Source organism: Pleurodeles waltl, chromosome 10 (assembly GCF_031143425.1).
Source record: "Pleurodeles waltl isolate 20211129_DDA chromosome 10, aPleWal1.hap1.20221129, whole genome shotgun sequence".
NCBI classification, from domain to species: Eukaryota; Metazoa; Chordata; class Amphibia; order Caudata; family Salamandridae; genus Pleurodeles; species Pleurodeles waltl.
The window spans coordinates 41,812,217-41,956,395 of record NC_090449.1 but is presented as its reverse complement, the minus strand read 5'-3'; the positions used below and the strand labels follow the sequence as shown (position 1 = coordinate 41,956,395).

Below are 144,179 nucleotides of genomic sequence, written 5' to 3'. Positions count from 1 at the left end.
AATTCCATGGGGTTACAAAAAAACTCTGCAAGATTCTGTGTGGGCAGAAATAGGCACGGAGAGCTAGTTTCATGTGGAAAAAAATCAGGGCGAACAGCACCACCCACCATGCCAGGGTGTACAGCCTCCGAAGTTGATTTTCTTGCCAGTAGAGTAGATTCTTTGCTTGAGCTGCTGCTTTTTGACCACAAACTGTTGCAACCATCCGCAACTGCCTGCTTTGAAGAAATGTCACTGGGTGCATGCCTATCAACGGAAAACATGTTAAGAGATGCCTAATTTTACCTCGTACTCACCAACTTACTGTTTTCAAGCCACATGCAAGAAAAATATCTGCCACACGGCAATTGGCAGAAGTTGGCTGGAAATCCACATTACAAGCATAATGCAGAGTGGCCAAAATTCCACTAATTTTGCTGGTAGAGAGGAATATATCACCCACCCATACTAATGACCTCACATATTACATCACTAATGACATCTTAAATGAAATGATTGATGAAATCACTGATGAAAAATCATATTACATAACTGATGACATCACTGATGACATCATGCAGTCATTGTGATTGTGTCCTATAGCAATAATAATCTTTATTGTTTATGATTATTTCAAACCGTTACAAATAACAAAGCACGCTAAACACAACACAGCATTGGATATGTGTATTCACAGCAAAAGAAGAGATCCAACAGTAAAACAGAAACGAGTCTGCACTTAATTAACAGTAAAACATACTCTAAAAACACACAAGGAGATTAAAAGAAAAAAAGAATGGCAGAAAATGACAGCCATTATATCACATGACTGGTGCAATAAACAATAAAATTCACTGTCTTCCCTCCAGAGTGACAGCCTAGTCATGTAGAGGAGCAGCCATTCTGCACTCAGGTTGCTTGGATTAACCTCAGGGGACCCACTCGGCTGATTGTGATTGAGTTGGTCACAAATTGACACTCAAGACATAAAGTGCAGTCGGTTAGTAAAGTGCGAGTGCGACAACCAACAAAGTAATAGAAATTGCCATTCTATGCACAAAGACACTTAGGGGGTCTTTACGAGTTTGGTGGTGTCATGACCGCCATGATGGCACAGGCGATCGTACTGCCAACAGGCTGGTGGAGAAGACCGCCAAATCATGACCATGGAGGTATACACAACAGAATACAGCCAATCCACAGCCGGCACCACCAGTACGGTCAGGCTGCCGTGGGCGACGGTAGCCACTTGCAGGCTGGAGGAGACCATGTTCCCATTTAACATATTATGAGGCTGCACATCAGCAAGGTTTCTGCCGCGGTCGCAACACCATGGAAACCCTGGCGGAAACCAGCTCTAGAAAGAGACACTCACCTTCAGGAACACATAACCGTCTGGAGTCGCCTTGGGACCTTAACTACACGTCTTCCCACTGCTCCAGCTTGCCCAACGACTCCGGAACCAACAACGACAACAGCAACTGTGAGTGCACACACTTACCTTTCACTGTTGCAAAATGGAACTGTACCTATGCACACCCAGCATACACATCCGGGACTGGTGGCGAGGGCGGCACACACATGCAACCTCACACTGACACGCACAGTCACACACAGCCACATACACACATGAACATACATAGTACACACACTACGGCCATCACACACACAAACACACGTCAAAGACACACACCAACCCCCCATACACACTGCACCGGTCCAGTCACATACAATAACACACAACACTACCAAATGACACAAAAATACTCCACAACCACAACACCTCGAAAGCACCTTTAAGCATCCACAATACACACCTCCACTTGACAAATCTCACATGAAACACAATGTAACAACCCCAGAGAACGAACACACTCAATCACACATCCATACCACAAGGCATACGTCAAAACCCGCAAACACACATCACAACGGATCTGACATACCAATCACCAGACACACTCATGCACACAGTACAAACACACAAGGGCACAACACACTGCAAGTAACACAGGTCAACACAAACACAACACACAATACCAACACAAATCCAACTCATACATCCCCATCACACAATACACACCCATCACTTCTGGACAATTGCAATGCATACACCCACACATGCTGCCCAGTCACAACTGGTAGCACAACCACCACACACACAAAACGTACTAACACAAAAACAAAAGCAGCCAAGACCATAACAGCTCTAAGAAAAGAAAGGCAGGACAAAGATGTAACCTTGAACTAGCAACTGTTGGCCTAGATATATGTTAAATAATTAATACATACATATACAGAACTATGTGTAATCACGAAAGTCATAGGCCACTCCAAACACATATTGGCAACATTCATATATGGCACTTCCAGGTACCCTAACTTGACTCCTGACTGCCATATAACCTCCACAGGTAGGGGCATCAAGGGGGCAGGCAGGCACCTCAGGGACAGGGGGGGAATGGGGGGAGTTTGGGCTTGGGAGGGAGATCTTTGGGCTTGGGCTTGAGGGGGGCTTAGGTCGAGGCTTAGGGGATTGTTGGGAACTCTTGGGAGGGGTTGACTTCTTGGCAGGAGGAGGGGCATGTGTACTTGCAGGAGGGCAGGGGAGGTTTTGGAGTTGGAAGCGCTGGACTTGGGGACGGACACAGAGCATTTGGGGGTCACACAAGGTGGGAGAGGAGTAGGGAAAAGGTACAACTCTGAGGGTTAAAATGTATTTGACACACAGGGACGGTCATGGCAAAAGGGTTTGGGAGTGGAAGGAGTGTTTGTAAGAGGTGTCCTGGTGGATATTTTTGGCATGTGTGTGCGTGGTTTGATTTTGGGTGCTGGGTGTCTGTTGGGTGGGTGAGTGTGGGCATTTGTGTGCCTTGGGAGGAGGGGTGGAGGTTTTGGGAGATGCCATGGCGGATGGGTGACTATTGGGGTAGTGACTGCAGGCAAGGTAGGTGTTCTGCATGGTAGCATGTCTGTGGTTGTGGTGTTTGCAGATGTAGTGACGGGGTGGATGTCTGAGGGTCTGCTATTGTGCTGACTGTGGGTAGGATGGGAGTTGTGGCTGATTCGGTGAATGTTGGTGTGGTATCTGCAGGTATGTCCGTGTTGTGTCTGTGATGCTGGGGGTGGTGGGGGATCAGTTCAGGTAGTGACTATTGGGGTGTCTGCATGTGGGTGTTGTTTGTGTGCATGCCGGCGGTGGGTCTTGTGGTGCTTGTGTTTGTCGGCGGTACCCTTGGATGTTGAGGTGGATGCATGCTTAACTTTCTGTGTGCTTTGGCTGGGTCGGGGAAGAGGGCTTTGGGATTGGGAAGAGGAAGGTGGAGGGGGACGAAAGACAAAGAATGACTGGCTGCCATCAGTGTGGATGCCAGAGCCGGAAAGGATCTCTTTAGGCCAGCCAGTGCAACGTGGATGCCCTCCAAGAACACATTACTCTGCTGGACGTGAGTTGCCAGTCCCTGAATGGCATTCACAATCGTCGACTGACCTACAGAGATCGACCTCAGGAGGTCAATAGCCTTCTCCATGAGGGCAGCAGGGCTGGCAGGGGCAGAGGTTCCTGCAGCAAAACAGACGCCCGCCCTCCTGGGTGAGTGGGCACGGACAGCTGGGAAGGGAAGGGACAGGGATAGCAGTGTTAGTAAGAGGGGTAGCGGACAAAGATGGTGCTGGGGTGGTCCCAGATGGGTCCACCATTGCCAGGAAGTGTCCACTGAAGGAGGATTCCGAGGATGATGATGATGATCCTGTCTCCCCCGTGGCACTCCCCTTGCCCTCTGGGCCACTGGGTCTCTTGCTGTCTGTAGTATCAGCACTCCGGGTCCCGTGGCCGGAGCATCCCTACTCGCCTGTGCCTCATCTCCTTCACATGGCGATGCTGATGCACACAAATAGAGAGAGAGGGAGGGAGATATAGAGAGGGAGAGAGAGGGTCATCACATTCTACACATACACACTTTACAACATGCACAACTGGAGGTATGCATTTCCTGGCTAGGCAATCCCACATAGAAAACTACATTTCTTACATCATGTCACAACATGTTAGTTCTATCAACACCTTTATGTCATCTCTCTCAACGACATCAACCAAGTAAGGTAGCATTTCATCAAATCACCTGTAGAGCTATGTCAGCATGCTTATCATTCCCTGGCTTAAGCTGAAATTCTTTTCTAATCCTGGTCATAACTCTCCATACTCCTATCAACTTTATGAAAAGCAGTTGACTGATCATATCATGCATGTGCTGATTCAACACCTGACCAGTCCATGTCCATAAGTAATGTCCATTGCAAGTAAAAACAACTCTAATCACAGATCATACAGCACCTGCCATTCCAATCACATACCTAGCTGAACCCTCTGTACATATATGCCATAGTATATACAATCTATGATGAAGCTACAACAAGTGGCAGTCCCATACAGGTGCCAGCTGATGTTTAGAATCCATGTCTGGAGAATAGCCATGTCACTACATGTACCAAATCCCAGAAGAATATCTGCAGTCAATCTACACAGATACACCACATCACATCATACATGCATGTACAGCTACTGTGGCCTACACAGCACACATGAAACATCCACTGACAATGACAGAGAGCAGAGTAAGAATCACAAACGCCAGCCAACAAAGTCACAATAGGGCACAAAATATTCCACCTGACATGCAGATACAGTTCCACAACATGACAACATGAGTAAACCAATATCACTCACACCATTCCTGACATGTGATTACCTGTACCTAAGTCCAGACAACACACATATCCCACTGAAAACACATGTACACATGATGGACCTACACGACTGCCTTTGCACTGACAACACATCACACAACAACCACTCCTGTATGAGAAAGAGTAGTACAGCTAAACCCTTACATCTTGAATTATGAAGTGAGCCTATACCAATCCCTGTTCAGACTGCCCACATCAGCTAGGCTAAGGGTAGCAATGATTGTCACACTCTATAATATTTGCTCCAAGTAACCCTTGAGAGATGATGTAGGCAGCAAATACCACATGTTGCACTCTTCCTGGTAGGGCATTGGCACATATATCATGGACATTGCATATTGGCAAAGGGTAGGACAGCCTAGCCGCTTACTTCCTTTACAACAAAGCCATTGGGATAAAAGTGATTTGCCCACATGTCAATTGCATGGAAAAGCATGGTAATGGGCAAAAAGCCAATATCTGACACCTATAGTTAGATGTCCTTCCGTTACAACCTTCACGCACCCCATAGTATGAATATGAAGGGACAATGGGTATACCTCTACAAACCCATATGTACAGTCCTATACTGGCAATATCTGTTGACTGATTGAGATGCCCGCCTCACATGGAGTCAATACATGTACCAATACAACAGGTTACTTGCCCATTTACCACACCTGTCAGGCACTCAGTAGCAAATACAGGTGATCTACACAAATGGGACTGGTCTGACACTGAGCTACATATACACCTATTCTGATGTATGGACCTGGAGATACTCGATCGGTAGGGTGATACAAAAGCTTACATCAATATATATGGCTGGGTGGAGTCACACATGTGGCAATGTCATTTGTGCATCTTCACATGCAGTCATAGATATACCTTGACACTGGTGATCTCAACATACACATTGCCAACTCTAATGCCAGATCTCCATTTATTAGTCAGGCAATGTGAGTACTATGTATTCCCCCAAGTCTACATACATGTAGTACCAACTACATTGTCACAGCTGCTAAAGTGTGACAACAAACACCATACTACCAGAGCCAAGAACAAGGCTACAGTCAGTGCTTACTTGTGGCTGCTGTGATGCCCTCAAACGCCCCTCGACCTCAGGGTAGGCCACTGCCAAAATGTGGGCCATTAGGTGGGTCAGAGTCCAACAGGCACCCCTCCCTCGTTGGGAGGACATCCCCAGCTGGGCCTCAGCGGTCTTCCGTGCCCAGCGTCTCAGGTCTTCCCACCACTTTCTGCAATGGGTGCTCTGCTGGCTGTGAACCCCCAGGGTCCGCACTTGCTTGGCGATGACATGCCAAACCCCCTTCTTCTGATGGGCATTGACATGCATGGATGACACACACAAAAAGAGAAAGTCATGTACACATGCACCACACCAATAGGAGTGGTCAGTACACATCAGACACAGCAAGTAGGCACACATACCCATCCTCTCAGCTCACATGCCTTCACATTATGCCATCTACATGCATCTCCACCCTCACAAGTTCACATGCCCACTGTGACGTCACACACAACACCTATCACACATGGCTGGAGCATTGGACTCACCTGCTCCTCTGGTGCCCCATATAGCTGTTCATATAGGGGTAGGACCTCCTCCACTAGCTTCTCTAGCTCTTCAGGGGTGAAGGCAGGTGCCCTATCACCTGTAGGACGTGTCATGATGGCTCCTTGAGGTAGTTCACAGCAGCTCACACCGTGGAGGTCTTGCTTGCAACAGTGTCAGGAGTCAAGTGAGCAATACTGCAGAAAATGCAGTCACAACCTGGACCGTCACCACCAGCGGTCATGCCCATTGGCCCCAGTCTGCCAAATGCAGCAACTAATGGTAAGTTGCCCGGCGGTTGTGACCTCCTATCGCCATGACGCCTTCTTCCGGTAGAGTTAGGTCACTTCCAACTGTGTACTTGCCCATTTAGGTCAGGCGCCTGCCATTTTGGGCACATGTCAACGATGGATGTGCTTAATTATCTGCATCAGTCACTTACTCCCCCCAAATGCTGTGTATCCGTATCTAGTGCCATCATGGTTGTGCTACATATTGCGCCATATTTAACACAATGATGTGTTGAGGGATTGTATATGGTGAGAATTATGTGAAGCTACACTGAGGTACATAGGCCATGGGTAGATATTGGTAGAATCCAAAACATATGTGTGATTAGTGCAGGACAGCTAAGTGTCACACACATGTTCAATAACATTAGTTTCATGTGTACAGTCCCATTTATATGGTAGCCAATGTGCAGCAATGAGGGTGAATTAGGTGCATATCTATGGCCTGTACTGCATATGTCAGAAATGCAATGCATACTCTACAGATGTTTGGTGTCAGGAAATTTACAATGTGTTAATGATGTGTGCATACTGCATAACTCATAGTATATTTTCTTCTCTCAACATAGTTATCCTGCCATGAGGAGAGTGAAACAACCACCAGTGTACAGTCCACTAGTAGATCTGGAAACCGTTGAGGAAAGGCATGTCATACACACATATTGTCTGAATCGTCATACCATAATGGATCTTTGTACACAAATGGAGCCAGATTTGATGCCAGCCATTCGCAATCCCTATGGCGTACCTCCCACGTTCAGGTCTTGTCAGTGCTACACTTCCTGGCCTCAGGGTCCTTTCAGAATACTGTTGCTTTAACAGCAGGGATTTATAGGCCCATGTTCAGTCTGGTGTTGAAGGATGTACTGTGTGCATTCTTGAAACACCTGGACAACTACATCAAGTTTCCACAAAGAGCGGATTTGGCCTATGTGAAGGCAGACTTTTATGAGATGGGACACTTTCCTCATGTGGTAGGAGTCATTGATGGCACCGATGTAGCCCTGGTTCCTCCCAGTGCCAAAGAACTGGAACTGAAATTAGTACCACTAAATCAACGTACAGGTGGTGTGTCTGGCATACCTGTACATCTCACAAGTCACAGCCAAGTTTCCAGGATCTCTGCGTGATTCCTACATCATGCGGAACAGCAATGTCCTACATTTGATGGCACAACTACAAACAGAGAGGGTAAGTTTGCATTGTAGTGTGTGTTTGTGTGTTATGTCACCTGTCATCACAAAATTGCCACTCACAGGACCTATTAGTGAGTTGTTCTACCATTGTGTTCACAGGTGAATCTGGCTATCCAAACTGTCCTTGGCTGTTGACACCAGTGAGGTACCCAGCCACGTCAGGAGACCTCCGTTACAATGAGGCCCACGGGAGGACAAGGCTTGTAATCGAGTAGTTGAAGTAGGTGGCTGCCATTACACCTCCTGACTTGATTCATCAGTGGGGATGTAATGTGCTCCAATGCGTATGCATGAGTTGTGTATGCAGACTGATAGATTGTAATGTGTACAGGACAGAATGGTCTGCTCTATCATATACTGTTACATCTGATCCTAACATACACTTCTGTAATGGTCTACTCAGTATTGAGGTATGTTTCTTGCATTTTCCTATTCTCTTTTCCTTCCACTCACTGAAATTGCTATTTCAGGCTTGGCTCTCCAAACTATGGGGGTCATTCTGACCCTGGCGGTCATGGACCGCCAGGGCCAACGACCGCGGGAGCACCGCCAACAGGCTGGCGGTGCTCCCATGGGCATTCTGACTGCGGCGGTACAGCCGCGGTCAGAAACGGGAAACCGGCGGTGTCCCGCCGGTTTCCCGCTGCCCCTGGGAATCCTCCACGGCGGCGCTGCAAGAACCTGGCTGGCGGGAACGGGTGTCGTGGGGCCCCTGGGGGCCCCTGCAGTGCCCATGCCATTGGCATGGGCACTGCAGGGGCCCCCTAACAGGGCCCCTTTCAGATTTTCAGTGTCTGCGTGGCAGACACTGAAAATCGCGACGGGTGCAACTGCACCCGTGACACCCCATCCACTCCGCCGGCTCCATTCGGAGCCGGCATCCTCGTGGAAGGGGGTTTCCTGCTGGGCTGGCGGGCGGCCTTCTGGCGGTCGCCCGCCAGCCCAGCGGGAAACTCAGAATGACCGCTGCGGTCTTTCGACCGCGGTACGGTCTTCTGGAGGTTCCCGCCAGGCGGGCGGCTTCCGCCGCCCGCGGGGGTCAAAATGACCCCCTATGTCTTGAGGTATTCATTGACAGTAGCCAATGGTAATTGCTGACTGACATGAGAGTTGTGCATGACAGATAGCTGGTAAATGCATATAGTTTCAGTGGGATGATGCCTTGTTTGTACTACCTTCATACAAGTGGGGTTGTGACTGCTTAGTCCTTTCCTATTACCAGTGTGGCCAGGGGGATGTGAAATAGTGAAATGGTGAAATGGTGTATGAGGTGTCCGTTGACATTTTTGGCCCATGTGTGATAATTGGATCATGGCCTCTGCCTATACAATGGGTGGGATACTTTGTGATGACCATGGGACCTAGCTGTGTTTGTATTCTGACGTTGCTGTCCAAGGTGCAGGTAACTATATAGTGACAAAGGTGAGTAACAATCCTACAGGTATAGGGCCTATGTCAGTGTATGGTTTAAGCACTGGGTTCCTCTGTGATGCTCTATGTGTGTTCCATCAGATATGTGATCGTGTATCTATGGTATGGGTATGTGAAGAGCCTGTACCCGGTGATATGTAGGTCCAATCTGGGTCCCACTGTTATGTAGGTGGTTTACCATGGGCATGACTTCTATTACCTATATTTGTGCATTGTATGCCACCATGCCTTCCATCCTGATACTACTCTCTGACATGCTCTATTTGCAGATTGGAATACTGACTATACTATGGTTTTGCCCTGGATTTCAACCTCTCTGACACCTGTCCTGTGACTTTTCTGTTGTCATGTATTACCTGCGGAGGGAGCCTCTGTCTGATGACCATTTCACTGGCTGTTCGATGCAGTGGGGTATGACCAGACCACATTTGGCAAGCATGGCAATTGTTCATGTATTATAAAAGACACATACACAGTAGCTGTGTCAAATTGTGATTTATTGTAAATATCAGGATACTAAAGGTCATAATAAAAGTGCTCAAATGAAAATTGAGGTGATGAGTGAGGTCATGGTATATGGATACATGAGAGTAGCTGCTACACTAGTTGGTTACACAGGCCCAGTGCCCTTGTACCATGGGAAAATAGAGTCATGTCTCAGAACAGGCTACAGGGTGTCTCAGTGGCACACAAGGGTGACAAATCAGGAGTGGTTCACTTCCTGGCAGTTGGTTTGGGCTTGGCATCTGCTCCAGCCAAATGTCTGGGTGGACGTCTATGTTTGCGGGGGTGTTCTTCAGCTACAGAGGGAAGGGTATCTGAGGTATGTGGTTCCCCGGGCAGGGCCTCCATTCCAATAGCTGGCAGAGATGTAGATGGGGCAGATGTTACCTTGCTAGCCGGAGGGGCCTGATGGTGTGTTGAGGAACCAATGAGGGTGGTATTGATTTCACTGAGGACCCCTGCAATGGTAGCCATGGTGGCATTATATGCCTGCCACTGCTGCATGACTTCCCGGTGGCATTGCCTCTGCAGCCTTTGATTTTCCCCCAACATGGTGATTATTTTGCCCATTCTGTCCTGGAAACTTTGGTATGCTCCCAGGACTTGGGAGATGGTTTCCTGGTCAGTGGAGTCCCTTTGAGGCCCCATCCTCTGGCCCACAGCATCCCTCCCATGCACCCTGCCCCAGGTGCCTGTGCCCCTGGCACGGTGTGCCCACTCCCAGTGGTAGCAGGGCCTTCATTGCCAGAGATGTCAAGGTTCAATTCAGGCCCCTGTACTAGGAGAAACACAATTGATTGAACTGTCCTGGGGACACAGGTTTGGGGGCGAATGGTTGCTTGCGATGTAGATGTACCAGGGGTGTGGGGGGGTGTTGATGTGGGCAGGGTGAGGCAGAGAGTCATTGACTGACCAGGTGTCCTAGATGGGCCAGGTTGTTCGTAATTGTCCAGACATCCTCACTGGAGCCTTCATCCTGAGAGTTACTGGAATCTCAGGCATCCTCTCCATGAATGGTAATGGCAGGGTTATCTGTGGAGGGAGGGAGACACAGAGTTTAGAATAGTTTGTGTGTTTGGTTTAATCTTTGTGAGATGCAGACAGTGGCTTAACATGATTCCCTGCAATGACATTGGCAGATGCTGCACAGCATGCCTTTGTTGTGTATACAACTCTGTGACTTGATTTCCATACTCCATGTTTGAAGATATCATACCAGTTTGTTACATATTGCACTGCAGACGGGTTCTGGTTTTGGCTGATATTTGACGTGACTGTTCACCTCTGTTACCTAGTGAATAGTCAAGCATGCTATATGTCACACAATGTAGCTGCTGAATGCACAATGGTGTCCTAGTGGGAACACAGTATGTGAGTATGCAAGGATAATAGTCCTGTATCTAGATGCTGTGCATGTGAATTGATTCAACCATCTTACTTTTCAACCTGCATCAGTCTATTTCCGGTTTGGGACATTTGAACAGTGGCCATTAGGAATGGCCAATCAGCTGTAGCTGTGTTTTGCTTTGTTTGCTATTGTGAGTGCCCCATTGAATTTCTGTCATTGCCATGTACTGGTCCTCAAAAGGACAATCTAGATGGTGTAGCTAGCATTTTAGTTGTACATGCATGACATGTGATGTGTTGTGCACATTCCAAGTTTTCACTAGAATGGATTGGTGCATTCTGGGAGTCGTAGTGCTATGATTAGACAGTAGTTAACATGCAATTGCCAAGGGGTATGAGGGCAGTTGGGCTGGATGGAGTGGTGGCATGCAGGAGAGGGGCATTAGGTGATTAGGTGGGAGGTGTAGTAGGACATTTAGTTAATTAGGGAGTATTAAGTGGCGAAGAGGTATACAGGTCAATACAGATGTGTCACATGACTTTTGTGGGTAATTACCAGACTCCAGTCCCCCAGGTACTCCTTCAGGCCCTGCGGATGCAGTATGTCCAAGACTTTCTCCTCCCATGGTGTGAACTGTGGGGGAGGAGGTGGGGGCCCACCGTCAGTCTTCTGCACGGCAATCTGGTGGCATTATGCCATGGAACGCACCTTCCCCCATAGATCGCTCAACCTCTTCCTGATGTCCTCCCTTGTGCGTGGATGGCTGCCTACTGAATTGACCCTATCAACTATCCTTTGCCACAGCTCCATTTTCCTGGCAATCAAGGCTTGTAGGACCTGTGCTCCAAACAGTTGTGGCTCTATCCTGACAATTTCATCCACCATGACCCTCAACTCATCATCAGTGAAACATGGGTGTTTTTGTGGGGACATGTAATTGGTTGTGTAGATAGTGTGTGGGGGTGTTGTGAGTGTAGGGGTGCAGTGTTGGATAATTGGTGAGGTGTGGGTGCTGCGTTGTGAGGGTGAGATGGTTGTCATGAATTGTGTGTGCTAGTGATGTGTATATTGTGTTAGTTGTGCTGATCTGGGGTGTGGGCTGAATATGATGTGTATGTGTGTCTATTGTGTAAAGGTGCTATATCTATAATTTTGTTTTGTCCTCGTCTCTAGTTCTTTGTATGGCGTTTTTGTTTCAAAGGATTGTGGGTTGTGTAGGGGTGTGTTATATAGTGTAGTGAGTAGATATGTCAGGTGTGTGGATGTTTGTCAGGTGTGGGGTATTCAAGCTATCCAATGTGGTGTGGTGTTCTGACTGATGTGAGTTCTGACTGCGGCGGTTGGCACCGTCAATGGTTTTCTGCAATGTAAGAACCTCTGTGGTGATTTGTGGCTCATAATCTGGTGGGTGGATTTGTGTCGGGCTGGCGGTGCTGGTGGAGGGACTGCCTCTTCTCTGCCCTCCAGTGTCCAGACGGTTTCAGATTTTTGGCTGAATCTTGGCAGTCTTCACAGTGTGACTCTTAATACGGTGGTTGGATTACCGCCAGCATGGCGGTCTTTTGGCGGCCGCCACTGCGGTGGACTTCCCAAAAGACCCCCAAACTCATAATGAGGTCCTTAGTTTGGCCTAGGGGGGCCCACTCGACTGGCTGCAACACAATTTAAAGCAAAATTAGAACTCAATAGACAACAGCGTAATAGTTTGATAAAGTGCTAGTGCAGCGTCAAACACTTAAATTGACCTCGGGGGGACCCACTAGACTGTCTACCACAGAGTTAGACCCAGTATTGGCACTCAAAAGGAGACAGTTCAATAAATAAAGTGCTAGTGCAGCAACTATCAATGTAATCCCGGATTTAGTGCTTGGGGAAGCCACCTTACATGCAAAGTCACTTAAATATCCTCAGTGGACCCAACACCTCTGTCACATAATTAGTTACAGATTATATAACACACAAGAGGTAGTAGAACAATGGTTTGATAAAGTGATAGTGCAGCACCAAACTGATCATTTAAGAATCTACGGTGGCAAGGAAGTTTCTCTGGGGGTGAATTTTGTCTGAAGTGCCTTGCTCAACCCATCCTTACTATGGGGAAGAACCAATTATATAAGTCAATGTCCTATAAGTCTTGTAGAATTCAACAATCTATACCTGTACCCAACCTTCTATCAACAATCAAATAATATTGGACATAATCTTTGGCCATATGGTGGACGCAGATTATATCTTTCAAGTCACCCACATTTAGCTAATGTTCGGTTACTGTGACTGTGACTGTTACTGTTGTTTTATTGGTATCCACCCACTAAACAAGCAAACAAAGCCCTCCATGGGGCCACACTTTTTAAACTTTGAACACCCTCCAAAGAGAATTTGTACTCGACTCACCTAAATTGGATCAACCTATTTGTTGGACCTGACCCTTTTTGCAGGGTCATCTCCAACTTTTTGCCTTCCTCCTCCTGTTTTTGACCCTCTTTTTGTCGGCTTTAAGACTCTGGGTACTTTATCACTGCTGATCAATGCTAAAGTGCATGTGTTCTCCCCTTTAAACTTAGTATGATTGGCTTACACCTGATTGGCACAATTAATTTACATGTAAGTTCTTTATACAGCGGTATCCCTTATACCCAGGGCCTGTAAATTAAATGCTACTAGTAGGCCTGCAGTGACGCTTGCGCCACCACAGAAGCAGCCTTTCAAATCTGTCTCAGACCTGCCCCTGCAGGGCCTGCGCACTCAGCTTACTGCCACATTGTCTTGGCATCTGAAATTACTTGCCAGGCCTAGAACTCCACTTTTTCTATATATGGGTCACCTCTAAGGTAGACCTTAGGTAGCCTGATGGGCTGGGTGCTCTGTAGGTAAGAGGTAGGACATGTGCCTTCTCTGTGTGGCATTTCCTGGTAGTGACATACAGCCTATTTGGTTTCTCACTGTTGTGAGTGCTGTTTCCCCCATAGGTTTGCCTTGGGAATTTCCTTATATATGTCTAAGTGGTCATTTCTGATCAATGAGTGTGGGCATGTTTGTTATGTTTGGAATGGTAGTGAGAAATCCTGCCTATTGTTGTAGGTGGATTTTTTATTACCATTGTGGAAATGCCACTTTTAGAAAATGGGCATTTCACTGTGCTTATTACTCTTGTGCTTTGCAGCCTGACTCCAATCCATGTCTGGGGTAGAGTGACAGCTGGGCTTTGTGCTTACTCTCCAGACAGCCATCACACAGGGAGGGTGGAGGTGGAATAAGATTATATCTGCATACTGAATGGTCTTCTTGGGCTGGGACAGTGGGAGGTGGGGCACACTAACATTTGTATATGCAGTGTCCGGTTATATGACGGAACACCGAATCTTAAACTACTACTAACCTTAACAACGAGGTCGGAACACCGACCTCGTCTTTACTACTAATGATTTTACCACGAATGTCTTAACAACAATATTTCGTTGTAAAGGCATTCCTGATAAAATCATTAGCAATAGGCACCATTCACCCTACATCCCTCACCCCACCCCCCTAACGCCACCCCAAAACCTAAAACCCCCTGGCCCCCCACCCACTCCCCAAAACCAAAAATGCCCCACCCCCCCAACCCCACCCTAAAACCTAAAACCCCCTGACCCCCCACCCACTCCCCAAAACCAAAAACGCCCCACCCCCCCAACCCCACCCCAAAACCTAAAACCCCCTGACCCCCCCACCCACTCCCCAAAACCAAAAACGCCCCACCCCCCAACCCCACCCTAAAACCTAAAACCCCCTGACCCCCCACCCACTCCCCAAAACCAAAAACGCCCCACCCCCCAACCCTACCCCAAAACCTAAAACCCCCTGACCCCCCGCCCACTCCCCAAAACCAAAAACGCCCCACCCCCCCAACCCCACCCCAAAACCTAAAACCCCCTGACCCCCCCCACCCACTCCCCAAAACCAAAAACGCCCCACCCCTCCAACCCCACCCTAAAACCTAAAACCCCCGACCCCCCACCCCCTCCCCAAAACCTAAAACCCCCCACTTACCTGAGTCGTCACCTTGTCATCTGCGTCGTCCTCCTCAGCTGACTCCCTTGTTTGTACCTTAACCATGCATGTTCGTTGTTCAGGACATGCGTGGTTAAGGCACAAAATAACGAAGTCGTGGTTAAAGAAAGCGTTGTTCCGCTTTCGTTAACCAGGACTTCGTTATAAAAGATTTGGCATAAAGGATGTTTACCGCAGTGTCCTGCCCTCACACAAAGGGCTTGCTTAAACCCTACCGATGACTAGAGCCAGGGATGGGGTTGAAAGGGGGTGTTGTGCACTTCAAAAGAATCTTTGAAGTGCCCCCTTAGATCAAAGACAAACTGAGTATAAGTACAGTGGTTGTACCGCACGTTTTTAGACACTGTGTGGGATTTGTAGCCAGATGCTGCTGGCTTGACGTGCTGCACCTAAGGACTATTGTGCTGCCAGAAACGAACCGCCATCTGAGCTGCAAGGCTTGTGGCACTGATCTGCTGCCTGATATCTGCTGGGCTGCAGAAGAAACTGCCCCCCTTCTCTGCTGCATTATGTGCTCGCCCACAGTGTGCTTTATTTTGCCCTTGGTGCTTCCCCAGTGCTCTTCAGGGGTTTGTGGATTGGTCCCCCCATCTGCGAAGGGCCAGAGGAAGAAGGAGAAGTGCAGCGATGACCATCTATTACCCTGGGCATAGGTTGTCGCGGTACTCAACGGTCTTACCCTCGCAGCGGAGAGGCGTAGGGGAACGGTCCTTGTTCCGACGGGTTCTGCTCTGGCCGAGGTAGGGGCGACCCCTTCCGGTAGCCACGGTGCTGTTTGGTATGAGCGAACCACTACAGTCCGTGCCCTCCAGAAGGAGTCCCAGAGGAAAAACCCCAGTAGGGTAAAAAACCTCCACAGGAACTCCCTGAAACGAAAAGGAGGACACCAGGGTATTAGGACCGCAGTTCAGGAAGGCAGGAAAACAAAGCAATCAGGAACAGACAGGATTCGCAGAAGGATATCAAATAGGAGCGTGACTATCACCAAGGAGTGTTGCAACGCAATGAACAGGCAGTTGGAATCCCCTTAAATACCCCTGGACAGGAAACAGGAAACAGGAAGTAGAACACCGCCATCTTGGATTGGGGAAAAGAAAACAGTAATGAATTAGGTATGTGTGTTAAACAATGCATGCTGGGTAGAGAGGAAGTGGTAAGCATGCTGGGAAGAGAAAAAAGGCAAGTATAAAGAACCCCCAGTGTAAGGGTTCGGTTTGTCCTAGGAACATCGGTAAGTGGTGGTGGGCAGGTGAATACATGCAAGAAAAATAAATGTTAAGCGCATAATGCGCTGTGTGCGGCCATGCCTGAAACCCCCTTGGGGTTTCAGGCTCTGCCGCGTCTGCCTTTAAGGCAGAACTTGAAAAAGGGGGAGCGGCGAGCGCCGTGACCCCCAGACCGGCTCCCTGGAGCCTTCATGGCCCTCGCCGGAGCCGCGGCGACCCCCGCGACCTGGGTGTCTGCCTCGGCGTCTACCGCGGCCCGGGCGTCGGCCGCGGCAAAATTAACGTGCCGCGCCGCGGCAACCTGAGCCCGCGGCCGCGGCGAGCGCCGCGGTGTAACAGTATGCCCCCTCCCCGAGGCCCCGGGTTTGTGAGGGAAGAGCCGAAAAAAGCGGCGGATTAAAAGAGGAGCATGGACTGAAGAGGCATCCTCCCAGGAACACTCACTCAAAGGGTATCCCTTCCAATGAATAAGGTATTGGAGGAGCCCATGGAAAAATCGAGAGTCACAGACCTCCTGCCCTTCGTATTCAGGCACATTGTCAACCAACAAAGGAGGGGGACAGGGCAACTGCCTATGAAAGAGATCAGGATGGTAAGGTTTCAGTTGCGAGACATGGAATACTGGGTGGATCTTCCATGTCCGAGGTAGGCGAAGACGCATGGACACTGGGTTGATCTTCTTGAGAATGAGAAAGGGACCATAAAAGCGGGGCTTGAATTTGTTTTGGGTGAGTCGGAGAGGTAGGAATCTAGAGGAGAGCCAGACCTTATCATGGACTTGATATAGAGGAGCCGCACAGCGTCTCCTATCTGCTATTGTCTTCATGCGGGACTTGGCGGACACAAGGTTAGAATGGATAATTCGCTGTATACCCCGTAGCTGTCGAACGAAAGAGGAGATGGCGGGAAGGTTGGAGTTGTCTCTCAGGGGAGTTGGGAAGGCCCTGGGATGGAAACCATAGGAGCCATAGAAAGGAGAGACTTTAGAGGCACTGTGTAGAGAGTTATTATAGGAGAATTCGGCAAGCGGTAAGTAGGGAGCCCAATTACTTTGTGTAGCGTTACAGAAGCTACGTAAGTACTGCTCGAGACCCTGATTGAGTCGTTCTGTTTGTCCATTGGTTTGAGGGTGGAACCCGGATGACAAGGCCACCTGGATCCCCAAGATCTTGCAGAATTGGTTCCAGAAACGGGAGATATATTGGGGACCTCTGTCTGATATAATAACTTGGGGTAGCCCATGTAGCCTGAACATTTCTTGAGTAAAGACCTGACTTAACTCCTTTGCCGTGGGTAACTTTCTCAAGGCCGTGAAGTGGGCCATCTTGGTGAAGGAGTCCACAGTTACCATTATGACGTGGTTTCCCATTGAGGAAGGTAAGGCGCACATAAAATCGGTGGATATGGTAAGCCATGGGCCTGGGGGAACAGGTAATGGGCGGAGTAAGCCCACAGGTCTGGTTCGGGGTGTCTTGGCTTGAGCACATGTAGGACAGGATAACACATATGCCTCAGTGTCAGCCTTGAGAGTTGGCCACCAGAAAGAGCGAAGCAAAAGATCTTGAGTCGCTTTCACTCCTCGATGACCCGCAATAGGAGAATCATGGCACATGTGTAAGGCTTCGATTTGCACTGTTTTAGTGGGTAAAAACAGGGCCTTATCATGATAATAGTAGTCATGATCTATGTGCAGCTGTGGACGTAACCTCTTTAGTTCTGTTTCGTGTAGACGGGCATATTCAGACTTAACTTGATCTAAAAAGGTCTGTGCTACCCCAATGATTTTATTGTTGTCGAACAAGTTTTGAACCGCGGAATCACCGCACCCAGGATAACGTCGGGACAGGGCATCCGCCAGGATGTTCTGAGAACCAGGGATGTAGGTGATATAGAAATCATACTGGCTGAAGAAGAAGGCCCATCGAGCTTGCCGGCTATTTTGGCACTGGAAATTTCTTAAACACTGTAGATTTCTATGATCGGTCCGGGCTTCGAAGGGCTCCTTTGATCCCATCAAAAAGTGTCTCCATTCAGTGCACGCGACCTTTAAGGCGAGTAATTCGCGTTCTAGCACGGAATAGTTTCGCTCAGAATCAGATAGAATGTGGGATAGATAGAATACAGGGTGTTCTAGGTCATCATCGTCTTGTCTTTGTAACAAGGCAGCCCCAATGGCTCTTTCTGAGGCATCTGTGACAACAATGAATTGTTTGCTAGTGTCTGGGTGTCGAAGAATAGGGGCTTGACTAAAGGCTTTCTTTAAGTCCTGAAAAGCTGACTCAGCGCCTGGTGTCCAACAAAAACCTTTCTTTAGGTGTTCCTTTTTGAGGGTTTGAGTAATGAAGCTGGTTCTCTGGGCAAAGTCTGCTATGAACTGCCGGTAGAAGTTGGCTAGTCCCAGAAAACATTGAGTCTCCTTGATGGAAGAAGGAGATGGCCAGTTCAATATAGCCTGTACTTTGTCTGAGTCCATGGCAATTCCGGTTTGGTCTATACAGTATCCCAAATATTTCACTTCTATCTGATCAAATTCGCATTTTTCAGGCTTACAGAACAAATGATGTTGTCGGAGTCTTTCTAAGACTTGGCGGACGTGTTTGGAATGTTCCTCTGGATGAACCGAATAAATTAGGATATCGTCAAGATACACTACCACTGTTTGTTGCAAAAGATCAGAAAAGATAGAATCCATGAATCTTTGAAAGATGGACGGGGCATTAGTGAGTCCGAAGGGCATTACTCTATCTTCGTAGTGACCAAAAGGTGTTCTAAAGGCGGTCTTCCACTCATCACCTTCTCTGACTCTTAGCAGATGATAGGCTCCTCGGAGATCCAGCTTAGTGAACCTCTTGGCTCCTCTGACTGCTTCTAAGATGTCTTTGATGAGGGGTAGCGGATACCGGTCTTTGATAGTGATCCTGTTTAACCCTCTGAAGTCGATACAGGGACGCAGGTCTTTGGTTTTCTTTGGTACAAAGAAAAGAGGAGCCCCGGCGGGTGAAGAGGAGGGAGTTATTAACCCACTTTGTAGATTCTCATCTAAGTACTCCTTCAGAATTTGTTTCTCTGGTTCGGTGAGGGAGTACATCCGCCCAAAAGGAACTACAGTGTCTGGCTCTAAAGAAATGGCACAGTCGTATTCTCTGTGGGGTGGCAATTCAGGTCTTTCTGGCTTCTGGAATACATCGATATAGTCCTGATACTGTCTGGGAACTCCCTGTAGAACATTAATGGATCCTCCCACCTGGGCAGGTGCTGTTGAGAGACTTTTTGGGGACCAATAATCCCCGGCCGGATAGCAATGGTGTTGACAAAAATGGGAGGATAACGAAATGGTTTTTGTTTCCCAGTTGATGTAAGGATTGTGCCGTGTAAGCCATGGAATTCCCAGGATCATGACATGGTGTGGTGATGAGATTAAGTCAAACGAGAGAATTTCCTGATGTTTACCGAACTGTAAACAGAAAGTAGGGGTGGTGTATTGTACCGGTCCAGAGGCCAAGAGTGACCCATCAACAGTATGTACCTGTTCTGGTATTTCTTTGGGTATTTGTGTTATTTGTTGTTCTTTGGCCCAGGTTTCATCTAAATATAGGCCACTGGCTCCGCAATCCAATAAAGCCAAAGTTCTTGCTTCACGGCCATCAGTTAAATGGAGGGTAACTGGTAAGAGAAAAAGAGCAGTTCCTTCCTCCCTGGAAGAGCAAATAGAAGGTATATCACGATATCCCGTCCTCACCCTTCTTACTGGGGACGGGAGTTGGCGTTTCCCAAGGGCTTGGTTGGACGAATGGGGCAGGCGCGAATTAGGTGACCAGCTGCACCACAATATAGGCAAAGCCCCTTCCTTCGTCTATGTTCCCTTTCGCTGGCGGATAGAGGTCCGCGAGCTGTGTCAATCTGCATGGGCTCTTCCTCGGTATTCCCTTTGGATTCAGGGCGGGCTTCCTCGGAACGATGGGCGAAGGGACGAGATGGTACTGAGTGAAAAGGCAAACGACTCTTCTTTTTCTCCATTCGTCGTTCATTTAACCGATACTCTATAGTTAGTGCTTGGTCCATCAACCCTTTGAGGTTTTCTATCCTGGCAGAATGTACTAGTTCATCTTTGATGTCCTCTCTTAGACCTCTACGGAAGAGTGTCACCAAGGTACGTTCCACCCAGGTTGTTTCTGCAGCTAATTGTCTGAAACGGGTGATGTATTGTAATACATCCTGACTCCCTTGTTGGACTTCGCAAAGAGCCTCTTCTGCTGACGCCTCGAGTCCAGGGCGTTCAAACATCTGTTTAAAAGTAGTGATAAAGGTGGAATAATTAGATAGACAGGGATCGTTTCTGGTTACTAGAGGTGTGGCCCAGGCCAAGGCTGGTCCTGATAAGGCACTAATCAAATACCCCACCTTGGTCTTATCTTGTACAAATTGCGAGGGGCGAAAGGCAAAGTACACCGTTAAGGCATCCAGGAATTCTTTTAATGTGGTGGGATCCCCGGAAAATCGAGGTGTAGAGGCGGCTACTGCAGGGACATCTGTGGTCCTGGAGGCAAAGGCTTGTCGATAAACAGTATTCTCAGTACGTAATTGCTGGAGTTCTTGAGCCTGTTGTTGTATCGTCGCCAGTAGGTCCTGGTTAGTAGGTTCCGTGTTTACCACTGGGTTATCCATAGTTCCGGACTGCAACAGGAATTGTGGGCGTTGCAATCTGTCGCGGTTCTCAACGGTCTTACCCTCGCAGCGGAGAGGCGTAGGGGAACGGTCCTTGTTCCGACGGGTTCTGCTCTGGCCGAGGTAGGGGCGACCCCTTCCGGTAGCCACGGTGCTGTTTGGTATGAGCGAACCACTACAGTCCGTGCCCTCCAGAAGGAGTCCCAGAGGAAAAACCCCAGTAGGGTAAAAAACCTCCACAGGAACTCCCTGAAACGAAAAGGAGGACACCAGGGTATTAGGACCGCAGTTCAGGAAGGCAGGAAAACAAAGCAATCAGGAACAGACAGGATTCGCAGAAGGATATCAAATAGGAGCGTGACTATCACCAAGGAGTGTTGCAACGCAATGAACAGGCAGTTGGAATCCCCTTAAATACCCCTGGACAGGAAACAGGAAACAGGAAGTAGAACACCGCCATCTTGGATTGGGGAAAAGAAAACAGTAATGAATTAGGTATGTGTGTTAAACAATGCATGCTGGGTAGAGAGGAAGTGGTAAGCATGCTGGGAAGAGAAAAAAGGCAAGTATAAAGAACCCCCAGTGTAAGGGTTCGGTTTGTCCTAGGAACATCGGTAAGTGGTGGTGGGCAGGTGAATACATGCAAGAAAAATAAATGTTAAGCGCATAATGCGCTGTGTGCGGCCATGCCTGAAACCCCCTCGGGGTTTCAGGCTCTGCTGCGTCTGCCTTTAAGGCAGAACTTGAAAAAGGGGGAGCGGCGAGCGCCGTGACCCCCAGACCGGCTCCCTGGAGCCTTCATGGCCCTCGCCGGAGCCGCGGCGACCCCCGCGACCTGGGTGTCTGCCTCGGCGTCTACCGCGGCCCGGGCGTCGTCCGCGGCAAAATTAACGTGCCGCGCCGCTGCAACCTGAGCCCGCGGCCGCGGCGAGCGCCGCGGTGTAACATAGGTGGACGAAGCGCGTTCTTCCTGGTGCTCCCCCTGGGGGACAAGTGGCCTGTCACTATTAAAGTCGGAGCTTTGTTCATCTGTGCTTTGTCCTTGCTGTGTGGGTGTTCATTGCCTGGACTGGGAGCAGAGTGGACACACGGCCTACCTTGGGAGGGCTGTGTTGCACCAATCCAGCCCCTGGAGAAGGAGTGAGAGCCCCACGGCAACTGGGAGAGATTGAGACGATTCTCCCCACGGGTACAGTGAGGCTGTGGCAAGGAGTCCCAAGTTTGGAAGCTCACCGCGTGGACGCAGGCAGCTGTCTCGTGGTTTCCCTACTCCGGGGGACCCAGAGAGGTCTTATCGCCCCTGTGCGAGCTCACTGCTGGGAATCTTGCCGCCCCAGGTCAGGAGCAGCCTCGGGCAGTCAGTCGCTGTTCGTAGAGGTCTCTTTGCCAGCATGAGACACGTGGGTGTCTTCCCCTCTCATCTAAGGAGCATAACCTTTATGGGTACTCACCAGTGGCTTGCATGACAGGGAGGAAACCTCAATGGAGGTCTCGTGCCTGCCAAGCCCCTTTTAATGTAATGATTACTATAAGTGGGCAGATGGCCCAGTAACCAAGGCATTGGGGGTCTTCGGTGGAGGTGGTGACGCTGATGGAGTCTTTGAAGATGATGGCGACACCTCCTCCTACTTGGTTGGTGCGGTCTTTTCTGGAGATCTTGTAGCCTTCGGGGATGGCAGGCCCTGGACTGGATCGCCTCCTTCCTCGCTAACCGCTCCCAAAGAGTTTACCTCCCTCCGTTTCGCTCAGAACCCACCAAGATCATCTGCGGCGTACCTCAAGGCTCATCGCTCAGCCCGACACTCTTCAATGTCTACATGAGCCCCCTCGCCGACATCGTACGCAAGCACGACATCATCATCACCTCCTACGCCGATGACACCCAACTTGTACTCTCCCTCACCAAGGACCCCGCCAGCGCCAAGACCAACCTACAAGAGGGTATGAAGGACGTCGCAGATTGGATGAGGCTCAGCCGCCTAAAGCTGAACTCTGAAAAAACGGAAGTCCTCATCCTCGGCAACACCCCGTCCGCCTGGGACGACTCCTGGTGGCCCACGGCCCTCGGCACCGCACCGACCCCCGCAGACCACGCCCGCAACCTCGGCTTCATCTTGGACCCTCTTCTCACCATGACCAAGCAAGTCAACGCCGTGTCCTCCGCCTGCTTCCTCACTCTCCGCATGCTCCGCAAGATCTTCCGCTGGATCCCCGCCGACACCAGAAAAACCGTGACCCACGCCCTTGTCACGAGTCGCCTGGACTACGGCAACACCCTCTACGCCGGGACCACCGCCAAACTCCAAAACCGCCTGCAACGCATCCAAAACGCCTCGGCCCGCCTCATCCTCGACGTACCCCGCAACAGCCACATCTCCGCACACCTGAGACACCTGCATTGGCTCCCAGTCAGCAAAAGGATCACCTTCCGTCTTCTCACCCACGCACACAAAGCCCTCCACAACAAGGGACCGGAATACCTCAACAGACGCCTCAGCTTCTACGTCCCCACCCGCCCCCTCCGCTCCGCTGGCCTCGCACTTGCTGCCGTCCCTCGCACCCGCCGCTCCACGGCGGGTGGGAGATCTTTCTCCTTCCTGGCGGCCAAGACCTGGAACTCCCTCCCCACCAGCCTCAGGACCACCCAGGACCACTCCGCTTTCCGGAGAATCCTAAAGACTTGGCTGTTCGAGCAGCGATAACCCCCCCTTTCCCCCCTAGCGCCTTGAGACCCGCACGGGTGAGTAGCGTGCTTTATAAATGTTAATGATTTGATTTGATTTGAACATACCACAGAACATGAAATATAAGCACAGGTGTACAATATCAATGTGTGGATTTCAGCTGTGGGTGATGGTGGGTGATTCCTGTGCCTGTTGCATTACATGTTGCACTTTTCATGATCTGAGATTGATGTAGGTACAGATAGTGTTTCATGGATCATAGGATATGCACCACAAAATTTCTTCTGTGATGGTTTTGTCCTGACATGTGCAATGTAAGAATACTTCTTCTTAGTTGCACTATGATGGTTTGTCAATTGTCTTTTTGGTGTAGTATTAATGATGTATGTTTTCTTGGTTTAAGTTTACATGAAATACAGTTTATTTTTAAATAACCTGTTGTTAAGTCTCTTTTGTCGTGTATTTATTGTGTCACTGGTGTGTGTGTTGTGCAAACTCTTTATACATTGCCTCTGTGATATGCCTGGCTGATCTGTCTAAAGCTACCAAGAGGTGAGCAGGGGTTATCTTAGGTGTGTAGCTCTCTTACCCTGACTAGAGTGGTGGTTACTGCCTGGCTTAGAAGCCTACTTAAGCCAACCAGGAACCCCATTTCTAACACTGTTAAAGACTTCACATGAACTGCAATTTTATGTCAAGAGCTTGACAAGTTTGCACTTGTCACTGATAAAACATCTTCTGCCAGGTCTTATGAACAAACCTCTGTAGATTGGTAACATACACTACACACATTCTTAAAATGAGCATAATGGTATACAACTTTAGAGCCATGTGTACAACCCAATGAGAGTTAAAAACACTTTCTAATGGGTCACCCGTACACTCCACATTATCCAACAATCTGCAATGCCTCGAAGTCTTCAGAAAAGTCCGAGAAATAAACCTATACAACCTATGAATATCCTTGTTACACATAATTTGTCTATACCACTGCATTACAACTAATTACCATGGACACATGTGCAACCATCCACTGGTAAATAACCTACTGTCAACAGAAGCTATGGCTTTTCATACACAGTTTTTTGCAACATGCTTCAGTGTTTTGCAACATGCTTTGGCTTCAAGCGACAACCTTCTTCGAAACATGACTTTGCAATTTACATTAGATGTGTTCAGTTTCTACCTTGTTTAACATCGAATTTTACTTACATTCCATATGTTACTGATTGCAAACAGTGCACTATGTAACTTTTACCATGCACCTCCACATTGCCTTAAGGGCTTATGCTTTTTCCCTTCAATGCACCCACACTTATACACAGGGCCTCTTACTAAAACATTCTTTTTTAATTGGATGTAAGAATTTATTGAGCAACATGAATACAGTATCATGGATGATGCCCTTTGAGATGTCATTAATTATGTCATTAATTATGTCATTTAACATGTCCTGAATGTTGTAATATATGAGGTTATAAGCAGTGTATGACAGGAACACAAATTATAGTAAGATGACTAAATAATGACTGGGGAAATCCGGTTTTTACTCTTTTTTTAAACAATTGTTCTTAAGTCATTTTAACACTATAATGTCACTTTAGCCTTTGCATTTTTCAGTGAATACATAAACACCCACCCACAAGAGGGTGGGTATTCACAAACTACTTTTTGAAGTTCCTACAGCCAAAAATGTCTGAAAACAATAACTATAATTCACTCCCCCGCTATGCAGAGTTTTCTTATGAATACATTCATTGCAACATTTGCAGTGATTTTATCAATAATGTCATAGAAAACATCTTGAGTGATGTAATATGTGGGGTAATTACTAGTGCATGGTGAGTGCGTGAGTTACAGTTACCTTAGGGCACGAGTTATAGTTACATGAGATAACTAGACCTGGTAAATTTCATCGGTTTTGTTATTTAAAAACAGAATGTTTAACTGACATTTTCACCTAACTATAACATCACTTTAACCTTTGTTTTTTTCCATTAATTTTTAGAGTTGTTTTTCATGCAAATTAATATTTTATTGCCATATGGTAGGCTAACCCTCAAAGGCTGTGTGCAGCAGGGGATTGAGACCAATTGAAATTAAAATTTAGGAGAGAAGTCATGTCAACCCTCCTCTTTGAGCCATAAAAGCCTCTGGGATCCCTTCCCTGAGGCCAGAGGTGAGAGCCCTAGTGCTTAACCGGGGCACACACAAACCACAGTTGAGAGGCTGGGGGAGCCCCCACAGCACCAGGCAGCCACCTACATGCACCCATCTTGGGTGTATCTGGAGCCAGCTTTGATCCCGCCCAGAGGACCAACTTTTCCTCCTTGCTTCTTCCAAGTGAGAGCAATCACAGTTTCCCTGCCTGCAAGAGCATGAACAGGGAAACAGAAGTCTGCTGCCACGTGGCAGGAGCATTTTTAAAACTTCCACCAGTGGGAGCAGACTTATTTTTTTATGTCCGCACTCTTGCTGGAAGTGAAATTACTGTGTCCCGGGGATGGGCTCCCCGGGACACAGTAATTGATCCGGCCACAGGGGATGGGGTCTCTTGAGCCATTTAAGGCTTACGGAGGGGACTGTGGGCACATCTGGAACTAGGTGATTTGGTCCCCAGGACCTAATAAGGCTCGAGGAAGGAGACTGTGCTCCCGCTCCCCTTATTTTACAGAATTGCCCCAAGGGGTTGGGAACCACAGGGCCTACTCAAGGCTCAGGCCACATGTCCCATCCTTAGAAAAGTGCATTTTGCGGACCCCTGAGTCCTGGCCCACCTCAGGGTTTTTTTCTTAATACTGCTTTTTTTTTGCAAATTCATAACAACATTTTTGGCCCCAGGGACCCAACCGCCAGGCCTAGAGGGTAAGGCTATCCATACAGTGCTCCCTTATTTGTTTTTGTTTTGTTACTTTTTGCCTAGGAGTCGGGAATGAGTCCTGAGTCCTAAGATGGCTGCCGCAACATTCTTGTGGTAGCAGCCATTCAGACTTCATGATGAGATCTGCTGGTCCACGAATACTCCGTTGTGTGGTATGTACAAAGTGGGGCATATTAACAATAGGCTTGCACCACAAGAGCATCACTTTTTTGATGCTCCGGTGGCGCAAGCCTCTTAACCATATCTATGGGACCATGCAAAGCCTCTTTGATGGCTTTTCATGGCATCATAGATATGGAGTAAGGCAAGGCAGTGCAAGTCGCTGAGTTGCATTACTCTGCAACTGGGTGGGGCATTCCATGGGCTTTGCAATGGGTTTTCCTGTGCAACACCCATGGATTTTGACACTGCCTCGGATATACTTAATGACATAAACTTGGGGCACTGCCAAAATCTTACACCACCCCAGAGCAGGCGTAATAAGGTGAAATATTTTATTTCTCCTAATTTTTTCCTCTTTCCATGTGGAAAGAGGAAAACACCTCTAGGGTTTGTTTTTGCGTGGGAAGGTGCTCAAAAACTACTAAACAGATTTACACCAAATACCAAAAAGCTCTCTCCTGGGAGCAATATCTAGCTTTAATCCCTTAAGCAGTTTGTGCTGTAGCTTGGTCTAAATTTCCTAGGGAGAGATGAATGGAAAAATGTAGATGCTTTTCCTATGGGAATGTGGTCTTAACTGATGATATATAAATATGTATGTACATGTATATAACTACTATGTAGTTATAGTTAGGACCACGTTTCCATATGAAATGGGTTCTGTGTGTGATAATAGCTGTGGCGCCATTTGACAAATCTTCATCAAAACTGTCCACAAATAAATTTCAGCCACCTCTGCTCCTTTTGGGGGGTCTATCAAGTTGGGGCAGAGAAAAACGGAGGGTCTTGAATGAGTTTTCCCTAAGCAATTTCCTATAGGAACTTTAGCCAATACTACAGAAAAAACGACTGAACAGAATTGCGCCAAATTTGCCAGAAAGCTAGTTCTTTACCCAGAAAGGGTGCTTTTTGTGATTTAGTGTAAATCTATTTAGCTCTTTCAGAGAAATTCTACTTCAAAGTTTATGGTTATCTAGGGACATGGTACAACCAAGAGAGTACCATGGGAGCACAGAGGTGCTAAACGGCAAATTAAGTTTACTGATTGCCTGGATCTACAGGACCAAACGAAGGTATGCAATTGGCTGGCCCTAACATAAAGAGAAATGTTGGTGCTGCCATTTTAGGAGTCAGGGACTCAGTCCCCATGTCCTGAAAATAAAAACAAAAAAATATGTAAGGGGACAGGGAAGGGGTGCCCTGCCCCATGCCCTTTGTGGGGAGGGGAGCCCCCGAGAGATTCTCCCTAAGTTCAAAGTGAAAAAAAAGCAGCTTCACCACAGACTGACAGTACGACCCAAAAAGAAGCAAGGAAGTACTGAGCTACTAAGTAGAAAATGAGGCATATGGATTGTCTGCATCTGTCAGACCGAGACGAGTCCTGTGAAACTATGGTGACCTTATCCACAAGGCTATTTATTTTAAGGGGAGGGGCCACGCAGCCCCCTCTCAGAGCCTATTCTGGCCACTCAGCCCGTCCCTTTATGAAATGCGGCCCGGAGGTTGGAGTCCCTAGGTCCTACAATGGTCCTGCTTATATCCTTTTTTCAAATCTTCAGGACAGGAGACTAAGCCCCTGATTGTTGTCATGGCTTCCAGCAACATTTGCCCTGATGTTTCTGGCAGCCAAGCAGAGCACTTGATCCTGTGAGAGTTCTACTCTCACAGGACCATTTTCACCCAAGAAAAAATAAAGCACCATGGGCCATTCAACGAGTTCTATTTTTCGATTGGCACTCCTGCAAGAGTCTCTTGCAGACTCAACTGTCCAGATATACCAATATTTTGGAACCCTTATTTCTCAAAAACTACTTAACCAAACCACAAAAAGCACAATCTGCAAGACCAAGATCTAACTTTCTGCTACATTTGGTGTAATTCCATTCAGCAGCTTTTGCTGTAGGCCTGCCTAAAAAGTCTAGGGACAATATATGGGGATTTGGTGTTTGATCACCCCCTAAACTTTCCATGCACAATAATAAAAAATGAGTACCTTTTTGGAACGTTTTGAGGCAATTCGCCAACTGGGACTATAATTAGTATCAACACAAAAATGCTTTTCCTATTGAACAGCTGACCTAAATACCCAGTGATGATTCAGTGAAAAAAAACACAATTGTTAAAGTAACATTTAAGTTAGCTGAAAATGCAAGGTAAAAGTAACATTTTAAATTAAAAAACACTCAAATTCACCAGGTATAGTAAACTCAAGCAATAATAACTTGCTCCCTCACCATGCACAGTGATGTGAATGGTGTAATATGTTAGGTCATAGGCAGTGCGTGCAACAGTGCAACTTATAGTTACTTGAGTTATCTATCACTGCTGATTTTCAGTTGTTTTTTTTCCATATAAAATATTACATTTTAACTGACATTTTCAACTAACTATAACATCACATTTACCCTTTGTGTTTTTCAGTGAATTGTTATGTTTTTTTAACATAAATAAAGATTTTATTACCATACCAAATGGCTGTGCTTGGTGTGGGGTTGGCTAAAGGGCTTGGCTTCAGGCCGGGCCCTGCACCCACCCCCATTGGGCAGCCAAATACCACACAACTCCAATGAACACCAAACAGCAACATTTTTTAAAAATAGTTTTTCCAATATTGAGGGTCTCCATCTGAAGTCAAGGGGTCTGTGCTAGCTCCTGGAGGATGGCTGGAAAGAAATCTGAAAAACAGATGGAGTGCCCTTTTATATTAAAATGCCCCTAGTGTATGCCAGGGGACAAGGGTTTGCCCATTTTATTATTTTGTAAGGATTGTTGGGAGGGGCCATACGTCTGGTATAGGTAGGGAGCATTGCTGTCATGGGGATCATTAATAACTAGGGGTCAAATGTGATTTGAAGATATCACTAAAGGTGTTTACATCTATTTAATGCATAGTATGTGGTAGTGTGTGTAATAAATGTACTTTTCCTTTTTACAAGAAAGAGCACTGAATGGACAATAATTTATTGAGTGTTGTTGTTGCATGTGAGAGAATTAGAATGGTTAGCTCACATAGCCTACGCTAAGTAAGCCTTGGACTGCTCTACTTCTCTACCCTGCGAGTATCAAGTGCTACAGTTGTGTATTGAACCTGTTTCTCAATAAGGAGAAACGTTAAAGGGCCATATGTACGAATACTTTTTCCCGTAGACACAGAATGGGTAAAAACCTTTGCTACATCTGGCCCAAAGTTAGGTATAGAAAAAAAGCATCAACCTACATTGAAAATAAACCTTAGAAATTCACTTAAACAAGCAAAGGCTAAAGATACAATCTAATTAGACGATGACAGTCACAGTGTGACATTTTAAACCTGAAATACCACTGAAATTCACTAGTTATAGTCCAGTGAGCTAACAATAACTCTTGCCCTTGCCATGCACTGATTATAATCTCACATGTTACACCATTCATGACATGTCAAATGGCATCATTGATGACATCTCTGATGGCATCTCAAACGATATCACTGAAAACATCACTGATGACTTCATCCATAGGAAATACCAGTTTGCTATATTCTTTTTTTGGCAAAGATAAGGCATGCACAACCAGATCTTATGCACAACTCCCCATGATTTAAAAAAATAACTTTTGCATGATCCTGAACTGAGCAAAATGGCGGACAATCATTGGAACAATGTTTATAATCATACATAATCATATATATATATATATATATATATATAAGCATAAGCAGTGGCACTGTCAACACAGGCGTTGCTGCACGTGGCCAAATGCCAAACAATTTCATTTGTGGGTTGTGATGTGACCGCTATACTTGCCAAAAGCCAAGGTGGAGCCCTGAGCTTTGAGCCCACTGTACAGAGGCAAGGGCCGTGAGCAGCGGGTCTGGTGGAGTCAGAGCTGACAATGTGCCTGGCCACAGGACAGGCCCTATAACCATATCTCACTGTACAAGACTGAAAGACATGCACAGCATCATCCACTACACCAAAGTGGCTCCTTCAATAAGTCTATTGCAGCTTTAGGTGTGTTTATGATGGAGATAAGTTGGAGCATCATCCTTGTACTCCGCTTGAAGGATGGGGCCATCTCTCTTTTCGGCTGGTCTGGATTCCCTGCAAGGGCACTGTGGAACTTCTTTCATATAGCTTCTGTGGTTCAAGCAGCAGATCAGATTGGGCAGCAAATATATAGCAGGAGGAAGTAACTAGTTCTCTATTGTGAAATCATCCGGAGAGCAATGAGTTTTTAAATAGGGCCTATCCTCTAAGCTGTCAACGTGTTGTATGCTGTAACAACGGGTGCACACATCAGAATTTTTTTTTAAACTGAGAAGGGTGATAGACTCAGGGGCATATTTACGAGGCCCTTGCACTGCTGGAGTGTTGCTTTTTGTGACACTTCAGCAGTGCAGATTACAAAATCATATCTATGAGGCAACGCAATCACTGTGTTGCCTTACTCTGCGCTTGGGAGGTGTTCCATGCGTGTTGTGGTGGGTGTTCCCACGCAACACCCTTGATTTTTGACGCTTCCCCAGATTTATAAAACCACTTAAACCTGGGGATACGTCAAGACCTTATGCCTCCTGACTTGAGGCATACCGAGGAGAAATATCTTTATTTCTCCTTGTTTTTCCCTCTTTCCGTGTGTGCTGCATTCTGAAGCACAGGTACAGAAAGGAAAAAGTCTCCCAGGATTGTTTGTGTGCAGGAAGGTGCTCCTTCCTGCACAAAATCAATCCTTGCAACAACACAGGGATCCTTGCACCATGGTTCAAGGGTTCCCGTGTTGGTGCTAGGAAGTCAAAATGGCACCAGCACAGTTGAAAGGGACAGGAACAATCCGTATTGCATGGATATGGCATATTCCTGCCCTTTCCTTTTGACGCAGGGCAGTGCAGCAAGATGACTTGCGGCACTGCCCTGCACCAACACTTCATGAATTTGTACCTAAATTAGTAACTGTGGGCTTTCAGTCTATGTCCTAAGAGTTGGACTGGCTACACAGATGTTCTGAGGTCAGCACACAGATCACTGCGGCGGTCACGTTAACTTGCAGGGGGTCTGGTGTACAAATGGGACTGGACAATTCTTGCACTGAGTTTTGGCCAGCGTCTCCCTTTGCAGTATGTGCTACTCAAAGCTCTCATACTGCAAAGGGACAGGTCATAAAAAATGTACAAACCCCCTCTTAATTAATATTAATGGGATGGAAATTAACTTCTGAACTGTTGCGAATACTGTGGTAGAAGCCTGAATGGAACTGTACTCCTTCATACCTGCACAGGCAATCGCAGAATGGCTATTTTTGTTATTGCAGTATCTGTCCATTAAAGGTCATTGACAGCAATCAAACAGTACAAAAGAGGCATTCTGTGAGTGCACTGTCAGGGGCATACAGTGCCCCCTTGTCCACGTCCTAATTCCTTCAATGCCCAAGTCCTTGTTCGCAAAGTTGAAGATTTGTGAGCGGGAATACTAAGTAATGAATCAATGGCTCCTCACAAAGCATTGATAAGTGTCGCTGGGATCCATAGGTTGAGGGGTGCCCCCACCCCCAGAGTGACAGCACTTCACTGTGTACATGTTGTGGCTTGCAAACTCGGCTTCGACTCACAGTGTGCATTACTTATTATGTGGCTTTGTGGTTGCAAAGCCTCTGATTTTACAAACTGCAGACTTTGCAACTGCAAAACCACGTAGTGCATCGCAGCCTAACTTCTTTTGAAGTGAGATACCGAAAGACCCCTTTCGAAGGAAGTAAAGTAACCTGCATGGAACTTCAAGCCCTAGCTTCGACTTTAATTAAATCATGTTTATTTAATGGACGTTGTTTTCTTGGTTCTGGCTGCGTTTTCCTTCAATGCTTAAGCTACGTGTACATAATAAAGTGGGCCCTGCTGTTCTTCCTTTCGCTGCCTCCTTTATTCCTGGTTGCCTCCTGTGCCAAACTATTTCGAGGCTGAAATTTGAAACCAAGTGAATTGCAGAGGAGTTTTCTAAGTCGGTTTGTTAACACTGACAAGTACTGAAAAGGATGTATTGGTCCTATTGGCACACCATAGCAGGACTTACCTATGGACCCCAGGCCCCACAGATGTGGCCCAGTACCCCCTGCGGCTCCATGGCCCCTCAAAAAGGGTCTGGCAACAGCGACAATGATACGTGTTGCGATGTTTAGTTGATCTGGTAACTACTGGGTGCATTAAAGATCGTTCTCCTCACTAAATTGCAAAAGGTCAATCTTCAAGTAACAAAAAGAGGGTAAAAAAAATTCTAAATACTGGGGCATATGGATTTTATTCCACATGTTATGCCCCAGTTTTAGAGCAAAGCTTGAAATAGGTGACGATTGTTGTACAGATAAATTGTCAACTCATTGGTGACAGGTTGTATTGAGTACGATAATTATCACACTGAACACTGTTGTGATGTGTGCGCTCGAGTCACACATGCACTCATAGAGAATGAATTCCAACAGCCAGGTATGCACATAGAGACCGATGTATTACCAATAGGCCTAAAGATATGCATGTGCTCCGACTCAGAAGGCTTGCATCTTGAAGAGAGAGCTGTCATTATTAGGCAGCATGGTAGCACACCTTCTAAAGGGCCCATTTCCACACCTGTCACCTCACAAGGTGCAGCCTGCATCACACTACTTTGGCTCTCTTTACATGTGCCCCAGGGCGGCTGCACGAGGCACTGGAAACCACTGAACAGTGTGGGTTTATAGCGCCTCTTAGGAGACGGTAAGCAGCGAGGTCCATTAAGAGATGTGAAAACACCCCAGGGCATCGGCTGCAGCGCCAGCAACCTCTGTCTTTTTTGTTTTATTCGAGGGGGAAGGTGGTCGATGGATGCGGGACTCAGGGGTCCGACGGACCTCCGCATAAAGCTCCACACCCCCAGAAGTGCATGCCCCCCTCCGTCTCTACATTTCAACTCATCTGTTTCCCAGGGAAGATGGTGAAACACGTGTTACGGTTACATATTGTTCACAATGGTTGTGATGAACGACCAAAATACCGATTTTCAGATAAATTGTGCCAGTCTGCATAGATCACATTAAGTAAAAAAAAAACACCTGCAAATATATTAGAGTGCTGCAGTGTGAGAATGCAGCCAGTCGTTTAAAAAAAACTAACCTATTGCCTGCTGGCCCATCAGTAGGTGTCACTTACACCTGTCGCCTGCTTTAGCAAGTTGTGCAGCCGCGGTGAAAGGCCACGATCCAGTCAGCACAATTGCAGCCTGAAAGCGCAAAGTAAACACTGAAGTGGCGCGGCTACCCTGCCCTGCATTGTTTTCTGCTCAGCCCCTGGGCACACAGGTACTGTTTTCAGTCTCTCACCTGGAAAAAAACACGGCTAATGGTTTCCAGACGGAGCCTGCTCGGCACCATTTTGAGATTTTTAATCCGGGTTGGCAGCTTTCCCACAGAACATGTGCCTCTGGTCTTTGTGAGGCGCCAGCATGCCAGCAAGATCCCGATTTCAGAGTGGGCCGGGCTCCATCTTCCAGCGCCCTGCTAACTCCACTCTCACTACTCATCCAAGCAGGGCGGCTTTAGGGCGGTGCGACCGGTGCGGCCGCACCGGGTGCTGACCTGCATTGGGGGGCGCTGACCTCAGGGGGCGCTGTGTTTAGCAATAACTTGGAAACTTGCGATTTAAAAGCACCTGCTGAAAAGTTCCTTTAGCGTCCAGCCTTCAGGAAGCAATTAAAATGTTAAGATACCTCTCGTGATTAATATTCCTGCTAGGGAGAGAGAAGGGAGGTTTGTCTAGTGGCAGCTTTGACGCGCAATAAAGTAGAGTAGTAAGTTAATATGCCTGCTGCAAAGAACAGAGGTATATTTTATATGGATGCTTGATTGGATTAGTAACGTCAGCCTCTACAAGCGCTATAAAACAAAGCAACGCATGTGAAATTGGGGGTGGTGGGGTTGCATTTGCCAGGTGGTAGTCGGCGGATCTGAGGAGGTGATCAGTGGTGGGGGCTGACAAAAAAGTCTGTCACACAGGGTGCCACAAACGCTAAAGCCGGCCCTGCATCCAAGTGCCCAAAAGCCACAATGCATGTTTTAAATTCCGAATCTCACAGATTGCAGTCACAGGTCTTTAAAAAAAAAACTACACAGTATGTATATGGTCGTAGTTTGTCAAAATAAAACAACTTTGTAAACAGATTGAGTTTAATATGTGTATGTGTGTTTGTATATATATATATATATATATATATATATATATATATATATATATATATATATATAAAACAAATTGGTCAAAAGCAGTGCGCTCTAACTGCTGGTGCCAACGTAGGATATGACCAATATCTTTATAAAACAGATCAACAAAAATCAGCGCTGCACTCTTTTGAACTTGAATATCCAAATAGGTTTATTTGAAAGCAATCCTCCACCAATGCGTTTCAGCCATCACGGCCTTGCTCAGGGTGTCAAGTCTGTTAACAATAACGACGTTAATTACACTGCCTTTTATCCCTTCATGGGAATTCTGGTATTTGTAGTACTGTTTAATTCGAGATTTTGAGTAAAATATAACTTTCATCATTAGTGATTTAACCAGGCACAGTCCAAGCTCAAATTAATATTTTCAGTGTAAACATCAATTTCACTCAATAGAATTTCTTCTCATATTCACACTTTATCGTATGGCAGTTCATCATGTTATGTGTAACAGGCACAATCTTCATTAAGTTCACAAACCCTTCCATCAACAGGGCCGCATCGGCATGATGGGAAAAATAAGCCTGGGTCCTGTACTCACCAAATCGTGAGGCTGTCCCTGCCATTGTTCACACACCAGGTGTTTTTTGAAGTCCGTGCCGTCAGGCTTTCCTTGACTCCAATGTATAGTATTGCTTTCAAATAAATCTATTTGGATATTCAAGTTCACAAGAGTGCAGAGCTGATATATATATATATATATATATATATATATATATATATATATATATATATATATATATATATATGGTACTATTTGGCTTTGAAATATTATATGCCAGTTTTCATATGATGACAAAACAGGAGTAAACTCTGCCTGGCTCCGTTTCATTGTGTTTAATAAGGCCCTGCAGCCCTGTTTTTCATTTCGATAAAATGTATTTTTCAAAAGTAGTAATGCATAGTAATCAACACTGCTGGGGTAGTGGAAATCTGCACCAAGCTGCCATTGGTCATCACTGAGCATGTTTTTAAGTGTGTTATTCTACAGTATGTATTTTTGGTGGAGAAAAAAATGGACATGGATGTTACCTGACACAAAGTAGCCCGGACAGCAGAAAGCAAAGCGGCGCTAAGCCGTCAATAGGTCGCCTCGACCTTGTAAAAAGATGTCTTCAGGCAGACTGCTAAAGAACGGAATGTGCCCACATCATTTTATACAGTTTATTTAGTTCCCTTTACTGTAGGGAGAACTTACAAAAACAACTTGGAGAAGAAAGAAATTATGATTTTATAAACACCAATAGATGTTTTCTTATCAATATTTCTTCACTTGTGAGAAAGTGGTGTTAGGGTGGATGGTAGTCCTCCATAAGTAATATTGTCACTTTTCATGTTCAGTCCAGTAAGGGTTTCATTAATTTAAACCTCAGCACAACCCTTAAAAGCTATGGTACAGAACAGACATGCTTAACTTATGAAAATGTGTTATGCATTTAGAAGTACAAAGCATTTGGAAGTACCAAAACAGTTAAAAAGTTAGAAACACACCACAATAAAAATCCGATTGCAGTTTATAGAAATAGAGATTATTTTAATAAACAAAATGAAACCAAAATCATAAAACTCCATTAAAGGGAGCCGGAGATGTGAATTTTGAAAGTTTATATAAAAATAGTGCCAAAAGGTGCAAAGCGCCAACTACGGGCTACTGATCACGATAGAGGGAGATAAGGGTATGGTTTAAACTGCAATTAACATAAAGGTATCCCTCTGTTAGAAGGGACACTTTTTAAGAGATGGGTTACATGCCACACATATACATCACTTCAAAAAGAGGTGGGAAAAATGCAAAAAAAACAAAAACATTTTTTATAAGTAACCCTCACCCACTCCAATAGGGGAAGCATCCCGAACAACGAGTCGTGGAAAACGATAGTGAAACAATGCTTTCGTTTTCCATGACTTCCTTGTTTTAGGGCAAACCACACATGTGTGAACCACGTACATGCGTGGTTAAGGCACAGAAGAAGGGAGTCGATGCAATCAAGGAGGAGGTAAGTTGTGCTGAGACTGGGGCTGTTTTTTGGTGGTGGGGGCCTGGTGTGAGTAAGGTTTAGGGGTGGGGGGGTCAGGGTTTAGGTTTTAGGGGTGGGGTGGGGGTTGGGGTGCTTTAGGTTTTAGGGGAGGGGGTGGGGAGTCGGGGTATTTTTTGTTTTTGATGGTGGGGTGGGGGGCTCAGGGTTTAGGGGCAGGGGGTCAGGGTTTAGGTTTTAGGGGTGAGGTGGGGGGTTGGGGTGCTTTAGGTTTTAGGGGAGGGGGGTTTTGGTTGTGGTAATTTTGGGGGTGGAGGTTGTGGTGGTTGTGGGGGTGGGTGAGTCACAGTAATTTTTAGGGGTGGAGGGCCAGCGGGGACAAATGCTGGAACCATGCATGTTGATCTCTAATGCCTTTACCAGGAATGCCTTTACAATGAAAAATCGTTGTTAAAGCATTTGTGGTAAAGGCATTAGTGATAACAAAAAGGTTGTTGTTCCGACCTTGTTGTTCAGGCATGGGTGGTTGAAGCACTCGTTGTTTCGACATATCACCCTCCAATAGTGGCATGTTTCATCATCGGGTTCACCCTGCCCCTAAAAGTCAGGGAGGACTCGACCATACTCCAGGAAGCTCTTTTTATATTGTTTTCTAGGGGAGAGGGATTAACAGTTAAAAATTCCTAATGTACTCCCTATGTTTCTCTTTATTAGCAAAGAGGATGGGAAATATTAAAAATAACTATAAAGGGTATTAAGTATAATATCGTTCTTATTACAGCTTTCTGAATGTGTAATTTTCAACATATTAATTTAAAATTCAACTTGACCACTAAGTCGGACTATAACTTACTCTTAAAATGAGTCCTGTAATCACTTTTCTAGCTTTTCTCACACTGAATTTTAGCATTACAAGTAATAATAATGTAACCCAGATTTTTTCAGTGGGAAAGTCAGCTTTGCCTCAGTGAAAAATGCCTTTTAAGGTTTTCCACCGCCATGACATGTAAAGCAGAATACATGCATCCTACTTTTTAAACACCCTGACTAACAGGCAGTTAGCACCTGTGCTAGGGGTGGCTAATAAGGTTGTGCTGAGACATGAAGATGGGCCTTTGAATGCAACTTTACATCAATAATAACAACTTTTAGAAATTGGGTTTCTGGTTAGCTAGAGTATGCACCTAAGCCAGGAAGAATCCACCCATTCTAGTCAGGGCAAGGGAGTTACACATCCAAGATAACCCCTGCTCACCCCCTTGGTAGCTTGGCACGGGCAGTTAGGCCTATCCCAGAGGCAATGTGTAAAGCAATTGCTCAACACACACAACATACGTGATGCACTATCCCCACCACAAAGGAAACACAACACCAAGTTATATAAAAATAAACTGTATTGTACACAACATAATTAGACCAAGCACTACATGTCAGTAATATCCTGCTACCCAAGCAGTTGTCAGAACATTACACCATAGTTACTCTGCAGAAACCAGCAGTAGTCTCACATAACAGACAGGTTACGTATTATTCTGCAACATAAGAAGTAGTCAGGAATCACATTACTAAAGAAATGCACTTGTTATGAAAGTATCATAATGCTCATCCCAGGAACATTATAAAACATATGCCAAGTCATAAAAACATATCAATCTGTCATACCCATGAAAGGAACATCAGCACATATATGTAACATCATGCAGAAAACAGGTTAGCACACCAGTCCATAATGTCCATACCAGGAACATTAGAAATCATGTTTCCACAAAAGAGTACCTGTTTTTGATGAGAAGGCACTTCCAGTGCCACGAAGGAAAACTTCTGGTGGGGCAAGGGGCCTCAGATGAGGCTTTCTTCCCCCGCCCGGCTCCAAAAATGAGGAGAGAAACCCACCCAAGGCGGTGAACTTTGGAAGCGGCAAAGCGTGTACTCAGTGCAAGGGGGCAAATTTTTAACACACCAAAGTGCTTTCAGATTGCGAGATAAATCAAAAGAGATGCGCTTTCCGAGGTGCATTGAGGTAATCACCAGAGCGCTCTCAAAGCGCTGGGGGGCATAAGCAGAAGCGCTTTCCAGGTGTTTTTACAGATGATGGCAGGGGTCAGGAGCCACAGCACCCAGCCCCTGGGAGACACAACAGAAGGAGCACAGGGCGGCAGGGCCCAGCAGCAGGCCAGCACAAAGGGTTGCAGACAATGGCAGTTCCTACAAATGAACAAACAGGTCATAGGTCCGAACAGCAGCAGCAGTCCAAGGCGGTTCCATGTGAGTCCCTAAATGAGCATTCTGTGTCCAGTTACAAGTCTGTTTCAGTTCCAAAATGTCTCCAAATTGTGGGGAAAAATCCCCTGTACGCATACTCAGTTTTACAAAGCATTTCCAATGAAGAGGAGAGGGGATTTCAACCAGCTACTACTGGTTCTGGGGATGTCCACTCTCTCTTTTCCAAAACATCAGTTGGGGGTAAAGGACATTTTGTGTGAGGCCAGGGCACAGCCTTTACAGATGCATGTGTGCCTCGCCTCTCCCTTCTTTCAGCCCAGGAAGACTATTTAAAATGCAGATGCACTTCTGTGACACCTCCACCCTCTCTATGTACAGGCTGTCTGAGAAGTATGCACAAAGCCCCAACTGTCACTCTGCCCAGATGTGGATTGGACTCAAGCTGCAAAACACCAGAGTCATAAGCACAGAGAAATGCTCACTTTTTAGAAGTGGTATTTCTGTAATAGTAATAAAAAATCCACTTACACCATTAAGCGGCATTTCTCATTTGCATTACAACCATACCAAACATGCCTACACTACCCCTCATAAATCACGCAATACACCCTAGACATAAGGCAGGGCATTTCCAATGCAGGCCACGCTACCAGGCACATGTCCTGCATTTTACATACATAGCACCCTTCCCGTAGGGCTAGCTAGGGCCTACCTTAGGGGTGATGTACATGTTGTAAAAGGTTTTTTTGGGGCCTGTCACATAGATTTAGATGCCAGGTCCCTGTGGCAGCAAACTGCGCACGCAGGTCCTGAGCTAGCAGGCCTGAGACAGGTTTGAAAGGCTACTTCAGTGCAAGTCCCCTAGTAGCATTTAATTTACGGGACCTGGGTATTGAGATTCCACTGTACAAGGGACCTACAAGTAAATTAAGTGTGCCAATGAGGTATAGGCCAATCATACCAAGTTTACAAGGGAGAGCACATGCACTTTAGCACTGGTTAGCAGTGATATAGTGCCCTTAGTCATAACGTCAGCTAAAAAGGGTCAGAAGAATTAGGAGGAGAAGACAAAAGGTTTTGGGAATGACCCTGTAGAAAGGGCCAGGTCCAACAACAACGTTATGGAAAGATGAGCAGTAGCGAAGCACAAAATCAACAGACTACTTTAAGCATAAAATCTCATCCAAAGCAGTCAGATGGAGCAATCTCTGTCAGAAAGGTTAGGCAGAATCAGAAGAAAAATTGCTTTGACAGGTCACTGCAGGCCACAAGCTTAATGCCTAGGCAAAAATTGCATGGAACCCAAGAAGAAGTACTCCAGAAGTCTTCTTTCCAATACAGTATACAGTGTTAAAATTGAAAGGTTCTTCTTGTCTTTCTCAGGTTCAGAGATGTATTTTTTGATTCTAGGTAAAGTCTTTAATATTCGTCTATTCCCTTTGCAAGCTTGGCTAGAAGTTCTTTACCAACTTCCAGAAGGTCATTGTTTTTGTACATTTTCTAAGGAAGGATATTTTCTGGTTCTTTCTTACCGATCCTTTATGCTGTCTGTCTTGAAAGTACCATCCAATCATGGCTGGACTTGAACCAATGCAGTTCAAGTCCTTAGAGGAAATGGAGTCTCTGGCAACAATTACTGGAACATTGCAGCCTTGAAATCCCTACTAGATTGTGCCAGCTTTGAAATTTTCTAAAAGTACATGAGCTTATAATTCAGTGTCATACACCTCCACTCCCAAAGCATTAGGTGGTGCAAACAGTGTCACCCTGTCTTCTTCCAAAAGAGTGTTAGAAACAAATTGAGGCAAACTTTGTCTTTTATTCTCTCTAAAGGGGCATATTTACAAGCCCCCTGCACTTCCTTGTGCCACATTAGCATATTTTTTTTATGCTAATGTGGCATTATGTAGGCATTTCCGATGCACCATATTTACAAGTGTCTCAATACGTTCAATGCATCACTTTGTAACCCCTTGTGCCACATTATGCCTGAGCCAGGCATAATGTATGCAAGGGGCGTTCCGGCCCTGGGAGGCCCTATACAATGGAGCAGTGAAATCTATAAGATTTCACTGCACCATTTTTTGGGTCACTTTTAACACCTGCTCAGAGCAGGTGTTAAAATGACGTACCCATTATATTCAATGGGCCTCCCTGTGCTTTGCTCTACTAGCATCAACATTTTTGAAGCTAGGGTGGCAAAGCTCCACAATAGCATCAAAACTGTTGACGCTATTGTGCTAATGACCACCATGGTGCACCGTATGGTAAATACGGCACAACCATGGTGACGTTAGGTGCAGGTAGTTGGGCGCATGAAAAGTGGCGCGTCATCTATGATCCACCATTTTCTCGTAAATATGCCCCTAAATCTTTCAAGAAAACACTTTGTCACTACTATTAAACACTTGCTTCAGGCACTGGTGTAGGTACACACTTTCATTTCATAAGTATTGTATCAATTTGATATGATGAATGTTATTAGTCTCTCTTTGTAATTTATTATCAATTGAATCTGTGAAATATATGTACAAAAATAATGTAGAGAAACTTAAATAATATAGCTTTGAAAAGCTGATTTACTTCTTTTTGATTTAGTAACAAAAAATACATCAAATGCAGCATGCAGGATCTTTTGCTTTTCTTTCTACATATATGCGGTCCACCCTCCAGCAGTATTAAGGACCCGCCATCTTTTTATTATTAATGTGCAGTATATGTTTGTATCTAGTATCTTGTCCTTGGCCTGCACATCTAGGTGCCTAAAGAGGTTAGTGACTTCGGGAGAGGATGGAGCACAAATGTATGGGAGTGGCATTTCAAGTTTCCGACTACAGAAGCCAGACTGTTACCTATTAGTGATGAGCAGGCTAGACACAACATACTAGCTACAGAGGTGCTGATGGAACAGAGTTTCTTAGATCTCTGTCTCTTAGTGAAGTCATTGAACAGAACTACCCGTTCGTAATATGGACCTTTGATTGTTGACTTGAACTGTAAAAGATGAGCTAACATCTGCAATGAATTTCGTAGACAGTGAAACCAATAAGGCTGCACAGAAACAACATAGAGGATGGTGTACGAATCATAAGGGTTTATTATCAATTTGATTGAGATTACAAATTAAATCAATCAGTCAAATTGATCGAAAAACTGGCAAAAGCATACATATTTAGATGTTCATGCAGTCTGTATTTATATATATTCAGAAAGAATATGATAAATAGAATAACATACAGCAAGCTAAATACCACCCAATTAGTTTCCATATATATATATATATACATATATATATATATATTTGTTTATGTATAGAGAGAAGGAGAGAGACTTCTTGGGAATACAGAAGCGTGGAAAGAAACAACGTATCGTCTGTGCCCTGCCAGAAAATCCCACGCAGTGGCTTATTTTTCAACCCATCTCCTCCTCTGCAGCCCCCGTGCATCATTATTTTTGATGTATCCCAGGTACTGTGTTAAAAGGCTACAACCGATTTTTGATGATTGAGACTCATTTAAACCTTTATTAGATGACATCTTGACTTGTGCATATTGGATTTTTGGTCCTCTTGGTCTTATTTTATTCAGATAAATATTATCTATTTTCCTAAACTGGTGTGGAGTACTTTTTGTGATGTTTTCACTGTGTTACTGTATGAGTTACTGCACAAATACTTTATACATTGCCTTCTAAATTAAGCCTGCCTGCTCTTTGCCAGGCTACAAGAGGGTGAGCACAGGATAATTTAGGTTGTGTAGTGACTTCCCCTGAGTAGGATTGTGATCCCTACTTGGACAAGGGTGTATACCTCTGCCAAATAGAGACCCAGTTTCTAACAGTGGGCAAACCCCATGCTGCAAAATTGGGCGTAAACAAAGATTGTTAGATTTGATGAAAGTTCCCTGTCATGATCTGATTTTTAAACATTTTCTATTTCAAAATTGTGGAGTTGACAGCAGACACAATTTAGCAAACTGCTTGTAAAAGACTTCTAATGCAAACATCTAAGTCTTAGGACATGCTTTTTCTTGTAATAGCCGCCCACAGTTATGTTAATTGTATTGTAATTTGGTTACTTTCAAAGACTTTTCATATCCAGAGCTGGAAAGGTTTTATTAAACAGAAACAGCTGGTCATCTAAAGGTTTAGTGATGATTAAATCCGGTAACATTACATCGAGACATATAAATAAATACCCTATAGTTATATTGTTTTTGTCTTTGCCTTGTAGTGACACTGCTGGGATACGCACAGGTGTACTCCTACAACCTGTTTTACAGATGCAGTTAGTGTGCACACAAGGCTAAGCCAAATTCAACGTTGTATTTGCTGTACGTGTGTAGGCCATGCTGTTCAGTAAGTACATTTGAACGCTGCAGTTTCCGAAGACGTGTGTTTGCCCTGGGCCAGCGCGTGTGAATGGTCTAGGCGTGAGGCTGGCTGGGCTTTCTCCTTCAAACATTCAAATGCAGGCCTTGACTGTGCCTTCGGCAGGCAGGTGTATTCAAACTAACCTGCAGCCCTTGCACGCGGTGCATGTGCTCACCTGAGAACACATCCTAATTTGTAGTGTGATGAATTCAGATAACCTAAAAACCACAAGAACAGCGACCACAAGGCTTGTTTTTTTAAATTAGAAGAGAGCAATTGTGAGCAAATAACTAGCAACGCAGAACGAAATAAATGCAATTCATTTCTATTAAGTTCATATTGCACTTTCATCAAATACTATTTAAAATGTAAATCAAAACATGAAGCTGCGCCACCATGATGTTACCCAAGAGTGTAAACAGGTGTTGTTTGAGGAGGGGCACACCACCTGGAAGCCATTGAGTGAACAGAGAAGGGGGAAACATTCAACAACTGTGTTGTAATAACAGAATGATTGTAAGCCACGAACGGCAGAGGGAGGATAGAAAATGAATAACTGGATTTGGGATTCAAACTACAATTTGTAGGAAATGACAAGCGGTATGCAGAAGGAAGGTAGAGGGATACCAAGCTGAAGTTGTTCTTCGATGTATATTTGGCCAGTCTTTTCCTGTGGTTGCACTAAACTACTAGCAAAGTTTGAGTAAACTGATGGATCACTTTTAGCAATTTCCTTAGTGATAGACCAATCTCAGATTTAGTTAATCCAACGGCAGGGAAAGGGGTAGAGAGGTCAAAAGGTCATTATAAGATAAGTGACTGAGCTCCAATACTGGCTAACAAAACCTCAAAAGGTAATAATAATTGCCCTTAAAGGTGCTTTTAGTTCAACTTTGGTAGTTTGGGGTGAGTAGCAAAACAAACCATAGCAGAAATGTGTAGGATATTCTGGTGTAACTAAAACAACCATACAGCCTACAGTTGACGGAATAAAGAACTTAAAGGTTGAGAACATTTTAGATGAAAAATTAATTTGAAAAAGGCTGTGAATGCATTTGAGCATTTAAAAAATATGCAATCACCAAGAAGGGTGTGACGTTTTGATATTTGCGAAACTGATGCAACTGAAGAGAAACCAGAGGGATATAAATATAAACAAGAATAATGACTCTGGAAAAGAATAGTAAACAAGTTAAAAACAGTGGGTATTCAAAGACGTGAACTTAGCATACAAATTCTTCAAATTATTGAGGCTAGTAAAGTGTTACAAACCTGGACCAACTATAATCCTGGGCAATTTTACCTACATGACCTGTGTTGGACCTGGCACTTTCTGTAAAGTCACCCCCAAGTCTTTTTTACTTTTTTCCCTCCTGTGAGAAGCTGGCCTAGTTTGTAGTGGGTACAAGAGGTACTTACACCGTATACCAGGTCCAGTGATCCACCCTAGTGAAATGTAGGCAGTGTTCTAGCAGCTTAGGCTGTCCATAGGTAGCTGTAACCGAGCAACTTAGGCTGAACTAGGAGACATGCACAGACAATACTCCTTGTTACCAATAACAAAGGTACTTTATTTTAGTGACACAAGGCAAAAATATCTTAGAGGTAATACTCCTACTGGAGGTAAGTATTATACAAAATATATACACTAGTAACCAAAATTAGGTAAGTAAACAGTCATAGAATAGTGCAAACAGTAGAAAGTAGAATAGATTGCAATGGGCCTAGGGGCAACACAAACCATGTACTAAGAAAGTGGAACGCGAAAGTCGGATTCCCCCCTAGGCAAGTGTAGTGTGTAAAGGGGCGCTGGGAGTGTAAGAAAACACCAAAGGTAATTAAAGTACCCCACCCCAGAGCCCAGGAAAACAGCAGTAAAGTACAGCAAGTTTCCTCAGAACACACTACAAGTCATGATGAAGGATTTTGCAAGAACCAAGCAAGACTACAAGCAACAAACAATGGATTACTGGACCTGAAGACCTGTGAAGAGGGAAGACCAAGTCCAGAAGTCGAAGAAGAGTCCAGTAAGGAGAGGAGCCCCTGCCAACCTAGAAGAACGTGCAAAAGTGGATTCTCCGTTCAGAAGAAAAGTACAGAGGAGCACCAAAGAAGATGGCTGCGGGTTCCTGCTTGGTGCAGGAGACGTTGCACGTTGAGAAGTTGAATGCAAGCTGTTTGTGTCCAGGATTCTGCCAACAAGCCTTGGTGCAAGCAAGTATGCGGTTTGCGTCAAAAAGGAGCTGTCTGGACCCAGGAAGGACCTAAGAGTCTCAACTCGGACTGAGGAGACAGAGGGGGTTCTCAGCACTTCAGAGAGCCCTCAGAAGACCTGGCAGCACCCATTAGGAGTCCCAGAGCACGGGGACAAAGAAGATGCAAACTGCAGTCGTTGCAGCACAACACAGGAGGGTCCCACGCCGCCGGACAGCAACACAGCGAGTTGAGCGCTGCAGGAGTGCTGGGGACCTGGTCTACGCTGTACACAAAGGATTCTTGGAAGAAGTGAATAGAAACCCAAGGAGTTGCAGAAGATGTGGTGCACAGAGGTACTGTTGCAGCACGGGGAGGCAAGCTCTTACCTCTGCTAAATTTGGACAGCTGGACCTTTGGACAATCTGGGTCACTTTGGTCCACCACCTGTGTTCTAGGGAGCACGCTCATCATCGGGAGAGGAGTCCCAGAGTACTAGTCGCCGTCATGAAGAGTGCCTGCTGAAGCAGGAAAGTGACTCCGTCACTCCGCATGAGATTCCTTTGGTTCTTCTGGTGCAGGGTGAAGACAGGCAGTTCTCAGAGCGTGCACACCTTAGAAACTGTTGCAAACGCTGGCTGGAGCTGAAGTTGCAGGTCACAGGAGTCGTCCTGCAGTTATAGCAGTTCCTGGAGCAGTCTGCGGTTGATCCAACGGTCAGAAGCTGAAGCAGAGGATGCAGAGGAGTCCTGGAGGAATCTTGCAAACCGGATCTGAGGAAACACTCAGTTGAAAGACCCTAAATTGCCCTGAAAGGGGGATTGGCTACCTACCCAGGTTTGCACCTATCAGGAGGAGTCTCTGACGTCACCTGCTGGCACTGGACGCTCAGAGGTCTCCAGATGGTCCCCACACCTTGGAATCCAAGATGTCTAATGCCAGGGACACTTTGGAGGAGATCTGGGAACCACCCCTGGGGTGGTGATAGACAGGGGGTTAGTCACTCCCCTTTCCTTTGTCCACTTTCGCGCCAGGGCAGGGACTGGGGGTCCCTGAACTGGTATAGGCTGGATTATGCAGGGAGGGCACTGTTTGTGCCCTTCAACGCATTTCCAGAGGCTCTGGGAGGCTACCCCTCCCATGCCTGTAACACCTATTTCCAAGGGGAGAGGGTGTAACACCCCTCTCCTAAAGGAAGTACATTGTTCTGCCTTCCTGGGATTGAGCTAGGAGGAGGCAGAAACCTGTCTGTGAGGTGGCAGCAGCTGGGGCTGCAGTGGAAACCTCAGAGAGCTGATTTGGCAGTACTGGGTGCCTATGGTGGAGCCCCCTGGGTGCATGGAATTGGCCCCCAAATACCAGATTTGGATTGAGCGTTCAATTTCACAGTCTTAGATACTTCACATGGCCATATTCGGAGTTACCATTGCGCAGCTACATATATGTATTTACATGTTTGATTTGTTTATTGATTAGGTTCTGGTTCGTTCAGTGTTTTTATGGATTAGGCATGTTCCTCATCTTAAATATATACTACTAACGTACAGTGAATACAATAACCATGTTTTGGAAGCACTGTGAATTGTTTCATTGATTATGTTTCATTTATCTGCTGTTTCTAATGATTAGACACAGGACAAATTAAAAAGGAATGAATTGTTACTTACCGCGAACATAAAATCCATGTTGTGGCAGAAATGTATAAAAGTACTGTGTACAATTAAAGATTTTTTGTATGTTAGTAAATTAACACAGATATGATGAAAAATGTCCATGTCTTTTTTGGTAGCTTAGTATTGCTTTACACTATAAAGGATGGTGCACAAAGGTGCTGTTAATGGTTGATTCTTGGGTACCCCTATCTTCATTCTACTTAATTGGGTCAGGTGGTAGGCCCCCATTGGTATGCCTTATATTCCTTAAAAAATCACCTGTAGTATCCTGTGAGGTTTAAGATGGCTCTCATCTCAACATGGTTTAGGGGGTGGTTCATGGGCCAGGATGGTGAGTATCTTGGGCTTTAGGGGCTGTACTTTACCCCCACAGACTTGGTGGCCCAAGCAAGACTTATTGTCCTTCATAGTCAGGCCTACATGTTGCACGGCCAAATGCACTGCCTGGAGATGTTGTAGGTTGTCATCCCCACTGGAGGTGAATCCAGCTCTAGTTTCTAACTCTCCCATCCTCTCTGAGACCTCAGAACAGGTTTTGGCCAACCACCGAATGGCACCATTCAATTTCCAAAAGGCATTTTGAGTCCAATGAATGTCTGCCCGGGTCTCTTCCCACAGAGCCATGATACTCTGATAGACTGACTCCAAAGAAACGACATTGTATGCGCAAGATATCTCGCTGCAGCCTGAGTGTTATCTTGAGTATCTACAGTCATCTCATGGGGGTCAGCTGAATGGCAATGAACGGGCCCAACTGGAAGAGCCGATCGACCTTGAAGAAATAATCACTGCAGTAGGCTCCATGGCTAAGGGGAAGGCAGCAGGGTCTGATAAAATTCCCTTGGAATTCTGTAAGGTGTTTCTCACCAAGCTCTTAGCGGCTGTGTTTTTTTATTTTGCTCGCAGCTCAGATGGACGGAATGATATATTTTAAGCAAAGGGGTAAACCCCCACTGAACCCTGGGTCATATTGCCCCATTTCATTGATCAATGCAGATGCAAAGATTTATGCAAAAGTCCTGGCTGGTAGATTTGTGCAGGTTATGGCCAGGCTTGTCTCACCTTGCCAGCATGGGTTTATCCTGGGATGTTATACTGCTGATCACGTTTGTAGAGTAATCACCCTATTAGATATAGCTGAGATAAATAATCATCTATAGGATTAGCACTGTTGGATGCTGAGAAAGCCTTTAACCGAGTTTCTTGGGGTTGCCTTCGGGAGTTATTAAGGTGGAAGGGATTCGGCCCAGGTTTTATTAGGTCTATCACTGCTCTTTATTAGACACCTAAGGCGAGAATACAGATCAGTGGTAGGGGGGTCCGAATTTATTCTTATCACCAGAGAAACAAGGCAGGGGTGCCCCTTCTTGCCATTACTGTTTGCCTTATACATTGATCCATTCATTGTTTAATTTGAAAGTAATAACAAGATTCAAGTAGTTTTGGTGAGTCAGAAATAATATAAGGTATTGGCATAAGCCAACAACATAGCAGCAGTATTGCAGGGCCCTTGTAGGGCCCTAGGAGCTATAGAAGAGGAAACAAGCATATTTGGTGCTATCGCAGGGTATCATCTTATTGAGGGCAAGATCCAAGTGATGAGCACTGAAGGCCTTAAATCTGATGATAAACGCTGGGTAAATGATGCAACTTATTTCGGGTGAATCTTACGCCAAACTTCAAGAGGATATTGGGGAAAATTTTGTACATTACTGAATAGGATTAAGCTAGATCTACAGAGAATTACCAACTTGCATTAAACAACTATGGAGAGATGTAATGTCTTACAGATGATGTTTCTTCCTAACGTACTGTATTTGTTAAGAACCATACCATTGGAAATCCACCGTAGTTGGTTAACCAAGTAGGATATTCTTTGTTTTGTCTGCATTTGAAAATTTAGGAAGCCAAGGAGAGCGGCAAAATATATGATCCTTCCTAGGTTGCACAGCGGTCGGGCAGTTTCCAGTTTTTTGTATTTTTACTGGGCCTGCATGTTACAACATTTTTCAACCTTGATCACTCGTAATACCTCTTAGATTAACCCTGCTGCATTGCCTTCTATCTACCAATTGTCATTGGGCAGTAATGTTTAGAGGTGTTTCTTAAGGTATTTCGAATAGAGTTATTACAAGAGAACCAGGTTCAAAACGGTTGACGGGACATTCAAGGTTTAGCGTCAGATTAGGAAGAGTATCAGTATCATTAAACTCAATCGTTATACCCCTCTCTGGAACTTCCCTGACCTGCCAGGTAGATTCCCAGATAGCATGTGTAGAAGAAATTATGCTTGTGGGATTATGAGGCAGGGAGATCTTTTTGAGAATGCACAATTTTGTTCCTTCCAGGAGTTACAGGATAAGTTTAGGTTGACAAAGGAGGAATTCTATAAATATTTGCAGATTTGGGACTATCTCACCAAATTGGAACGAAAACAAATCTCTGGTGTGGAGTGTCCATTATTAGAAATGGTGGATCAGGGATGTTGTATTGGGCAGATATGTGATGTTCTGATTCAAGGCCTCGTTGATGATACGCAATTACACAATGGGAGGTGGGAAACAAAGCTGGGGGTCATCAGTGCATTACTTTGGAGCTTTCTTTTGACCTGCCCAAAGGTATTCTTGAATGCCAGTCTCAAAAGTCAACATTTGAAGACAGTTTTTGATTTATAGTATACACCCAGTAAACAATTTAAATGCAGCAACTGACTGGATTCAATAATATTAGTTTTTGTTATTAGGAATGAGGGCTCTCAAAAGCAGGCCAAGACTTCTTTTGTGGCCATGGATACAGCATGTATGTACATTGCAGCGCCAGGGGCCCCATGTTCATGGAGGGGTGAGCATTCTTCCTTGCTATTTACAATCTCGAAAAGTGCCTCCATAATCGAAGAGGGAGGATAGCTTGGAGGAATAGTACTTTAATTTTGGCACCTGTGGATGAATGTATGGAGTCATCCTTTAAACAAATGAACTATAGTGTCGCACTGTGGGTTGTGTACTTGTGGACGAAAACTTGATATCCAGAGGTACAGAATGGCTTTTGCTGTGGAGCTAGTTAAGTAAAGGTTATATTGATATGATTATGTGGTATTGTACTTCAAAATTTTATCTCAGGGGTGTATCGACTTGGTTTTGAGTAGTTTTGTATTAAGAATTTGATTTTGGTGGGCTAATGAACATTATTGTATAACTAACATATGTTTTTTGTTAATGATACCTTGAAACTGGTCCTAGGATGCTTGTTTCCGGTCCAGGGAGGACCTGGCTTGGCAGTTCGGGCTGGACTGTTCCCATGGGGAACAAGCTCAAGACTTATTTACATATGGCTCGGTCCAAACTGGGGTGGCGTGGTGAGCAAAAAAAACGATAGATTAAACCCAGATATTTGTGACTGGGTGTGAATGTCTTCATTGTTCAGCATTCCCTCCATCATCTGTTCTTTTTTGCATAAATCATGTGGTCAAGCACAGCCACGTAAGAAATCCAAACGTCTCCAAGTGAGACATTAGCTCCAATTTTCCAGATGGTGTGCTCACAATCATGTCCCAACAGACAGTCAATAGGCATGGCTGTATTCACATCTATCTTTAAGGAACCTGGACCCCTTCACCCAGTTCAAAGGGAATTAGAGCCACTAGAGCCGCTGGGTAGTGGCTCACCTGATTGTCTCCTGTCACAATATGGTGGACTACATCAGGGACTACCTTATCCGAGGACACTTGATAACACCTAACCATAGTCATACGGTTCCTCTGTCTCTTGGAGCATCCATCCTCTGCACATTGATGGAGACCCACTGCCTATACTTTTTGATATTGTCAAGTATGTGAACTTTTGGCACATCTCCTTGTCACCGAGGGACACCAGGGTAACCATTGAACGTCCCCGGAATCTAACTCTTTCTACTTCTATTAAAATCACCCTTCTTTTGTACAGGTTTGGACTGGAATTCCTTCTGCTAAAAACTGTTTTGTGGGGCCTTTAGAGAAACCTTTATTTTCCCTTATCCCCCAACTCCTTCTTCTAGTGTCGACCCTGCCTTCACTTCTGGTAGGCCTTGCCAGATACCTTGATTGACACTCTGGTACTTATCCAGAGCTCATCTTCCTTCGCATTCCCACTGAGCATAGTGACCTTTCACAGCTCTGAAAAGCAAATAGTGAACATATGCTCTCTCAAAAATAGACTGTACAGGTCATCACAGTCCCTCACTTTGCTGCCCTTTGCCTATCCTTCTAGTGCCTTCCAAGATGAATCAATGAAACCTACCCAAGACTGGTGAGGCAGTTTCTATATGACCCTAAACCTCAAGAGATACTTCTCTGGTGTCAAACCCAATCCTCCTCAGGTACTTTGTGCATTTCCAAGGTCACCTTATAGGAATCAAACTGCTTGTCAATATCATCCTCCGCCCCAAAGCAAGGCACCAGGGTTTGTGGGAATTTGGACCCTTTTACCTGTTTTAGGCACCTCTTGTGTCTCTGTCACCATCTTCAATGGGCTTTGTTACCCTGTCTCCTGGCTTTCAGTTTCAGTTCTTTCTCGGGCCAGTAGAATTTTCTCCTCTTCCAGAGCTAGTCGTTTATCCTCTACAGCTCTCTCAGCTTCTACTCTGTACTTATCTGCAGCTGTTTTCTTTTCTGCGGGCAGTTTCAGCTCAGCTAGCTGCAGTCTCTTTTCCTCTCAGTCACAAAGGCAGAGGAAACATAGCTCCCAGCCAGAGGCATGCAGGTGACTTCCCCCTTGTTAGCACTTCTTCTTCCTCTTCTGGATTTGCCTCTGGGCCTGCAGCCAAGACATTTTCTTCTTCTTTACCATCCTCCTCCTCATCTGTGTTGTCAACCTCCTGCTCCTGTTTTGAAGACTCTGGGATGGAAGTCAAGGATGGAATCCTCAGCAGGGCAAGGCAGCAGGATGTTGACAAAGAGTGCTCCATGTTGTTGGAATGCCGGTGGATGAGGTCTTGGTGAATCAGTTGACTCTTGGCTCCAAGCATAAGAAATTTGAATTTCACATCCAGAGAAAGTCCCTCATCAGCAGAATATTTTCATGCCTTTGCCCAGTGGAGATGTGTACCTTGGGACTTAGTCATTTTTTTAGAGCTCAGCATCTTCCAGGAGGGCAAGGCTGCAGGCTGTAACCAAAGAGGGCTCTCCGTGAGGCTGGACACCTCCCCAATGTCCCAATGGATAATATTTTCTGCTGTGGAGAAAACCGTAGTAGTTGCAACCTGAATCTTTCACTAAGGGGCAATGCACCTGCATCAGATCTGTTTGGGAGGTTGGTCTCAGTCTACCACTGGTTCTCAGAGCAAAAAGTTAGTAAAGGGTTTGTAAGACCCTGGTTTCAAGACATGTTTGGAGGAGTACACTTTGGCACCAGCCAAGAGCCCAGGCTTTTGGCAACAGCATTTGGTGGTCAAGACTCACATCAGTAGAGGCCAGCAGGTGGGTCCAGGGTAGGTTCATTTTGGAGTGGGCAGCTGGGCAGTTGCAGGAAAGGACACTGGAAGCTTGTTGTGTCTCTGTAGTTCAAACTGGAGGTCAGATAACTGACTAGTGGAGTCATTTCTGGAGTGCTGGATTCCAGGCACGCAGGTCCATTCTTACATCAGGATCTTAGACAGCAGGTCAGTCCTGCCTGTGATGTTCAGAGGTCAAGGAGTTTTACAGGGAAGGTACTGGGTTGACACATTTATGCCCAGTACCAACCTGTGAGCGGGCAATACCAGTCAAATCCCTAACCAATGGGGTGAATGTTCACAGGGGTCATCAAATCAACTGTTGCAGAACTTCTTGTGTGTTTTACTGTGAACTATCCACAGGGCCCCTCTCTACCTAGATCAAACAAGGTGGAACACTTCTTCCCTTGCTCAGAGCTCACTGTGCCCAGCAGAAAGTTGGCTATAGAAATGGGCAAAACCTCCCTTGTGGTCACTTCAAACCAATTCAGGGACAACTCCCTCCTCCCATTGGGTTGGAGCCAAGCTGACTAAGAAGACTAAGGGAGGCAAGCCTATGTGTAAACTATGTCTGTCAGGGACAGGGCAGGCAACCTTTGAAACCAAGGATGGGTGTGGGCACAGCCTCTAAACCATCCTGCTGAAGGAGGAAACACCTCTCCATACCCATGCCTTTTGTCCACTCTGAGGGAGCAATCCAGGCCTAACCACAGGGAAGCCACTCAACAGTCAGATGATACTAGGCAGTGGCAAAAAGGCACATTTGGCTTAGGCGGGAAAACAACAACTTTCTAAAAGCGTCATTTTCAAAATAGTATTACAAAATCTGACTTCACTATTAAGTTGGAGTTACATATCTATTAAAATTAGTCCTTGAATAGTTTTTCTAGCTGGTCCCAAGCTGAAGTTATAAGTTGCTATAATGCATGGATACTCAAAGTACTGCCCGGGGGCCGCATGCGGCTCACTTGACCTTTACATGCAGCCCCCTGGGCAACAGGAGTACAGGGTTGCTCTTCACTCAATCATAAATAAAGAAGCAATTGTTTAGTTCAAGGTTAACTGGTGTTAAGGTAAGAGCGTAACCAGGAAGCCCTGAACTTCATTTTAGAAGCAAGTTAATTTTTAAAGACATCTTGCAGCAAAAGTGTACAAATATAACAGTCCCTTCAAAAAAGTGTATTAGGTTAACACGCAGTCCATTTCACCTAAGTATAATTTATTGTATCAGTGCAATGAGAAGTATTAATTTAAATGTGATAATTTTCAAACAAGAATTTAGAAACATTTATTTTCACTTCTACCCTGACTAATACACCAATAGTGAATTATACAAGCAAGTCAGATGTTTTATGCACTTTTTGAGTGGCCTGGGTTCATATTATAGATGAACAACATTATAGTTTATTAAATCAAACACAGAAGCAGATTTGTACGGTGCAGACCCTGAAGGTAAAATTAAGCAATTTCCTAGGATCACACAATTTGCGAAAGTGGGGAAGCTAAGATTAATCCCAGGTTTTCTAGTTTCATATTGCTCAATTCAGCCACTAGATGTATACCCTTCACCTCACCTACCAATTCTTAACCGCCAGTCCTCCCAACCCCCTCGCCCAACCGCCATTCCGCTGGCATTGATGCGGCCCTCGGTCACATCACAAACCAAACTTTTTGGCCCCTGGGAAATGTTTGCGAGTACCCATGCTATAATGTAACACAGTGTTTTTCTTGGGAGAGCCAGGTTTGCTACACATATTCACTGCAGAGGCATGTCAAATAAAAAATATAAATGTTCTACTATTTAAATACCATGCAGCCTACCCAACAGGCATTTAGGGACTATCTTTGAGGTAACCCACAGTTACTAAAAAGGAAGGTTTAGTCCTGCAAATGGTTTATTTCACCAAGTTTGAATGCCAGTTTAAAACTGCATAGCTAGGTTACAGGGGCAGGCCTGGAAACATGTTTTGTGTTGATGCTTTAGTAAGTGGCTTAAGGAGTGCTGCATCCTACTTGTAGCATTTAATTTACAGGCCCTAGGTACGTATACTAAAAAAGTATAAACAAATTAAATGTGTGAATTAGGTGTATGTCAATATTACCATGTTTAAAAGGGACAGCACCTGCACTTTACCTTTGGTTGGCAATTGTAACGTGTGCAGAGTCCTAAGGTCAACAAAAACAGGCTCAGTGAAAAAAGTCAAAAATAATCTGGGGCATACCATTCAAAAGATGGGCATTTACACCATCCTGTATTTCGTGAATGGGCCCCAGATGCTTGCCCCGGCAAGGTTTGTGCAGTTACATTGTCGAGGCGTGGTTTCCTCATTTGTGGTCATGGACGCGTTATCAACACAGGCTCTAGGGAGGTCTGATAACTGCGTCCTACTTAGGATAGCACATAATAAATGCCCCCTGAATGTTCCTCTTGGGACCTCAGGGTCCCATGAACCTCAGGTAACATTCATAGGACAGTAATGTCATTCACTACACCTGCATGCACAAAGGTGCCTGCCCCTTCCACAGTTAATGTTGGACATCCTGCAGGGGAAACCAAGGCCACGGTTGGCTGTGCTGTCCCCAGGGCAGTACGAGTCTCTGCTTGACTTGACAACATTGCACTTTTTGTGTGAAAGGACAAAGGCTCCATACTGGGCGAACCCAATGAGGGTATACCTTGGTGGTCACATAAAGTTGAACACGGTTTTTCATTTCATAATCTATAGCATTCTGGGATTTGTAGTCTTTCATTTCTTCTATTGACTTAGTTGAAGTATCGCACCTGATAAAGATTCATAGCCAAAAATCCAGGACTGCAGTGTGTCCTGACGAGTTGTGGGGGGCAGACAGCCCTAGCTGTGTGACATCTCTGTGCCACTGCAGCAGAGAGTTCCAAAGTCATAACTCTGAAGTATGAATCAACCTCTTTTCACACTTTAGAGGGTAAAATCACGTGAATTCCAATTTTTACTGTAGCTCATGGCGGTCCAACATTGGTCCACAATGGCTGTACCCTCGCTATGCCCACATGGTATTCATCTGCATACAATGAACCGAATGTAAGTCATTTACATAATTTGAAGTTATGCTGATAATCAGGAGATAGATTTGTCCTAGGTCACCAACTTTGGAGACCCTGAGCTGCCTTTGTCGCGTAGGGAAGAGGGGAGGGGGAAACTGAACCTTTCCCTCCATGACAAGAATGGGCTTTCACTAGCTTCTCCTGGGAAACAAGACACTTTTTGTACCGAAATTAGGGTGCGTTTTTTTGTGGTGGAAAGTACATTTCTGCTCAAGTGTGAAGTTGTGAGCAGCACAGATATTGGGGGCCTCTCTGAGGTCCTCGCACTAGTTTCACAATTTCTAAATTTGAAGGGAAAGGGTGGCAGGAACGGTGTCCGAAAAGTCTCACAGAAGCTGAGATCCACCACGTGTTGAGGAATGTTCCAGACACCAGGTAAGATCACGAGGTGGCAGAGAAGGGCAGGGTGCCCTCAGTCCATCCTACCCAGCCAATGGGGCAGCGACAAATCTCACCTGCGAGGCGCCGGACGCAGAACAGGAACACAAGCCTCTTGAAACGGTCTGAAGACGGTGCCAAAGCCAGGATGAAAGTTACTCAAGGAAGCATTTTTGGAAACGTGTTTCTTTCTCATTGTGCGCAGCGCTGGATGCTCCCAGGGCCCCTCCTAAGCCCTGGTCCTGCAGGTGCATTCCACAGCAGAGGTGAGGGGGCAGGATGGAGGGATGGGTGTAAACTGCGGGGGAGGGGCCGCCGTGCAGGGGGCTGGGCCTTGGGTATTATAGCAAGGCGATTCCTCCTCGCCGACTTTCACCTCGCCACAGACCCCACGCACAGCAGCTCCCCCAGGACACGCGGCAGCCAGAGAACAGGTGAGAGTCCGACACTGTTAGTGGGGCAGGTGAGATCTGTACCTGAGCCAGACTCTGCCCGGCACACACACCCAAAGCTTGGCGCTACTTCCAGGCCTCAGTGGGGTTAGGTGATGCAGAGATTGCAGGTGAACATCCTCACACCTATGTGCCTTTCTCTTACCCAGCTCGGCCTGTGTTAGTGCGTGCACAGCGGAGCAGGTAAGATCCGCACCCGAGCCAGAGTGTGCCAGGCACACACACCCACAGCCGGCGCTACTCCCCGGCCTCGGAGGAGGCAGATGATGCAGAGATTGAACATTACCTCCCACTTTCAAGTCCTACCTCTTCTCTCTTCTCCATTACCGCGCTCCGTCTCTCTTTTTGTCTAGGTCTCTGCTTCATAAGTGCTTTCAGTACCTCTTCTTTCTGACTTTCCTTTTCCATCTCCTCCTTTGCTTCTTACACTCTTTTTTATCCCACTCTTTTCCTCGTCTGTTGCTGCTTCCATTCTCTCTGTCCATCCAGATAACTTCACTTCTTCCCCACGGACACCTCTCTTCCCTCTATCCTTCCAGATCACTTCACCTCTTCCCCACGGATGCCCCCCTTCCCTCTATCCATCCAGATCACTTCACCTCTTCCCCACGGATGCCTCCCTTCCCTCTATCCATCCAGATCAGCCCACCTCTTCCCCACGGATGCCTCTCTTCCTTCTATCCATCCAGATCACTTCATCTCTTCCCCACGGATGCCTTCATTCCCTCTATCCATCCAGATCACTTCACCTCTTCCCCACAGATGCCTCTCTTCCATCTATCCCTCCAGATCACATCACCTCTTCCCAACGGATACCTCCCTTCCCTCTATCCATCCAGATCACATCACCTCTTCCCCACAGATGCCTCTCTTCCATCTATCCCTCCAGATCACTTCACCTCTTCTCCACGGATGCCCCCCTTCCCTCTATCTGTCCAGATCACTTCACCTCTTCTCCACAGATGCCCCCCTTCCCTCTATCCATCCAGATCACTTCACCTCTTCCCCACGTATGCCTCCCTTCCCTCTATCCATCCAGATCACTCCACCTCTTCTCCACGGATGCCCCCCTTCCTCTATCTGTCCAGATCACTTCGCCTCTCTTCCCTCTGTCCATCCAGATCTTCACCTCTTCCCCACGGATGCCTCCCTTCCCTCTGTCCATCCAGATCACCCCACCTCTTCCCCACGGATGCCCCCCCTTCCCTCTATCCATCCACATCTTCACCTCTTCCCCACGGATGTCTCCCTACCCTCTATCCATCCAGATCACTTCACCTCTTAACCGTTGATGCCCCCCTTCCCTCTGTCCATCCAGATCACTTCACCGCTTAACCGTTGATGCCCCTCTTTCCTCTATCCATCCAGATGACGCCACCTCTTCCCCACGGATACCTCTCTTCCCTCTGTCCATCCAGATCTTCACCTCTTCCCCACGGATACCTCCCTTCCCTCTGTCCACCCAGATCACCCCACCTCTTCCCCACTGATGCCTCCCTTACCTCTGTCCATCCAGATCACCCCACCTCTTCCCCATGGATACCCCCTTCCCTCTATCCATCCAGATCACTTCACCTCTTGCCCACGGATGCCTCCCTTCCCTCTATCCATCCAGATCACCCCACCTCTTCTCCACGGATGCCCCCCTTCCTCTATCTGTCCAGATCACTTCGCCTCTCTTCCCTCTGTCCATCCAGATCTTCACCTCTTCCCCACGGATGCCTCCCTTCCCTCTGTCCATCCAGATCACCCCACCTCTTTCCCACAGATGCCTCCCTTCCCTTTGTCCATCCAGATCACCCCACCTCTTCCCCACGGATGCCTCCCTTCCCTCTGTCCATCCAGATCACTTCACCTCTTCCCCGTTGATGCCTCCCTTCCCTCTATCCATCCAGATCACCCCACCTCTTCCACACGGATGCCCCCCTTCCCTCTATCCATCCAGACCACTCCACCTCTTCCCCACATATGCCTCCCTTCCCTCTATCCATCCAGATCACCCCACCTCTTCCCCACGGATGCCCCCCGTCCCTCTATCCATCCAGATCACTTTTTGCCTCTTGCCCGTTGATGCCTCCCTTCCCTCTGTCCATCCAAATCACTCCACCTCTTCTCCGTTGATACCTCCCTTCCCTCTATCTATCCAGATCACTTAACCTCTTCCCCGTTGATGCCTCCCTCCCTTCTATCAATCCAGATAACGTCACCTCTTCTCCGTTGATACCTCTCTTCCCTCTGTCCATCCAGATCACTCCACCTCTTCCCCACGGATGCCCCCCTTCTCTCTATCCATCCAGATCACTCCACCTCTTCCTCACGGATGCCTCCCTTCCCTCTATCCATCCAGATCTTCACCCCTTCCCTCTATCCATCCAGATCACTTCACCTCTTCTCCGTTGATACCTCTCTTCCCTCTGTCCATCCATATCACTCCACCTCTTACCCACGATGCCCCCCTTCCCCCTATCCACTCAGATCACCCCTCCTCTTCCCCACAGATGCCTCCCTTCCCTCTATCCATCCAGATCACCCCACCTCTTCCTCACGGATGCCCCTCTTCCCTTTATCCATCCAGATCACCCCACCTCTTCCCCACTGATGCCTCCCTTCCCTCTATCCATCCAGATCTTCACCTCTTCCCCATGGATGCCTACCTTCCTTCTATCCATCCAGATCACTTCCCCTCTTCTCCGTTGATACCTCTCTTCCCTCTGTCCATCCATATCACTCCACCTCTTCCCCACGGATGCCCCTCTTCCCTCTATCCATCCAGATCACCCCACCTCTTCCGCACGGATGCCTCCCTTCCCTCTATCCATCCAGATCACCCCACCTCTTCCCAACGGATGCCCTTCTTCCCTCTATCCATCCAGATCACTTCCCCTCTTCTCTGTTGATACCTCTCTTCCCTCTGTCCATCCATATCACTCCACCTCTTCCCCACGGATGCCCCTCTTCCCTCTATCCATCCAGATCACCCCACCTCTTCCGCACGGATGCCCCTCTTCCCTCTATCCATCCAGATCACCCCACCTCTTCCGCACGGATGCCTCCCTTCCCGCTATCCATCCAGATCACCTCACCTCTTCTCCGTTGATATCTCTCTTCCCTCTATCCATACAGATCACTTCACCTCTTCCCCATGGATGCCCACTTCCCTCTATTGATCCAGATCACTTCACTTCTTCCCTGTCGATGCCTCCCCTCTCTCTATCAATCCAGATCACTTCACCTCTTCCCCACGGATGCCCCTCTTCCCTCTATCCATCCAGATCACCCCACCTCTTCCACACGGATGCCCCCTTTCCTCTATCCATCCAGATCTTCACCTCTTCCCCACCGATGCCTCCCTTCCCTCTATCCATCCAGATCACTTCACCTCTTCCCCCTTGTTGCCTCCCGTCTCTCTATCCATCCAGATCACCCACCTCTTCCCCACAGATGCCCCCCTTCCCTCTGTCCACCCAGATCACCCCACCCCTTCCCAACGGATGCCTCCCTTCACTCCATCCATCCAGATCACTTCGCCTCTTCCCCGTTGATGCCTCCCTTCCCTCTGTCCATCCAAATCACTCCACCTCTTCTCCGTTGATACCTCCCTTCCCTCTATCTATCCAGATCACTTCACCTCTTCCCCGTTGATGCCTCCCTCCCCTCTATCCATTGAGATCACGTCACCTCTTCTCCGTTGATACCTCTCTTCCCTCTGTCCATCCATATAACTCCACCTCTTCCCCACGGATGCCCCCCTTCCCTCTATCCACCCAGATCACTCCACCTCTTCCCCGTTGATACCTCCCTTACCTCTATCGATCCAGATCATTTCACCTCTTACCCGTTGATGCCCCCCTTCCCTCTATCCATCCAGATCACCCCACTTCTTCCACAAGGATGCCCCTCTTCCCTCTATCCATCCAAATCACCCCACCTCTTCCCAACGGATGCCTCTCTTACCTCTGTCCATCCAGATCACTCCACCTCTTCACCACGGATGCCCCCTTCTCTCTATCCATCCAGATCACTCTACCTCTTCCCCACGGATGCCTCCCTTCCCTCTATCCATCGAGATCTTCACCCCTTCCCTCTATCTATCCAGATCACTTCACCTCTTCTCCGTTGATACCTCTCTTCCCTCTGTCCATCCATAACACTCCACCTCTTACCCACGGATGCCCCCCTTCCCCCTATCCATCCAGATCACCCCTCCTCTTCCCCACAGACGCCTCCCTTCCCTCTATCCATCCAGATCACCCCACCTCTTCCCCACGGATGCCCCTCTTCCCTTTATCAATCCAGATCACCCCACCTCTTCCCCACAGATGCCTCCCTTCCCTCTATCCATCCAGATCTTCACCTCTTCCCCACGGATGCCTCCCTTCCCTCTATCCATCAAGATCACTTCACCTCTTCTCCGTTGATATCTCTCTTCCCTCTGTCCATCCATGTCACTCCACCTCTTCCCCACGGATGCCCCTCTTCCCTCTATCCATCCAGATCACCCCACCTCTTCCGCACGGATGCCTCCCTTCCCTCTATCCATCCAGATCACCCCACCTCTTCCCAACGGATGCCCCTCTTCTCTCTATCCATCCAGATCACCCCAACTCTTCCCCACGGATGCCTCCCTTCCCTCTATCCCTCCAGATCACCCCACCTCTTCCCCACAGATGCCTCCCTTCCCTCTATCCATCCAGATCACCCCACCTCTTCCCCACGGATGCCTCCCTTCCCTCTATCCCTCCAGATCACCCCACCTCTTCCCCGTTGATGCCTCCCTTCCCGCTATCCATCCAGATCACCTCACCTCTTCTCCGTTGATACCTCTCTTCCCTCTATCCATACAGATCACTTCACCTCTTCCCCAAGGATGCCCCCTTCCCTCTATCGACCCAGATCACTTCACTTCTTCCCAGTTGATGCCTCCCCTCCCTCTATTTATCCAGATCACTTCACCTCTTTCCCACGGATGCCCCTCTTCCCTCTATCCATCCAGATCACGCCACCTCTTCCCCACGGATGCCTCTCTTCCCTCTATCCATCCAGATCACCCCACCTCTTCCACACAGATGCCCCTCTTCCCTCTATCCATCCAGATCACCCCACCTCTTCCGCACGGATGCCTCCCTTCCCTCTATCCATCCAGATCAGCCCACCTCTCCCCAACGGATGCCCCTCTTCCCTCTATCCATCCAGATCACTCCACCTCTTACCCACGGATGCCTCCCTTCCCTCTATCCCTCCAGATCACCCCACCTCTTCCCCACAGATGCCTCCCTTCCCTCTATCCATACAGATCACCCCACCTCCTCCCCACGGATGCCTCCCTTCCCTCTATCCCTCCAGATCACCCCACCTCTTCCCCACAGATGCCTCCCTTCCCTCTATCCATCCAGATCACTTCACCTCTTCCCCGTTGATGCCACCCTTCCCTCTATCCAACCAGATAACTCCACCTCTTCCCTGTTAATGCGTCCCTTCCCGCTATCCATCCATATCACCTCACCTCTTCTCCGTTGATACCTCTCTTCCCTCTATCCATACAGATCACTTCACCTCTTCCCCACGGATGCCCCCTTCCCTCTATCGACCCAGATCACTTCACTTCTTCCCAGTTGATGCCTCCCCTCCCTCTATCAATCCAGATCACTTCACCTCTTCCCCACGGATGCCCCTCTTCCCTCTATCCATCCAGATCACCCCACCTCTTCCCCACTGATGCCTCTCTTCCTTCTATCCATCCAGATCACCCCACCTCTTCCACACGGATGCCCCTCTTCCCTCTATCCATCCAGATCAACCCACCTCTTCCGCACGGATGCCTCCCTTCCCTCTATCCATCCAGATCAGCCCACCTCTTCCCAACGGATGCCCCTCTTCCCTCTATCCATTCAGATCACCCCACCTCTTACCCACGGATGCCTCCCTTCCCTCTATCCATCCAGATCACCCCACCTCTTCCCCACGGATGCCTCCCTTCCCTCTATCCCTCCAGATCACCCCACCTCTTCCACATGGATGCCCCCCTTCCCTCTGTCCATCCAGATCACTCCACCTCTTCTCCACGGATGCCTCACTTCCTTCTATACATCCAGATCACTTCACCTCTTCCCCATGGATGCCTCTCTTCCCTGTGTCCATCCATATCACTTCACCTCTTCCCCGTTGATGCCTCCCCTCCCTCTATCCATCCAGATCACCCCACCTCTTCCACACGGATGCCTCTCTTCCATCTATCCCTCCAGATCACTTCACCTCATCTCCACGGATGCCTCCCTTCCCTCTATCTGTCCAGATCACTTCACCTCCACCCCACAGATGCCCCCCTTCCCTCTATCCATCCAGATCACTTCACCTCTTCCCCACGGATGCCTCCCTTCCCTCTATCCATCCAGATCACCCCACCTCTTCTCCACGGATGCCCCCCTTCCTCTATCTGTCCAGATCACTTCGCCTCTCTTCCCTCTGTCCATCCAGATCTTCACCTCTTCCCCACGGATGCCTCCCTTCCCTCTGTCCATCCAGATCACCCCACCTCTTCCCCACGGATGCCCCCCCTTCCCTCTATCCATCCAGATCTTCACCTCTTCCCCACGGATGCCTCCCTTCTCTCTATCCATCCAGATCACCCCACCTCTTCCCCACGGATGTCTCCCTTCCCGCTATCCATCCAGATCACTCCACCTCTTCCCCGTTGATGCCTCTCTACCCTCTATCCATCCAGATCACACCACCTCTTCCCCACGGATACCTCTCTTCCCTCTGTCCATCCAGATCTTCACCTCTTCCCCACAGATACCTCCCTTCCCTCTGTCCACCCAGATCACCCCACCTCTTCCCCACTTATGCCTCCCTTACCTCTGTACATCCAGATCACCCCACCTCTTCCCCATGGATACCTCCCTTCCCTCTGTCCATCCAGATCACTTCACCTCTTCCCCGTTGATGCCCCTCTTTCCTCTATCCATCCAGATGACGCCACTTCTTCCCCACGGATACCTCTCTTCCCTCTGTCCATCCAGATCTTCACCTCTTCCCCACGGATACCTCCCTTCCCTCTGTCCACCCAGATCACCCCACCTCTTCCCCACTGATGCCTCCCTTACCTCTGTCCATCCAGATCACCCCACCTCTTCCCCATGGATACCCCCCTTCCGTCTATCCATCCAGATCACTTCACCTCTTCCCCACGGATGCCTCCCTTCCCTCTATCCATCCAGATCACCCCACCTCTTCTCCACGGATGCCCCCCTTCCTCTATCTGTCCAGATCACTTTGCCTCTCTTCCCTCTGTCCATCCAGATCTTCACCTCTTCCCCACGGATGCCTCCCTTCCCTCTGTCCATCCAGATCACCCCACCTCTTCCCCACGGATGCCCCCCCTTCCCTCTATCCATCCAGATCTTCACCTCTTCCCCACGGATGCCTCCCTTCCCTCTATCCATCCAGATCACCCCACCTCTTCCCCACGGATGTCTCCCTTCCCGCTATCCATCCAGATCACTCCACCTCTTCCCCGTTGATGCCTCCCTACCCTCTATCCATCCAGATCACTTCACCTCTTCCCCACGGATGCCCCTCTTCCCTCTATCCATCCAGATCACGCCACCTCTTCCCCACGGATACCTCTCTTCCCTCTGTCAATCCAGATCTTCACCTCTTCCCCACGGATACCTCCCTTCCCTCTCTCCACCCAGATCACCCCACCTCTTCCCCACTGATGCCTCCCTTACCTCTGTCCATCCAGATCACCCCACCTCTTCCCCATGGATACCTCCCTTCCCTCTATCCATCCAGATCACCCCACCTCTTCCACACGGATGCCCCCCTTCCCTCTATCCATCCAGATCACCCCACCTCCTCCCCACAGATGCCTCCCTTCCCTCTATCCATCCAGATCACCCCACCTCTTCCCCAGGGATGCCTCCCCTCCCTCTATCAATCCAGATCACTTCACCTCTTCCCCACGGATGCCTCTCTTCCTCTGTCCATCCAGATCACTTCACCTCTTCCCCGTTGATGCCCCCTTTCCCTCTATCCATCCAGATCACTTCACCTCTTCCCCACAGATGCCTCTCTTCCCTCTGTCCATCCAGATCTTCACCTCTTCCCCACGGATACCTCCCTTCCCTCTGTCCATCCAGATCACCCCACCTCTTTCCCACGGATGCCTCCCTTACCTTTGTCCATCCAGATCACCCCACCTCTTCTCCACGGATGCCCCCCTTCCCTCTATCTGTCCAGATCGCATCGCCTCTCTTCCCTCTGCCCATCCAGATCTTCACCTCTTCCCCACGGATGCCTCCCTTCCCTCTGTCCATCCAGATCACCCCACCTCTTCCCCACGGATGCCCCCCCCTTCCCTCTATCCATCCAGATCTTCACCTCTTCCCCACAGATGCCTCCCTTCCCTCTATCCATCCAGATCACCCCACCTCTTCCCCACGGATGTCTCCCTTCCCTCTATCCATCCAGATCACTCCACCTCTTCCCCGTTGATGCCTCCCTACCCTATATCCATCCAGATCACTTCACCTCTTCCCCACGGATGCCTCTCTTCCTCTGTCCATCCAGATCACTTCACCTCTTCCCCGTTGATGCCCCCCTTCCCTCTATCCATCCAGATCACTTCACCTCTTCCCCACAGATGCCTCACTTCCCTCTGTCCATCCAGATCTTCACCTCTTCCCCACGGATACCTCCCTTCCCTCTGTCCATCCAGATCACCCCACCTCTTTCCCACGGATGCCTCCCTTACCTTTGTCCATCCAGATCACACAACCTCTTCCCCACGGATGCCTCCCTTCCCTCTGTCCATCCAGATCACTTCACCTCTTCCCCGTTGATGCCTCCCTTCACTCTATCCATCCAGATCACCCCACCTCTTCCACACGGATGCCCCCCTTCCCTCTATCCATCCAGACCACTCCACCTCTTCCCCACAGATGCCTCCCTTCCCTCTATCCATCCAGATCACCCCACCTCTTCCCCACGGATGCCCCCCGTCCCTCTATCCATCCAGATCACTTTTTTCCTCTTCCCCGTTGATGCCTCCCTTCCCTCTGTCCATCCAAATCACTCCACCTCTTCTCCGTTGATACCTCCCTTCCCTCTATCTATCCAGATCACTTCACCTCTTCCCCGTTGATGCCTCCCTCCCCTCTATCAATCCAGATCACGTCACCTCTTCTCCGTTGATACCTCTCTTCCCTCTGTCCATCCAGATCACTCCACCTCTTCCCCACGGATGCCTCTCTTCCCTCTGTCCATCCAGATCACTCCACCTCTTCCCCACGGATGCCCCCCTTCTCTCTATCCATCCAGATCACTCCACCTCTTCCTCACGGATGCCTCCCTTCCCTCTATCCATCCAGATCTTCACCCCTTCCCTCTATCCATCCAGATCACTTCACCTCTTCTCCGTTGATACCTCTCTTCCCTCTGTCCATCCATATCACTCCACCTCTTACCCACGATGCCCCCCTCCCCCTATCCATCCAGATCACCCCTCCTCTTCCCCACAGATGCCTCCCTTCCCTCTATCCATCCAGATCACCCCACCTCTTCCCCACGGATGCCCCTCTTCCCTTTATCCATCCAGATCACCCCACCTCTTCCCCACGGATGCCTCCCTTCCCTCTATCCATCCAGATCTTCACCTCTTCCCCACGGATGCCTCCCTTCCCTCTATCCATCCAGATCACTTCCCCTCTTCTCTGTTGATACCTCTCTTCCCTCTGTCCATCCATATCACTCCACCTCTTCCCCACGGATGCCCCTCTTCCCTCTATCCATCCAGATCACCCCACCTCTTCCGCACGGATGCCTCCCTTCCCTCTATCCATCCAGATCACCCCACCTCTTCCCAACGGATGCCCCTCTTCCCTCTATCCATCCAGATCACTTCCCCTCTTCTCCGTTGATACCTCTCTTCCCTCTGTCCATCCATATCACTCCACCTCTTCCCCACGGATGCCCCTCTTCCCTCTATCCATCCAGATCACCCCACCTCTTCTGCACGGATGCCTCCCTTCCCTCTATCCATCCAGATCACCCCACCTCTTACCCACGGATGCCTCCCTTCCCGCTATCCATCCAGATCACCTCACCTCTTCTCCGTTGATATCTCTCTTCCCTCTATCCATACAGATCACTTCACCTCTTCCCCATGGATGCCCACTTCCCTCTATTGATCCAGATCACTTCACTTCTTCCCTGTCGATGCCTCCCCTCTCTCTATCAATCCAGATCACTTCACCTCTTCCCCACGGATGCCCCTCTTCCTTCTATCCATCCACATCACCCCACCTCTTCCACACAGATGCCCCCTTCCCTCTATCCATCCAGATCTTCACCTCTTCCCCACCGATGCCTCCCTTCCCTCTATCCATCCAGATCACTTCACCTCTTCCCCGTTGTTGCCTCCCGTCTCTCTATCCATCCAGATCACCCCACCTCTTCCCCACAGATGCCCCCCTTCCCTCTGTCCATCCAGATCACTCCACCTCTTCTCCACGGATGCCTCCCTTCCCTCTATCCATCCAGATCACTTCGCCTCTTCCCCGTTGATGCCTCCCTCCCCTCTATCCATCCAGATCACGTCACCTCTTCTCCGTTGATACCTCTCTTCCCTCTGTCCATCCAGATCACTCCACCTCTTCCCTACGGATGCCTCTCTTCCCTCTGTCCATCCAGATCACTCCACCTCTTCCCCACGGAGGCCCCCCTTCTCTCTATCCATCCAGATCACTCCACCTCTTCCCCACGGATGCCTCCCTTCCCTCTATCCACCCAGATCTTCACCCCTTCCCTCTATCCATCCAGATCACTTCACCTCTTCTCCGTCGATACCTCTCTTCCCTCTGTCCATCCATATCACTCCACCTCTTCCCCACGGATGCCTCTCTTCCCTCTGTCCATCCAGATCACTCCACCTCTTCCCCACGGATGCCCCCCTTCTCTCTATCCATCCAGATCACCCCTCCTCTTCCCCACAGATGCCTCCCTTCCCTCTATCCATCCAGATCACCCCACCTCTTCCCAACGGATGCCCCTCTTCCCTTTATCCATCAAGATCACCCCACTTCTTCCCCACGGATGCCTCCCTTCCCTCTATCCATCCAGATCTTCTCCTCTTCCCCACGGATGCCTCCCTTCCCTCTATCCATCCAGATCACCCCACCTCTTTCCAACGGATGCCCCTCTTCTCTCTATCCATCCAGATCACCCCACCTCTTACCCACGGATGCCTCCCTTCCCGCTATCCATCCAGATCACCTCACCTCTTCTCCGTTGATATCTCTCTTCCCTCTATCCATGCAGATCACTTTACCTCTTCCCCATGGATGCCCACTTCCCTCTATTGATCCAGATCACTTCACTTCTTCCCTGTCGATGCCTCCCATCTCTCTATCAATGCAGATCACTTCACCTCTTCCCCACGGATGCCCCTCTTCCCTGTATCCATCCAGATCACGCCACCTCTTCCCTACGGATGCCTCTCTTCCCTCTATCCATCCAGATCACCCCACCTCTTCCACACGGATGCCCCCTTCCCTCTATCCATCCAGATCTTCACCTCTTCCCCACGGATGCCTCCCTTCCCTCTATCCATCCAGATCTTCACCTCTTCCCCACGGATGCCTCCCTTCCCTCTATCCATCCAGATCACCCCACCTCTTTCCAACGGATGCCCCTCTTCTCTCTATCCATCCAGATCACCCCACCTCTTACCCACGGATGCCTCCCTTCCCGCTATCCATCCAGATCACCTCACCTCTTCTCCGTTGATATCTCTCTTCCCTCTATCCATACAGATCACTTCACCTCTTCCCCATGGATGCCCACTTCCCTCTATTGATCCAGATCACTTCACTTCTTCCCTGTCGATGCCTCCCATCTCTCTATCAATGCAGATCACTTCACCTCTTCCCCACGGATGCCCCTCTTCCCTGTATCCATCCAGATCACGCCACCTCTTCCCTACGGATGCCTCTCTTCCCTCTATCCATCCAGATCACACCACCTCTTCCACACGGATGCCCCCTTCCCTCTATCCATCCAGATCTTCACCTCTTCCCCACGGATGCCTCCCTTCCCTCTATCCATCCAGATCACTTCGCCCCTTCCCCGTTGATGCCTCCCTTCCCTCTATCCATCCAAATCACTCCATCTCTTCTCCGTTGATACCTACCTTCCCTCTATCCATCCAGATCACTTCACCTCTTCCCCGTTGATGCCTCCCTTCCCTCTATCCATCCAGATCACGTCACCTCTTCTCCGTTGATACCTCTCTTCCCTCTGTCCATCCATAGCACTCCACCTCCTACCCCACAGATGCCTCCTTTCCCTCTATCCATCCAGATCACTTCACCTCTTCCCCGTTGATGCCTCCCTTCCCTCTATCCATCCAGATCACCCCACCTCTTCCACACGGATGCACCCTTCCCTCTATCCATCCAGATCTTCACCTCGTCCCCACGAATGCCTCCCTTCCCTCTGTCTGTCCAAACCACTCCACCTCTGCCCCACTGATGCCTCCCTTCCCTCTATCCATCCAGATCCCTTCACCTCTTCCCCACAGGCGCCTCTCTTCCCTCTATCCCTCGAGAACACTTCACCCCTTCCCCACGGGCGCCTCTCTTCCCTCTATCCATCTAGATCACTCTACCTCTTCCCCACAAATGCCTCTCTTCCCTCTATCCCTCCAGATCACTTCACCTCTTCCCCACGGATGTCTCCCTTCACTCCACCTCTTCCCCACGGATGCCTCCCTTCCCTCTATCCATCCAGATCCCTTCACCTCTTCCTCACGGGCGCCTCTCTTCCCTCTATCCATCCAGATCACTCTACCTCTTCCCCACGGATGCCTCCCTTCCCTCTATCCCTCCAGATCACTCCACCTCTTCCCCACGGATGCCTCTCTTCCTTCTATCCATCCAGATCATTTCACCTCTTCCCCACGGATGCCTTCATTCCCTCTATCCATCCAGATCACTTCACCTCTTCCCCACGGATGCCCCCCTTCCCTCTATCCATCCAGATCACTTCACCTCTTCCCCACGGATGCCTCCCTTCCCTCTATCCATCCAGATCACACCACCTCTTCCCCACAGATGCCTCTCTTCCATCTATCCCTCCAGATCACTTCACCTCTTCTCCACGGATGCCTCCCTTCCCTCTATCTGTCCAGATCACTTCACCTCCTCCCCACGGATGCCCCCCTTCCCTCTGTCCATCCAGATCACTTCACCTCTTCTCCACGGATGCCTCCCTTCCCTTTGTCCATCCAGATCACTTCACCTCTTCCCCACGAATACCCACCTTCCCTCTATCTGTCCAGAACACTTCACCTCTTCCCCATGGATGCCTCTCTTCCCTCTGTCCATCCATATCACTTCACCTCTTCCCCACGGATGCCCTCCTTCCCTCTATCCATCCAGATCTTCACCCCTTCCCCACAGATGCCTCCCTTCCCTCTATCTATCCAGATCACCCCACCTCTCCCTCACGGATGCCTCCCTTCCCTCTATCCATCTAGATCACCCCACCTCTCCGTCACGGATACCTCCCTTCCCTCTATCCATCCACATCACTTCACCTCTTCCGCACGGATGCCCCCCTTCCCTTTGTCCATCCAGATCACTTCACCTCTTCCCCACAGATGCCCTCCTTCCCTCTATCCATCCAGTTCTTCACCTCTTCCCCACGGATGCCTCCCTTCCCTCTATCCATCCAGATCACCCCACCTCTCCCTCACGGATGCCTCCCTTCCCTCTATCCATCCAGATCACCCCACCTCTCCCTCACGGATGCCTCCCTTCCCTCTATCCATCCACATCACTTCACCTCTTCCCCAATGTGGCTACTTTCTCTCTTCTCTATTGTTACTTCAACTCTCTTTTTCAATCAAATTTTCCATTGCTGCTTAAAGTCTCTTTTTTCTGTTTATCCTCTGTTTTCTCTCCTCCAGTGCTATGTCCGCTCTGTAGTTCCACCCCTCTGTTTCTCTCTTCCCCGTTACTGCTTCACGTCTCTCTTTCAGTCCAGCTCTCTTTGTCAATCCTGTGTTTCTTACAGTCCTTTTATCCCACTGTCCCTGGATTGTTGCTTCCCATCCCCCTTTCTGTTCTTTTCTGTACCTGTCTCTTTTTCCCATTATTATGCCAACTCTCTTGTATAATCTTGCTTTTTCTCTCTTCTCGTTTAGTGCTTCCTAATAGTAGACGGTTTAGTGTTTTTTCAAGTTCGAATTCTTAAATTATGTTCTAACCTAACTTGAGTAAAGAACACAGGGTAGGTAAAGTTTGAAAATTATGTTCATGAAGTGGGCAGTAACGAAGATTCCAAATCTTACACACGCCCAGTCATGACTTCTCCTGAAAGGAGTTGTCACTCACTGAAGGTCTGGCTTCTGCTTCCCTTCTTCTACTCTCTTGTGTTTTATTAAGTTTGCCTTTAAGCCCATAGGGTGGGCATGATGCTGATTTTCGTGTATTTGGTCTCTGTCTGAAGTAGCTTAGTGGGTGAAAAACAGTGGACTGAAATGCAGATGCACTGGTCTCGCTACCGGATTTAGGGCCAGATATATGATTCTTCACAATAGCGATTACCTAATTGCGACTTTTAACGAAAAACAATTAAGTAATCGCTATTGGAATGTATGAAACTCCAGGAGTTTCATACTTCGATTCGCAAGTGCTCACAAATGGACCTACCTCATTAATATTCACGAGGTAGGTTGCAATTTGCGACCGATTGCGAATGGCTACAATCACAGGGATGGTGGCCTGCTGGGCTCAGCAGACCACCATGTCTGTGATTGCTTTGCAATAAAGCAATCTTTTTTTTAAAATGCAGCCCGTTTTCCTGAAAGGTAAACGGGATGCGTTTAAAAATAAAAAATGAAAAGTTTTCTTTTCAGTTTTTAAGAGTAGGTAGTGGTACACGGGACCACTGCCTGCTCTTAAAAAACGTTTTTGCATGCATTCACAATTGCGAATGGGTTACCACCAATTTGAAATAGGTGGTAACTGTGATGGTTACGCATTCACGGTCACAAAACAATCATACATACCTCTGCGATTCGGTATTAGGAAGGGGGCGCCCTTGACACGCCTCTTCCTAATACCGAATCAGTATGAAGTCGCTAATCCAATTTGTGATTCGGTAACAAGTTACTGAATCGCAAATTGGACTTGTTATATACCAAAATGCATTTTTGTGATCGCAAAAATGTTTGATACATCTGACCCATATTTCCCATGCATTGGTTGCATCCTCTACTCTCTTCTGTTTTCCTTCCTCTACTCTTCTGCTTTGTTGAGTTTGACTTTACGTCCATACTAGGGATGATGCTGACTTGCATGTAGTTGGTCTCTGTCTGAAGGTGCATAGTGGGTGAAAACCAATGGACTGAAATGTGGACGCACCGGTCTCACAACAGGTTTTATTTCTTATGCGTTGGTTTCACCTTTCTCCCGAGGCTTCCTTCAAGGACTTCCCCGAACCACTTTTTTCAGGCAGCAGCTTTAATAAAGTATGCAGTTGCTCACCTTAGGACACACCGTGAACACTGATACTCATGTTTTGCAGGTTTTTTTTCTTTCCTCCTTCCAAGCTGATATTGAATTCTTGTACTGGTACTCTCAATTCAGCTGGCCTGCATGCCCTTCTATCTGTGCCTAATGTATTACTCCTGCCTTTGATAATTGTCCATATCTGCAAGTACCTTTGCCTTCAGACTCAGGTTGTTTTCCTCTAAATATCTTTTCACAATCTGTCCTGATGATGGCTCTGGTCAAGTTAACCATAAGGGTTGAAAGGCTAGCTTATTTATTCTAATATGGACGGCCTCATTTACTTGAATACTTTTTTCATATTTCAATATTTTCAGCGGACTGATACGCTTTTGCATTTATTGTCTTTTAAGCGCGACTTATTATCCTTAATTTCAAGTTATCCTTTATTGCACCTCAATGTCACCAATTCCTCCTAGTTTCATTTTTTTTTTGCACTGTTCCATTGTATTCTAATATGGACGGACATTTACTTGAATACTTTTTCATATTTCAATATTTTCAGCGGACTGATACGCTTTTGCATTTATTGTCTTTTAAGCGCGACTTATTATCCTTAATTTCAAGTTATCCTTTATTGCACCTCAGTGTCACCAATTCCTCCTAGTTTCATTTTTTTTTTGCACTGTTCCATTGTAATTTACTGCGTGTTGTTTATTTAAACATATTTCTTCAAACTTTTACTGTGTGCATCTATTGCTTTTATTATTGTGTTTATTACATTTTGGCTTACCTATTTCTTTTCATTTTTCTTTTTTTTAATCTTTTCCCGAGGGAACCCATTGTTTGATATGCTCCTGAAAGGAGTTATGTCACTCACCAACGCACACATTTTCTGTCTTCTGTCTCCCTTCCTCTAGTCTCTTTTGTCTTGTTAATTTTGCCCATAGGAGGGGGGTGTGGCTGAATGCATTTACATGGTCTCTGTCTGAAGTAGCACAGTGAGTGAAAACCGATTGATTGAAATGTTGCCCCGAGCAGCTGCCATTGGCTCAGACGTTTTGCAATTATTCTACCTATTGCCCTTGTGTTTTCCTCAGTGTGCCGGCCAAAGAGCGGCCGGTATGCCCAATAATGCGTACCATGGTCACTGTGGCATAGAACTTAAGCTATATCTGGCTAAGAAGGCCTAAGTAGGTCAAAACCAGTCTAGGGTCACTTGTATTCCCATTCAAATGGGACCTGGCTTGGTAAGTCAGGCTGGACTGTTCCAATTGGAGCAGACCCAAGGCCAATTTGCATATAGGTGGTCCTTGTCTGGAGTGGCATAGTGTGTGAAAAACAAAGGACTGAAATTGCCTTTGAATGACATTTTTTTTACAAGCATTATACCTATCTCGTATGTGCTTTCTTCAATATGGCTATTGTCAGGACAGGTTGTGCGCCTAACACAGCAGTGTCCTATACTAAGTAACGAACTATTAGTCACAATCCTGCAGTGAGGGGGCGTTTCAATTATCCACAGGGCTTGTGAACTGTACATCGGTCATTCAGTGACAAGGTACGTTTCTTTCCTGCAGTCTAATATAGTTCAGTTCTGAAGAAATACATAATAAAGTCATGTGTCTGAGAGAGATGAAAAGAAAGCTAACAGCAGGAGAGAGAGGCACCTGTTAGATGTGAGAGGACCTCATCTTATAACCCTCTAAAGTGATTTCTATCCATCAGTCCAGCCGTCCACCAACCTGTGCATTTGGCCACCCGTCTAGAGTTATGCATTCTCACTTTTTCCATACCTTTATCATAGGTCAACCCATATTCGTGCACTCATCCATTCATCCTTCCACACCAACACCCATGCATCTACACAGTCATCAACTATCATCCATATATTTTCTCTCAACCCGCGCCCTCATACACCCATTGACCCTTAAACAACCCACACACATCATTGCACTGACACTCATGAAGTCATCCACCCAAACCCATGTATTTGTTATCCATCAACCTATGCAATGGCAACCCTCCATCCATCCATCATCCATCATCCATCCTCTAAACCAAATCTTCTATCAGCCCATTCACTCACACTTACCCGTACCCAGCCACCTGTTGTTAATGATTTCTGCTAGAAATTATTACATATCCTGTCAGCTGACACACTTGCATTCATCTACACATTCATCTAGACATCTATTCCTACTAACACTTATGCATTCAATCCACATGCCAACCTTTATTCATCCATGCATTCACTCTAATCGATGCATTGGCGCATCCATCCATTTAGGAACCATCAATTCAGCTATCCATCCACTCATCTGTCTGCCTACCCGTCCGCTCAATCCTTTCACCCATTCAGTCAACATCTCATATGTATTCTGCTTGAATCTGTCCACAATTGTGCAGTCATTCATCGCCCACACGTGCTCTCCGCCATCCAGTGTCTCAGCCTGACGATCCATCTACCCATTGTTTGTATGATCTTTGTGACTGCATGTGTGTTGTATGCACACTGCAATATTGTATCCTCTTTGTACATATGTGCCTCAGAGTGCGACACGTTTGTATAGGACTGTGGGGGTCATTTCTACCCTGGTGGTCCGAGACCGCCAGGGTAGGGGACGGAGGAAGCACCGCCAACAGGCTGGCGGTGCTTCTGGGGCTATTCTGACCGCGGCGGTAAAGCCGCGGTCAGAAAAGGGAAGCCGGCGGTTTCCCGCTGCCCCTGTGAATCCTCCACGGCGGCGCTGCAAGCAGTGCCGCCATGGGGATTCCGACCCCCTTCCCGCCAGCCTGGTTCTGGCGGTTTTCACCGCCAGAACCAGGCTGGCGGGAACGGGTGTCGTGGGGCCCCCTAACAGGGCCCCACAATGATTTTCAGTGTCTGCTTGGCAGACACTGAAAATCGCGACGGGTGCAACTGCACCCGTCGCACACCAGCAACTCCGCCAGCTCCATTCGGAGCCAGCTTCCTCGTTGCTGGTGCTTTCCCGCTGGGCGGGCGGGCGGCCTTTTGGCGGTCGCCCGCCAGCCCAGCGGGAAAGTCAGAATGACCGCTGCGGTACGGTCTTCTGGCGGTTCCCGCTTGGCAGGCGGCGACCGCCGCCTGCCAAAGTAGGAATGAGGGCCTGTGTCTTTATGCACGGCAACCAGAATGTCTATTGGCTTGTAGGCATGTGTAGCTGTGATAAAGTGTGTCTGCATGTGTGTGCATGTTTTGCATCACAGTGTGTGTGTGCACAATACAAAATCCACGCCTATTGTCTTTGTCAATAGTTGCTTCAAAGAAACAGTAATAACACATTTTTGACTCTCTGAGCAGGCTGGAGGCCAGCAATGTGGGAATTCTACACCGAGTTCACATTTTCAGTAGGGTATATGGTCAGGCAGACATTCATTCACCATACTCTGACATTCAGCCAGCATAGTCTACGTCACATCAGCATTTCCTAAAAGTGGGCGCATGTTCTTGCTGTCATAATATTAATTAAACAATATTAATAAAATGTGGTGGACATTCTTGAGACCACAAACATGTACCTCATCATTAGGTCGAAGCGCTTGGCGGTTACGGTGAATTTGGCAACCGAGCCAAGTACTTCTGTTATAGCATTTGTTCACTCCTATTTACCAAAACTAAACCTTAAACTTTCAAGCCCATGAGAGTGATTGAGCTCAAAGTGGGCGCTACACCTTAACACTATTTCACTCAGCTCCCCTCCTCCTGTACTCTACGCCTTCCCTATTCAGCCTCCTCAACCTCCCTCTATTTCTACTTCTTCAAATCATAACCTCTGTGATTGATTGAATGAGCCAGTGAGTGAATACATGTGTGAATGAGGGAGGATATAGGTGAGCGTGAAGCACTTGAGCTATTGAGTAAGGATGACTGAGTGACATCGTGAGTGGGTAAGTGAGACAGGCTGGATCAGTGAGCGAGTCTGTAAAGGAACTGATGAACAGGTGAGTGAGGACATGACATTTAAATGCATGAGTGAGTACATTTATGAATATGGGCACTCCCATCCATAGACCTGGTCTACATGTGCCAGGCATACTAGTAGACAGATTTCGCCTCATGCCAGGAGTACTCATTCAGCACAGCACGAGGAAGCTGTACACAAGGGCTCAGAGATCATTGACTCTCTTCTATTCATGAATCTGGATTCCAAATGTGAATCCTTGCAAGTTTACAGCTGGGGTCTGCAGGGGACTACATACCTCCATGGCCGCATCGCGGCATGGCTGTAGTGCAACCCTTCTGGTGATTTATTTATTTGTTTGTTTATTAGATCCCTTGTTTTCACGTTATTTACAGTATTTTGCCCTTTACCTAGAAACATTGTGTTACATGCATAAAGGACAAGCACGGCTATAGAGAGGTCAGATGGGGGGTAAAGACAGACAAAATACAGATAATGCTAACATTGGTCGTGGATATATACATGGAGGTAGGTCAACAATTAGAAACTGAAACGAGGGGAGATGGACAGGGATAGAAAGGATGTTGTCAATTAACCTTTTGAATTATTTAACCATGAGTAGCTGATGATGAGATTGCGTTGAATTTGTGGGAGCTGTGAGTTCCTATAAAGGAGATATAGGCCCTCATTATGTACATGGCAGTTCAGACTGCCAAGCCGGCGACGGTGGAAAAGACTGCCACCGGCATGGTGGGCTGAACCTCCTTATAAACAACACAGGGAGGTCCGCCTGTGGTGACACTCCACCACCGCCAGGCTACCGCCGACAGGCAGCCTGACGATGGTGGATAACATTATCCAACAGGGCAGCGCTGCCCTCTGGAAAATGTACCCTGATTCCCCCAGCCTTTCCCTGTCGGGTTTCCCCGCCAGTTAAAGACTAGCGGAAGGGGTGCTGCTGCACCCGCAGCACAGCAGCATTGATGGCGGCTCCATGTGGAGCCACCAGCAATGTCCCAGCCATGCATTCTGCTGGGCCGCCGGGCGGAAATAATGTTTCCACCCCCAGGTCCAGCAGAATGTTCGTTATGTGGCCGGCGGTGTCCCAGGGAGGCTAGCGGTCAGTGAAATGACTGCCAGCATGAACACGGCGGTAAACACCGCCGTGTTCATAATGGCCGCTATAGTGTATGACTAGGTAGTGTTAAAAACATCAACTTAGATCTTAAGGGAGGGTGAAGCAAACATGAGGATATAGAAAAGCATAGGCAGAGAAGAGAAACAAAGTTAGTGTACAGGAGAAGGAAGACATTTGCAGAAGAGGTAAGGGAGGGATTGTTTGGTGCAGCATGGAGGGTGTAATTCAAGATTGAAGGAGCCAGAGAAAAAGTGGGTATTAATAGTGTGTGTTTTTAGAGTTTGGGGTTTCAAAAGGAGCTCCTGGACTCAGAGAGTGTTGTGGGATAAGAAGCAAGGAGAGGTGGGATGAAGGATGTGGACCAGAGAGGCCATTTTGAAGATAAAGTACAGTGAAAAATGTCACAGTGCAAAACGGAAATTTGGAAATTCGGGGAGTAGTGTGTCGACCATATTATGACTATTTGGTCCTCTGATGCCTGTAGCTTCAAACTGCACAGAGGAAGCTTCCTCTACGTGAATTATAGGCTTTGAGTGATTTGCAACCTCGCCTCGCCGCACCCATTGTCTCCTCTTTTCTGTTCTTCTCTCCATTTTTTATAATCATGCTTCTTTTTCTAGTTTTCTATGTTGTGCTTCTAAACAATTATTTGAGTCACAATCAATGTAGAGCTAATACATGCTGGCGGATTCCTCTTTACACACCTTAACAATAACGTTGAGCTTTTGTGAAATTCGTACCACAAATTTCAATTAAATCTTGGTTCTCCAAAATAGATGCCTTTATTATTTACCCCTGAGGCCTTCATTTTATGAAGTTTTTAAAGATGAAATCACAGTTCATCCCAGCTGTTTTTCTGGTCAATTACAGCCAGGTTGTGCAGAGGTATCTGTATTAGATGTTGAACACACTGAGCAGCGCTACCACCATCTACACCTAGTTTTCTCCTGCAGTAAGTCCCCCAAAATTCGTTTTTTGTAGGTGGGATAGATACTTTCACCCTGGGACCTCTCATGGCCTACATAGGCTGTCCCTCAACCGCGGTCCTAACACCCTCTGGAATCTCTCCTTGGGTGCTGTAAGCTCACCCTTGTGGGTGGTAACTCTGGCACCATGGGTGCTGATGCTTCCCTTCTTGCTGCCTTTTCCCCCATGGGAGCTCTGCATGAGGCTGAAAGGCCTGTGTGGGTTGCTGACCTCAGTTCTGAGGCTTCCCCTTGAGAGCTAAAGGAGTACCTACTGCTGAAACTTCACTTTGGTATTCCTCTGTGGATGTTAAAGGACAGTGTCTCTGCTGGCACCCCCACTCTGGGACTTGCCCCAGTGGGCTTAAGGCTCGTATCATTGACTGCCCCCCCCCCCTTAGCCCTCCTTGGGCCTTCATCATGTGTTCTGAATGCTCAGCTCCCTGGTGATCTGCACCCCCCCCCCCCCCCCCCGCCCCAACACTGCAGCCACTCAGTGGATGCTGCTGGCATCCATCTGTGGTTGGTGCCCCCACACAGATGAGGCTCGCCACTCTGGCCAGCCATCTTGAACCACTCTTTGCTGCTGAAGCCTCACCTCCCTGGCCGTTCCCTCTCAAGAACAGAAAAGGTCGCAGTGACCCAGCGACGCCCAGGTCCTGGACACACATCCTTCTCACCTTGCTAAATGCAGCTCTTGGATGTGTGAGCCGTGCTGATTCAGGGCTCCAGAATGGGAACGTGGTGCTGGAGTCTGGCACAGGTTCCTCGAGTCTTCACACAAATTGTGAGCATCATTGCACTTAGCAGTGGCGCGCCCTGTTTTTTGCCCTTCGAGTTCCCAATAAATCTAACCACACTGGTGTGCTTCAAAAGAATAGAGGCGGCAGATTTATTGCCTTTTGTTCGGCGAGAGGCGTCCTTAATGCCAACCCTTGTGTCTTCAGTTCAAGGCTGCTGAGTTCTTACTATCACTCGAGACGTGCCTTTCCTTTTCCTGAGCCGTGTGCATTTTGGATGAACATCAGGGACGTGTACACATTCTATGTTTTCTGTATTATTTGCTCAATCTTTGAGAAATAAAGCATAATGCATGAAATACATGACAGTGGTACCTCGAGCAAATTTTCTCTGGGAGGGTAAACCCGGCAGAAAAAAAGTCACGCGCGATACCGACAGGAAACGTGGATGATGAGAAAATATCTTGTTCAAGGAAACAATGCCTCCCAGTAAAACCATTTTTACTTGAGTCCGTCCCGCAGGCACCAATAAAGTTAAACTTAAGTAACGAGAATAGCGAAATGCCACACCAACCAAAATCCGGAACTATGCAAGATTACACCAGTGTGACAAAATTGTTCGCCGTCATAATCACCAGCAGCTTTTCAGGTTTCCTTTGCTGGACCATAATAAATTCACTTAAAGTTCCCTCTAAAGATCTTTATTTTCACTTGGATTGTTCGTTAGGGTCGAGTGCGCAGGCGCTGTAGCCTGTTGTAATTTCTCTGTGGGCTTTAAACCACACCCACTCTTGCTATTTATTCTTTGTTGTGCTTGTCTTAAATGATTCATTTTTATTGGTGCATTTTGTGAAATGTCCCTCCTTTGTGTGCTGAATTCCTTCCCCAGGTTATTTAACTAAGTGAACATTTCTGTTGGCCATCACACTACGTCATGCTTCCTCCTGTTGCAGCGTGTGATGGCCCGTCCTCCGGTTTCGATTTGCCTTTCATCCCAGCCGTCATCTTTTCTAGACATTCACGCAGGGAGCCAATAACTCTTGAGCTCATGGCAGCGGTGGCGCTTTGAATTGGCTTGCTTCTGTCAACTGTTTTACTTTTCATTTTCAATTTATGTGGCAAGAAAAGTCCAGTTAGCAATTTACAACGCTGATAGCTCTAACTCGAGCAAACGCGAGACCCATTGTATTGCCAATGCTTGTTTAGGTCTTGTCTGCGTGAGCATGCACTGGCGCATATGCTATCATCTGAGAGACTCTTGTGTTCTATAATCGGCTTAGAACACGTCCATTAGTTACCATTGATTTGCAATGTTGTCACTCTTCTTTGCTGCCTTCTAATTTGAAAGTGTTGGCCATGCATCACTTCCGTTTCCTTCAGTTGTGCATGGACCAAGTAGAGATTAATTATGTTTAATTAGTGTCCCTCCATTGGCCATCCGCCATGATTCAGGTACTATTTAATTTTTAAAAAAGCAATCTCATGCGGTTAGTGCTGACTGCAGTATAGCTTTTTTTTTTTTTACCTTCCCCCTCCTGCCCTCATTCTGTTTCCTTTTCCCCTACTTGCCCTCCAGTACCTGTTTCTTCTCCCCCTTAATACCCTCCCTCCTGGCCCTGTTTTTTTTCCTACTGCCAAAAGTAAAAAACAAAAATGCTATGGAGCGGCCATCACTGACAGCTTCATAGCACTTTTTTAAACTGTCCCGTTACCTTCCCCCACCATCCTCTGTTATCCACCACCACTGATTGTCAAAGCCAATAGCACTCCCATAGGTGAGACCCAATGGCTTTGCCAATGCTTGCTTAAACCTTTATTCCATTTTCGTGATTGTTTACTTGCAGTGGCTCTGTAGCATCTATGTGTTCATTAAGTTCCCTTATCATTTACTTCCAGGGCACCTAAAATTCCTTCCTTCCAGGTGGTTATTCATGTCTGTCACCTGTTAGCATGCATTCCTTTTAGATAATCATTCACTTCCAGTACCCTCTAAACATTTCTAGCCTTAGTGGGATCGTTCACCTCTCATATCTCTAACATGCTATTGCTTTTAGTTAATGGTTCCCTACCAGTGCTTCCAAACATACCTTCTAGATGGTCATTCATTTTCCTCACCTCCAAACATGAATTCCTTCTGAGTGATTCTTGAACTCTGGTCTCTCTAAACATTCATAAATTTAGAGGGATCCCTCAATTCAGGGATCTCTAAAATTCATGATTCAGGATGGTCATTCACTTCTGGTACGAGCCAGTATTCTTTCGGTTTAGATAATCACTCACTTTTACATAAATTTGAAACACATTTCATCAGTGATTATGTCATGTAAGTGTCTCTTTTCTGGATGGCATGTTTCAGAAGTGAGGTCACCGATGCCCAATGGTCAAAACATTTTGTCTGCAAGCCAAGGCCTTAAATGAAATCCTTTAGACTCTATATATCTTGTCAGTGGTCTTATTTATAAAACGCCCTGCATTGTTATCACATATACTATATGCTTGCCTTCTAGTTTGGCTTCTTTGTGAAACAAGGCAGTACCTAGAGCATGCTTTCTGTTTTTGTGGCACGTCTCTCTAAAAAGATCATGATGGGCACAGGAGCAGATGCCCAGACAATTTTTTACTTTTTCTGCAGACTTGAAAGTAGAAACTCCACTCACTGGCATTCATCTGTCTTGTCAAGCAAATTCAGTTGGAGACAAGTTCTTGTTGGACAAAAATAGCTGACCAAACCAGTTTAATAGCCTACTAGCTTGAACAGGTAGAATCATTGGCACAACCTGCTTCTGGCTGTCTGTGAGATTCAGACCTTCAGCACCAATTTGGAAGAATTTTATTTGGTGAATATGATCATTCTGACGGTGAAGTCTGCAAAGCCTTTGGGCACAGGTAATAACTGGTAAAATGTTAATATGAAAAACTAATAAAATGTTAATAAATAATGACTGTCATAAAGACTAGGATTGCTGGTATTTTTACTTGGCCAAAGTGCAATTAGAATCTAGGAGCAGAAGTGTTGAGTGGAGGTCCCAGTGTCCTACTGGCTCTCAAAGAGGTATCCACCAGGAGTCTGAGATGTGTACTTTCCAACAGGAGGAATACAAATAGTGGGTTTGATGGATGGGTCATACATAGAGCAACCGTAATAGCAGCCTCATGCATCCTGAAGAGCAGGAGTAGCTGAAAGGAGGTCATGATATTTAGGGTTGTAACAAGCACTGACAGAAACCCGTTGTGTGCATTTCCATAGAAATTGCAGTGATGTCAGCAGATTGGGAAGTGGGCAAAATCCTTGTTATGGGAATGTTAAATGAACAGGTTTTAGGAGTCCAGGTAAGTGGTTGCCTTTTTAGACCACTATGACTTGGTGTGCAAACACACATTACTGGGGTGTTTTCCATGCAATATGTGAGATTATAAAAGTATCACTCCCACATGGAAAATATTGACCACCCTATTCAGATCCCTGAGTCCTCAGTCTTCATATAACTCAAGCTTTGTTTTGTCTTTATAGACATCATGCAGACACATCCTATGATCGTAGCCCTGCTCCTCATGGGGGTCTCCTACTGCCTGGCCCAGGACAAAGTGAGTTCGAGGAACCCAAAGAAAACGCCCCAGACAATGGCCAGAGGTAGGTATCAACGTGAACACAGCTCACTTGTGTGCTATGAGTCTTGACAAATGTTCACACGTTGTAAAGGCATCTGTGACATAGTTAACAGCACCTTTATCAGACCCTAGTTGGCAATTTTAATATAGAAGTTGTGATTGTGTTAGTCTGGTGCTGATGTGTGCTCTGTGTACTATGCCAAAACACAGAAGCACTGCGAAAAGGACAGCAGGAGTGACATTGACACCTCCTGTAGGATGCCTACTATGTCTCTATGGTAATGCCGGTCCCCTTACAAGGGATAACCCGGTGGAAGCGGGATAGCCAGAGATTTACCCTAGAAATGTGTGGACTGATTGATGTCTTACATACGTAGCTCATTACCACTAGTGTGCACATAGTGAGCATGTGATAGACCAGATGGATGAAGGAGCAGGTCTAAAACCTGGAAAAGTTACAATAGTGTTTTAGGGAATCTGATCAGAAGGAAGTCCCCTATGAAACTGTTGAACTGCACTCTTTTAGTTGCATCTCTAGGTAAGCCCTGCATGGGGAATCCAAGGATCAGGTGGACTGCATGGATATCCCAAGACCCAGGCAAGCGAGCTGGATCTAGTCTCTCAACCATCCACTGATAGGGCTGGTATGGCCTTGACTGTTTGGGTCTGTGTGTGACTAGGTCTATGACTGGGTGCGTGTGGGTGCCTTCTTGTTTGGCATTAGATCTTCCAAGTATTAATGTGATTTGTCTACTGATAGCTACATGGATAACATATCATTTGCTGAAGGAGGCTAGTATCTATCCTCCTCTGGTGGTGAGATATATAGAACTGCATCATCCTTATTAGCTCTCATTCTGAGTTTGTCCAGTTAATCACTCCATAAACGTTCATGTCAGAAACAAGGATTACAAACAAAATCAGATTTACTGCAAAATTATTCCTTGCCTTTTCCCTCACTTCAGGCTTTTTCCCCTGTGCTAATTCCTACAGGTAATAGTTGGAAACATGTTCAGATAAAACTGAGAGCCAAGTGCAAAATGTGAATAAAAACTCAATAAAAGTAAAAGAACAGAAAACCTTCAAACAACACTTATAATTGTTTTTTTTTCTGTGGGCCCTAAGCATTGGACAATGGTGGATGACAAATCTACAGGCAAATTTACAGGGACAAAGGCATTCTGCAGGGAGGCATGTGTGCATTGCCTGTGCACACAATACTTACACAAATCTCACACATGGTGACAACAAATGTTCCCATATTATGGGGACCAGAATAGACCAGAAGGAACTATTAGACAAACTCCACATCGCAGGATGATGCAATGACAAGCGCCCTGGACCATAAACACACCGTCACCACTGCCAAGTATTTCACAAGCGGTTGTTAACTACCATTGTTCTGCTCTGTGTGTGTGTGGCGATCATTTTGGATCCCCAACCTAGATAGAAGAGCTCAGTGCTGCAGCTGAACAAAACCACAAAATGTGGAATGCTTCCAGTGTTGAGATCACTTCCAGTGCCGAGATCAATGTAGAAGAAAAACAGGGTGGGCAAGAAAAACACATACAGGGAGGTCAGGGCAGCCTGGCTTTTCCACATTATGGTAAACCTATTCAGACCAATAACTCAACAACTTATGAGTGCAGCTGAGTAGCTCCATGTTTCTGAGGTGTTCCAGAGCACATACTTTGTGTGCTAGTAAGGGGTTGCCCACATGTTGTAACCCCACACTTAGCTGGCTGCTATTTCACTAGGAGCAAGAAGGTCAGCTCTGCAGTTCATTGACAATCACAAACTCAAATGAGGGCACCATTGCCCTTGGGCACCGAGCACTGCATGCACAGAGGGAACCTTCTCCTGCACTGAATGTTCATAGCAGGAGGGGACCATCAGAGATTACAGGTGCAGCACAGAATGAAGCAGGGCATGCTCCCTACACACACACCAAATGGAAAAGAAGTTTCCCTGTTAGAGAGAAGAGTCCCGCAACAGTCCGAATACAGAGAGAGTACTAAACATTATTTGATCACAGCCACTAACAGCTAGTCATACCTCTGTCTGCAGGAAGATCAAGATTTCAGCTTCCAAAGAGAACAGGGACAGCAAGTGCAGTTGTAGTGAACGTTTCTTCCAAATGCAGGACACACACAGCGTGAAGGGAGGGTGTGGGTTCTAGTTGCAAAGTGGCCAACTTTGACTCTAGCAAAACAGGATCCATATTTTGTATTACCTAATAGAGGTCGCGGCAAAAGAGCACTCTGTACCATTGGGGTGAAGAACCCACAGTTTGCAAATGCATAAGGAAACACAAGGCTCATTCTGTAATACTAAATTCTCAAAAGCTGTTCAAGTTACGAAGGGCCAGATTTACAAGGCCCTAGTGCCTCCTTGCGCCACATTAGCGTAATTGTTTATGCTAACGTGGCTAAAAGAGGCGATTTTCGTAGTGCGATATTTACAAAGTGGCCCAATGCATGCATTGCACCACTTTGCGACCCCTTGCACCACATTATGTCTGCCTCAGTCTTAATGTGTGAAAGGGGGGCGTTCCGGCGTTAGGAGGCCCGCAAAAATAGCGCAGTGAAATCTACAAGATTTTACTGCACCATTTTGGCATAATTTGTAATGCCTGCTCAAAGCAGGCAATACAATTACACACTCATTGAAATCACAGGGCCTCTTTCCACTTTGCTACACTAGAGTTGACATTTTTGATGCTAGAGTAGCAAAAAACCACAATAGCGTCAAATATTTTGACACTATTGTGCTTACGACCCCCATAGTGAGCATATTTTAAATACAGCGCACACATGGTGTCATTAAGTGGGGCAAGGGTGACGGAAGGAAAATGGCGCATCAGTACTGATCTGCCACTTTCTTTTATATCTGGCCCTAAGTATGCCCCAGGCAAATCACGGAATCACCTTGAGACCATGTCATGTGTTTATTAGCAAACATGCAGGCCCTGGTCACCACTTAAGGTAGATGTAGAATGCAGACTGCACAAACAACAGACTCTTTTAATTCTGCCTTACAGTGGTTCTGTGCTAAAGGTCAGGATGAGAGGAAGAGGGACTTGGGGTGTCAGTTGGGCCCTGACCCTCCTCACCTGTGTGGCACCGTGCACAGATGAAAAAGCTGAACAGGGGCACACTGCAAGAAGAATTAAAACATCTTCCATGTCAGGTGTGCAGTGACTGTGCGTTCATGTTGCTCATCCTGGCTTGCATCAGGGTGTGCACAATGCAAACGGGTACATCACGTTTGCCCTTGCACATGCTTCTATTACATGAGCATGTCCATGGGTAAATAGAAGGCACCGGTTAGCGTGTAACGTGTTCTCCCTCATACATGTTCAGAACTACCCATGTAGAAGACTAGTGTTTCTCAAAATGAATGCGAAGGGTTCATAGATACAGGTACTGTCAGTGCATCCAGGGGGGGATCTTAAGTGCATGCTAATGTGTACCCTGCACCCCGGCCCCTGAGGTTGGTCTGTGAATGTCAGAATGGGTGCGATCTGGGGCTACACTATGTCTCGGGTACTTTTAGGCACCCTTCTTGCATTATGGAGGCAAGAGGCCCACTGTGATGGTGCTGTGCTCTGTCTGTGTGTGCTGATGCTCTCTGAAGGAGGCACACACAGTATCTTTGTGCATTTCAGCCTTAGGCTGGGGATTTACGTTTTGTAAAAGAGATATACACCACCTCTCTAATACAGTCTGATACAGAACAAAGTTCTTTGGACTGTTCTGCTGTGAACCCTTCTGCATCCCGCAGGACTGTGAGATGTGCATTTCTCACCTTAACACTAAAGCTAAAGCTTGCCATTATTCTCTGCCTTCTTTCTCCTTTCTGCCAAAGTTTGAAGCACTTAAAAATGAGCTTAATGTAAGAATTAAGCACTGCATAATTTGTGTTACGCAGGTCTGGAAGAGTTTTCATGAAAGTGGCAAACCTCATTTAGTCAACAGCGGGTAGCCTGCAACGAAATGCAGTGTTACGAAACACACACACGCACCCACACAGATGCACACACACACATGCTCGCTTTCTCTCTCTCTCTCTCTCTCTCTCTCTCTCTCTCTCTCTCTCTCTCTCTCTCTATCTCTCTCCCCTAGTTTCATCCCCCCACTTATAGCAAGCAACCCTTGCACATGTAACAGACAGGAGAAAATGAAGAAGCTGAGCATAGATAACCCTAGAAGCAAATCCGGTGACTCATTGGCAGCCGTGGCAATAATCTGTTTCCTCCGCAAACATCCTACGATTCCACTTCAGGCCTACTAAAAAGGAGACAACACCGGGTTGGAGTACTCTAGTTTATTTCCTTCTCACTCCCCGTCCCAGCAGTAACTGCCGTAACTGTCCCCTTCCACGTTCCACATTCCCGTCTGGGAAATGGAACTCTATTAACATTCTACTCACTACCCAACATACCCCCCTTCCTTCACAATTACAGAAAAATGAGAACAAAAATACCTAAAACTAACATATACATAACTGCACATGGATAAACTAATATATATATATATATATATATAACTACGCATGTGATTGACTATATGATCTGATGTTCCATGTAACCTTTGAATTTCATAGGACATGACCTGATCCTCCCTGACACTCCCCTATCCTCACACTCCTCCATGTAATCCTCACTCGCTTCCATGCCCAGTCTCCCGTTGACATAACTTCTCTTAGATTCTGGCACAACAGAAAGGAAAGATTTATTCCATCTCTTCCCATTCTCCAACACAACCACATGATCCAGGACTTTCCTAACCTTGGCAGGAGAAGAAAACCTAAATAAACTCTTGCACATGAATCCCGGTTTCTTTATTCTCACCCAATCCCCTTCTTGAACAACAAGACCCTTACATTGTGGGCTCCTCGTTCTATACCCTTCCTGTACAGCTGATCTCACATCCACCACTTTACCCAACTTGTCTACATCAACCTTCTTTTTAGCCATCCACTGCTAATTTAACTTTGAGCCAGCTATTCTACCCCTTAATAATGTGAACGGAGATATCCCTGTACTGATATGGGATGCTGTCCTAAACCCACACAGCAAGTCTTCAACAGTTTCCTGCCATGATAACCCACTAACCAATGCCAACAGCAAAATATCCTTTATAACACGGTTTAATCTCTCCACCAGCCTGTTACTTCGAGGATGATACAGGTATGTTAGAGTGTGCTTTATACCTAAACAAGCCAGAAAACGTGCCATCTCTTTAGAAACAAGTTGTGTTCCATTATCAGTGACAATCTCTTCTGGAAAACCTTCTCTCAAGAACACTTCCTTGAAGAACTTCTTGACTACCTCAGTATTCACATAATCTACAAACTTCACTTCTGGCCATTTGGTCATGTAGTCCACCATCACCAAAGCATACTTAGGTGCACCTCCAATTACTCCAAATGGTCCTGGGATGTGAAACGCCAACTTGGACCAAGGTACATTCTTAACCACAATGGGTTCTACTGGCGACGGATACTTACCTGAGGTTTGTCACTCAACACACACATGCAACAGTTGCGCACATAACGCTCAATTGCTCAATCTACCCCAGGCCACAAAAAGTCCTCTCTCGTACTTCATAGCATGAATACCAAGATGCCCTTCGTGTGCCAATTCTAACACTCTCATTCATAAAATGTCAGGGACTATTCACAGATTACCTCTGCGCATAATATTTCCAACAATGGACACCTCCTCTTCAACTCTTTTGTAGGGAATTAAATCTTCTGGTGTGTTCCTTGCACTGGGCCATCCTCCCAGGATGAAGCTCCTGACTTCCTGCAACACCATCATCCAAAAATGCACTTAATTACTCTTTTTCAGTTAAGGCTCCCTTAGAAACATCCCTAACATCATTTACTGCACACACTATTTCCAATTCATCCACTGTTTCCGATTTATCATCACTTTCTAACAAAGGTAATCTGGACAAGCAACCAGCCACTTGTTTTTTCACACCCGGAATATATTCCAGTTTATAGTTGAATTCCTGCAGTCTATACTGCCACTTCGCAATACTGGCTGTGGCCCTGCCCTCACCCTTGGTGCTAAAAAAATCTTCCAATGGTTTATGATCAGTTCTCAAAACAAACTATTTTCCCCACCAAAAACTCTTGAAATGTTCAACACACCACCACATAGCTAAAGCTTCTTTCTCAATCGTAGAATATGCGTACTCCGCCCCCCTCAAAGTTCTAGATGCAAAGGCAATACTTTCCTCCTTTACATTACTCCTCACTTGCATAAGTACAGCAACAGTCCTACATTGCTTGCATCAACTGTAATAACACATGTGCCATTAATGTCAAAAGCCTTGAGGGGATGCGCATCAGCTACGCTCTTTTTGATTGACTTGAATCTTTCATCACACAAACTGTCCCATGTGAACTTGACATTCTTCTTTGAAAGGTTGCGTAAGCACGCCGTCATATCTGAAAAATTGGGTACAAATTTCACATAGTAATCCACTAAACCTAGAAAAGACCGTAATTGATCTTTATCTGCAGGTATAGGAGCACGTCGAATTGCATCCAAAATTTTCATTGTGGGTTCCACACCCTTTTCTGATACATGGTGTCCCAAATAATCTACACCTTCCTGCTTAAACTTGCACTTGTCTTTCCTTAAGGTCATTCCACATGACTTAATCACTTCCAACACACCCTTCAGCCTTTCATTGTGTACGGCAACTGTGTCCCCAAATACTAATATACCATCCTGGAATTTCACAACACCTTCTTTTCCTTGAAACAACCTGTTCATCAAACGCTGAAATACAGCAGACGTAGATGACAAACCAAATGGCATCCGTATGTATCTATATGCGCCTTCTGGAGTCACAAATGATGTGTAGTGTCTAGAATCCCTGCTCAATTCCACCTGATGATATGCAGAAGAGATGTCAAGTGAGGTGAAATACTTTGCGCCTTTCAAATTCCCCAACATTTCATTGATGTTGGGAAGTGGTTGACGATCCACCCAAATGTTTGCATTCAAGTCTCTCAAATCCACACAAAGTCTTAAGGATTGTGTGCCTTATGCACCAAAACCATAGGGGCCAACCATTCAGACCCTTCAATATCTTCTATTATGCGCAATGAACAAAACTTCTCCAATTTGCGCTTCAACCCAGCACGTAGTGCCAATGGTACTTTGTGCACCTTGTGAGCCACTGCCTTTGCACCTTGTTTCAATATTATGCTATGCTGGAATCCTTTGAGCTTTCCTAACCCTTCTGCAAAAACTTCTGGTAATCTCTGATCCAATCCTTGGTTGCTCCTGTACATATTTGATAAACACTATCATGTTTAGATAAGACCATGTTAGGGTGATTCGGGTCTAGGATGATACCCAACTCTCCTTGTTCTTCCCAACCCAAAAGATCTGCACTCTCCTTAACCACATACACCATTCCCACTGCACACTTCCCTTCGAATTTGAAATGTGCGTCAAACTTTCCAACAACTTCTATATGTTTTCCTCCATACACAAACATTTTTATATAAGATTCCTGCACCACCATATCATCAATGTTCTTGAAGTCTGCCATATTGATTAACGTGAACGGGGAACCAGAAGCAGACAGAAATTTCACATTCCTATTGTTGACTGACACCACACATGATGGTGGATTACTCTTCCGTGTCGCTACCACGGAAGATATCTCCACAGTACCATTGTTCTCCTGACACTTAGACAAGAGCAGAAGGATAACATTCTCATCTTCATCTGAAGTGGCATAGGTATTGTCAATCATTTTTACCATTTGCACCACATTTTTCATGCCAATGCTTCCTTTACATACCCTTGCGAAGTGACCTTTCTTCCCGCATTTGAAACACGATTTGTTCACAGCTGTACAGTTTTTTGAATTACCAACATGGGTTCTACTTCCACACCTGTAGCAAGTTATATCACTAGTGAAGTTCTTGTTTCTGGACAACAGGAGTTCATGCTCATCACATCCATTCACCTTGCTACTCTTCACGGTTGATTTTGCCACCTGTTTTGCTTTTATAGCCAGATCTTCGAGGTTTTGACATTTTCATTCATTTCCCGCATGCAGGTCTGTGAATTCCTAGCCAACTTCAAACCAGTTTCTAAATCTGGATCCTCTGAGGCTAAACGTTTTTCAGGAATCTCTTTGTTGTTTGTTCTCTCAATTAGCTGATCATGTATTGTTTTTTTCTCTGAACTCTCTGTAATTGCAAATGGCTGCCAGGGTACGTAGTGCTGCCACAAAATCGTCAATTGACTCTCCAGGAATCTGTGAGCTGAAAAAACGTATGTCTTTCCTGAACAATGTTTTTTCTTGGTTTAAACCTCTTATCCACTGTGCTGATTTTCAAGGCATATCCATCAACCATAGACGTGGACTCTACTCCATGATTCCCCACCGTTAAGATACTGACTACTTCAATGGGCAATGTTTTTAAGATGTTCCTTACCTCTGTACCAAAATTGTATATTAACAGTGCTTTTTTTTCTTTTTTGAAGTAAAAGTGTCACCTTCTATAAGTATGCTTCAAATGTTTCCTTCCGTATTTGCCAATCTACAGGCAGTGTTCTTGCCATCTGTAAAAATGGTGTGGGTGCCAATATCCTCTCCATTGTCCAAAATAGATACACCACAATTTGTTATACTTGAATACTGAAAGCACTCTGCTGTCCTGTTCTTATTTTTTTTAATAAAAGTTCTTTTTTTTAACAATCTTCCTTTACTTTCTTCCAAAGGCTGTCACAATGCACTGAAATATTGTTCTTTTACTGCATGTTATTTTCCTGTCTTCGTACCTTACAAAGTTCCTATACTTCCTGTGTGCAAGTCTATGTATGTTAACACACCATTTTCCACCTCTAAGATTGCTGCCACTGATCCTTGTTCTCCATTTGTTTTCACGACTGGTTGGGTTTGTTGATTTTCCTCCCCAGCCAGTCAAAATGGTTGCCAGGCACACGTGATGAGCTTGCCCCTTACATTTTGAAGTCCTACTTCACTTTCCACAGCTGCCCAGTACATGTGATCGTAGTGCTAACACCACAGTTACTCTCTGAAATTTGTATGTGCGTACCTCACATGTGTACGCCTTAGTCCTTCTCATTGGCACTGGTAGAACCGTGTTGCAATTCCAGCTTGTTAACACGACCGGTCACAGATTACTCTCCCCACAGAGCAGCCCGGCTCGACAACAGTAAGCCACTTTTCGCTACCTTGTAAACGGCGCTGGAATGAGTCTCTTCACCTGCTCATCACCACTGAAAAGGAGACGACACCGGGTTGGAGTACTCTAGTTTATTTCCTTCTCACTCCCCATCCCGGCATTAACTGCCGCAACCGTCCCCTTCGAAGTTCCACATTCCCTCCGGGAATTGGAACTCTATTAACATTCTGCTCACTACCCAACACCTACTTTCCTTTTTCTTTTTTGGTGCCTCTGCTCAGACCTGAGACAGCCAGAACCTTTGCTTTTTGTGATAAACGCTCGAGATGAGGGCACATTTGCTAAATGTCCTCTGGACTGAGAAGCCCAATACACTCTGGTTACTGACAGCGTCCATCAATGGCAGTTCACTCAACCCTTAGGAAGTGAGGGGCCACATGTACCCAGGTGCGTGGAGCTGAAGTTCACTCCTAACCTCCCCTTTTGTCATTGTTGTATTCATATGTTTTGAGCTTCCCTGAAAGCCACCACTCATTCTTACATCTCCAATCCTGTCTCCTTTAGGGTGGGGAGACCATCTGTACTGGATCCAGACCTATGAAGAGGCACTTCACAAAAGCCAGATCAGGTAACCACCCTGCACTTTACCCTTACCAATGCAATGCTTATCTATACGACCGTCAGTGTAATTCAATGTCTGACCAGTGTCATGAGAGGTTCCAGATGCAAGGTCAACTTCCTCTTGGGAAGCAATCACATCTTGATGATGGATTGTCACCCACCCTTTCTTCCACTCTTTTGTGTCGCATATCATGAAACACATAGGGCCTTGCAGCCACTGTGACCTTGGTCACATCCTTCTCCTGGACACCGAACAGTGGATGTGGGAAAGGACAAGGGAAGACAAAAGAGAGTGCAGGAGTGGCGAAGCAGCGGCATAACAAAATATAATTGGAGCCCCATGCTACATATGCTGAAGCCCCCTCACTCATATCAGTAAGGGGGTGAGGGGATGCACCACTGGGGCTGCAGGGTCCTCTGTTACGCCCCTATAGAGAAGGAGTGATGTGCCTGGGCAAAGACAAGCTCCCCCAGAAATAGACAACTGAGTGCATGAGTAAGGAAACTGAGAAATGAAGATTTGATCCCTCAGCTTGCCTTCCCTCCTGGGACCTCATTGCTATGTGTGTGACTTGCTGCTGCTCTTAGTGAGACAAAACAATTGGTAACCACTTAGCCCAGGCAAGATTTTTCTTCTATCAATGTAGTCAGGAATAATTTCTGGCAATTCGCAAGACGATATTATGTAAAATGTCAGAAATACTGGAGCAAAGTTAATGGGGACAGCTGTTGTTCAATTCACATGCCATTCTGTGCTATTTTTTGCCATGAAATGGGTTTTCGCATACAAAGTGAGTGAGAGGATGGATTCATTCCATGCCAAAAAATAACTAAAAATGCTGGACTGGAGTTTCACATAATAACAGGTAATTTCACATAATTTCTAAATAATAGAACTTTAGTGCAGGGTTTGTAACGGGACTAGCATATCCATGCATTGCCACACAAAGATAAATGCCATGTAAAAAAGTCTGTGTACTACTCACCTTGCTTGACCTGTAACCCCCAGCTGTAGCTCTCACATGCAGGCCAGGTAAGGAACATGGGAACATTCTATGAGACCCTCATGCCAGACAACACCTCACTGCAAGAGTAAGTTGCATAGTCAGAGGTGAGGTACCAGCTCCGAGCCTTCTCATCAATGTCAAGTCACAACCCATAGGGCTGGCTGTGATGACCTGCAATACCTTGTCACATCACAAAGCCCTGAGCAAATGTTCAATGCCATTCTAGGGAATAGGAAAGCTGAGGGACATAATAACCATATTAATGAAACCATTCACCTGGTATCCTAGAATCACCACCAAGTGCCAGTTCACCTTCATCATCAAGTGGAAGAAGAAATTAACAGCCTACTAGAGACATCATGAAGCCAGACAATAATTCCCACTCCCTAGATATTGCTGATCATGGTGTGTCCAAGTGCAACTCAAAGAAAACACGTGTCAGTGTAGACATGCAGGGACTGAACAGGGGCACAGAAGACCACGTTTGTTCAACATGATCAGCTGCCTCAATGGGGTCTGTGTATTCTCCAAGTTAGACCTTGATAATCAACTAGAACTCAACCCATGGTATAGTTCTACTACATCAAAACATTCTCAACACACATGGGACTGTTCAGCTTTGGAGTGTTATCAGTGGCAGAGATCCTCCAGGAAACTACGAGAAGAGTAGGGGTGTGTAAAGGTTTTGTAATGTGCTTTCGCGTAATTGTGTGAAGTTTTGGCAAAATGACACAACATTATTCTGAATTATGTGAAATGCAAATCCATCAGTTTTGCCTATTGTTTTAGTGTGAAATGTTTCCATGTATCATTTTGTGAAGTGAGAATGCCCTTTTGCACTACAAAGTAGTGCAAAAAAGCAACACAAACAGGAGTTCAACAATCTGCTAAAACCTAGGAAGGAGTTAGTAGGGCTCCTTCATTTAGAATGATGACTTTGTTCTGTTTGGTAACACCAAAGATGAACAGGACACTCACTGCGTAAAGTCTACAATCATTTTGAAATGCCTGGCCTGATAATGAATATGACGAGTGTGAACTGGAGAAAGAAAAATTAACTTTTTTGGTCACATCTTCTCTCAAATGGAATGCTGTCGGACCACACAAAACTTGCAGCACTCTACCAGGTGTCCTTCTGAACCAATAAGACCAATGTGCAAACTTTCCTTGATTTAGCTACACTTGTTCTGAATATATCAATGAATCCCCCAAAGGGCGCTTACTAAGCAAAGGCAACCTTTCACATGGTCACTGGACTGTGCCAATCATTCTAGGGTTTAAAAAAAGGCAGTAGCAACCATTAATCACCTTGCCTAGATTTACACAAACCTGTGCAGCAAAATGACCATTGTTGGCAGTCCTGTAGGTTTAGATGTAATTCTGGCCAAACATAAAACAGGACGACATTTCCTGTGAAAAGGCATTGCATATTCTAGGTAAAGACTAATGGAGAATGCAATTGCTTACTTGCCTGATAATGTCTCAATCCATCCACTCTCTGTCATCCAGAAAAAGCTGCCCCTCGCTGAAAAATAAATTAACTTTTTGCTGTGCTAGTCAATCCCTTACCATTTCCTCAATGGAAGAAATGGTATGCAAGACAACATGAGATGCCACATTCAGTGAAATTAAATTAAATGCAGATAGGCAAAAGTAGAGACACATTGGTAACAGCAGTCGATACACAAAGGGGGCAGCAAAGAAGAAATGCTAGTTTTCAAGAATCTGCAAAAACTCTCAGAAATGACTCAAGGAAAAATGGGTACCAGAATAGTCATCCCCCAAGCCACTGGACTTGAGGATGGTAGACCTAGTTCACAAAAGTCATGATGGCATACTGACCACTAAGTAATTTCTTAGAGACAAAGTCTATTTCCTAATGCTTTAGTGCGAACCATGTGCAAGCTACACATACATGTCGAAATATGTTTACAGATAAAGACACGTATGTATAAAAATGCACAATCTGCTTAAAACAAAAAGCACTAGCAAAGCCAGTATGCCTGGCTTTAATATGGCAGTTTGCATGAATTAGCACATTAAAGCCAGACCTATTGGTGTTAGAAATGCGCTTTTTGGTCTTACCTAAAATCAGCTTTGGTTATCTGCCAGTCACATGTTTTAAAAAAAAGTAATAAAAATACTTGCATGTATAGGCTTTCATTTAACCTTTTTTATCCATTGGGCTACTCAAATGTTGCTCAAATGATTCTCCCCACCACCACTACAGAGGATATATGACACAGGGCATACCACTTTAATGACTGGATACTTTCACTTTGAATGGCTGACATTTTATTTGTGCACATGTATACATCCGCCTAATAAAATAGTCCTCCAATGTTTTGACATTTGAAGGCACTTGTATTTACCACAGACTGATAATATCTTGTTTGGTGTTGTAACATACTTCAGTACAATTCAAGATTTTTATTAGAATCAACAATATTGACATAGTATCATAAACCACTTCAGCAAATTCATTTATCTCATGGAAAATAATCACAATAAATATAAAATAAAATAAAGTGCGTATGCAAACCTGCATGTTAAAGCCACACCCTCTCACAATTGTGAAGGTCATTTTAGGCACTTTCACCTTACTGGAGAGGGAAATATAGTAACTGCTTGAGATACTAGAGCTTTATGACTGAATTTCCAGCGTTTTGCATTTGACTCAACGGAAGGCTAGAGTAATGAATTGAGGTACTGCAGTCTTGGGTCAGGAATCTAGTAACCTAGAGGGACACCTAGTAACCTCTTGAAGTACTGAAGAATTGTGAAAGAATTTTTGAGGCTTTTGTATCTAACTGGAGAGGTATCTTTAGAACTTTAATGAAGGAACTGTGAAGGTCTTGCTTGCTAGTCTCAGTAAAAATGCACAGCAAAAACCTCTATAAACACACACACACACCGCACCCCCCGAGGGGGGGGCAGTGTTGTAATTGCATTTATTTAGTGCTTACTACCCCTGATGAGGCATTGAAGTGATTTATGCTGGCAGCAGCCTGCTCGGGAACACAGGATTGGTGGTTAGTCCAGTGTTACTGGATATTGTTGGTTATTAGGATATTATGATTAGGACACCATTCCATGCATTTAGTTCAGTGTCTTTGTGGCAGATTCAAATAACGATAGTGGTGGGTAGAACTGGCGGAGTTGTACTCCGCAGAATTCCACAGAGTTGCAAAAAACTCTGTGAAATTCCATGGAGTTCTGCCCACCAAAAGCACTTCAAAAACACACTCAGTCATTTCTTGGTGTCCTGTATAAAATGGTTAACATTATCACATTCAAATAATACTCATTTGAGGGTAATGGTGGCATGCAATTCGCTAATTAAAAGCCATAACGTAACGTGTATTGCCAGGTATGAGAAGATCAGACACGAGGAAACTAGTTGCTGGCCCTTGGACAAGGTGTCTTATCCCTCAGATTGTCTTGGTTTCCTTATTTGCTAACAGTGTGGCATTCAGAAACAGGCTATGGCAGCAAGGCTCAGTGAGCTAAATCCGCACTTCTGACAAAATCATCAAGTCATCTCAAGTGGTGACGTGCAATCCCAGCATTGCAGGCTCGGTATTTCATCCTTCAAACGTCAAATGAGTTGAGTAACATAAATTGTCTAACAGTGCAGTTTGGAAATGTAAGGGTAGTGGTACCTCAAAAATAATCATAATAAAGATAAACATGCAAACTATCCTACCCTGTAGGTGAACTCACCTGTGTTACAGCGACTGTAACATACTGAGCCTTGCACCAAAATTATTAAAACATTCAAATTGAGCCCCCATCGGATGTGGGGATGACGTAAACCCAATCGATCGCCTTTATGGACTCTCTGGCTCTGAGCCTCATTGGCTTGCTGTGACTGTGAGTTCTTAGCATTGAAACGCCTGTGCTTGGGGGTTGGCAACTCAGCAGACAATGGCTTCGCTTTGGACAAGAACAACTCAAATCAGGAAGGTGCAAGAACAATAATACCTTTGAAGGAAGTCACTGTAAGGAGTGATCCGGGTGCCTGGCTGACACTGTGCAGTCACCCACTGCAGGGCAGCTTTCTCTCCAGGCCCCATTCCCGATACTGGCCATACCTGTGACTGCAGCTGAGGGAGCAGAGGTGTGGTCAGTGGTGCAAGTGTCAACTACTCAGTCGCCCAAATCATAGTGGGCCTGACATGACTTTGACCTTTGACCCACAGTGCCTAGCCTCTAACACAGAAGCACAAGAGGTCTGTGAAGGAGGCAAAAACACCATTTACCCTGCTTTCCTGTGAATGATTGAACACTAGCCAGATCGTGTTGCTGCCACAATCAGGAGAAGGTGGTGAGTGCCGGTAAACTCAGGTTCCTGGAGGTGGGCAGAGTTTTGCCAAACTCCGTGCTCTAAGCGGAGCACGAAGTAGCAAAACTCCATGAACCCTACCTGCAGAGCGGAGTTAATCTCCCACCCTTAATTAATAGGAGTTAGGTGGGATAATTAGTGTGTGAGTTCAATCAGATGGTTGGTAATGTCAGCTGAGGATCTGGAGGAGATTAGGTAGTGTTAGGTTGCAGAGCTTTGACTTTCAAAGGGGGGAGAGGTTGTGATCTTTGAAATGAGTTATGGGTAATTTTCAGAAAAACAATGATATAGATTAAGGCAAAAATGCATGCAGCTTTGAGAAGGTTGTGCGCAGAGAGAGGAGCTATGCAGAGGATGGAAAGGATAAATAGGGCTATTTAACAGAAAAGGGAAAGTCAGTAATCAGCAGTCTCAAGTAAAGGTCAGTTTTCTAAGCCATATTTAGATATTTAGAAATATAAAGGATACTTTTTGAGGAAGCATTCAATTTGAGGGTTCAAGATAGTAGAAAATATCAACACACTTTGCATTCGAAGAGAGGGATATATTAAGTGCTTTTGATAGCAATAGAATCAGGCAACCAATCTGCTTGCAAACACTAGTCCAGTCCACCAGCAAGGACTGCTGTCAAGCTCAGGGTCTGCAAACATGAACAATGGCTCAATACATACACAGGGAAACATGGAGACCTTTAGGTTCTGCACAAAAGTAGCAGTAACTTGAAAAGCATGGCAATGTAAGAAAAGAAAAGGGTAAATAAAGGAAACATTGAGAAGGAGATTCTGCAGATGCTGGAGTGGATGATTGGTGATTTTCATCCTCATGTTTGCCTCACAGTTTTAATTATAAAAGCAAAGAAAAATCAATTTTTGATGACCGTGGTCATGGAATAGCAAACGATGGAAGGCAAGGACAACTTCCCCAGACAGTGTGTGTATTGCCTCCATTATTTTGGCTAAGTGGTGTAGATCCAGACCTTGAGGTGAGGAGGATGGTGACCAGGATCCTGTTATAAATGAATTGAAGACTTTGGTCCTCATTACCACCCTGATGTTCTAATGACCGTCAGGGTTGCAATGGCGGTCAGACCGCCGCCAATGCGGCTGTCCCACCACCACATTATGGCTGCGGTGGTAGTGCTGTGGTCAGACCACCAGCACCGCCAGTTTTCATCCCCACGACGGCTTGGTGATGCTGGCAGTCCTAATCTGACAGGGCAGCGCTGCAAGCAGCACCGCCCTGGGGATTACGACCCCCATTTCCACCAGCGAATTCATGGTGGTAACCCCACCATGAAAAGGCTGGTGGACACAGGGTGCAGGGTGCCCCAGGGGAGGCCCTGCCCTGCTCATGCACTTGGCATGGGCAGAGCAGGGGCCCCCTTGCGAGCCACGTCACAATGTTCACTATCTGCTTAGCTAAACATTGCGACAGGTGCTGGTGAACCCTACGCAGTACAGCATTGCCGCCGGCTCTGTTACAATGCTGTATGCCGTTTCCCACTGGGCCAGCCGACAGAAACTGGGTTTCCGCCCGCTGCCCCAATGGGAAACTCTTAATGGCCCTGGCAGGGAGGCAGTCACATTGACAGCAACCTCCTCGCCGGAACTTCTGCGGACGGGCTTTTCCATCTGCCAAAGTTGTAAATAGGGCCTTTGTTACAAAGAGGCTCCTGATTATATTTCCTGAAAAATTGCCCTTTAGTAGATGGCAGGGGGATGGTTGGGTCTGCATAGTCTGTTTGTGAAAGGTGAAGGTGACCCTTTGGGTGAGTTCCAGCTTTTTGTATATGTTGGTCAAGGTCAAATACAATACCTCACACCTCTTTGTGTGCTCTGCAGGCAGGGGACAAATTTGTTGTGAGGGGCATCAGAACACAAAGTTTGTGCTTATGGAGAAGGTAGGAAAGTAATTTAAATTTCTGTACAGGTAGGATTAGGGGTGTATCAAAGAGATCAAACAGAAATAAATAAACATAAAGCGGGATAATTTCTTTGGACAGCCACACGCCATAAGGAATATAAATGGTTATATTTCCAAGTAAACCACTTCAGTCAGGTAACAAAAAACAACTTCCTATCAGAAGCATGATGAGCTAGTGAGAAACAAAAATACACACTATGCCTATGTAGCCTCATCTGCAATTAAATACATTTTAGCTCAGTGCACAGTTCAGCAAAAAATGCTGCCAGCCATGTTTACCCAACATTCATTTAACACACACACACACACTCACCCGCCCTCTGGTACCTCAACCCCTTTCAAGCCTCCCACAAAGACCAGAAGATTTAAGGTACCACTACTCTGTATGCTTATGGCTTATCTTTTTTCAAGCTCAGGATGCTGGGACCAGATAGTTGTGTCCTGTAATGGCGACTGCAGCATTTCTGTTGATGTATTGGCCAGTCAATCAGATTGCTCAGTATCATAGGATAGTCCCTTTATACTGAAGCAAAGCCAACTCGGCCTATTAGATTGCTCTATTTTTTTTAAATCAGCTAGACCTAGGATCACTTGTCATACTGTTGTGGGACTAACCACCCGGATGTCACTAATGCCTCTTAAAATTCCTGAGAAACTGCATGTCAAAAAATTTTGGGGGGACTCCTCCTTTTTATCTTTTTCTTTAACACTTTACAGACCACAAAATGAATCCATCTAAAGATCACAAGGAGTAATTGTATCCAGCTGAAGAGCGTATATCTCTAGTTTGAGTGCTTTAGAAAATAATTGTAGGCTGTCTTGAGGTCATGTATTCAATTACCCAAGAGACTTACTGTCAGTTTTATATTTAAAAAAGTGCTTACTGGTTCCTCTGCCCCTTCTCCCCAGTGATAGCAGTGTATATAAAATGTGTGTCTACTCACAGAACAACCATATTCTGCTAATTTTGGGCTGTTGTTTTTTTTTTTTAATTGGGGAAGCCTAGGGCTCCTGCTGAGCCACCTGGGTGCTCCCACTCTTCCTGAATATCTCTAATCATTCACAGTCACCACAGCCACAAGGAAACAGTAGTGAGTGACCATACCCATCAAAAAATTCTCACTGAGGCAGCAACAAGAGAGGTTGATCTAAGCAGATGGTGAAACTACTCCTCAAAGGAACCTGTTCCTCACCTCCGAGAAACATGAACCTCTGAAGGGAGTATGGAGCTAGGCCCGTTTTTTTGATGAAGTCTGTATGGTTTCAAAGAACATGTTTTGGTCTGTATGAACCTCAGAATTCTTGTGGGCCTCTAGTCTTTTTAATTGACAATAACTGCCCAAGTGGCGGGTGTTATGAGGTCTGGCAGGCAATACTGGGTACTAAGGAATTCAAAGATTATCTGTGTTTCCTTGTCACTATCTTCTGTTACCTCTGACTGCCCTCCTTAAGCTGGCAATATAATGCAGTCGCCTATAGCCCAGTTTCTGACAAAGCCCCTATATGTTTTAAGGCCTATGTTTGTTCATGAAATGATGCCTATATATAGAGAGCCACTAGCTCAATTCAGTGGGTTTTACAGGAAATATGGCATATTAATCCTGGCTATCCTGTCACAAATTATATTGTACCTTTATTACTTTTCAGCAACAAGCCAGTGATGATCATCCACCATCTCGAAGACTGCAAACACAGCCAAGGTAAGGCAAGGCTTGGGGTTAGGGCATTCACACATCAGAACTGTACCATGGCATCCCACACTTTTCTCCACAATGCAAAGCCTGATGGAATTGTTTGTTCTTGCATTGACCATTGTTCTAAAGAAGGCATTGGTAAACCCTCATTAACTTGGGTCTCCCTAATCTATAGAGGAGAGCCCAGGCTCTGCCTCAAATGCTATACCTTAAATACAAGTTTTTGTCATATGATGTGGGAATGCCCCCACCTGCAGGAATTCTGGGGCTGTGGTTCTTGTCAGAGGTACAGGTGGATGGCTTCCGGGTGGAAGGATGGGAAATAGCACACGATCAGACAGCAGTACAGGGTCATGGAGTCAGAGAGTAACAGTGTGGGGAATGTTAGGTGGAGAACTGTGGTGGCTGGGTGGTGGGAGTCACCTGCCCTGGCCTACTAGCTCGGGGGACCGCTGGCAGCAAATATGAGATGAAACCTGGAGAACACTGAGGGCCTAGCTCCCCTGCCCACATGTTTTCCTGCTGTATTTCCTCCTTTTTCCCACTGTGTGTTACCCCCACCCGAGAGGGAGTCTCTGAAATGATCCAACTATACCCTAGCCCGCTATCTACAGTAATGGCAGGCATCTTCCCTGAGACGAAGTTTAAAGGTTATGGTTTAGTAATGGCATTCTCAAGTAGTGGTTGATAGATTTCCACAGTGCATTCACACAACTGATTCTGACCACTGTCTCCTCAATCTAGACTCCTTGGGGAACCATAGGCCTAGTTTCTATGTGAGGGAGGAAGGGAAGCGAGCTGCTCCCACAACACACACCACTGGGCTTCTGCAGGACACTGAAGCAGGTTAGGCTGTGCTTCCCACACTTGCTCTGGATTTGGGGGGCACCCCGGGAGGAAGCAAGAACTGGGAGGAGGGCAGGGGAAAAGAATAACAAGTGTATTTTGCGGAGAGCTGCAACATTTTATTTTTTTGTATTTTGTAGTTCTGTTCACAAAAAACAACAACGTGGGTCTCCCTAAGTGGAAAGAGGAGCACTGGGTCAGCTGTAATTTTCTGTCACACCAATGGGTCCGATGGTGATGACAACTTTGCTGAATTTAAGGACATGGTTTTCCATGAGTGAGAGGAGATGATGGTATGCTTTGCCTCATAAGTGGTATCACAAGTGAGCAAAACACATTCTCTTGTGCCTATGCCTGGATTATGGTATTAGAGGGGTGGTGTTGACTTTTTCCTCAAGGAGCACCTACTATGGTTAAGTGTTTGAAAGTCCCTAAATGGGGAATATTCATAAATAGACAAGTGTTGAACCTCCACAGAGAACATTAGGTGGCCCTTCTTAAGGGTGTTGAGTCTTATACAGCTGCTGTAAAATGGGTCTAGGATCATCCAACACATAGGGGGTCATTCTGACTCCCGCCGGCCGCGGTAACTGCAGGGCCGGCGGGAGCCGCCAGAATACCGCTGCGCGGTCAGAAGACCGCCGCGGTTATTCTAAGTTTCCCGCTGGGCGGGCGGGCGACCGCCAGAAGGCCGCCCGCCCGCCCAGCGGGAAACCCCCTTCCACGAGGATGCCTGCTCCGAATGGAGCCGGCGGAGTGAAAAGGGTGCGACGGGTGCAGTTGCGATTTTCAGTGTCTGCATGGCAGACACTGAAAATCTTGGTGGGGCCCTGTTACGGGGGCCCCTGCAGTGCCCATGCCATTGGCATGGGCGCTGCAGGGGCCCCCAGGGGCCCCACAACACCCCTTACCGCCATTCTGTTCCTGGCGGCCAAAAGCGCCAGGAACAGGATGGCTGTAAGGGGGTCAGAATCCCCATGGCGGCGCAGCAAGCTGCGCCGCCGTGGAGGATTCCCCAGGGCAGCGGGAAACCGGCGGTACACCGCTGGTTTCCCGTTTCTGACCGCGGCTGTACCGCCGCGGTCAGAATGCCCAGGGATGCACCGCCAGCCTGTTGGCGGTGCATCCGCAGTCCCCGGCCCTGGCGGATTTTACCGCCAGGGTCGGAATGACCCCCATAGTTACTGGGGGAGCCTCCTTCACTCCTGGCTCAACGGGCTTCCACTCTTGGGAAACAAGGATGATGGGACTAGCTACTCCCCTTCAGCTTGCTGGCTTATCAATCTCGGTAATTAAGGAAGCCCTCTCCTTCATGGTTTCAGTATCCCGGCTGGGACCTTCCAAGTACTACGGACAGAAAAAATGCTATCATGTTTTATCCTGTGCAGGGCCAGTGCGTCTGGTGTAATGGATAAGTACCCCTCCCTCTTTTTCTCTTTGAAAATGACTAGATGACTATAAGACTGCGTCCCCAGGAATTTCCGTAAACCTGCATCTGGTATGCCAGTAGGACAAGGGGCCAATATCCATCCAGCTTTGGCATTCAACTTTAGAGTACCTTCACATTATTGACGGCCCTAAATGGATGAATTTGCTTGTGTTCTTGCTTACTATGTCATCACTGACTCATGTCTTAGAACATTCTTACTCTATAGAAAACAATGGAAATGTTGTTTTTAAACAAAGTACCTGGTTTGGGTCAACAAATGAAGCTGCATGGGCGAGAGTGCTTCGTAAAAGTCAGCGATGCATAAAGCTCTTTACTCGCAAGTGAGGCTGTGCTTCGTTTCTTCTCCCATTGGCTAGGCGATGCATCGTTTTTCTCTCCCGCAAGAGAGCAATGCGTCAATTTCCTGACGTGGCACCTCGGATCCACGCAGGTTCACAATGACTTTGCCACCCAGCAACAACGCATGAGAAGTCCTGGTTGCACGTTGATGGAAAAACCGCACTGCATGGGTTTTGTGTCATTTTCAGCAGCCGCAAGTGGGTGTTGGTCGTTTCTCGAGCAGCGATGCAGGCGATGTGTTGAAATCAGCCGTGAGGCGGGTGGCGCATCATTTTTCAGCAACCTTGCAGGTGGTGCATCAAATTTTCCCTCCACGGATACCTATGAGTGGATTTTCGTCCTTGTTCTACCAGATTCACCGTTCAAGGGCCAAGGTACTGGATAGGGCACTACTTGGCAGGGCAGGAGTCTCAGCAGAGAGTCCAGGTGCTGCCAGAGTAAGTCTTTGATGGCCCTGAGAATTCAAAACAGGATGCAAGCTCAGTCCAAGCCCTTGGAGATTCTTCATAAGCAGGAATACACCACAAATTCCAGTCTTCGTCCCCTTCCTCAGGCAAAAGCAGCAACTGCAGGATAGTCTCACAAAGCACAGTGACAGGCAGGAGCAGCACTTCTCCTCAGCTCTTCAACTCTTCTCTTTTGCAGAGGTTCCTTTTGGTTTCAGAAGTAAATCTAAAAATCTGGGGTTTTGAGTCCACTCCTTTTTGCCTTTGAAGTAGGCAAACTTCAAAGGAAAGTCTCTGTTGTTCACAAGATCCTGCCTTGCCCAGGCCTGGCTCCAGAATCACACTAGGGGGTTGGAGACTGCATTGTGTGAAGCCAGGCACAGCCCATTCAGGTGTAAGTGACCACTCCTCCCTCCACTCTAGTTCAGATGGCCCATCATGACATGCAGGCTACACTCCAGCTCCCTTTGTCTCCCTGTCTAGAGGACATTTACAAACAGCCCAACTGTCAGTCTGACCCAGAGAGGGAATACACAAAACTGATGGGCGTGTGGTGGTGTTGGGTAAAAGCCCACAGAGAGACTACAGCGGGCTAGAGCATTTGCACTGGACCCTAAAAAAGACAGGGGAGACCACGCCAAGGATGCCAGGTCTAACACAGTCCCTTTCTCCAGTATTTGCAAATGGGCGCCTCAGAGGAAACGTGGTAATCCACTATAAAGCCACACAAATAGGCCTTACAGGAAAGAGAAAGAGTAACCAATGGAAGTTCAATTCCTTGAGTCACCCCTCGGCCATATTCTGGGGTGTGCTGCTTGAAGAAAGTACAAGATTTAGAAATGAGAGTTTAGAGATTTCCCCTTCTACAAACAATATATTTTTTCCAAAAAATCAAGAAAAAAAAACCTTCAGCAGTTCTGTTTGCTGGAAAATATCCACATTCATCTATAGACATATCTTCCAGTAACAATTCAATAGGAAGCTATTTCTTCAAAAACATTTCTACAATACTGTTTGCCCCAAAACAGCGACAGTGAATTTGTTGCAAAGAGCAAAACCCAGAAATATTTACTAAGACTTAAAAGCATCATTTAAGTTACAAATGGGCTTGGAGCAGGATGTAAATATAACATATTACAAGTTAACAAAGTTGTGTAGAAGGAGAGGAATCGATGGGAAACGACAGCTCTGGAGATGTGTGTGTACAATATAATGCAGGCCCTTGCATGGAAGCATCAATGTGGCAGTTTTACAGGTAAGAACTCGCGCTGGAGCCTGTGAAATGATAGCTAAAAAATGATTCCACAACTGAACAGGTTCCATTAGCAGCTTGGAAATTTAAATGGAAACTACGGTTCGAAATTAAGCATTAATAAAAATGAGGGTAGACTATTTTGGATTATATTTATTGAGATTTCTTAACTATAAATTAGGTAATTCTACCTGCACTTTTAGATGAATTTGCAAACAAAGAAATGTACACCAAATAATGCGGTGAAGCTAAAATGTGAGCAACAATTTGGAGTGAAAAGAATTCCTTACAGCTGACATTAAAGTGAAAGGGAATTTTCTGTTCTTTGTCTGTCCTGGATCTCTAGACCCAGAACAGGCTGTCTTGTTTTATTTTGGTTTCTCCGAGTACTTTTTGCATCTGTTTGTAAGCAGATCATTGGCAGGCACATAGATGCTGGCACTGCAGGGAGCTGCCATCTGCTGGCTCGAGGTGGCTGCGATTGTGTCAGTGTATGAATACGACTGAGATTATATTATTTACATTGTTTCATTCATTTATAGTTTATAATTCTGGTCTAACACAATTTAAAGCTCTTATTTGTTTAATTATTATTGTAAGTATTATGTTCTAGGGTATCCCCATACCTCTTCGTCCTTCCCCGTTTTCTTATTGGTGTTGTTATTGTTTGTTCAATGTAAACCTTTTTCGCAATTTCTTTTTTTATTTACAGGGCTCTTGCATCCCCTTACCCTTACTCTTTCCAATTTGTTTCCCTCTTTACCCTTTCCTTATGTTTTACCCTTTAGTCTACTGAGTTCATTACCCTGTACCTTTATGCTTACCTGTCTCTTCCCAAAAATGTTTGTGGCTTTGATTTAGAGGAGCCGCTCATCTAGGCAGTGTCATGGTGCGGCAGGTGGCAGGGCAGGACATTAGTGTGGTTGGGAGGTGCTTATTGGTCAGTAATGGTCTTAGATATAGTCACTGGTCCCCTTCATACTTACAAGGGTGTAAGTATTTTTTGTGCTCTAGATAAAATAGGATTTAGCCACCTGGAATGCTTCCAATACAATCAACAAACACATTTTTAAGGCATTTCTCAGTAATTTGGTGCTACCATTAGATGGTGCCCTAACAATGCTGTCATAACATCACTTTTTGCAAACCTTCCCTTCTTTGGACACAGGAAAAGGGCGGAGTCAAAGCCACACTAGTACCAATTAGCATGCCAGAGCTTTTCAACACTCCATTATCTGGTGTGCATGCATTGCAAAGTAAATAACAAGACACAGCATTGTCATTAACAAAGTCAACTCTGTTGAATATAACCACAAGTATGAAGCTTCAATAAAACATTAGCCAGACACATATAAATTTGATTGACAGTTTTCATTGCCACTGCCTTCGAAAGCCGTCTTGTCATGATGGACCCAAGGAACAATGTAAAATGAGTAGAGCAGTGGTTCCCAACCTTTTGATTTCTGTGGACCCCCACTTTAACATTAGTGGAACCCATGGACCCCCACTGAATCATCATGGGGATCCGGGGACCCCCGCCTGAGTCATTACTGGAAGTTGGGGACCTAATTTGTCAATATTTATTAATATTTTTTAATTTTCTAGGCTCTCGTGGACCCCCTGAGAAGACTTCGCGGACCCCCAGGGGTCCCCGGATCACAGGTTGGGAACCACTGGAGTAGAGAATGTAACACGAGAGAAAAACTCAAAATATCTAGGTTGTAAAATGACAATATTTCTATGGTCAGTGGAAACCCCTCCGAATTTAAGTGTTACTTTCCTGCTAGCCTGTTTAGAAAAAGCTTCTTCAGAGATTTAGTCAGAACAGGATATTCTGGGGGTCCCATGTTAACACCACCACACTCACACTAAGGGCCTGATTCACAAATGTAAACTCACACTTTTGTGTAAGTTCCTTATTTTCTTGGTATTGACAAACTACGAGTTTAAATTTACTAACAGTCATTTTACGACTCTGGAGACTCTACAGTCGGGCGGAGAACTCTGCACTTCAAAAGATAGACCTGTCACATCTTTTTATGTGTGGAGTTCTCCGCCCCAACTGCAGATTCTCTGTAGTCTAAACTTAGTATTAACTCTCATGGCCAGACTGGCCCTAGTGGGCATGGGGTGTTTCACCAGCAGGGTGGAAGGGTGAGGGCCGGTTTTGTAGCAGTGAGGGCCGGTTTTGTAGCAGCGGGGCGGGTTTTGCAGCTGTGCTGCAATATCGTCCCCCAGTAACAAAAGCAGAAGTGCTTCCCCCAACCGACCCCGGGGCTGCTCTGACAAAATCGCCATGGCTGCTTTGAGTTCCCATTCTGGCCCTGTTAACGCGTGGTTTGTGAAAACAAAACAAAAAACACATAAACTTACGCAACAGTGTAAGTTTACCTTTGTGAATCAGGCTGTCTTTATTAAGCAAGCGCAGTCTTTCCGAATTCCCGGATGTTGGCTCATCTGCAGTTTGCAAAGGTTCTTGTTTTCTCCATGATGTTGTGTGCATACATGCCCTACTTAGCTGTTTACACAACTACCCTATAGCCAAGCTGCACTTGTACCTCATACGTTTTCCTATGAGAATGCCTACCTTGGTCAGCTAAGTGACCCAACACAAACCAAGCATGTGTGAAAAACACTCAAACATATCTTGATTTTCAGAAAAAAGTCCACTTCAAGTTGACCTTCGCAGTCTTTACGTTTGTTTAATATATTTTGTTTGACATACCCTAAGACCACAAAAAAGAACTTTGCTCACTCCTAACACACACACGCTGGTTTCCAACAAAGTATTCTGATGTTATTCTGTTGCAGTGTGAACCTTACATACATCACAGGGCAAGAAGATGGACTGCAGTGAAACTGAGTTGTTTGCTCTTCTTCACCTCTAATGTGCAATCTCTGTAGAGTTCACAGGAAATCTCTTACCTTCTCCACCGATTGCCCCAACGTAATCATGTTTTCTTGTATGCTATGGAGTTTCATAAAGTGCTTCTTCACCGTGATATTGGCGCTAGAGTAATGGGCAAGTGCACTGCCCTACAATGCTACATTGAACAGACAAGTTTTCAGAATTCAATCAAAGATGAAGAAGGAGATGAGATGGCCAAAAGAGAGAAAGAAAATAATTCCACTAGGATGGCTCTAAAAATGAACACGCAATGCAAAGTTTGTCATTAGCTGCAAGACATTTTGGCCCTTATTACAACCCTGGCTGTCAAAGACCGGCAGGGCTGTTGCGACGGAAAACCCCCCAAACATGCTGGCGGTGCTTCCAATGGGATTATGACGGTCGCACTGCCGGGACTGGCGGTTTCCTGCCACATTGGTCCCGGCAGTTGTAATACCCCAGGGCAGCGCTGCCCAGGGGATTACGAGTCCCCTTCCCGCCAGCCTTTTCATGGCGGTATGAACCGCCATGAAAAGGCTGTCGGAAAGGGGAGTCGCGGGCCCCTAGGGGCACCATGGAGGTTTTCACTGTCTGCATAGCAGACAGTAGAAATCGCGATGGGTGCAACTGCACCCGTCGCACCACTGCAACACCGCCGGCTCCATTTGGAGCCGGCTCCCATGTTGCGGCCGAGATTCCCGCTGGGCTGGCGGGCGGAAACTAGGTTTCCGCCACCGGCCCAGCGGGGATCTCCAAATAGCCACCACGGGAGTGTGGCCGCATTGGCGGCCGCCCGGCGGATTCAACTTGGCGGGCGGCGCTTGCTGCCCGCCAAAGTTTAAATGAGGGCCTCAGTATTCTCAATGTCTAATTAGTGATATGTTTGCAAAACTTTGTTTTTAGGGAAGCTGCTGGACCCTCATAAATCTAAAAAAAAGGATAATTAGCTAAAACCAAAACTATTTTTGGGTCTCAGAAAGCACACACTGTCATAATAGTCCCTGGTACTAAAGGGTATTACCTGGTCTGTGTATGTGATCTTTGTGAAAGGGCATAATGCTGTCACTTGCGGTGAAGTAGCCAATGGCTGAAGTGGACTTACCCACTATCCAATGCTGGATGCTGTTGTGTCCGAAAGAAAAATGTGAATGACAGTAACAAACCAATGGATGGAAAGGGCTGTCAGAAAGCCCCAGTGAGTAAGAATATTATATATATAATTTTATATAATCTCGACTAACACCAGACCTAAAAAATGCTACCACTTAACCAAATACTTTTAGTTTTACTGGAGGGTCAGTAAATTGGCTGGAGAATATGTTTTGCGATATAGAAGGGATTGAAGCATGAATATGCTTATGAATAAATGAGGTTGAGTGATCATAGATAGTTCAATGAGAAATACACAGTTGTGAATCTATTCAGAGCTTCTTTCAGTAGCCAGTGCAATGCATACAGAAGTGGTGAAGCACAACTGAATTTAAGGGGTCAATTACAAGCTGAGATACCTAATTCTGTACAAAGTGTAACATTTGAAGTAGGTGTTTGGTAAGCTCCATGGAAAAAGATCTTTCTTACTTCAGCCTGAAGCCAATTAGTTCTGCCAGTGCTAATTGCTTACTTTTGTCATTAAGTAATTATAGAATCTTCTTAAGGCGATCAAAAAGCAACACAGCAGAATGGCAGAGCTTTGAGGCTACACAGAGTAGACAGAGTAAAAATGGACATTCATGCAAAGATAAAAAGACTACAGGGAAAAGTGAACATCTCACTGGGCCAGCACATGTCAATTCGAACATCTTCCCTGTTGCTGCCACCCCACCTAAGTTTTATCTGAACTGAATTTGGGTCAATGGCAAAACCATCCACTCCAAGACCTACCCAAGTAACTTACAAAGATGCAAAGGAAGATGGGTCTCCTCCCACCTAAATATTAAGCCGAGGACTGTCAATGTAAGTGTAGAAGGCCAAGCAAAAGAAGTGTATGAGGCAAAGGCCCTGTATATACATTACAAAGAGGGGGCACGCGATAACAAAGATTCCTGGAGGACCACAGAACTCAGGGAGATAGCCAGGGGAAAAGAATGGAGGAAAAGTCATGGACACAAAACATTTATGAGAAAAAGGAATTGAACCAGGACTATGCAAGCCAGTAATTCTAAATGAGGCAAATCCTCACATAACATGGCCCCTGCTCAGAACGCAGGATAATTTTGGTCAGGCAGGATTCTCTCTTGTGAAATCCCTTTAAGTGAACAGTTAGGGAGACTAAGGCCCATATTTATACTTTTTGACGCACAACTGCGCCAACGCAGTTGTGCGTCAAAAATGTTAACGCCGGCTAACGCCATTCCAAAGCGCCATGCGGGCGCCTTATTTATTGAATGACGTTATCCGGCGCAGCTGACTGGTGTGCGTAAAAAAAAATGACTCACACCAGGCAGCGGCGGCGTAGGGGAAAATGGAGCTTGGGCGTCAAAAAATGGGGCAAGTCAGGTCTGAGGCGAAATTTTGGCCTCAACCCGATTTGCGCCATTTTTTTTGACGCCCAACCCCCATTGAAATGACTCCTGTCTTAGCAAAGACAGGAGTTATGCTCCCTTGCCCAATGGCCATGCCCAGGGGACTTATGTCCCCTGGGCATGGTCATTGGGCATTGTGGCATGTAGGGGGGCACAAATCAGGCCCCCCTATGCCACAAAAAAAATACGAAAAAAATACTTACCTGAACTTACCTTAACTTCCCTGGGATGGGTCCCTCCATCCTTGGGTGTCCTCCTGGGGTGGGCAAGGGTGGCAGGGGGTGTCCCTGGGGGCATGGGAGGGCACCTCTGGGCTCCTTCTGAGCCCACAGGTCCCTTAACACCTGCCCTGACCCAGGCGTTAAAAAACGGCACCCATCAGGCTGGGCGACGTCTTTTAAGGCCTGCCCCCTCCTGTGCGTCAAAATGACGTCACAGTATAAATAAGGCGCACAGGCCTTAAAGTCATTTTTTGGAAGGGAACGCCTACCTTGCATATAATTAACACAAGGCTGGTTCCCCCTTCTAAAAAATGACGCACATGGTGGAACTTTGACGCCCGCGGGTCGGACGTCAAAGTATAAATATGGGGCAGTGTTTGCGCCGATTGTGCGTCAAAAATTTTGACGCACATTCGGCACAAAGAGAGTATAAATATGGGCCTAACTAACCTTCAAACATTTGTGGGTTGGATAATTAATTTCTTCCACCAAAGCTACTGTCCATAGAATGCCACAACAGCAGTGTACCGATTAGCTATAAAATTCCTATCTTTTGTCTTGTCTATGTTAAACACTAGGGCTCATTTACAATTTACGGTTTCAGTATGCAAACTGGTTGAACATTCCAGTTGACCAGTTACACATGATTTTCTTTGGAAGTTGTTCCTGGTATATGATATTTTTAATTTGTTATTGTACTCTATATCAGTGGGAAAAGTCCAGCATATTTGGCAAGTGGTACATAACGCATCACCTTATTTTTAGTGGTCACTAATGGTGCCTGCTGGATTCAGTCCAGGAGCACAGCTTGTGCTCAACTCCTAATCCATGCTAGTTCTCAAACCAAGTAACTTTACTGCTCCAGTCTTAGTGACCCAGTTAGTGTCTTATGTCAATCTAGTTCACATGGTTAGTCTATAAAGTCACAAGAGTCATTGTCTACAGAAGCAAATAAAGGGACTCTTACAAACCAATCTTAGCAAAGCTGGGCTGTTTGACAGGAAGTGGCAAAGAACTGTCCTGGCCAAGCTCTGACCAGTGATTATTAATTTAAGAGTACAATGCGCTACAGAATGCAAATGTACTGAAGTTCAGAAACTTCTGTCCATTCCAACTTCATTACTTTCTTTTTTACATTGTTGAACCCTTGTGAACATAATAGCGATTGTGAAATGAAAGACCACAACTTTGAGACACTTTGAAAGAATGTTATTCTGCGGTGTCATGGCTCACTAAATGCATTTTTCCTTTGTAGCCGTGAAGAAGGTGTTCGTTGAAAGCCAGGAAGCCATGAAACTGGCAGAAGATTTCATTCTCATCAACCTGACTGTGAGTAAACATTTTGGTACTTCAGCACAAGACACTGGGAGGCAGACTGGTGGACTCACACAAGTTTTTTAATAAAAATTTCAAAGTCAATGAGCTCTGGTGCTAAAATAGGTGTAAAGATATTTTGACCAAATTGTTCTCAAGCCTGTGTTTTCCTGGGTAAGTACCATCAGGTGGAACTTGCTCATGGACACCACAATGTAATAGGTAATAATTAATGTAAAATGAAAGCCAATACCATTGAATATGTGATTCCCCATTAATAGGTGTGATTTTTGTTTTAGCGAAAATACACTGGGAGCACTTGAGGTAAATGCTGTTGGTACAGGGATATTTTAGTACCGGATTTAACAAGTGGGTCTCAAAGAAAATGCTAATCATCAGCCCAATAGCGATTTAGCTTTAACGACTGACATGCCAATGTCCAAGGCCAGGTAACACAGTTTGCATTAGGGCTTAATTTTTATGCTAAATCCTTTGCTAGGATGCATTAGAAAAATAATACATATTCTGTAGCATATAGCAAAACCCCAAATAGGGGCCAGCAGGCAGCAGGACAATAAGCAGGGCGTAGACCTTCTCAGCAAAGCGGTCCAGATGAGTCCTTTGGGCAGCCAGGCAGTTCCTCTGGCAGAGTTCCAGGTGTAGATTCAGAAGTGTCTGATTTGGTGGGGTCAGAGACCCAGTTTATATACCCAAAAATGCCTTTGAATTGAGGGAAACTTCAAAGAGTGGTTTTGAAGTGCACAAGTTCCCCTTTCAGCCCAGTCCTGTCTGCCCGGATCCCTCTGGGGGTTTATCAGTCCTTTGTATGAGGGCAGGCCACTGTCCTTTGAAATGTAGGAAAAGGCCCCTCCACCCTTCCTGCCCAGGAAGACCCATTCAGTATGCAGATTAATGCAGATGTGACTGAGTGTTCTGTGTTTATGGCTGGATGGAATGCAGAAGGGGAGCTGTCTACCAGCACAGACCACACGTGGTTTGTAGACAGGGCTGTAAGGCACAGATGACAGTAATTGCAGAGAAATGCCTACTTTCTGAAAGTGGCATTTCTAGAATTGTAATATCAAATCCCACTTCCCCAGTAAACAGGATTTTCTATCACCAGTCTGGTAATACTAAACATGACAGGGCTACTCCTTCCAGATTAAAATCTACCACATAAAAGTATATGAGGGCAGTTCTAATGCTAGTCTATGAGGGGAGGAGGCCTCATAGTAATGGAAAATAGATTTGTGAGTTTTTCACTACCAGGACATGTAAAAAACATATGTACATGTCCTGCTTTTTACTTATATAGCACCCTACCCTATGGGTTACCAAGGATCTACCCTAGGGGTGTCATATATGGAGAAAAAAGAGAGTTTAAGGCTTGGCAAGTAGTTTTAAATGCCAAGTTGAAGTGGCAGTGAAACTGCACATACAGGCCTTGCAACGGCAGACCTGAGACATGGTTAAGGGGTTACGTATGTGGGTGACACAATAAGTGCTGCAGGCCCACTAGTAGCATTTACATTCTAGGCCCTGGGCACTTCTAGTGCACTTTACTAGGGACTTATAAGTAAATTAAATATGCCCATTGGGTAGGAACCAATGTTACCATGTTTAGGGGGGAGAGCACATGCACGTTAGCATTGGACAGCAGTGGTAAAGTGCGCAGAGTCCTATAACTAGCCAAAACAGGGTCAGAAAAATGGAGGGAGGCAGGCATAAAGTTGGGGGATGACCACCCTAAGGCTGTCAGATCTAATGCTCACATTATTTGACTGTACTGAGAGACACTTATTAATAGTGATAATTTTAAACATGAACTTGGAACAGTTCTGGCCCCCTCATTCATTCTGGTGTCAATGCCATTGGTGAGCTGAGAAGCAAGTCAGTGTCATGTGCACCCTGTATGTGGCACAGAATCTTATAAACAGGCAACATTATAGTCTATTAAATCAAGCACAATAAATTTTTTAGAACTTGTATCCTGTACTCGCAAAGGTGCTTTCATGTGTGATGATGAATTAGAAGAAGGATCGGTAAAGCAAAACATTTGCTTAAGATCATACAATTTGGTTAAGCTGAAAGATGGTATTAATCCCAGGTTTTCTGTTTTCACTGTGTATACATCAATCACTAAATGGGTATCTATATATCTCTTAGTTTTATCTCAAGTATTAATACTTTAATTTTATCGCTTTGGCCATAACAGTAGAACATGGGTGATAGGCAGCAGCCACATGAAAGCTCGGCTCATTTTGGACTCTAGGTTCCAAGCAGCCCTCAAGCTGAGCCAGAGCCAGGATTCTTGGCTCAAGATTGGCTTGAGCTTTCAGTGGCCCTCCCACTTGTAGCCCTTGCTGTAGCATCTTCTCCACCCTAGGTTCCTGCCACATCTTTTTTCCTCAGCGCACAACAGTGAACTCAACATTCTAAACCTGCAGCCACTTCACCATGTTCTAACACTTACGTTATCATGCTGCAGAGTCCTTCAGGATCCAAAAAGGTTCCATCACACATGCTACAAATCATGACATCTCCCCCTCTGTTTAATATATTAAAGAAAAAACTTTTTACAACATATACACAATATAGTTCTTCAGTGAGCCTTTTTGGTGCTTTTATAATTCATCTGGCTCATGTATTTGGAAACTGGGAATCAATAATCAAAGTGTCTATGATATGCTTTGGTGATGTAGGAGTAGTGGCAGTCTGGGATTCTCCAAGGGCTCTCTTTGATCCAGTCTCTACTTTGACATTATTGTCTGACCAGCATTGATCCACCTGTTTGAAAGGTGGGTAACCTCGTGTGATAGATTTTCCTTGATGTTGGGTAGTCACCATGTGCCCTGTGCTGGTTACAACTTGAAATGGCTTAGCATCGAAAAGAGGATCAGATTTACGTCATTGTGGCAGATGAACAAGCACTGGATCTTCTTGCTTAAAAACAATGTTCTTCGCATTTCGCCTTTTGTCAGCATAGGCCTAATTTTCTCCTTACAACTCAAGTCTTTTGTACATGTCTCTGTATCAGTTTTGGATCTGATGTCGGTCCACCGAGGTAACTTGGTCATTAGGCTGGTGGTTGAGTGAAGAATCAAACAGTAAGCTTGTAGAGTAGAATTCAAGACAGTCTTGAGGTTGAGCTTCTCTAATGCAGCACGCTGAAAAACTTTCTTTCACCTACTCACAAAACATCCAACTAGGCCATTAGCCTGTGGCCAAAGAGGTATGCTCTTCTGATGCCTCACATTAAGAAGATTGAGGAAGTCTCTGAATGCTCTGTTTTTGTAGGAATGTCCTATGTCGCAAAGATACCATCCAATCTATCAATGACTCTGTCCTGAGTGATAGATGAGAGGTTCTCAACCTCTGGGAAGCAAGAATATTCATTCACAATCATCAACAGGTGATATACATTGTCAAGAGGACAGAAAAAGTCGCAAGCAGTCCTTTTCCAGACATGATTGGGCAGCCCGGACATTTTCATGGGGTGTTGAGTAGTTTTCAATGACAGGCAGTTACATAAATGAAAAGTTTTCAATTCCTTCTCAACTCATTCATCAATGTGAGGAAACCAGACTCTATCTTGGAGAGCTTGTTTAGTGGCAACAATTTCATAAGGTCCTCCATGAGCCACTTCAGTCACTTGCTGTTGCAGAGTCTGTGGAATGATAATTCTTTAACCCCTCAGGATAATTCTTTCTTGTGTCACTGATAGTTCATCCTTGACATTTTTCATTCCTGATTCTCACAGTCGACAAATGTACCTTGACTCCTGTGTGATGTACCTTGACTCGTGTGAATTTATGATATAACTAGTTGTATGAGTATGGGTAGCATTTATAATTGACATACACATGCTGAACTACAAAGTTTCCTTGAATGGCTGCCTGAGTCATTGTACTATACAGTGATCTATTATTATTACTGCACTTTTATGGAAGATATGTCTTTGAATCACAGCCTGAACCATTGTACTATGCAGTAGTCTATTATTATTAGTATATTATCTTGAGGCCTATTTTCACCTTCATATGACTATTGTATTCAGTTGATATGAGAAGATAGCTTGCTCGGAAGATACACTTTTTGTTTTGTCTGAAATTATATATGCTCTTAAACTCTTCATTTAAATAAATGACTGTTGTTTTGTTCACACATATAACTCATTGCATTTCTTTGCATTTATTTTTGTAATATTTGTGTGTAAGGCATCACTGTTTTCTCTTACTATCTTGACAAATGGCACTGACAATTTATTCCAACGAAATGGGAGCTGGTATGTTCGATTTCACGACAAAATTTATGCAGGCTTCAGCAGTCCTAGATGAAGTACCTTGACATAGTATAGGCACTCTTGAGATTTTATCGGTAGGGTTTTGATCTTACCCTGGACAATGGACAATGCACAATTGTGTAGTTGTACTCTTGCATCCAGGGACTCCAGCGTTCAAGTCGTGGAGGCATCTTGACTTTTGGATTGCCAAAGATAGTCAGCAATGCTTGATGATCTGTCACAAGTCTGAAAGTTTTCTTTACAGGAATACATGGAAATGTTCAGAAGCCCACACCACTGCCAAACTTTCTTTTCCTGGTTGTGAATAAGGACGTTCAGTCTGCAACAACATTTTACTTGCATAAGCTACAATATGCCATTGAGCACTTGGCTGTCCATTATGTTGTGAAAGGACAGCGTCTAAACTTTGGATCAAAATATGTAATTTCAGTAGTGTTCTCAATAGCTTGTTTAATTCTCTTAAAACCCTTTTCGCATTCATGGGACCAATGAAATGAAACATTCTTTTTTCTCAACTCTCTCAATGGAGCACTCACAGTGGCAAAGTCTAACATATATTGTGAACAGTAACTAGCCATGCCAAGGAATGAAGCAACATGTAAATATCTTGTGGGGGACTTTCAGTTGACAGCGCTTGTACCTTAGCTGGATCAGGAGTCATGCCCCCATCAGAAAAGATATGGCCAAAGAACTTTAGCTTTGTCTTGTTGAATTCACATTTCTTAGCATTTAGTATTAAGCCAGCATCAACCAGTAAATGACACACTTGCATAAAACTTTATCATGTTCCTTCTGTGTAGCTCCGAAAACCAATATGTCATTGCTGTAGTTGAAAGCATCTACAACAGGTTGTATGATACGTTCAATGACATCTTGAAAAATCTCTGTAGCTGGTGACACACCAAAACTTGGTCTTTTGTATCAAAACAAACCAATATGTGTGTAGAAAAGGTTGTAATATACCTGAAATTCTCCTTGATCTAACTGACAATATCCTTTGCTCAAACCAAAGCGAGAGAAGACTATTCAATTGTGTTATCATATCAGCAATATGCGGACCTGGATGTCACTCTCTTACAATTGCCTTGTTCGCTTGAGGCATATCCACGCTGATGTGTACGGCTAATTACTGTCCTTTTTGGCCACTACCTGTATGGGAGAAACCCAAAGCTTCGGACCACTGGAATGCTCAATGATTTAATGCTTAAGTAACAATTCATGTTCCTTTTTTCAACAGCTTCTTGTAAATAAAATGCAATTCTTCTGTGTCTCAAGCAACCGGTTGAACATCTTCATTGATTTGTAATTGTACTTTCATAGACTTAAGTTTCTTAACCCATGAAATAATGAAGGAAACTGAATTTCATGATGAGCATTCATATTGTAATTCACCGATCTCAGTCCCATATTAGCAGCCGACTTGATGCTGTTCCTTGAAATACATGAATGGGCGCTTGCACTTTTGTTTTCTTATGTTTAATAGTGGCTAAGAATTAACCTTTACTTTTTTTAGGGTGTTGATGCTGCCCATGTTTACGCTTTTGTTTTAGATGACGTCAGTTACAGTAATGAAGATAGTTCATTATACTTCTCATCAGGCCTAATATTTATCAACACACCACTGTTGATGATGAAAGTTATTACGCAACCATTTATTTCAAATGTAATCTTTGGACAATGTTTGAATGACTTGGGTTCTTTCTCGTGTTGAGTCTTCTTTGACTTGTATTTCTCTTCACATGCTGCCAGTCCAACATGTGCACCTTTGTCTGAGGTAAACATTGACATTGCGCAATCATCTTCTTCACTTCCACTTGATACTGATGCTGACACACCATTTAATGATGATTTAGATGATGATAGACTTCGTTTGGTGTGGATTTGTCTCAACTGGTATTGTCGCATGGCCTTGTGGCCACACGTCAAATGTCGCTTCTGGAACGTTTGGGCAACCATTTTGTCTTCTCAACATGACACACTTACTTTTTCCTTCGCCTTGCAAACCGTCACAAAATAGTTCTCCTTGCCACATCCATTGCATGTCTGTCTGATGGTGTGACATTTGCATTGTGTGGAAATGACAATCCACATCTGAAACTTAACTTCTTTTTCCATGGAGATATCACCTTGTGTCGGTCAGCTTTGTGCTTCTGCTTATTTTTCATATTGAAGATAGTTTGACTTTGGGCACCTTTGTCCTCCATGTCAGCAGCTTGCCGACCAGCATGCTCTTCTGCTCTGGAAGCTGTGAGTACTCACTCCTTACTAAGAGTTTCTCTCAGCTTTCAGCATTTGAATGAATCTGAAAGGCATATGTCAATAACTCTTAGATGTATTGCTTCTTTGTCAGTAAGGGCCTGACTTAGATCTCAGCAGAGAAGTTAATCATCACAACGTTGACAGATTTCTCGCCCGTCAAAATCTAAATGCCATAGAAAACAATGGTATTTAGATTTCAGCAGATGGGACATCTGTCACTGTTGCGACAGAGTAACCCCTCCCCGAGATCTAAATCTGACTCCAAATTCATTAAATCTGAAGTATTTTATGAGCATGTCCAGTCTTTCAACAACTTCATCTATGGTTTTACAAACTCTTTGCCATTCTTGACTAAAGATGTACCTTTTATATTTTCCATTTGCCACTGGATTGAACTTGAGATTCAAGGTTTTGTTGATTTGACAGTACATAACTTCATCAGTTTGCAGCATTTTCTTTATGACATCTTTTACACTATCACTAGCAAGATTTTTGTGGGACTTGATAATCTCTTTGTTATTGGTTTGTTCTAGCACATCAATTAAATCATCAAATGTCTCTTTTCAAGTAGTCCGTCTATTGCCAATGTTTTGCTTTTGGCAGTATCGAAAGGGGTGGTGGTTTCAAAAAAGCAGCAGCATTGTAATTGTTCACAGGAGTGGCTGACACTGCAAATTGAGCTCTTTCCAGCTCCACCTGGTAGTCTTGGTGAACTGGTGAATATTCTTGAGGCTCCGTGATGTGCTGGCCTTTGGATTGTTTTTGACAGTCTATGGAACTGTAGCCTTTCATGGTCTCCATTGGAACCCTTTACTTTCTGGAGACTTCTGGAGTTGTACTGAGCCACCCTTCAGCAGCTTTGGTGGTGTGCCACTTCTAATTTTGGACCTCTCCGTAAGCACAACCCCTGTGCTTCTTCTGCGGCACCTTCCACCATCACTGAGGTTGTAAAGCTCTTCTTCTCAAGGCTCTGGTAAGTGTAACTACAATATGCTTCATTATCAGTGGTTCTGTCAGCTAGCATTCTTCTCTGTAATGTTTGTGTCTGCCTTTAGCATTATCACTCCATGCAGTGTTAAGCTTTATATTGCGTAGTAGCGAAGTACATTTCTGTATGGCCTTGATCGTAATTTCTTGCCCACTAATGCATAGAATTCCCAGTGGATGTCTCTTTATAATCAAATGCTTCACAATCCTAGAGTTGCTCTTGGACTCCACATACACCACTCATTGATTTCGCACCTTGATGAAGGGACACACGACATGCACAAGCAGTTTACTTGGACCACGGGTGTCGATCTTCCAGTTACTTATCCACTATCCCATCTCTAGTTGTAGAGTCTTACAAAGCCTGGATACCAATCAATGAATACGCCCATTACCCATCTTTTTTCTTCCGTACATAATTGGGAACTCAACAATCTAAACCTGCATCCACTTCACCATGTTCTAACACTTACTTCCCCATGCTACGGAGTCCTTCAGGATCCAAAAGGTTTGATCATACGTACTCACAAAAGACAACACTTGCTATTTCTTTAAAAAGTGAGAAAGCTTTCCTCTTAAATCAAAATAGGCAATAAATCAGTCAGTCAACACCTGCAATATCACCTTCCCAGTTACTGGCACATCGATATTCCAACATTGATATTATAATGGACAATTGCTTATTTCTCCCTACCCACTTGCAAGGAAATGTTTTATAACACCAGAATGCAAAGGCATTTTATCCTGGCCTTCTGCTCCCCTGAGTGTCCCCTGCTCATCTTTGGGATTGTGTGATACAGATTGAAATGCAATGAATGGACAAACTGATAGTACCCTAGGGAAGCTAAGTTAAGACTGTGTGTGCTCCTGTTTAGGCATTTGTTCTACTGTAACCATTCTTGAACTAAGAATCAGGGCCTGATTTATCATTATTTCATGCTATGCAATGCAGCAAGACAACTTGTTGTGCTGTGCTGCATGAAGGGGAGAGGACAGGAATGCGCCATATTTACCGATACAGGGCACATTTGTGTTCCCTGTTTGTGTTGGTGCACAATCTGCTGCCTAGCGCCACTACGGGCATGCTTGTCTCATGGCATAATGGTGCCTATGTTGCTGGCAGTATTGTTTTTGTGTTGAAAAAGAGATGCTGCTACATATAAACAATCTGCTTATGCTTTCTTTTCTTCTGCACAACGCAGCACCTTCGAAAAGAGAAATCAAATAGGATAAATAAAGATATTTATTGTTGTTGCTCCTCCCCTTGGAACGTATAGCATTTTGATGCATTACCAGATTTACCAGTCTTGGTAAATCTGGGAATGCAGCATAATCCATGTGTGGATGCATTGAAACATCCACGTTCCACCCATGGAACGCTTTTCTAGGGCTGAGTAATACAAGGCAGCAACTTGAGCTGGCTTGCGATACTCCAGATTCACCAAGTAACGCAAGGCCACACAAGGTAAGTATGAATTTAGTATTGGATTGCCCTTGCAACAACATGCGTGACTAAAGGGCAACAATACCATGATAAATCTGGCCCTTGATGTCTTGTTTTGTACGATTATATGTTGGAGCCTGATTTAGATCTTGGTGGTAACGGTCCCGCCGTCGACTTTTCAACTGAAAACTCATCTACCACCATGGCAGTCTACCTCCCATATTTAGATGTTGGCGTCACACAGACAAAAGCCTGCATTGGAACCGCTATCTCCACCAAGAAACACTGCCCACGTTGATGGCGGGATAGGGAAAAGTGAATGCCAGCAGGAACCCAGGCATCCTTTCCGCCATGCAGATTTGGATTTGCCTTACCACCAATCAAAAACTGGCAATCTGACCTCTATGTATGAATTGGCAGATTGGAGGGGAAAGGGAGAGGGGGCTCGCCATTCTCTCCATTCCACCCCTGTCTTTGATTGGAGATACTGGACTACACCTGCCATCACTGCTGCCACTGACCTACGGAGAAAACACCAATCCCCATTGCCAGACTTGAAGGTATGGATGCTGCATTGCCAGGGTACGTTGAGTAGGCACAGTACAGGAGGTTGGGACCACTGCCGACATGTGCATGTCACAGTAATTTTATTTAATCACAGTGACATGCTTATGTGGGATACATGATGGTGTCACATATGGCTGGGGACACACTTGTATGACACAAATCTCACACACATGCACAACTGTCATTGTGATGTCATTATTCATTGCAATATGAATTCTGACATCTCAATGATGGTACACTCACACTGGACAATGGTGTTCATGTGTACACATTGCAAGAGGACATGTATGGGTAGGTTTGTGCTATCTGTTGTGTATGTGAGTCACTGCTTGTATGTGTGTGTGTATGTGTGCGGATTGGCTGGTATGCTGTTGTGTATGTTGTGTTGCTGTGTGTCACATTCAGGTGAGTGTTGTTGGTGTGTAGGGGACATCTACGTGATGTGTATAGTTGGTATATGTACTCAGCAAAACTTCATAGATACTACCCTGCTACTAGCCTACTGTGTTGAGTGTGTTCTTGTAGCTGAGTGTGTAGTGTTGTGGTTGTGTCATGTGTGGGTGCAGTGTCAATGGTGTGTGTATGTTGTGTCATGGATGTATGTCAATGTGTGTTTTCAGAATGTATATGTTGTGTTGTGTCAGAATGGCAATGGGTTGTTGTGTGAATGTGATATGTTGAGTAGTGTGTAGTGCGGGTGTACACATATGGGTAAGGGACAGTGTGTGTGTATAACTTACCTCATTTCCATAGCCCTGCCATTGTGTTCCGCTGTTGTCTCCCTCCACCAGCAATCCTTCGCCAGTCAATCCACTTGCAGAGCTGTAACATCTAAACACCACAGGCGTAAGACAATTGACTCAGGTGCATGACTGACATGACTTGGGCCACTGCCAAGATCTAAATCAGGTCCTTAGTTTGTTCTATCATGAACAATCTTCTGAATGCCACAAAACTTGTTATTGATCTGTATACAGGACTATGGGATATGCTTTATTTTCTGTACTCCTTCTCTCTTTTCTTTGTTTCCACAGTATGAAACAACAGACAAAAACATGTCGCCAGATGGCCAGTATGTACCCAGGATTATGTTTGTAGGTGAGTGGAAGCGGAGTCTTTGGTCTGATCAACACAAAATAGAGCCAGCACTAGGGAAGTGGTCCCTCTGCCAAAGCAATCCCACTCGCATGGTTGGAAAGTTTTCAACAAGTTTAAGTCTTGGGATCTCACTTTTTTTACCCTGTTTATGTTTTCTTCAAGTTGCCCAATGCAGAAATAGTTGTATGTTAAACAAGATGAGGGAAAGTGATTCCTCTTCTTGAAATGTAACTTAGGACAAAATCTGGGGAGATGGGAGACTGAGAGTGGCATATAACATACTTAATCATCTGAAGGAGTAGGGAGGGTTAGCCTTACTAGATATCCGCACATATTATGCACCATGCTAACTTTGGGTTCTGACAGTCTGGGGTGCCAAGGAATCTGAAAAACCATGGTGGTGGCAGGTTCACATTTATAGGATCTAGTCTGGTGACGTAAAATGTAAAGACACGTAAATGTTTATCTGGGTACCCTGACAAACACTACAAACTGGTTCTGGGATGACACTTATAAAAAACTGTTCTTAACCACATATAGGCCCTCATTACAACCCTGGCGGTCGGTGTTAAAGGTGCGTTAATACCGCCAATAGTCCGGCAGTAAAAAAAAAGGGATTTTGTCCCTGGCGGTAACCGCCATCAAAGACCGACACTTTAACACACCGTCTGCCAGGGTGGTAACGGCCGCTGGGCTGGAGACTTTGGTCTCCAGCCTGGCGGCCGTCACAATCCCACCCTCGGGATTACGACACGGCTAACTGCCATGGTTTTCGTGCCAAACTTACTGCCATGAAAACCATGGCAGTAGGCACTATCAGTGCCAAGGAATCCCTTCTCTGGTACCGATAGGGGTCTCCCCCACCCCTCTCCCCATCCCCAGAGTCCTCCCCCACCCTCCCCCTCCCTCTCCTGCCCCCTGCACATATGCACACCCGCATGCGCACCCATATACACACATGCACACATGCATACCCACCACCACCCACGCATGCACACATACATACCCACACACCGTAACACACACCAACATACCTTGTCACACACATGCATTCACAACACACAACACTCACAATCACTCATTCATGCATGCATTCAACGCCACTCACACCCTCATGCAAGCATTCCAAAACATACACACACACACCCCACATACACACAACACCCCCCACCCCTCTCTCCTGTCAGAGAACCCGACTTACCTGCTTGCATGGGGTCCTCCAGCTGGAGACGGTCCTCAGAGCTGCTGTCAGCAGCAGCATCCACCAGCAAAACACCGCCAGGCCGTAGCATTGGTCATGATATGGTCGGCGGTGTTTTGCTGGCGTGGCGGTGCTGCTGTCAGCAGCGCTGCCTTACCGCCGTCTGCCACCATGATCATCTGCGGTGTTCCGCCAGAATTCTGGCGGTATACCGTTAGTGGTCATGATACGTGTAGATGGCTGGTAGCCATTGCGGCGGTATGTTGGCGGCTGTCACCGTGGGGGTAGGCGGTAGTTACCACCAATATTGTAATGAGGGCCTTAGTACCTATAGCACCCATTAGTAGCTATGGGCCCAAATGGGACCATCTCTTACTTATACCAGATATTCCTGGATGAGACGGTATCTTGTACACATCCCAATGCTGACAGATGGTCTGGATTACTGGGGAAGAGCGCCTACAGATCACCCATAGTCACACTCATGAGAGATCTAAATAAAACCGCACAGTGTGCTGGGTAAGGAAGTACACTACAAAGAATTGTGTGATTGGTATATGTACTCAGCAAAACTTCATAGATTCTCCCCGGCTACTAGCCCATTGTGTTAGAAAGAATGTGGTAATATAGGAGACCCAATGCACATTTGATGGTGATGCTCAAAAATTCAACCCTTCTGCAGAAAGATTCAGAAAGGTTTACAGAAAATACTGGGGTATCCTGTTCCAGGGTGACCCATCTTATATCCTGTTTGAGGTGGCTAGGAGAGACTTGCAGTATCAAATCAGGGGAGATAAAATTATTTGGGATGGCCTGAGGGCGTAAAGATTACTGTTGTGGAGGCCTGAAAAGATAAAGATCCCCTGATATCAGCCAATGGCAAGCACAACTCTTGACGCCCATAGCCATGGAGAAATTATCCTGGAGCCTAATGGTGATGCAGGAGACAGTGAGGTTTCCTGGGAACCATTATTGACTTATCTTTTGGACCGGACCCAAATAAGGACTTTACCTCTTCGTATGAAATCAGTAAATCTGTTCTGAGTCGCTATTCCCCTAGGGCGAAGATAAACACTAGTCATACACCAGATGATATGTCAAAGAAAAATATGATGATGAATGAAATTATGAATACTGCCCTATCTAATTACTGTTGGATGTCTTACTGTTAATAAATGCTCCTTTTGGATTGTGTCCTGAAGGCGCGAGGGAGGAGAGAAAATGTAAAGGCTCTGTTAAATTATTTTCAACCATTTATACATACGAATTTCGAAGAACAAGGGGGATCTGTAATCTTCTTTTGGGGTTACCTAAAGTGGCACCCTATTCCTATCATTGAAGAGTTGCTGTACTCTTCATGTTAAAATCAATAAAGTATTTCTTGTTGAGAGATACTGGAAGTATGATAGGACTGGGCTAGAGTCAGTCCAAAGTTAGTTTGTCATGCTGACAAGTAAGTTACTGTTCCCTCACTTTAACAATCTTTTTATTAAAGTCTCAATTTCCCTAATGACCTGAACACCTTTTCTTGAAGATCTATATAAGTTGTTTACCCTTGAACAGTACCTTTCACTGAATGAATGTGAATAGTGACTGTGAGCATTCGGGTTCAAAGGTCAATTTTATTGCCACAATTTCTGTGAAAGACCTCTTTTAAACTCACAAGAATTGTGTTAAACATAGTCGGTATGTCCAAGGTGGAACCACACTCCTGGAGACTGTGACTAAAATGTGGCTATGCAGGCTCTTCGTGGCTGACTTGTTGAAGTCAATCCAAATTTCAAAGCATCACACTAGCATGAAGCCCACTGGGAAAATGTCAGTGTCAGGAACATCTGCCAGGCTCAGTGTTGATTTCATCATTTAAAATAGCTGCACACAAGTAGTGATATGTGTCAAGTCAATAATTGAAGGTATCACCAGGGCAGATGGAAATAAACTGACACAGTCATGTCTCAGATGGTGGTTGGGTAGATGGTATTGCCTTTAGTTTGCTATGGCCGAGGAGGCACCAGACTCAAGAAGAAGAAATTTGACAGCTCTTGATTAAGAACACATCTCCCTAAAGCAGAGGATGCAAGTCCAGACCCAGAGTTTGGTTCAAGACTCAATGACAGACCTCCACCCCAGATGGAATTGCAAGCAGGATTTTATCTGTCACAGGAATCAAATGCTTTACCGAGGTTGATCGACCTTTTGACCCAGAAAGAAGTGTGGTGAGCCATATACAAATTTACATTAATTCCACCCAAACAGTTTAGACATCATGACCAATGTGGCCACGAAAGGATAACTCCAATCAGGAATAAAGTTCAAGCTTTATTTTACAACCACAAAGTTAGTGTCATAAAGACAATGCATAAAGTCACATTGTAAAGATATATGATCACCATAGGCTGCCTAAAGCAGCGAAACAAATTCAAACGAGTTAGCATTAACACAATCAGGCATTCAAGAAGAATCAGGCATATCATTAATGAAATTATCTGAGATATAAAAAATATATCTAAGGTCAGATTGTATCAACATTTGTCAAGTTCAATTAAGCAGAGTATGCAAATTTGGGCTGGAAATAGGTTGTCACTACAGCTGACCGAATTAGGAAATGTATGTGAGGGGACAAACAGATGCAGGTAGAAGTAGAAAAAGGAGATAAAAATAATTTGAAAAAATATATCTCTTGGGTTACAGAATACTAGCTAGAAAATGTTTAATGTGAGTGTCGCCATGATAGATTCTATCCTAGAAACAGGGACATGTTGAGGGAAATGGCTGTCAGTTGAGAGAGTCTTCAAAGGACAGCATTCATGGATTCTTAATCAGCAAAACATCTGGATCAGCAGCAAAGTCCAGTTAAGCATCTCATCAGGAAAGGTGCAGAGAGAGACTCCCTGATCTGACTAGATTCAAGGGGTCTGAAGATCTGCAGAGAGACTGCTCTAAACTTTCAAAGTCCATCCCTAATATAAAACACATAAACCATGTTGGTTTGTCAGTTTAATGGCATCATGTCATTCAAAAACGGCATTATCCAATAGGACAACTATAATTCATCACTATTACGTGACTGCAAAGTACAAGGTCTGTAGACCTAAGTTATGCTAACACAAGAAAAATATAAAATGCACTAAAAAGATTTGTTTATAAAACACACATAATATGCAAACTTATAAATTTAGCATTAATAATATACCACCAGAATAAGTAAAACATGTCATTGTAAAAATGTGTTAATACATTAAGTTAGGTATAACAGAGAAGTGCATTTTTCTCATTTGCACATATTTTCAAAGTCATTTATTCTTTCACCAAACAACAGAAATGCAAATTCATTTTCAAACTAGCAATTAGTCTAGAGTCTAAAATACACTTTAACATCATTTTATTTCACTAGCATTTTGTTTAATAAGGAAGGCACAATAGTGACCACCAGAAAATGAAGACATAAGCACATATGCGCTCCCAGTTGCACTTGAGGCCTGCAATTGCTCTCAGCCCAGCTGTGTTATGACAGCTGGGTTGAAAGGTTTAATGTGCACATGTCAGGCTGACCATCGCAAAACGGCCAGCCAAAGAGACATGCGCACTTTGAACAGTGCACAGGGAGCCCTCTGCCCACCACTCCTCCCTGCTGCTACTCATCAGGCCCACCCCGTCCTGACACTCAGTTCAGGATGGGATGATGAAAAATAAAAGGGTAATGAAAAGGGTAATGAATTACCCTTTTATTTTTCATCTCTGGGGCTTTGGGAGGCATTTAAGTGGGGCGATGCTCCTCCGCTCCATTGGAGGAGCAGGGACTGCAAAAGAGCATTTATGAGTACGGGAATCATACTACTTGAGTACTCTTTTACATACTCTTACATGTCTTTGTGAATCTGCCACATTCCTTATTATTTGTACCAGTGGCACATGAATATTCTGTGAATTCTCCTTTTTATTCCAAGTTTGGTGCAAGTTCATGAAGGCAAGTCCCAAAATGTCATTGTGAATAGACCCCTTCGCTTTTTTCTGATTTAAAGATGCCCCCATTCTGGCTCAGGTACAGATTTGATGCAGTAGTTGGGCAACCACAATATACAGTAGCATGGGTGCTCTAATTAGTGGCTGCTAAATTCACAACTCAGTTTTGTCTTTCAGACCTCTCAGTGTGGGATAACAAACTAATTGTAGACGTTTTTCTTCTTTCCAAAGGTGCACAAAGGTGATGTGCCTTTTGTCCCAAAGGTTTTACCCTGCTGAAAATCTTGCAGTCTAAAATCTTAATTTGAAAACAAAACTGAGTTTGACCCCACATTGAGATTAGCACCTATACTTGAATGAGAGCCATAGTGTTACTTTCTTAGACAGTGTCATTTGTTCTTAAAAAAAAATATTTGCATAATTTAAACTTGCAGAGAAACATTTTGCATATATTTTCCAGCTTTGATGACATCATTTACAGTGCAAAACATTTAAGTATTTACAAAAAGTAAAAAAGTAAAATCTTTGCATTAGTAAAGGTAAATTGTGAAGCTATGCAAACACAAAGGAACAGATTTAGAGTTTGGAACACTGTTTACTCTATTACAAAGCTGATGGAGTCACCTGTCTTCCAATCCCTCAGCCTGCCCACTTCATTATGGTACAGCAGACTTTAAGTATTCCATTGATGGAGACCCGTTGACTCTATCAATAGCAAGCTGAACAGAGTAGGTGGCATTGGAGAAAGGATATTACACCACCTGTCATATTTAGGGTGGGCACTGTGATTTTTTTCTCATGACTGTCAAACCTAATGTCAGCCATGCACCCAATTTTTGTACATGGACAGGAACCGCCGTGATGTTTCATTGTACAGCAATGACTGCTGGGCAGGAGATCATAACTAAATTTGACTGACGGTAGTCTCTGAGGATGGTGGAGGTAATGTTCTCTGCCATATTGAGGAACTTATTCAAAATTAGGCCACGAGAATAGGAATCAAGACTGCAATAAAAACTAGGAAAGATCTTTATTTGGTAAAAACTGATATGTTACTTTAATCTGATTTCAGACCCCTCTATGACTGTGCGAGCTGATATCACTGGGCCGTATTCTAACCGCCAGTATGCCTATGAGCCGAAGGACCTACCTCTGCGTAAGTAAAACCTAGATCTCTTTGTTGGTATTTGAAGTATTCACCTCAAATGATTTTAGAATGTTGTGGGCGAGGCGAGTCTCTGGTGTTGGAGATCTATTACTAGAAGACAAGGGGCATCTGAAGCTTTGGAATCTCTGCAGTGGGAAGAAGCTGAGTAAGACTGGGACAAGACTGAATAACTTGGGTTGTTTGTGTTCTGTGAAATCTGGTGGATTTCCTAAGAAATGGTGTAATATTGACAAAGGAGCATCTGAAGCAAAGACAGAAATGCACAGACATTAGCACAAAGGGCACATTTTACAATATACATTCATAAATCGAATCAAGAACGAAAATTATATCAAGGCAAATAAAAATGGGCAGATCGAAAGGGATCCGAAGAACAGTTTGACACTCTTAGTCTGAAACTCGTTTAGTTAGAACTATTTAGGCCTTCGGTGTGTCCAACCATTTGTGGTAAAACCTCAATTCTGGTCATTTTGTAGCCACAACTAGCATCTTTGATATAACTGCAGATGCTGATTCAAGTGGAGAAAACCACGGAGAAAGCCAGGCGAGAATGGTACTTCTGCATGTTTTCCACATAGACTGGAAGGGTGTGAAGCACACACTTTCCATAAAGTAGACTGATAAAGCCACATTTCTTGATGCCGTAATAGAACTTTTATCTCAATAGATAAATTGTGTGAGTTGCCTGGAAATCCACTTTCTGCCTATTTCCCTGTTAATTTACATTACCAGAGGGTTTGCAACCTCAAACAAGTGCTGTACGTCGGATATTTAACACTGTAAGTAGTTAGATGCATTAGAACAATACACTAATTTACAAATGTTTAGCCTCGGGGTACAAGCACACATGAACATTTGCTTATATTTATGGATTAATAAGAAATGTGGGAACTTTTTAAACTTTTTACTCAATATAGTAGCCTGGAGATCATGGCTGACTGCCTCGAGCGATGCAGGAAGAAAGAATTAATTCCTGGAAGTTCTCCTTTTTAAAATAAACACAGTCAATAAAAAATTGACTTCCATCAGTGAGTTTGTGTAAAAAAAAAGTAAAAATGTAAAAATGGGAGCTTTAGTTCTTATATAGCCAGAGACCAAGTCATTGTGAAGATGTTCACATAAAATAACGCCAGACCTTCAGGGCAGGACTGGGAATCTTAATCAGCCATGGCAATTTTGTTGGACCCGACCCCCCCCACCAGACCAGACTCCCAGTGTTGAAGCACTGCTGCTTTTGTTACCTGAGGCCAATATTGCACCCCAGCTGCAAAACTGGCCCCCAGTAACAAATTCAGACCCCACCACAGCAAAACCAGCCCCCACCCTTCCAGCCTTCCAGGGAAATGCCCGATGCCCACTATGACCAGTCCGGCCATGCAGACCTTTCCCACTCTTGGGATCAGTAACTCTGGAGCAAATGAAGAGGAAGAAATACCTGCCATTTCCTGGGCCATTCATAATGAGGGCTTTGACAAATGAGGCCTGGTTGATTGTAATTAGTTAACTGAGTGTTGGGTCTGTTGTGCACTTTGGATAAATTCTTTGTTTTTTATTGGTGCTCACTACATTTTATTCCTTTTGTTTTTCAGTCATCAGCAACATGCGCAAGGCTCTCATTCTTCTGAAAGAGGAGCTTTAACCTCAGTCAAGAGCCCGTCATCTTGGTTTTCACTGTTTTCTGAGACCCGCAACTTACTGTGCAATGGCTGTCCCTCCCGTTGACATTATTTGGCTGGTTGAGGGTATTTTGTTACTATAATCTGTTCAGAGCTGAGGGAGGCTTGAGATCACCCTTGGTTGGTTGTTGAGTGAGTGGGGCAGGCGTCTTTATCAATAAAGAAGTTCTCTTAAGAGTGGTGTGTTCAAGAACCTTCATAGCAATTATCTTTTTTAATTATTATTATCTTTTAGGCTCATTCATCGGGAGGTGCAACATCAAATTCCTGGAAACACATATCATGATTAGAAACAGAAAAATAATTTTCATTCCATGAATCAATCAGAAGGTGTGCTCTGCTATGATTTGACAACTCACTACGCAATGATTATGTGTAGCAATTTATATGCCAAAGAAGGTCTGTACGACATGCTCCATGTCCCAGGCCCGGACTGGAAACCCAAAGCAGCCCTGGCAATTTTGTCGGAGTAGCGTCCGCCCGAGGCTGGAAGCGAGAGTGAGTGAATAATACATGAATGCAGCCTCAGTTACTGGGGGCTGATATTCCAGCACCATTGCAAAACTGGTCCCCACCCGACAGCCTCCCAGGGAAATGCCCAATTCCCACTACGTCCAGTCCAGCCATGAAGTGTACTTGAAAATTCCATTAATATTTCACTTTCCACATTGAAATCTTCCCCTCAGGCATCAAAAGATAAAAGGTCTGGCAAAATAAACCAACAAGACCTTCATGGCAGTTTATTTTTTCCTGAGCATCACAACACATAACAAATTGAATACTGTAGAAAATATGCAGTTCTGCCTTACTTCTCAAAATGCTTTTTCTCGCTTTTTCTCTCTCCGTAGCCTATTAAGTGTATCACTGCCACAGATGCTGGAAGGTCGCTCAATGCACTTATCATTTATAGAGTGAAGGAATGTGCTGTGGTTTTCCCGAACCATCTGACAAGCATTTACCTCAAGAGCCATTCATGTAGAGCAGCACATCCCTGCTCACCCCATATGCCTCATTTAATCCCCCGAGGTACTCAAATCCCCTTCCAGGTTTCTTCACTTCATCATAACTGCTTCAGTTTTCTACTCTTACTCTTAGAGGAACCTTTTGTGAATATATCAATGTATTCCTCACCAATGGCATTTAAGATATCATTTTCTATAATGCAGTGCTTGCTAAAAGTTTTAGAACCACGTCCCAATTTCTAGACAACAAACCTTTCCAACCCACCTAGCTTTAATGAAATGAGGTGGGTGAGTTTTCAATGTAACTAAACCATCATCTGGTAGCGCACTGTGATTGAAAAGCAGCACATTTTCCTTTGGAATGGTTACTACATTTGCACAGAGTTACAGTTTTACTGATAAAACTATACTGCACACAAATTATAATATGTGGAAATCGGGTTTCACTGAATATTTATCATTTTTGAATCTCCAAGTGAAGGGTCCTGATTTGTTTTGATCCTATTATAATCCTTATTCAATATCACTTCAGAATTACAAAAAATGTGCTTCAGTTTTGCTTTCCGAACGGCTGAATCTGTACAGTTCATGCACACATATTTATATGTTGTATGATACAAAAAATTACATCATACAGTCTTTCTTTCCATACTCCCTGTACCACCAGAAACATTGTCACATAATTCACTTTCCTTTCCGTTTTCATACTGCAAGGTGAAAGGAGTGAAAAAATATGGAACAATTTGTCAGACAGCGTAGCCTGACATTCGACCTGTATTTCTGAAGCAGAGCAAATGTGACAAGATACATCCAGAATTTAAACACATCTTTATTTATTGCTTGGACTTTCATAACCCATCAATGCCAGAGTAGTTTGGGATCGCCAGTACTTAGGCCCATATTTATGAAACATGATGTACAACTGTGCTGGTGCTGTGCTATGCTGTGCTTAAAACAAGATAATATCATTCTCTAATGCAATCTTTGTGCCATATTTGAAAAAAGACACACAATGATGCTAAAGAATGGTTAGTGTCTAAAAAAAAAGACACTATTTGGGGATGGATGGTGATAGAGGAAATGGCCCTAGTGGGTCAAAAATGACAGTAGGCTGATTAGTGCCAAAATATCTGCCGCTAGTCAGCCTAGTATCACTTTTTGATGCACAAGCTGCAAACAATTACTCCTTTCTAAGTATAGACAGGAGTTATTACCACAACCCCAATGTCCACCACAGGGGACCAGTGTCCCCAGGACAACCCCAACATACCTAGTGCCAGCCAGGTGGCCCATGTAAGGGTCCCCCAGAGGCACACAACACATACATACACTTGCCTGGGATGGGCTCCTTCTTTCAGTAGTGTCCCTGTGTTGTGGGTGATGGTGATGCTGGGGTTTGGGGTGGGCATCTATGTGTCCATTCCATGGTGTTTTCCCATGGAAATGGGCCTACCAACACTTTAACGCCTGGTAAGACCAGGTGTTAAATTTTGGCACTAATCGTGCTTAGCTCAATTCCTTAGGTCCTCTTCCTAGGTACGTGTCATTTTAGTGTCCGAGGGTAAATATGGCGCTGGGGGGCAAGCATCGTTTTTAGGAAGGGAACACCTACCTTGCATCTCATTGTTGCAATGAGATGCAAGGCGGGTTAGAGCTTCCTAAAAATGGCACTAACGCATAGATTTTGTTGCTATATAGGTCTAGCGCCAAAATATAAATATGGAGTTAAGTTAGCACCACTTTAGCAGAAAATAAAATGACACTAAGGTGGCACAAAGTTTCCATAAATATGCGCCTTAATTTGTAAAAAAAAAAAAATAGGTGCAGGAGGCCTTGTCAAGAGGTCACTGCAGCTTGCACCACCTATTGTCCCTCCCAGCACTTGTAATGACGGTACTATCATATATACTGCCATCACACACCTAAAAGTGTGACAATTCAGATGATTTCAGGTCTCCAGAGCTATAAGAATGGTCTGGGTGGCAGGTATCACTTGTTTTTAATGCATAACAAATTAACAAACAACTGTTATTGGGCTAATCTGTAAATTAGACATACATCACCAACATGTGGCAGACTATCATAAGTGTCAGTGCTGGTTATGTGCACCGGAAACCCACAGCTCACATTAAAAGTACTGCTCACAGCCTTATTATCACATTCATGCCAACATTTTACAACTGGAAATTGAGAGATTTGGGGGGATTTTGGAGATTCCGAAAAACAAGCCAGGAAAATGTGTTTTACCTATTGACTTCTATTGAACCAGAGGTAATTTCAGGCAGGAGGCCAGTGCAATGAAACCATGTTTTGCTTAAAAATCAGGAGCGTTACTCCTGGGAGAATAGATCAGTCGCTAGCTGCCTTTTCCTCAAGTGTCTCTACATTTTTGCACAATGATAATAAAAATGAGCAAACACCCTTAAGGGTGCAGTAACCAACAGCAAATCAATCTAATGAATTGACAATAAAGAGAGACAGGGTGAACAGACACTCTACAACATTTGATTCAAGAGCTTGACTTGTAGTCACTCTTCACCTCAGTGACACAGAAATCATTGTGCTTTACATTTAAACACTTTGAAAAGTATGAAAAGGCTGGTACGCTTTTAACATTGCAGCTGAAGGATTCTACTCTCTCAATACTGCCTCTGGACAGCAAATTCATATCTACCTGACACAAATAGCAGAGGAGTTTCTTACATTTGACATTTTACACATACATTTTAGACCAGTAAAGTAGTAGATATAGAAAAAATCAGGGAAATGTATTTTCCCCATTGACTTCTATTTAGGAAGAGGCCATTACTGGTGGGAGAGAGCTAAAATAAGCTATTTTCTGGCCTTAAGAAGTATGCTGCCGGAATCATGTCTGTTAACATGCGTGAACTATATACCTCTGATGCCACTGAAACCGATTGTGCCCTTGTGGTGGTAGACCAACTGGAGGTAGACATTACAGAAGAAGAAATAAAGGAGGCTATTAAATCTATGCCATCTGAAGGAGCTCAGGACAGGGATTGGTTTACAGTGGAATTCTACAAGATAAATAGGAATATGTTGTTAATTAAAGTCTTACGAGTACAGGGGGATGCTTGATTTGTCTCACAATATTTTACAACTACAATCTCCCTGCTACTGAAGCTGGGGGACCACTAAGATTGAAACCTTTACAGGCTGTTGTCTTTGATAAATGCTGACCTTACAGTACCAAAAAATCATGGTCCTCTTAATGCCTAGAATTCTAGTGGGCTTTGTACCAGAGCACTTTTCGGGCCAATACCCAATCAATGTTCCAGCAAGCTAGGAATGAACATAATACTATGCTGTCAGTGTTGATGGATGCGGAGAAGGCCTTCAAAAAAGTTGAATGGTCTTATATGATCAGTATCCTGAAAGAATGGACTTCAAGAACAAACTTCTTAAACATATTCAATGGCTCTTCCAATCCCCCACAGCTGCACAGACATGCAATGGATTCTGCTCAGAATACGTAAACCTCAGCAGAGGCCCTTCTCTTCCTGCTGGTAGTTGTGCGAATTGCCATTAACATATGATCCTTCCAACAAGTATTGGAGATACAACCAGCAATTGAATAGTTAAATCTACTTTATGTGCACAATATCCTATGAGAAGTCACAAAGCAAAACACATCACTACCTTGAGTGTTATACACTGTATCACAGTTTAGCAAATTCACTAGATACAAAATAAATCTGAAGAAAAGTAACGCTTCATCACTAAATTGTCCTCTTTAGCAGACCTTCCATATAAGTGGTACTTAAAAATTGTCAAGTACTTAGGAGTATACCTTGACAGGGACATGATCACAGCGATCCTCAAAAATACAACACTCCTAATAGATAAGATGAAACTGAATTTCGGATATGGTCAGGTCTTGCACGATCAATCTGAGATAGAGTGCAAATGTTAAATAAAAAAAGTAATAGTACCCAGACTCAAATATATATTTGGTTTATTTTTACTTCCTTTCACATAAGCCCATACTAAAGCAAATAGACAAAATAATCAAAGAACTACATCTGGGGAAAGAAAAAAGCCTGACTGAAAATCCCTCTACTGCCTCATAAGTATACTGTGAAGCATATCATTTGTCACACCTAGGGGCCTATTTATGAGCACCTTGTGCAGACTCAAAATCACATCTATGAGGCCACGCAAAGGCACTTTGCCTGGCTTGGAATGGCCTCATAGATATGGAGTAAGGCAAGGCAGCGTAAATCCCTACGATGCCTTACTTTGCACTCAGAGGCATTTATTGACCGTTGCTGTAGGTGTTCCCAGCCAACACCCATGGTTATTGATGCTTCCTCAGGTTTAAAAAATCGTGTAAACCTGGGGATGTGCCAAAACCTCACTTTCCCCAAAGTGAGGTGTAACAAGGGCAAATATTTGTATTTCTACTCCTTTTTTCCTTTATCCATGTGTGCTGCATTTTTCAGCACACATAGAAAGAGGGAAATGCCTCCCAGGACTGTTTTTGTGCAGGAAGGTGCACCTTTCTTCACAAAAACAATCCTGCCAGCAACAGAGCCACCCATGCACCGCTGAGTAAAAAGGGCATGTTTTATGTTAGTAACTCAGCCAGTGACTAAATAGTAGAAATTATTTACTATTTTTCTGGAAGCCTTCACAATAGCATAGCAACCTTTCTATTTACCCAGCTGCTGGCTCAATAATAGATATTCTGCACTGTTTGGCCAACTGCCAAACAAATAGCAGAAAAAATTCACTATTTAGCCGGCCACTGGCTATGTAGTAGTGCTTTTGCACTGATCGTCTAGTGGACATGTAATAGCAGAAAAAACCTCCTCATTTACCTGGTCCCTGGCTAAATAATATAAATTCTACACTACTTGGCGGCCATGCATATAGCAGAAAAACTTCACTATTTACCCAGCTGCTGGCTAAACAGCTGAGATTCTGAACTGTAGGTGCTAGCATCTTTGTAAATAGCAGAACTTCACTATTTACCTGGCTGCTGGTTAAATGGTAGAGATTCTTCCCTGTTTGTCTGGCAGGTGTGGAAATAGCTGGAAACCATAAATATTTACTCAGCTGCTGGCTGAATAGTAGAGATTCTGCACTGTTCGACCTGCAGTCATGCAAATAGCAGAAACACATCAATATTTAGCTGCCCACTGGCTAAACACTATATTCTGCCCTGTTTTCTCGGCAGCCATGTAATTACCAAAACAATCTCACTATTTACCCAGTTTCTGTCTGAATGGTAAAAAAGCCCCCTCGAGGCTTCCACCATTCTTTCCAAAGGGGACCCATTCTGTTTTGTAAATTGCTTACCACCCCCAACCCGGGGGACACTCTCATAAATGGTTTGAGACAGCAATTGCAGTCACAAACCATCAATGAATATATTTCCAAATTGGAAATGGAAGAAAGGAAACCCCTTTCATGAACATCCCTGTTTGGAATTTAGAAACAATCACAAAAGTCATTTTACTAGTCTAAATAAATGTCCAACTCATAAAAAGGGTTTTATGCACAATGGCAAGCACTTTTGTGGTCACAAACCTTGTGATTTTGCAAAATTAGGTTCTCAGTGCTAAAACTGGCTTAGATGTAGGCAATAGCTTATAGGTCTAAGGGTCCCAAATGTTTGAATGTTTCCAAATTATTTTGACAGACATGGCACAGATGCCACTTGAATACATTGTGGGTTAAGACATAGGCCCTCATTGTGAACACGGCGGGATTTCCCGCAGTGTTCAGTCTGGTGGTCTAAACACAGACCGCCAGGCGGTTGAGGACCTGCTGGCCCAATAAAGAACATTCCGCTGGGCCAGTGGGCGGAAACAGTGTTTCCACCAGCCGGCCCAGCGGAATGTTGGGCCTGGACATTGTTGTCAATGTCGCAGTGCGGCAGGTGCAGCAGCACCCGTCGTGCATATCACTGCCCGTAAATCGGGCAGTGACATGCACGACGGGGCTGTGCATGGTGGCCCCTGCACTGCCAACGCCAAATGCATGGGCAGTTTACGGGCCCCCATTCCGCCCACCCTTTCCTAGTGGGGGATGCCGACAGGGAAAGGCTGGTGGGCACAGGTTCTTTATCTGACGGGTAGCGTTGCTTGCAGTGCTGCCCTGTCGGATAAGGAACTCTGCCATCGTCAGGCTGCCTGGCGGTGGTAGCCTGGTGGTGGCGGAGTTCCGCCTGTGGCAATCACGCCATGAACATTATATGGCAGTCCGGACCACCTTGCCGGTGGTGGTAATTTCCCCCACCACCGGCATGGCGGTCCAGACCGCCAATGTTCATAATGACCGCCATAGTGATTTGTGAGGCCCTTCATGGAGCTGTCTCGTGTTCCACAGATGCTCCTATGCCTTTACATTTATGTGGAGATGTGACTAAATAATAAAGATGATTAGAAGATTAGCAAGACTAGTCAAACCTATTTACTAATCTAAAGCTACTCACAAACCCATGGGAATGTGCAATGGACAGATACAGAATTACCAAAAGGCTCCATGTTGTGAGACTGAGAACTCCTCTTTTTCTGCAACAAATCAGTGTGTTTTGGAATGATTAAGGGACTGATTTAAATATTGGCAGAGGGGTTACGGTGACTGATACCCCTCTGCCAAAATCTAAATTCCAGTATATCCACTGGGATTTAGATTTTGGCAGACAGGATATTCGTCACTGTTGTGACGGAGTAAAGCCTCCGCCAATATCAAAATCAGGCCCTTATTCTGGTTCAGTTCAATAAAACAAATTAAACTAAAACACTGAAAAACAATGATTTGTAAAAGCAAAAAACAGAAATAGAAATGTTGTATCCCAGTAACATAAAGCTATCTAATATTTAGGGTGAATTTTATCAATATAAAAACAATTGCATAGGGTCTCTTATGAAGTGTCTAACACAGTATAATTGAGAGGCATCATTCCAATCTCATGACAGAAGTTAAATAACTATGGGCCTGATTTAGAGTTTTGAGGGTGGTGGACAATACCACTGATATCCTGAGGGACCTCGGCCCACAAAATTTAGAGTTGTCCCCTGGCCCTGTAGACAATTCTCTATGTTTACAGCAACTTCTGTCATGGCTGTTCTTGTATATGCACAAAACATTTGAAGGACTATAAGTCAGACTTGATGGCCAGCTAGCAAACTTTAAAAAAAAATGTTTGTTTTTCAAAAACAAACTTTAGGGTGATTTTATCAAAATGGAAACAATTGCATAGGGTCCCTTATGAAGTGTCCCACACAGTATAATTGAGATGCATCATTCTAATCTCATTACAGAAGTAAGATAACTGTGTGCCTGATTTAGAGTTTTGAGGGTGGAGGACAATACTGCCGACATCCTGAGGGACCTCTGCCCATCAAATTTAGAGTTGTCCGCTGGCCCTTTGGACAATTCTCTATGATTACAGAAACTACTGTCATGGCTGTTCGTGTATATGCACACAACATTTGAAGGGCTATACAGTCAGACTTGATGGCCAGCTAGGAAACTTTAAAAAAAATGTTTGTTTTTCAAAAACAAACTTCCTACGCAGGAGTTTTTGAAAAATATTTAAACTAATGGATCCACACACTGGGAGTTTTCCCCTAGTCTGAGGGGGGGGGGGTATTATTTTGCTGTCCATTACACTATTTCGTTTTTACTCTAAATAGAGTAGATGGTGTAAAGTCTTTGCTTTGGCAGTCCATACTCTGTTGGTCCATCAGCAGAAGTATTCTGTTGAAAAGACACTAGCAAAGGAATAGGACTATAATTAATTGAACTGAATGCCATTGGAACATGAATGAATTTCCCATCACATCAGACACAGACATATAGGCATGAAAGACACAGAAGAAAATAACTCAGAGAGATTTTTATTCATTGACTTTATTACATATTTTATAAGAAACAAGACACTGAATATACAGAGACATTTGATACCTACATTCTTGTGGCCTACTGATCGAACGCTTCACAGTTCCTCTTCAATAGTCATTTTAAAGACAGGGTATGTGGATCCACTATTGAGGTTTCAGAACTGATTCGGGGTGTTTCTGTTTCAAATATCATTTTATGGCTGTAGCTCAGATGCAGCCTTTCTGCTTGGTGATGGCTCTCACAGCATTAGCAATAGTGCTGGCTCCAAGCAGACGTATGCAAAACAAAGACACAATGAAGCATGAGATCTCAGCACCTGGCATTCATCAGCCTTTTTGAGTGTCTCTAGGCACAGACAAAAGGGCAGCTCTGCTTAGAAAGTTTGACACCTTTAACAAGCAAAACCTATGACCTATCCCTTACTCCTACCATCTACCCAATGTCATCACTCAGGAAGAAATAATCAGCATCCCTTTTCTATAAAGAAACTCACATAATGTTTTTGGGTGGCTTTTTCTCTCTCTCACCTCAATTCTGGGACCCTACCCTCTAAACACAGGGATGCAGTCAATCAACTCCCACTGAGTAGGACAGCTGTATCTACTCTCCATCATGTCATGCAAAATGCATCCCACTGGTTCTTTCATATATGTTTTCCATTTACTTTATATTTTCTCATGTTTTTGCATTATATAATGTTTCAGCATGATTAGATTTTTCGTTTTCTTTGGCTCTTTTTCACTTATGAGATTGCAAGAGCTTGGTATGTGTCACACCTTTTTCACATCTTTGTTATTCCTTTTGATTCAACTCTTAATTCAAGTTTACTAAGTACAGAATCTGTTACATTATGATTTCCTTTGTTTTTTTCTGATTACTAACACTTATGGGTCTATGTTTGTGCTGTTTGACCGTAGACATGCTTCCAGGTGATCCTGGTTTTAAATACTCCTGACCGAATACACAGAGTTATATTTGTATAGCATGCACTCTAGCATGCCAACTGCGCCACATCCAGGACTTTCACTGTTCACATTACTGGTAATTCTTTCAACAGTAGGACATTTTTGAGCCAGATCATTTACTGCTTCACAATCAGTTTTGGTTTCAAACCCATAACGCACAGATAACTTTGCTTAGATGCTGGTGCCATTGAATGCTTCACTTCAATGGCATGGGCATATCGGTTCATTGTACGCTGTTGCATTGTGCATGTAAGCACACTGATCACGCTGTGTATGTTATGACTTTATTGGTTTGATGACAAACATACAATATTGGGAAAGTGAATACATGTGGTGAGGTGCAAGGAGATCTCATGACCTGTTTTAATGTTAAGTTTATTGCTTTGATTGTAGTTACCAGTGACAAAGGGTCTGGTGTACCCGAAATGCATTGGATGTTTTGTGAAATGGGATGCCTTTGAAGAAATTGGATTATCAGAAAATAATTTACAATCAAGTACAAATTTTGGTCATCTTAGAGATTTCTGTGTGCCTACAAATGGATTACAAATAAGCATTAAAAATTTGAATTGAAGAATTTCACCACTTTTTACATTTACAGTCTGCTTACAAATCAATAAATTCTTTGAGCCTGTGGGCCTTGTTCAAAGTAGTGCATCTTACGACTGGAGAGCCTGTGGTCCACCTGTGACCTCTACCCTCTATCCACAGGGATGCAGGCAATAAATTCCCATGGTGTAGGGAAGCTGCATCTACTTTCCATCACGTCATGCAAAATGCATCCCACTGGTCCATGCAGTAAGACTTCTTTCACACAAAAATCTTATTACTAGTCACTTAGGTAGGGAAAATTTACTAACGGCTTGCATTGCCCTTGCATCAATCAAGGCAGCATTAGCCCTTAAATGAGATTTACGTGGCCACACACAGACACTTTGCATGGCTCAGCATGGATTATTAAATCAAGAGCAAAGCAAGGCAGTGGAAATCACTGCCTTGTGTTACCCTGTGTTGAAAAGGTGTTCCATGGTTGGAGCCTGGTTGGCCTCATACGTCCACCCTTCAATTTTGATGCAATCCCAGATTTACTAACGTGAGTAAACCTGGATTTGTATCAAAATGGTATGCCTTTCAGGTGAAGAGTAATAAGAGAAATATCTGTTTTACTCCTTGTTACTTCCTTTTTCTACATGTGCTGCATTATGCAGCATGCATAGAAAGAGTAAAATGTCTCAAGGGATTGTTTTTGTGCAGGAAGGTGCCCCCTTTGTACAAAAAACAATCCTGCTTATAAGGCAGGCATCCTTGCACCATGGTGCAAGTGTGCCTGTGCTGGCGCTAGGAAGAGCACAGTGCACCAGTGCAGGGAGAGAACAGAAATATGTCATATCTTAGTAGATAGGGTGCATTTCTGTTCTCTCTTTGTCACAAGCTGCAGCACATCAAGATGTCTTGCTGCCTTGCATTGTGTGACTTCTTAGTAAATCTACTCCTTGCTACATACCCACCTCATATACACACACACGGAATACCAGCACAAAGATCAGGGAGTCATATTGACCCATCTGAGCGAAGTTATCTGGATCCTCCATCATTCCTTCTTCCTCTTATCACAGCTTTCTCATGATACTGAGTTTCTTTTAACTTATTGCCATAGCCATTTGACCTTTAACTATTTTTCCTAACTTCAGTCATATGAGTTTCTCAAACTCTTTCTGCCATCCTTCGCAGACCACATTCATTTTCACCCATCCGCTTTTAAACTCCTCTGCCAAGTTTCATTCCCTATGTCCTCAGATCTGCCCTCCGACTACTGTGTTAGCATCAGCCCATGTCTTCTACAGTGAAAGATCTGTGTGTACCAGTCCCAGCTTTTTATTCACTTTGCATGCTCAGAGTTTTCAGCAAACACTAGTTCTTTACGTGGGCTGAAGAGGTATGGGGTCCTAGTGGTTGGCATTATAAGAAGCATGAATAAGAACTACTTACAAATAGGCTATCTCTGGCCCTCCTAGCCATGTTTCTGGCCCTGCCTATTCATATCCTTCTAGTCCACTTAATCCTCCCCCATCTGGACCCTGGTCTTAATGGCCCTAGTCCACCTATACCTGCTCTGATCAGTTCTCCGAGTCCTCTTCCAACATGTCATGATTCTCTTGGCCCTGGTCCTCCTGCTCGTTGTCCTCTTGGACTAACTTGTCTACTTTATCCTGATCTTCCTTGTTCAGGTCATTCTGTTCTTAGCTATTCTTAGTCACCCATTTTGTTCATCATGGCTCCTCTCATCATGGCCTCCCTTGCCCTGCTCCTCCTTTTCCTTCTTATCCTGGTCCTGCTTGCCCTGGTATGCCAGGTCCTGATACTCTGGGCCTCTGTAAATTTAGCTTCCTTTTTTCCTTGGTTGTGGTACCACAAGTCCTCTCTGCCCTTGTCCTGTTTCTCCTGGTTGCCAGGCCATCTCCTCCTTATTCGTCAGGTCCTGTTCTCCTAGTCTTCTTCACTCTCAGTCTGCTTTGCGTAGAAATGGGCTTTCTATTCCTGGTCCCCACAGTCTGTATTCACTTCCAGGTTTTGTGTCCACTAGACTTGATACTTCTGTTTCTGGTCCTCCTCTTTTGGGTCTCTGAATGACTAATCCTATTGGTTTTGGTCTTTCTGGCCATTCTGGTCCTTTCAGCCCCCCTTCTCCTAGCTTTTTCTTTTTTTTCTAATCCCCTTGACCCTCATCCGTTTAATCTGTTCCTGCTGGTCCCTCCTGTCTCTCTTGTCTCTTATTCCCTGGTCCTCTTAGGACTTGCCCTCTCAGTTTTTCCTTCTTTACTTGGATCATCTTTGTCCTACTGGCCCTGTGCCTTTTCATCATTGTCCTTCTGGAACTGAACCCAGTGGTCTCGGCCCTCTTGGTCCTCTTTGTTTGAGTCCTCCTGAGTCTCATTATTTTGGTAGAGTCTCCTTAGTCTTCTAAGCACAGGCTGTTCTGGCCCTTCTTAACTTCTTACCCTGGTCCT

At 45.3% G+C, this 144,179-nt stretch overlaps 1 protein-coding gene across 1 annotated transcript; it reads left to right on the top strand.

Moving 5' to 3' along the window:
• Positions 1-56,647: 56,647 nt before the first annotated feature.
• LOC138261017 (anterior gradient protein 2 homolog) lies at positions 56,648-131,546 on the top strand. Its single transcript, XM_069209622.1, has 8 exons — positions 56,648-56,733; positions 82,547-82,666; positions 92,401-92,464; positions 101,380-101,432; positions 112,645-112,718; positions 123,298-123,361; positions 129,598-129,681; positions 131,283-131,546. Exons 2-8 carry the CDS (start codon positions 82,552-82,554, stop codon positions 131,330-131,332), a joined length of 504 nt encoding a protein of 167 aa, XP_069065723.1. The 5' UTR covers positions 56,648-56,733; positions 82,547-82,551; the 3' UTR covers positions 131,333-131,546.
• Positions 131,547-144,179: the final 12,633 nt, after the last annotated feature.

Coding starts and splice junctions, on each gene's coding strand:
- LOC138261017 (XM_069209622.1), top strand. CDS start 82,552: ATGCAGACACATCCTATGATCGTAGCCCTGCTCCTCATGGGGGTCTCC. Junction 101,433..112,644: donor AGACTGCAAACACAGCCAAG/GTAAGGCAAGGC, acceptor TTTCCTTTGTAG/CCGTGAAGAAGGTGTTCGTT. Junction 112,719..123,297: donor TCATTCTCATCAACCTGACT/GTGAGTAAACAT, acceptor TTGTTTCCACAG/TATGAAACAACAGACAAAAA.